Source organism: Chlorocebus sabaeus, chromosome 12, assembly GCF_047675955.1.
Source record: "Chlorocebus sabaeus isolate Y175 chromosome 12, mChlSab1.0.hap1, whole genome shotgun sequence".
Taxonomy (NCBI): domain Eukaryota; kingdom Metazoa; phylum Chordata; class Mammalia; order Primates; family Cercopithecidae; genus Chlorocebus; species Chlorocebus sabaeus.
Window position 1 is genome coordinate 88,733,381 of NC_132915.1, and position 144,179 is coordinate 88,877,559.

General features: G+C 38.1%; 2 protein-coding genes and 1 pseudogene across 2 annotated transcripts; 2 read left to right on the plus strand and 1 right to left on the minus strand.

Moving 5' to 3' along the window:
- Positions 1-13,693: 13,693 nt before the first annotated feature.
- LOC119619059 (uncharacterized) lies at positions 13,694-81,975 on the plus strand. The gene is made up of 4 exons (XM_037984311.2): positions 13,694-13,744; positions 17,177-17,295; positions 77,220-77,306; positions 81,808-81,975. The coding sequence occupies exons 1-4, from the start codon at positions 13,714-13,716 to the stop codon at positions 81,880-81,882; spliced, it is 312 nt and encodes a 103-aa protein (XP_037840239.1). The 5' UTR covers positions 13,694-13,713; the 3' UTR covers positions 81,883-81,975.
- LOC103218932 (breast carcinoma-amplified sequence 4 pseudogene) lies at positions 30,505-31,302 on the minus strand (annotated as a pseudogene).
- A 31,415-nt stretch (positions 81,976-113,390) lies between the features above and the next one.
- On the plus strand, positions 113,391-113,926 carry LOC119618546 (tubulin beta chain; the record flags this gene model as incomplete). Its single annotated transcript, XM_037982622.2, is given in 2 exon segments — positions 113,391-113,874; positions 113,877-113,926. Coding segments are annotated over 2 exon segments (534 nt in total), but the record flags the coding sequence as incomplete, so codon positions are not given.
- Between the last annotated feature and the right edge of the window lie 30,253 nt (positions 113,927-144,179).

Genomic DNA, 144,179 nt, shown 5'->3' on the forward strand with positions numbered 1-144,179 from the left:
CTTCCTTCCTTCCTTCCTTCCTTCCTTCCTTCCTTCCTTCCTTCCTGCCTTCCTTTCTTTTTTTCTTTCTTTCTTTCCTTCTTTCCTTCTTTTCTTCTTTCCTTCTTTCTTTCTTTTTTGACAGGGTTTCACTCTTTCGCCCATGCTGGAGTGCAGTGGCATGATCTCAGCTCACTGCAACCTCTGCCTTCCATTTTCTCCTGCCTCAGCCTCCCAAGTACCTGGGATTACAGGCGCCAGCTACCACTGCCTGGCTAATTTTTGTATTTTTTTTTAGTAGAGACGGGGTTTTCACCATGTTGTCCAGGCTGGTCTCAAACTCCTGACCTCGTGATCCGCCCGCCTCGGCCTCCCAAAGTGCTGGGATTACAGGCGTGAGCCACTGTGCTCGACCTATTTAAACTATTTTCTTAAGAACTTTTCAGATCCTTTATTACATCTAAACATATTGTGAAACTCTTAGAGTTCTAGATAAAATACAGTGTTTCCCAAACTTATTTGAATAGTATTCCTTTCTTCTGTGCCACATCTCTTAAATTTTTCATTTCCAGAGTATAGCCTGGGAAACACTGATTAAGTTTAACCCAACCCCTCAACCCCCAATGCATAAAACACTTTTCTATCAAATTATTATCAAGTCCTTTCTTGAACAGCCTCAGTAAATGAGAAATACACCCAAATTTTTTCAAATAAATGAAATACTTAAAAAAAATAAAAAGACTTTGCCTAATTATCTTAGTCTGGTGAATTTAACTCAGTTGCCTTTGCTAGCACTCAGAAGCATCAAAACAGTAATTGTATTTTGTGATTCTCAGGAGAAGAGCTGTATATTACAAAGGTGAACACTAGATTGGAAAAGACGCTTGGAGCCTGGATTAGTCCTATTTTATTTTTATAAGAAAGCCACTTGATGCTGTACAAGAGCCATTTTCTAAACTTCATTAATAAATAAAAATAAAGAGCCTGCATATTAATAAATGATGAAAGTGTCTCCCTTGGTAATTTTTGTAAGTATCTAAAAATAGCTTCGGTCTTCATCTACAAATGTAATGCAGTTGGAAGAGCCACTGAGAATGTCATTACATTGCATGTTTGTCAGTAGAAGTGGGGAGACTGAAGGAAACCCCATCGCTTGAGACATAAGACATCTTTGTGCAGATCATTCACTCAATGCAGGTTATTCACAGTATTTTTCTTGATTACTGTAGATTGTGCAATGTCACAATGGGGCAAAATTTATAGACCAAAGTGCAAAAGAATCAGATGGCCTTCTGGAGTGGAGCTGATCATTTTAATATGCTAATATATCATCACCATTTTGAGGCTATGCTTGTCTTATTACTCATATATCACATTAAATTGTTTACATGTCCTTCTCACTACTAGCCTGCAAGATTTTTTTTTTTTTTTTTTTTTTTCAGGTTAGAGCTGTATCTGGCTTAACTTACTTTCCCTAGTGCTTAGCATATCTCCTGATATAAATTATGAAATAAAGATTCAAGCATTATTTATTAATTTTTCATTGTAACAAATGTCAGATTCCGAGAACTGCATCTCTAAGACCCAACAGAATTGCATTCATGAAAATCCAGTCATGAAAGTTTATACAAAATCACCCTTCTTGGTGTTACAAGCTTGATGGTAGATTGAAATCAGCCCTTGCAGGAGTGTTTACACCAAGGAGATTGGTAAGCACTACAAATCACTACCCTCTCCACTCTGGCTGTTAAACATTTATTAGCACAACATGTCCTGTGCCTCATACAGTTTCTCTCCAGTTCTCTTTCCTTTTCTCTCTCAGTCTCCAGTGCAAACAGTCAGAGGATTTGGGGGGCTTAGAGTTTTTTCCTTTTTAACCTTGGCTGATTCTGTGTTCGACCTTGAAAAAATTCTCCCTGACTTTGCTTTTATTCTACAACATTCACCTCTCTCTCTCTGTTTCCTTCTCTTTCTCTTTCTCTGCCTCTCTCTCACTCTCTCAAACTCAATGACAGCAAAGCTCATTCAGACATTTGTTTCAACAGAAGAAAATCCATTTTGGTTAGCATTTTCTAATTAAGGATCATAGCATAAGAAAAAGCATGCATTTCAGAATTGGAGTTGAAATCCTTGCTCCACCTTTTATCTGTGTCCTTGAAGGAGTTACTTAACATTAGTAATCCTCTGTTCTGTAATCTGTAAAGGAGACAATAAAACCTATCACATAAGTTTGCTGTGAGGATTATGAGATCATGTATCTAAAATGTCTAACAGAGGGTCTGGTACAGAATAGGTAGACAGTAAGTTTAGCTCTCTTATTATGCCATGTTTTTCCTTTAGGATTAGAAATGGACCTTTACTCTGACAGCAGCACATCTGTGTTTAAAAAATAATTGGAGAAGAAGGACCTGAAAAAGATGCCAGGCTTTGTTACTTAAGTGTTGCATGATCTGGGCAAAACTCTTGTAATCTCAGTGTTCCCACTTGTGAGAGAGGATAATGATACCTCACTTACCTCCCTCACAGTACAGTTGAGAAAATTAAATGAGATAATACATAGAGAAAAAACTTTGAAAACAAATACAGGTATGTGTATTAAGAGGCGACTTCAAAATCCATGTATCCTGAACAAAAATTTCCACTTTTTTTCAAACTGGAAAAAAATTATTAGAAAAAGAATATGTACAGAATTTGCATAAAACAAATCATTGCAATGATGTTACTGATAAGAAAATTGAAAATAAGCTAGATATTCAATGAGAAAAAATTATTAAGTACATTCAAATACATCCATATAGTAGAATGGTCTGCAGACATTAAAGTCATTTTATAATAAATCTAAAAGAATGTATACCACATTGTTAAAAGATGTCAACACCGGGTGATAGAATTGTTGGTGTTTTATTGATTTTGCTCCTCTAAATATTCCAATTACTTTTTGACTAATACTCATAACAGTGAAGTATTATTACTAATGTATAATAATAGAACAGTATTTATCATCCTATTTTTTTTTTCCTCTAGACAGGTCTTACTCTGTTGCACAGGCTGGAGTGCAATGACATGATCTTGGCTCACTACAACCTCTACCTCCCAGGTTCAAGAGATCCTCCAGTCTCAGTCTCCCAAGTAGCTGGGACTACAGGTGTGAGTCATCACTTCCAGCTAATTTTTTTGTATTTTTTGTAGAGACGAGGTTTAGCCATGTTGGCCAGGCTGGTCTTGAACTCCCGACCTCAGGTGATCCACCCACCTCAGCCTCCCAAAGTGCTGGGATTACATGCATCAGTCACCATGCCCAGCCTATGTTACACTTATAATTAGAGGAGAAGCACTAAAATACATCAATGAAATATGAGGAACCAATATTTACATATTAGCATCATTTTTATTCAATTCACAATATTTACTATTCAAGTGAAGATACTTTTCTGATTACTAAGAGAACAGCTGATTTTCTAAAAGGATACTCTGAAAAGAATATCAGTTGATTTTCAGAGTTTCATAGATGTAAGACCTTACCTCATACATGTTAGTGTTTATCTTTTTTTTTTTTTTTTAATTGAGACAGAGTTTTGCTCTTGTTGCCCAGGCTGGAGTGCAATGGCGAGATCTTGGCTCACCGCAACCACCGCCTCCCAGCTTCAAGCAATTCTCCTGCTTCAGACTTCCCAAGTAGCTGGGATTATAGGCATGTCCCACCAAGGCTGGCTAATTTTGTGTTTTTAGTAGAGATGAGGTTTCTCCATGTGGGTCAGGCTGGTCTCGAACTCCCAGCCTCAGATGATCCACCTATCTTGGCCTCCCAAAGTGCTGGGAATACAGGCATGAGCCACCGCGCTCAGCCTATCTTTCTTTTTATATTAATTGGGGGAGGAGGAATATCAAAGTAAGAAATAGGATTTTCCAGATCCAATTAGTTCTTATTTCCCAATTTGAGAAAGAAAGTCTCTTCATTTGGGCACTGCTATTTTTATACATTAAATGCAATGGTTAAGATATTGGATCCATGATGATGGAGTGGGATGTGTGGGTTAGCTGAAGTGTGGAACTTACAAGGCTACTGAAAGGAAGGATTTGGTTTATGCTTCTCAAATAGGTGCATTCAGTGTACTGCTCTTTTCTCTGTCAAAGTCCCCAATCCAAATTGAATAGGCCTCAGAATCTTTGACCGAGCAACGCTGTCTTTCCTTGGCCACATTTTGTTTTTTTTAAAGACAGAATTTCACTCCTGTTGCTTAGACTGGAGTGCAATGGTGCGATCTCTGTTCACTACAACTTCTGCCTCCCAAGTCCAGGTGATTCTCCCGCCTCAGCCTCCCGAGTAGCTGGGATTATAGGCACCCACCACTACGCCCAGCTAATTTTTTTGTATTTTTTTGTAGAGACAGAGTTTCACCATGTTGGCCAGGCTGGTCTTGAACTCCTGACCTCAAGTGATCCTCCCACAGTGCTGGGATTATAAGCATGAGCCACCGTGCCCAGCCCTTTGCCAAATTTTATTGATCGAATTATGGATACATGTTCTCAGGTTGGCAGGTGAAATTCTCAAGGCACGGTTTCTATGCATCTCAGAAATGTAGTCACAGTATTGGCAGAGCTCTAAAAGAAGATCCAAGAGCTAAGGTTGCTGAGGCTCTGGGATCTGCCCTGACTCCTAAGATTGAAGATTGTTCCATCCTGTTTTCCACGCTCTGAACTACCCCATTTTCCTTCTAATAAATTAGTCTCCTTTTAATCTAATAGACTAGGCAATCAGTTTCTGTTGCTTACAAAAAAAAGAATGTTAATAAAGTATGTGCCTGTTTTTTTAAAAAAGAGCCATTAGTTGGATAAACAGTGTGTGATTACTTAATATTAACTATGTCATTGATAATGGTCGTGGACACACTTATCCCAAATCTGCTTCTAGGAACCAATATGGCAAAAGAGAATGAACTTATACCAAAGCTGAAGGCAAATTACCCAAAGCTGCTGAGAGAGAATTGCTGGAATGGGGTTTATGTCATAAAATACGGACCAACCTACATTAAGTGTGAAGTATGAATTGAAAGTGGGAATGGAAGACAATGGGCAAATTTGGCAGCTAGTGAGAGGCATAGATCAGTGCCTGAAGTTTTGTGATTCTAGCTGATCTGGTAAGAAAAATGATGTTCCATGGGGTGGGCAGTATATATAAAAGGGAGAACAAATCTTTTTAAAGAAGCCTTGAAGCGTGAAACATTGTTTCTTTAGTGTAAAAGAAATGTTAGTTAACACTGTTATAATGTTTCCATGTCCTGCACAGATGTTATTAGTATGCTTAATCTAATGTCTATAACAGTGATCTTCACCTCTGATTTTTGAATAGGCCATGACATCTTCAATTATCTCAAGACACACTAAAAATTTATCAAAGATTCTTGAAACAGAATTAAATGTCATACCTGCTAATTATAAAAATAAATACAAGTAAGGCATAGTTTATGTCATTGAATTAAACTGATGGCTTTTAAATGCTGCTTGTTCATGGAGGTTTGGAACTGCTGATTTGGGAACTGCAGGATAAGGCAAATATATCAAAAGATGCAAGCAGAGAAAGCTGTGATTGTGATGGGGAGAGATTGAGAGCTGGTGACAAAAGCTGTTGAGTGGAGAACACCTTGCCACTTATTATAGTTAAGATAGCTTGCTTTGCCTTGGGCTCTTTATTTTAATGTAGATGTCTGAGAGTGTGTGGGTGATTGAGGGAAATGGAGAGAGGTTATGTGTCTTCACAGGGCAAGATAGCAATTGAATGACTACCAAACCCATCCCCTGTGATGTTAATATATGCACTCATTGTTCCACCCTCTTTTCCAGTAATGGTAAACAACATTTTTCACTTGCAATAGACTACTTTTCACTTCCAAACTGATGGTGAGCTGGCATTTGTATTTCAAGTACCAAAGCTTAGGCTGCAGAAGCAGAAAGCCCAGAAAAGATGTATGTGGTGGGTGGAGAGAGAGGAGAGGACAAGGTTCGCATGTGCAATTCAGGGAATCGTTCATAAGTCTGGCCTCCATGACAGGAGATGGCCTAATGCCTCATTAATTCCCGCAGAGATGACGATGATGTATCACCCCCTTTCAATCTGAAACTAAGTAATGCATTCAGAAAAAAAAAAACTAATTTGCACACATTTAATGCGTTCATTAAGCTATTAGTCTTTCAACAAGAGATTTAATAACAAATTAACATTTCTTTTAAATTAAAAAAAAAAAATCATACCCTCAACAGCCCCCAGTTGATACAATTATTTTGTGTTTTGAGTGTAGTGGATTACAAGAGAAAACACTTGGTACTAGAGCGCGTGTGAAAAAGACCGTGTTGGGTCCTTCTCATGTATTACATGATTAGTCACCGTAGGGCATTGTTTTCCTAGAATAACAAGTGTTTCTGTGGAACAAAAGGACTCTTGGAAGTAAATGTGAGAAAGTCAAAGACAAAAACCAAAAGTCCAAAACGGGTAATTTTGTGATTTGGATCATGATAAACTGAAAAAAAAAAAAAAAAGTTTATTTCAATCATAAGGTTTGTGAAATAAGGAAAATTGATTCTGGTGAAATATCAGTATTTACCTAACAGTCCTTTAGTTCCTTTTATATGTTGAGCACCAGGCTAGATGATGTCAGAGATTAAACATAAAGACAAACAAAAAGATGTGTTCTTTGTCTCAACGAGGTTTCCTTGAATATCTACTATGTGACATGTGCCTTGCTGAGCAAGATGAATAAATCATAGCCTGTTTTCTTGAGGAAGTTACAGATGACTGTGGAAGATGTGAGCAAAAAACCCATACACAATTTACAAAATCTTAAAATATAAGAATAGACAAAGTGCTTTGAAAACAAAGATAAAGGAGGCTCTAACTCAAATGAGAGATTTGGAGCAAGCTTTCGGTGTGGAGTGAAGTTTAAGCTGGGAATGTGGCTTAGGTTTAAGATTGGAATACATTAGACAGGCAGATATAAGTGGAAAGTACACTCTACATTTAGTAACGGCATGAGAAAATATACAAAGGAAAACTGTAATGCATAATAAAAACAAACAAATACTTGGATTTGGCTTCTGTCTCAGTCCGTTCAGGCTGCTATAACAGAATACCATAGACTGGGTGGCTTCAACAACAAGCATTTATCTCTCAAAGTTCAAGAGACTAGGAATTTCAAGATGAAGGTGCTGGCAGATATGGTGCCTGGTGAGGGTCCTCTCTTTGATTTCCAGACAGCCATCTGCTCCTTGTGCCCTCACATAGCAGAAAGAGAGTGAGAGAGCTCTCTGGGATCTTTATTATAAGGGTGCTATTACCTTTAACGGGTTTCACCCTCATGATCTCGCAGAGGTCCCGCCTCCTAACACTATCACATCGAGGGATAAGACTGAAATGTGGAGGGACACATTTTATCTGTAACAGCCATTCTATTGGACATTAACCACTTTCTTTTTTCCATGGATTCCAAAGCATTTTATTATGTGAGTTTGAATTTAGTTCTTTTCTATAGAAGCAGAGAAGACTTAGAGATTACACATATTGATTAGGGTCCACAAATAAATTCATATGGTATCTTCAAAATGGGCTTTACCAAGCAATGTAACTAAAGTATTATGTTCCTTTTGAGAATACAATCTTTTTTCACTTTCTGTAGTTAACTATCTCAGGGTGATACAAATTCCAATATATTCTATTAAATAAATGCAGGAATTTTATAGCAGTCGAAATAGGTATAGCTCAAGGACATAGCCTCATATTCTTCTACACTTACCCTCATCAAATTTCCTATTTGTTTGCATCATCCATAGCACATTATGTACGTTATTAGTCATAGGCAATCAAGTTGCATGCATTCCCTCCCTTAAGTATATGCCTTCAAAATAAACCTGATACAACACAGGTTGTATACACACACACACACACATATATATATGATATATGATGCATATATATATATTAGAAATGGGATCTTGCTCTGTCACCCAGGCTGGAGTTAACTGATGCAATCATATTTCACTGTAGCCTGGAACTCCTAGGCCACAAGGAAACTCAAGGGATCCTCCTGCCTCAGTCTACCAAGTGGCTGGGACTACAGGTGCATGCCACCATTCCTAGCTAATTTTTTTTTTTTTTTTTTTTTGAGATGGAGTGTCACTCTGTTGCCAGGCTGGAGTGCAGTGGCACGAGCTTGGCTCACTGCAACCTCTGCCTCGTGGGTTCAAGCGATTCTCCTGCCTCAGCCTCCCAAGTAGCTGGGATTACAGGTGCCTGCCACCACCCCCAGCTAATTTTTGTATTTTTTTTTTTTTTTTTTTTTTTTTTTTAGTAGAGACAGGGTTTCACCATGTTAACCAGGATGGTCTCAATCTCCTGATCTCATGATCCACCTGCCTCGGCCTCCCAAAGTGCCGGGATTACAGATGTGAGTCACCACTCCTGGCCTTTTTTATTTTAATTTTTGTATAGACAGGGGCTTGCCTTGTTGCCCATGCTGATCTGGAACTCCTGGTGTCAAGGGATCTTCCTGCCTTGGCCTCCCAAAGTGCTGGGATTACAGGTATGAGCCACCATGCCTGCCAGTAATTATAATTAAAAGTAAACTCCAGAGTAAAATTTGTTGTATTAGCCAATCTATGAATAGAAGTATGCACCGTGTTTTCCTTACCATATACATACTGCTTTGGTTTGAAGAAGATCTTTAAATTATTTCTGAGAAAAGACTCTATGCTGATTGACAACTGCACAATGTTAGTTATTAACATTATTCCACGTCTGACGGATTTCTCCCACCGTGATATACTTTGCAAGTTCCTGGGGTGGACTTTGATTTGTCACCTTGGGAACCAAAGAAATAAACCTTGAAAAAGCTCAACATCCGTCTTTTTGGAAGAGTAAAGAAGCAAATGAGTAAATAACATCTACATCAATATTCGATGTCTACATGCACACCCGAACTTTGAAGAACATCTGTCTTCCTGCCACTAATGATTTTGTTCCAGATGTAATCCAAATATGTTTGCAAATGGAGAGTAGAGAGGTTAGCACAATCTACTTTGCAAGCAGTTGGTGGTTATCATAGCTCTTTTTGTTTCTGTTTAAAAATATATACATTTCAAACATGATATGGCACCCCACAATGATTATATTTGAAATGATAGTAAAATAAATCTAAAATTGCCTTTGACTTTGCTCTGATGTTCCTCAACTTAAAAAGAGAGACAATATGATGTAATGGCAAGAATGTGGATTTTGGAGACATACAAGAATTTGAAGCCTTGCTGGTCAATAGCTTTTCTTATAATGATATCAACAAACTCCCCATTTATGCCTCTGATTTCCTATATGACCTTGAAAAAAGCCATTCTTATTAATAATAGAAAGAATAGCAGAGTACTATTTATTACATATCAGTTATCTTAAGTGCATTACATGAAATAACAATTTTATAGTCTTCCTATCTGCCCTATAAATTTTGTGGTGTTAATATTCCAATTTTAGACATGAGAAAACCAAGACATAGTGAGGTGATGTAATCTGCGCAGAGACCTGGAGCTAGGGTAGAAAATTCATGTTGTCCAAAACAAATTCAAAACCTCAACTCAAAGCAGCCACAGTCTAATGTCTGTTGTTTAGCAACACGCCCTCAGATAATTGCAGAGTGCAGCAGCTACTAAATAGCAACAGTATCAGTAAGAGTAAAAACAGCTAACACTTGTTTAGCTACTTACTGCATGACTGCTATTACCCTGACAACTTACTGCTTTTAATCTTATAAAGTCTTCCCCATAACCCAATGAGGTAAATCCTCTTATAGACAAGGAATGGGAGGCAGAACAAATAAAGTCCTAAGTCATAAAGTTATTAAAGGCTAGGGCAAAAATTTGATTTCTGGTATGACTGGGTTGACTCTAGATTCTATATGTTTACTTTTCTTTCTTCTCTTTTCTTTCTTTTTCCCCCTCTCCTTCCCTTTCTCCCTCCCTCACTCCCTCCTTTTTTTCCTTCCTTCCTTCCTCCTTCTTTCCTTCCTTCCTTCCTTCCTTCCTTCCTTCCTTCCTTCCTTCCTTCCTTCCTTCCTTCCTTCCTTCTTTCCTTCCTTTGTTATGGCACACCTTTAATAGTTCTTGAATGAATGGGTAAATTTTCCCTTTCTTAGTCCTAATTCTTCACTGCAAAATGGTTATGATTAATAATAGCTCTCAATAATGAAATATATCACAATTTTATGAAAGTAGGTATTATTATCATTCCTATTTTATGATGACACTGAGACTGGAAAAAGGTTCAGCCATTTCATCAAATGTACTCATTTAGGAAAAGATAGAACCAAGCCTCAGAACTGGCCTTCACTGTCCAAGTGCTCTATGCCTCGCCTTCTCCACGTTTTCTCCTCTGAAGTGTGGACTCTCTGATGAAATGTTCTTGTGTACTGGATGTTTTGCGATTGTAGACTCATGCTTTTCCGTAGACTACGTATTTCTTTATTTATTATAACAACTTGGAAATAAATATATCCAATTTAGTATTAGATAGAGGTAAAAGGCAGAGAGCTGAGTCACTGCAATGTTCAAAAGATTTTAAAAGCCATTTGCAGCTTGCAACATAGAAAAGTACAGGAAGAGAGACTTGACACATTGAAATTCAAATGTATCTTTCTGGCAGCAAACTATCTCTGGGTCCTGGGAAGCCTGAGTCTGGGTGAGCTGAGAAGTAATGAAGCCCTGCGTCTCATGTCATTGACTCTGGCATTTCAAGTACCACATTCATAACAGTAGATGCAAACTGCTGGGTCCCTCTCTACTCCACTAAATTGAAATGGTTCCGCAGGGTAATATGGCAACAGGGAAGAAAGAAAAATAACATTTCTTTTTCCACTGTAAAAAGAGAAGGTGCCGATGATGTTTATTCAAAAGAGCAATGTCTGGAAATGGTGCTGGGACATGGTGACATTATGCCTAGCCATGCTTCAGTAAAACATTCAACATCTTAGTGCAGACGCATGCTATCACGAGGTTGCTTGCTTCCTTCCTTCCTTCCTTCCTTCCTTCCTTCCTTCCTTCCTTCCTTCCTTCCTTCCTTCCTTCCCTCTCTCTCCTTTCTCTTTTTCTTTCTTTTCTTTTCTTTTTTCTTTCTTTCTTTCTTCTTTCTTTCTTCTCTCTTTCTTTTCCTTCCTTCCTTCTCTCTCTTTCCTTTCGTTTTCTTCTTTCTTTCTTCTCTCTTTCTTTTCCTTCCTTCCTTCCTTTGTTCCTTCCTTCTCTCTCTTTCCTTCCTTCCTTCCTTTCTTTCTTTCTTTCTTTCTTTCTTTCTTTCTTTCTTTCTTTCTTTCTTTCTTTCTTTCTTTCTTTCTTTCTTCCTTTCTTTTCTTCCTTCCTTCCTTTCCTCCCTTCCTTCCTTCCTTCCTTCCTTCCTTCCTTCCTTCCTTCCTTCCTTCCTTCCTTCCTTCCTTCCTTCCTTCCTTCCTTTCTTTCTTTCTTTCTTTCTTTCTTTCTTTCTTTCTTTCTTTCTTTCTTTCTTTCTTTCTTTCTTTTTCTTTCTTTCTTTCTTTCTTTCTTTTCTTTCTTTCTTTCTTTCTTCTTGTAATGAGGACATTCTGGACTAAAGATGTTTCTCATTCCACCCCAATCATTCCTGCTATGTAACAGCATGGTCTTTTGGTTTCCATTAACAGAAACCCAGAAGCAAATTAGCTTAACTTAGGTTAAAAATATTTAATGGATCCCATGTTCCAAGAACCAAGGTTAGTATTTTCTGATGATGCTGGATATAGAGGCACAAATGATATGATGAGAATTCGTTATTTCCTTCCTAATCATGTATTTTTTCTCTATTTTGCCTCTATTTTCTTAGAGTTTTGTTTTCCCTTGGTTCTAATATTGCTTTCAGTATCTTCTGGGGTTACCTTTTTTTTAAAATCCTATCTAACAGAAAAAAAAGGGTGAGTCTGCTTTTCTGATAGCTTAAAAAATATCCCAGAATTTAGTCTTTTGTCTCTGATTAGCTTGACATAGCAACATATGTATCCCTGAAACAATCTCATTAGCAGTATGCAGCATTTTATTTCCTTAAACTCCCCTTAGAGCTACAAATGGACTCAACTCCAACAAATACATAGATTGAGAGTGGAGGAAAGATACCACTCTTCAAATGAAATCTGAGATTTTTGCAAAAGAAGAGTAAATCAATACTGAGTAACAAAAACAAACTATGTTCAATGCACAGATCCTTCTATTAGACCCCAAAGACATAATAACTAATTAAATTCTAATCAACCACAGAACTGAAAGATCCATTACATCTCATGTAACACAGAGATTGCAAATTCGTGGTTCAAGGAGTGGATTTATTTTTAAAAATGTATATTTCTAAGATTTATACAGGTTGTTTCTTTATTGTAATGTGACTTGATACATTTTTTTCTGGAGATAAATAGTTGCTTTATTCTTTAAGCAAAGATACATGCTTCAGTTCACCGTATCTCAACTATTCTATATTGTCTCCTCAACACAGGAGACAAACTTAAGTAATCAGAATTCAATATATTTGACCTGTTAACATTTTTGAAGAAAAAAAAATGTGTCCCTATTAAAATCGTGGTGGTGGTAGAATGAGTGTTTTATGTGCATCGAGAAAATGGAAGTAGATATATTCTTTGGGGAAGTAAAGAATAGCCTTAAAAGTTTAATAAGCCGACACTTAAGGTACATAATTTATTTACATTTTAAAAAGTAGGCTTTTGCATTGGAACCCCATGTCAGTTTTATTCATCATTTTACGGAAGGTGAGACTAAGACTAAAGATGTTAGCATCTTGACAAGATCCCATACAGAAGTAATGGAGCTGAGATTATTGGGTCCACATGTTTTTCTCTCCTCCCGCACTTCTCAGGCCCCACCACATGCACCATGAACACATTATAGAAAATTGGGAAAATAGAGGAAAAAACATTTTATTTAAGCTGTAAAATTGATGTAAATATTTGCAGGGAAAAGAATCTCACTTATAATTTTACCACACTAAAAGCAAAAAGTTATTTTTTTCTTTTCTGTTACTCTTAATAACTATTATTTTATATTATAATTATGGTATGTATGCAACACTGTGTCCTGTTTTGTTAAAATGTTTTATATGCATTTATTTTTGTCATGATATAGTATTCATCACTATGAAATGTGCATATAATGATCCAATAACAAATGTGCTACAATTTTGTGACCCTTCCTTTTTTATTTCTTTGCACATTCCCCAAACTTTTCTTTCTCTTCTATTTTGAATTCCATTCCAACCACTCTTCCAATCAAAAAATATTTCACAGGAATTCCCCAAAGCATTTAGATGAGCATTTAGTGGTAGGCTTAAGGAAGGGGTAAGAATCTTAATCTAGGATTCAGAAATTGGTAAATTAAGAAGGAAAATCCAAAGGGAACATTCCAGATTGGCAGGGAAGTAGAAGGGTCTAACGGTTTTTATTAGCAATAGTTCCATAATATGTAGAGGAACCCAAAGATATTAAAGCCAGTTCTTGAGATTCTCATATATGGGAGATACAGAAGAAATACAGAGAGCAGGCATGCCCTGATTAAGGGCTCAAATGATTTGTCCATTAGATTCCTTCTCACACTTGTTCTTTGTCTATATATTGACTCTTCTATATCTTTAAACGGGTCCAGTCACAGTGTTCTGAAGAATGCTACTGCCAGTCCAGTTGACATTTTTGTATTACCATGACATCCAAGGAAAGAGCAATATTTCTAGGCAGAAAAGTCCCAGGGAAGCATGATAAGGCTTGGTTCATGTACCCATTTCCAAAATAATTATGGTGGTCAGGAAAATAGACTATTCATTCATTCTTCATTTATGCATTTGTTCATTTGTTCTGCACAGACCCATGTTATGTATTCACTCTCAGGAGATAAGCGTATGCAATCCATTAGCAGATGAAAGGGAATGAGATAGAAGCATGCTAGTATCTACTAGCTAGCACAATAGCTCAAAACTGGAGTGACAAGAAGAGTTAGAATTTGAGGGCTTATGGTAAAGGCAAAATATTAGAAATGGATAAACCATTCTACCAATATTTATTGATCCCTAGAGATTTTCTAAATCCATTGTATGAATTCAAATAATATTCAAATGAACTAAATTTTATTCTGGACCAGAAGGAATTATTTGCTCTTGAAGGCAACAAGAGAAGGAAATGCAAGGTGTCACAAAATTGGATTCTAAAGGTGTCAACTAGGAGAGGCACTGATGGGGAAGAGATTGAACTGGAGACAGAAAAGCTTTATGGGGCAGATGAGCTTTTGAAGGATAAATAAGTAATTGTCAAATAGTTATGATGAGCACAGTGTGTGAGAAAGATGGGAAGGAACGTTCAAGCTGGAATAGTGAGGAAAAGCAGGGAGTAAGTTTGGATAAGTGAGTAAAACTTACATTGGGCATGAATTATTTTCATTATGATGTCCGTTCAAAAGACTTAACCCCAACGCTTTTAAATTGTTTGAAAAAACTTTATATTGAAAGTTAAAATGCATCAGAATGAGAAAACCTAAAGGTATTATATAGTTATCAAAAGTAAACTATAAATAACCAGAAAAACATGAAAAGATGCCTACCAGTACTAATTAAAGGAGAGAAAGAAAAACATTTTTATCAAAAGATTCCTAAGTCTAGTTTTAGCAAGGATATGGTTAAACAAGCATCCTTATGCACTTTTGTTCTGACTATAATTTCCTAAAAAAAAAGAAATATGTCCACATGACTTTAATTAAGAATTTTAATTTTAAGAATTTACATTAAGTAAATAATTAGTAGATGGGTGAATATGTTCAATATAATATTCAAATAAGAAAAAAAGCAGTTAATATATCTAAAATCGAGGTGTCAATTTCATAAATGAATTGAAAATAATTCAATAGGCTATGACACAAAATCAGAAAATAATGTGGTTCTATATGTACTTTCTTAACAGGTGATTATAATTTATCAAATTTTAAACAAAAATTTGAAAATTTCAAAGAAATATATGCTGAACTGTGAACAGCAGTCATCTTAGAGGCTTGCAGTGTAAGAGAGTGAAATCATTTATACCTGACGTTATAAATGGTGGTGCTGTTTAAATTATTTTGTAGCAAGAATTTATTTATTTACAGTCAACAAAACATGCACACATACGTTTAGCAAAAAGAAAGAAAATTATTAAAGAATAAGTGAGTCAGGCAGAAACTGATAACATGACTGACTCGAAAGAAGCAGTGAAAAACAGTAGAAAATGAACTGGCTGTCAAAGTCAAACTGATATGGTGGCAATTAGCTGATGAATTTGAGCAGTGGAAACATTGACTTGGACAGCTGAGATAAAATTCCACTTGAAAAAATATGTCTGGCTGATCTGTTTGGAAGATATCAGCCTGCATATCAATTCGTTCTATAGAAGAAATATCATAGAAGTATTTGACTATGCAATACGGGTAGGCTGAGTATTAAGAACACTGGAGATACCTAAATTATAATTTGCAAAACATTAATTAAGCCATTAAGATTCATATTACAAAGGCACTTTATGTATGTGCGTGTATATTTACATATGTATGTGTATATGTATATATAGAAACACATATATATGTGAGTCACCCTGGAGTTTTTTTAAATAACAAGTGTTTCTAGCATAATTAAGAAGTAACTACATTTACAAAACTTTCACTTACCAAAAGCTTGCCACAGTCACAGCAGCTGCATGAAGCAAAGCTTATCTGTTGCTCCCCCTTTGATGATCTTTGATGATGTTTAACAGGAATTTCCATTTGGCTGTGACCTTGTGGATCTGGTCAAAATGTACTGCTAACCCTGGTTAGGTCCATCAGTGCAAATAAAATAAAATGGTTGACATTTATATGGTGAAATTGATCAATGTAGACAGGCACTGTGAATAAATCAACCTTTAAAAGTCATAAAATCTTGTTTTGTGTAATTTTATATACTTGGCAAAAGCATTTTTATAGAGTCACAATCTTTTAGAATTAGAAAGGCCTCCAATACTCATGTGACCCAGGTTTCTCATCTTATAACTTTAAGAAACAACGTCCAAAGACTTAGAAAACTTGCCTCAGGTACCCATTTCCATCAGCTGAAAATGAAGAACCAGAAATATGTCTGCTAAGTTCAACTGCAAAGTCTTTTCCCAATAAGCAATGTGTTATCTCATTTGTTTCTTAAGGTTACAACTTCAGTTCAAAATAGGTGAGGCAGAGAGTATGTTTACTACTGGTTCCTACTAGTAACTACTACTTACTGTAGTCAAGGGTCTATTAAATCTTTCCCTGGCCAGATAGACACACACACACACTCATACATACATTACAATATAAAAGTTTTCATCCTGCAAATCAAGACTTCCCTGTCTTTTATGTCTTTTATGACTTAAATGTCTTTTCTCCTTACTTGGGCTGTTATCTTTTTTAAAGACCTCACTCATTTCGCATCTGCAAAAAATGATCTGTCTCTATGTAGATGATCCTTGGACATTCATCTTCATCTCTGGCATCTCTCTTCAGGCATCTGCTATGTATTTATAATTGTTTTATGTTTCTTCCCAGTTCTAGAGAAATTCTGAAGCCAACATACACAAGGAAATGTAGGTAAAAAAGAAACTTAGGTAGTAATAAAAGTGTTCCAAGGCATCTGATTGCCTGGACTCAGTTATGATTAAAATGAGCAAGATCTGTCCCTGCCTCTTCTGCACTTTGGATGCTGAGTCAATGAATACTATCTTTACCTTTAATTAAAATTGGGATTCTGCTACGTATACAACTGACTGGGATGAAGTATTATCTAATAAATACACATACAAACTCACCTATAGATGGATACAGCTACCTATATCTATATTAGTCTATCTAGCTCTCATGTTTTGTATCTGATTCCAACTAGATATAGATATAAATATAGAGATAGAGATAAAGATACGGTGCAACTATCGATAGTGAAATATCGTGTTGTACAAAGGTGGAACAATGACACCTCTCATTCCACATGCTCTTCTGCAATGGAAACTGCCATTACTCCATCAAAAGGTGGGGCCTATCTCTTCAACACCTTGAATATGGGTTGGTCTTGTGATTGTTTTGACTAATAGAATATGTTGGAAATGATATTGTGCCAGTTCTAAACAAATCTTTTAACTCTTAGGCAACTTCTGCCATCCGTGTCTTGGAATCCAGTCACCATGTAAAAAATATCACTGCCCTGAGACCACCCACCATGCTGTTCAGAAGCCCGAGCAAGTGAAGTCACCGTATACTAGAACAGTAAGAAGTCATGTGAAGGCAGAGAAAGAGAGAGAGGGAGAGAAAGAAGGATGAGGAAGAGGGAGAAGAAGAAGAGGAGAAAAGAGTTAAAAGGAGAGGGGACAGGAGAGAAAGGAAAGGCAGGGGAGGGGAAGAGGAGGGGAAGGGAAGAGAGAGGAAGGGAGGGGAGGGGAGGGCAAGAAGCACTGAGGTGTCAACCTGTGAGTTCAAAAGCCCTTGGACGGGCACGGTGGCTCACGCCTGTAATCCCAGCACTTTGGGAGGCTGAGGCAGGCGGATTACGAGGTCAGAAGATCGAGATCATCCCAGCTAACACAGTGAAACCCCATCTCTACCAAAAAAATACGAAAAAAAATTAGCCGGGCGTGGTGGCAGGCACCTGTAGTCCCAGCTACTAGGGAGGCTGAGGCAGGAGAATGGTGTGAACCCGGGAGGTGGAGCTTGCTGTGAGCGGAGATCTTGCCAGTGCACTCCAGCCTGGGCGACAGAGCGAGACTCAGTCTCAAAAAATAAAAAATGATAGTTAAAAAAAAAAAGAAGCCCTCATCTTGGAAGTGCATCCTCCACCCTAAGCTGTCCCCAGTGGGTATCACATGGATCAGGGAAAAGCTGCCCAACCAAGCCCTTCAAAATTTCTAACACACAAAATTGTGAGAAAAGCCAATTGGCTGTTTTGCAGTATTAAAAGTTACAGGATAGCTTTTACACAGAAATAGATAATCAGGAAAAAATAATGTGGAGAAAATCAGTTAGGCAAGAAACTTCAGAAAATGTTAAAAATATAGGTGGAAGGTTTTTTTCCTGGAGTAAGGAACATGGAAGGATGTTGTAGAAACAAAGCCTGTACGGGGCTGATTTGAGTGCCCTCGTGGATACTAAGTAGTATGGACTTTGCTGTACCTGTAAGCTAGATCCCTGAATATTTTGATTATTGCAGTGGTTAACATTATCTGAGCTATGAAAGTTAACAGTCCAGACTGGAGAGCCAGAGTGCCTCTGTTCTAACCCCATTCTCCTTCATACAAACTGTTAGCTTTAAGACAATTACTTTGCCTCTATGTTTCAGAATATCCATCTATAAAATTGGTGTAATAATATTACCTACAGCATAAGGTATTAGGAAGATTAAATGAATTAGTATTTGCATAGTGCTGAGGACAGTGACCAGCATAGAGATGCATTCAGTTTCAGTTAATCATTCAACAATGATTGATTCAGACATCTCAGGATACATATATAGGACTCATTCATTTATTTTCTGGGGGAAGCGGTTGGGGTAGTTTTTATTTTTTGTTGTGGAAATTTTTATAACATAAAACTTACCAATGTAACCATTTTAAATTTATAGGCCAGCGGCATTAAGTATAATACATTTTTGTCATTGTGCAAACATCACCAGCATTTATCTCCAGAACATTTTTATTTTCCCATACTGACACTCTATACCCATTAAACAATAACCTCCCATTTCCTCCTCCCCTTCACCCCTACAAACCCCTATTCCATTTTCTGTCTTTATGAATTTGACTATTCTAAGTACTACATGCAAATGCAACCAGAAGTATTCGCCCTTTTGGGACTGGATTATTTCACTTAGCATGACATTTTCAAGGTTCATCATGATGTAGCATGTGCCAGAATTTCTTTCCTTTTAAAGAATGAATAATATTCCGCTGTATGTATATATCATATTTTGTTTATTCATTGATCTTCATCCATCTGTGGACACTGGGTTGCTTTCATCTTTTGACTATTGTAAATGATGTTGCTATAAGCATAAGTGTAGAAATATTTTTTTCAAGGGCCTGCCTGTAATGTTTTTGGGTATATACTCACAAGTAAAATTACTTCTTTCATGGTAATTCAAGTGGTAATTCTACCTTTATTATTTTTTGAGGAAACATCACACTGTTTTCCACAGTGGCTGCACCATTTTGCAATATCACCAGCAATGTGAGATTGTAACAAGGGTTATAATTTCTCCACATCCTCACCAACATTTGTTATTTAATATTTTAAGTTAATAGTCATCATAATGGATGGCTATTCATTCGTTTAACAAGTAGTGATTCGAAATCTACTATGTAAGAGACAATGTATTAGGAGCTAGCCATACAAAAGGCAGACCTGGCCAGCTTGGTTGGTGAGACAGAAAAGGAATTAAGTGTTAGAAAGCCATGTAATAAGTGCCATGAGGCAGTAACCCCTCAAAAGGCATAGAGGAATGACAGCAGGACACCTAACACTACCCAGAGGGTTTCTTATAATAGGTGGTATTATTAGGTGGAAAATCAACCAAAGGAGGGCATTGGCTATGTGACAGCCACAGTACACAGCCAATAAAAAGGCTCTGAGGAAGCAGAGGGGTCATGGAATCATCAGCTCACTAAAAATACTCTTATAGCCAGAGAGAAGAGTGTGGAGACTGGCGAGGAACAGGGCCTGAAGATAAACTGGGGTGGGTTCTGAAAAGCCACGTTTTAGAATTGTCCTCTTTCTGACTAAATATATCTAGAAGTCCAAATTGCCAGTACCTCAACATGAGACCTTACTTGGAAATAGGATTATTGCAGATGTGATTAGTGAAGATGAGATCATACTGGAGGAGAGTGGGCCCCTAATTCAACACACATAGTGTTCTTATAAGAAGATGGTCCTGTGAAGACAGAGACATACAAGGAGAATGCCCTGAGATTATGAAGATTGGAATGATGCATTTACAAGCCAACCGTCGCTGACAAATGCTGGCAAGCTCCCAGGAGGTAGGAAGAGGCAAGGAAGTATTTCCCTAAATGTTTCAGAAGGGCCATGCCCTGCCAATACCTTAATTTCAAACTTACAGCCTCCAGAACTGTGGAAAACATAGACTTCTGTTGTTTAAGTCACTAGGTTTGTGGCACTTTGTTGTGGAAGCTCTAGGAAACTAACACATGATGTAACAAACAGTGGAAGTTATCCTAGAAAAAGATGATGGACCAGTGAAGAAAGATTAGGAACAAGACAGAGAAACTGGTGAGGCTAGTTGGAAAGTCAGAGAGGTGTTTTACATAGTGAGTACAGGGACGGTGGACTCAGATAGACAAATGGAAGAGCTGTGAGATGTTTAGTCCAACAAACACTAGGATTCAGCCATAATAATAATACCACTAAGACTAAAATGATGGTGATGATAGTTAAGAACAAATATTTACTAACTACTTGCTCTTTGCCAAATACTGAGATAAACATTTAATTCTGAATTATTTTGCAAAACACACCTACAATATAGCACTATTTTTTACATCTGCCATTATAAGGAAAGCAAGTTTATTTTTTCCTTTTCATTTCTTTTATTTTTTGAGACAGGATCTTGGTCTGTCACCCAGGCTGGAGAGCAGTTGCTTAGTCATGGCTCACTGCAGACTTGAACCCCTGAGCTCAAGTGATCCTCCTGCCTCAGCCTCCTCAGTAGCTGGGATTACAGGCTCACATCACCATCTCCACTAATGAAAGCAAGTTTTGAAGAAGGCTTGTCCAAAAATAAATGGAGATGGATTCTGACTGAATCAGATTTTCTGCAGAGCCTGCATTCAGAGCCATTTATCTCTACTATTTTCATTAAAATGAATAATAGAGGAGTGAGAAAAAAGAATTAAGAATATATTTATATGGATAAATTAAAAATTGCTAAAGCTTAGAAGATTAGGTGAAGAAGAAATGGATGGTGTCATTCAAACAAACAAGAGTGTTGAAATTTGGAGCAGGAGCAGGCCCATGAAGAAGGAAACTGAGTCCTTCTCTTTCGGGGACAACAAATTGCATCATGTCCCCACCCCTGAATGAGCCTGCTCATTTCCTCTGGGTGTTGTCCCCCATCCTGTTTCAGCCACTCCATGAATGACGTGCAGCTGCACTCCCTTCCCTGTGTTCCAGGAAAGCATCTGGAAATAAACAGCGCTGAGCCCTGCTGCAGAGACAAAGGCATTGTTTCTTTAATAACACGTCTCTTTGGAAACCGTCTCCAGACCTACTTCACAAGCCCGGCGGTGCTGACCCCGACATGATGTAGCTTGCTCAGTTCTTCTGGGAAAAGGAGCCTGTGGGAGATACAGCGGCTCCCTAAAGAGAAAGCAAGTTGAGATTTGGAGGGGACTTTGGTCCCCTTAGAATGTAACAGGCAGGTACTTACTTAAGAATGCAGATGGTGAGATCCACAGTTTATTTAACTGTGTGTGTGTGTGTGTGCGCGCGCGCGTGTTACAAGCATGCTGTTACCTGGAAACCCAGGAGAAGTGAAACATCACTCCAACCAGTGTAATAATGACAGCATACTCTGAAATAACACCTGCTGATATTTATATCATACAGGTGACACTGTTGGGAAGGTAGGAGGTACTGTTTATTGAGTACATGCTAGGCACATTGTTTATCTCATTTCCTGTATATGCTTCAGTTAACTGCTGCAAAAAAAAAAAAAAAATGAAAACATCAACCATGAAACCTCAGAGGCAAATAAAATAAATGCTCAGATGTATTCATGAGGCTAGAGTCATCTGGTCAGTTCTGCTGTTCTGAGCTGATCTCGGTGGGGCTCAGTCAAGAGTGGTCAACAGTGTTTGTGCCAGGCAGCTATGCAGATCGGAGGAGGGCGCTTACATGTCTGAAGGCTTGGCCTGGATGACCAGGCTGATTGAGCACTGTTCCACTTGCCACTTTCTTCAACAGTCTTTCTTACGCATGTTCTCATGGGGAAGGCTGAGAAGTAAAAGAGGAAGCATTAACACATGAAGACATGTTGGAGTCTCTCCTTGTGTGACATTTTCTATGTCTCCATTGACCAAAGAAAGTTAAAGGGCTAAGGTAGAAGTCAGCATGGGTGGTGTGGTGGTTAATACTGAGTGTCAACTTAATTGGATTGAAGGATGCAAAGTATTGTTCCTGGGTGTGTCTGTGAGGGTGTTGCCAAAGGAGATTAACATTTGAGTCAGTGGACTGGGAGCGACAGACCCACCCACAATCCAGGTGGGCACCATCTAATCAGCTGCCAGAGCATCCAGAATAAAAAGCAGGCAGAAGAACCTGGAAAGATTAGACTGGCTTAGCCTCCCAGCCTCCATCTTTCTCCCATGCTGGATGCTTCCTGCCCTTAAACATTTGATTCCAAGTTCTTCAGCTTTGGGACTCGGACTGGCTTCCTTGCTCCTCAGCTTGCTGATGGCCTATTGTAAGACTTTGTGATAGTCTGAGTTAATACTCCTCAATAAGCTTGCCTTTATATATACATCTATCCTATTAGTTCTGTCCTTCTAGAGAACCCTAATTAATATAGGAGGGCACAAAAGGTTACAGAGTGGGTCCAGATACCAGAGGCTGTGAATACATGGATGTCTTTAGTGGGATCACTGATGCAATCAAGCTACTGCTGTATAGTTTTATAATCAATCCTTACAAAAATTATGACAATTTTAGAAACAAGAAGCTCAGAAGCCGTTTAATGTCATTATTTAACACCACACAGCAAGGATGTTAGAGAGCTGGGACTTTAAGTCATGATAATGCTTTCCTATCTGTCTGTCTGTTTGTATATTTGTTTGTCTCATTCCATGAATGATAGGAAACTAGGATCTGACAGAATGAAGGTAGAGATGCTTGAAAGCAAGGGATACCAAGCCAGTGTGATGACCTGTAACCCAAGTGTTAGTTACGTCAGATTTGGTTAAATGTCATCTCCATACCCTAAGGTACTTCCAGAGCACTCTATACTTCTTCATAATACTCTTCATATCTGTACATATTTTTTTCATTGTCTATTTTCCCTCTAGAGCAAGGATTAGCCCACTTTTTCTAGATATGGCTGGATAATACATATCATAGGCTTTGTGGACCACGCAGTCTGTGTTGTTATTACTCCACTCTACCCCTTTACCAAAGAAGCAGCATTGAAAATAAACAAATTAATTTTTTTTTTATAGCACATGCCTGTATTATAGAAAACTATAAAAACAGGTGGTGGACTGAATTTGATTCATGGACCATCAATTGCTGACCCTTGTTCTAAGGTACAAACTCCAGATCGATAAGGATTTTGTCCATGTTGTTTTCTCCTGGATTCCTGGAATCAGCATAATAATGGCACATATTGGGTATAAAATAGATATTTGTTCCACAAATCAAGAAGTGTAGTCTTACAGGCTGGGCCATTCTTGGACAATGGATGTGGAATGTCTATGATTTGCAGATGTCAACATTTCAACTTAAGACTGTTATCACTTTACCATTCACGGAACCAAGGCTGCAGCATAGACAAGTTTTGTTTAGAAACTGTAGCAGACTTAAACTTCAGTTTAGGTGCCATTAAAAAAGTGAATGTAAGGACATCTAGGGAGAGCCGGGGTTGGGAAATCTAGCATAGATTTCAGCTTGTCTGGATGTCTAAGTAGTAAAACTTATTGTATTTCTATAACTGTCATAAGACATACCACAACGTTAGTGACTTAAATTAACACAAACATGTTATTCTACAGCTTACAGGTCAGAAGTCTGACATGATTTTCACTGGGTTAAAATCAAGATGTCAGGAAGGTTGTATTCCTATCTGGCAGAACATCTGTGTTCTTGTTTCGTCCAGCTTCTAGAGACCACCTAATTTCTTAGTTTATGCCTCCCTTATTCCATCTTCAACGCCAATGATACTGCATTTTTCTGACCATTCTTCCATAGTCATAACTCTTTCTTATCACAGTCAGCAAATATTCTCTACTTTTAAGAACCCATGTAATTAGATTCGACCTACCCAGATAAGAATCTGATATTCAATCAAAGAACATGATTTAAACGTTTTCTGTAAATATGTAGCTACTAAAAAAATCTTACTTTCTGAAGATGCAATGGTATTGGAATTTCCATTATTGATTGTTTGCTTTTTGTTAATATTATCCTTCCCTTGCAGAATCTAGGGTTATAAATCCCTTCATTCTCTCTCAAGAGAGCTCCCTGACACTTCTCTTTACTAACAAAACAAACCAGATATAGCACAGCAGTACTGAAAATGTTGAATAGAAGAAGGAAGGATAACTGGAATCCACAGCTTTCAAAACACAGACCTCAGTGAGCTGAATGCAATGGTGCTGGCAGACTGAGCCTAGATAATTCCTGCGTCTCAAGATTTCTTAGCTGCAGATTGTGAGCTGCAGATAAGCCCAGTGCTTATACTGATGATTCCCTAGAGATGGAAGAGGCTGCATAGACATGAACTAGGATAGACAGAAATCAGAACTTATTTGATTGTATAAAATTTCCTAGAATTAACAGGAAATATTGAATGAAGACATTCAATATTTGTCTTGATGTTCTTGATTCATTAACTATAGTTTTGAATTTAATGTAGAAATCCATGGGCATTTTAGGAATAAGAGAGGAGATACCATTTGAAACTGAATTCCTAAGAAAGCTAGAATATTTTTTTTTTAATTAAGAAAAACTGGGTTACTGTGTTTAAGTCTCAGTTTCTGCTTTTATTATGATTGGATTTTTATTATCTCTACTGACCTCTGTGGATCTTAGTTCCTTCAACAATCAAATAAGAATAATACCAATACTTACCTCATAGATTTGCTATAAAAATTAAATTATGTCTGTTAAGTATTTAGCATCAAATCATTTTTCAATAAATATTGGTAATTCCAATTACATATTAATTAAAAGGACCCAGGGTACCAGGTTAGCATAAGAGTGCATCAAATTCAGACATTCAGGTTTCCCAGGGGTAGCTTGAAGGTATTTGCATTAAGAAAGTAAGCCTCAGAAGAAAAAAGCTGAGAAAGTGGAGTGAGCACATTGATAAACAGTTCTACATGGAAACAATTCCAGCTTGAGAACTCTTAGGCTGTCTTCTCTCTCTTTGGTTGACTATCAAACACCAGAGATACGGCTTTTTACAGCAACAGACAGAGACAAATTATGCTCTGGATGAGGTAGGGTTTTCTTTAACTACATTTGAATTCAAGGTGGGTCAACTTACTGTCAGAATAAAGCCCAAGAAAGCTTGATACATTTAAAGTAAAAGGCAAATTGCAGCATGTGTGTGCACACGTGTGTGTACATGCATGTGTGCACAAATACATGCATGCATGTGTGTATATAGTCCAAGTAAAACAGATGTATTTGTGGAAGATAAATCCTGCCCTGTCTTTCCTTTCTAGTATTTATTAAGTCAACCAGGCACTTTTCCAACTCACTTCATTTTCCATTGCCCATTTATTCCACTTATTGAATCTTTAGGGGATCTCCAGAGAGCACCCACCAATTGTGTCGATCATGCCTAGGGCTGCACAACTGTCTATTAAGAACGTAATACCATAAACTCCATTCAGATCCATTACAAAGTACTTCTGTCTTCTAAATGACTTATGGTGGTAACTGGTTTGAAAAAACAGCTTAGGAAAGGTATTTAGCCAAATTTTGAGATTTAAATTTGAAACAATAAAATAAAGAAAGCATAAAAAAATTTCCTGCATTAAAATAGTGTACTTCTGGCACACACTCTAAAAATTTATCAAATCAATTAACACATTTTTATTTGTAATAGTTCTCAGAATTTTATAGTGGTTTTCTCATAAACATAAACCTAACTGAAGAGAAAAATAATCCCAACTCTAGGTAAGACAGATGCAATTATACACATTTAACAAATGAAAAAAAAATTATAACCATACCTATCTAAATATTCAGAGGGTACTTTGTACTGACTTTATATTTTCTAAATTCACCTCCTCTATATATGACTCTCATGAGACCAAGACAACCTAAGAATTGAATCCAAGACACTGGAGCTCTAATTACAACCCTTGTAGTTATTTCACAAGGTAGTTTCACTGCAAGAAGGTGCTATTAATCGCTGTCAATTTAGGTGGTAAATCTCTCCCAAATGCATTTGGAAATGCATACAGGTGCCTTCTCCATAGTTATGCCACTACTATTCAATAGGAAATCAATACTGGGGGACCAAAAATTGGTAAATTATCTGCAATGAATGACTTGTACAGTACAAGCAAGAATCACCCTGCAAAATTTGCCAACATCTCACCCAGTGAGAATCTTTGGAGTAAGTCATGCATATGGTGATTTGGAGTGCTCATATGCAACTCTGTGACTTGAGCACTTGCTTTTAACAACAGGGAAAAGGATTACTTCATAAAATGGGCCTATAAGATACAAGCAAAAGGTCAGGGTGTGAAGTCCAAAGAAAATGCATACTCAGAATAGCCTCTTGAGAAAAGTGTTAATTGTAAGGTTCACAGAGGTCAATTCCACATATTAACACTGGTAGATGTTAATTAGCACATTCAGATTTCATGAGAATTTTACTGCCAATGCTACTTTGAGTTTCGTTAGTTTGGTGGAATGTATGTGTCCAGAAAGTAATGGTTAGTAGAATAGCTGGGAGGGGAGGGCTTGTTAAAATCCTTCAATGCACCTACTGAAACATTTCATGGGAGCCCTCTGTAACTATGGCATACTGGAAGAACCAAGCACTGTGGTCCCCACAGTAAGAGGCAGTGAATTGAAAGAGTGATTTAGGGCCTGTTAACACAAATGAGAGAAGACAGCCTGCCCTATGTGTGACAGTCTCTCTACAAAGTTTAGACAAGGCAAAGATGTTTCTTTTCTCTCTGTCATCCTCTCTCTGCAACCAGCAGATGAGTATTTCATAGTGGAATAATTCAAAGTGAAAGAACCCATGGGTAATGCACCAACAGTCATCGAACGTTCCTTAAACCACTTGATCTTACTGGAGCATCCACATGCCATATCTGCCCTTTTGTAGACAAATTTCAGGCATTCAATTGGATTTAAATCTTTCTCTCCATCCTGTCTTTCTCTGTCTCTAGATCCTGATAGGATTATCTAGCATTGGGCAAGGCACTAGCATAAGTTTTAAAAAAGACTCTTTCACATTCTGCTTCAGTGCTTAAGTCAGAATCTGACCAGTCTCACACTCAGAATTTCATATCCCTTTATTCATCAAGGCCTAAGTAGTTGTACATATAGTTAAGGATGTTGCAGCCAAATGCCTTCTCCACAAAAGTAAACTTTTAAAATAAATGATATTGACACGTATTATAACACTTAAATATGTATTGCAAAAACATATAGTATACAAGACATTGTGCATATTAGGTCTTCAACAAATGCCTTTGCAATAAATAAAATTTCTTTGAATTTATGCTTTATTTGACTAGTAAGTAATGAGCTAAGAAACAAATCTCATCAGTTAAGTAATAGAGAAAAATTTGAACATCCAAGACTCATGAAGAAACATCTTCCTAAATGATGGGAATCAAACATTACATCTGTTTGTATTACTTAAAACATTTCCAATTATGGAGGGAAAACAATGAATCAAATTGTTATATTTTAATGCTGTGACATGTACTCTACTTTTAATCTATATGCATTCAGTTTTCTATTATACATTCCAGACTGGCTCATGTGCTTGGTAAAAATCAAATTCTGTTTGGATTCTTGGACAAGCCATTAATGCCTTACCATACCCACAGAAAATCACATTCAGCACCATGGACAACACAGAATTGCTCCTTTCTGAACCACAGCTGTTTGCTGAATGATTTTTTTTCTCCTACTAAAACATCCAGACACACGTCTGTCTCTTAATTGCAGGAGGGGTTGTTAACAAGACATCTTGAATTTTAACAACCGATTTTAAAATGAAGAAAATGCACTAAAAAGAGAACTAGGGGAAATCTTAATTACTTTTGCAGAATTCAAAAATTGACACCCCAGAAAGTATAAAAAGGCCTTCCGAGGCAGACATTGATTCTTTACAGATGGAAAAAAAAATGAGGGGTGGGGGCAGATAGTTATCAATGACTAACAAACCGAAGATATTAGAGGAGGTACTCAGACAATTATGAAAGAATGGGAAAACGAGACTGACAGTGTTATCATTGTAAATGCATCAAGGCACACTGGAGGAAGTAACATTTACATATGGGGTAGCAAAAATAGTTTGAGAATTTGGTCTCATAAGGGAAGAAGGAATCCCCATGGTTTTCTAATACAAAAATCATAAATAGTAGCAAACTTGTGGCCAGTTCTTCAGTTTTTATTAAAGAGACAGGAGGTGAAAGACAACTCAATAGTAGAGTTTCTTCATGAATAATGCCTTAGAAATAGTAATTACAAAATATTTCAGATTAGTTTGTAACAAACATACAATCTTGATTTAAAAATGTGTGATGTTCACTTCCTCTGTCCATTCCATTCCCTGTGGATAAGGTAGTCACTTGTTTTTAGATTTCTGTTGATTTCTTTATGAACACATGCATTTGTCAAATATTTATTAAATGCCTCCTATATTTTAGGAAGTTTGATAGGTAATAAGTACACAAGAGTGTTCAGGACATAGTGCATATCCTATAGAAACTCAACTGTTGGAAAAATGCAGACAATCATGTTGGTCAAGAGCAACACATTCTCATGGTAGAAAGTAAATAAATACTGGTTTTCTTCTGATTTTCATTTGCATGCTTTATGTACAAAATGTATACTGTGCCTAGTTTCATTGAATTGTATAACCTCCTTCTGCACACCTGAGTAGCTTTTTAATGTCTGTATAGTTCAAAGTCCCTCTCCCTGTTTCAACAGAATTGATTTCTCTTTTCTGCTTTCTGCTAAGAATAATATGGCATCCTGCTTTCTGCTAAGAATAATATGCTTGTTATTATTTATTTTATATTTAATATATGTTTAGATATGCTTTTTGTTTATGATATCAATATATGATGAGGAATTTTTAAGAGAAAAGATGATCAACTGAGGAAGAAGCTTTAAGTTTTATTAAAATACAAAATACTGCAAAATATTTTTAAAGTTTATTAATTAAGCAATTCCTTCCAGATAATTTGTGCTTTTTATGAAGTCTAAAAACCTTAAATTCAAAATAATTGTGGTGATTTTTATAAATAGTTGTTATTATAGTGGTACTATATGAGGATATTCTTGCATTGCTATAAAGAAAAACCTGAGGCTGGGCGCGGTGGCTCACGCCTGTAATCCCAGCACTTTGGGAGGCCCAGGAGAGTGGATGACGAGGTCAGGAGATCGAGACCATACTGGCTAATACGGGGAAAGCCCATCTCTACTAAAAAATGCAGAAAAAAAAAATCAGCTGGGTGCGGTGGCGGGCGCCTGTAGTCCCAGCTACTAGTGAGGCTGAGGCAGGAGAATGGCGTGAATCCGGGAGGCGGAGCTTGCAGTGAGCTGAGATCGCACCACTGCACTCCAGCCTGGGCGACAGAGCAAGATTCCATCTGTCTCAAAAAACAAAAACAAAAACAAAAACAAAAACCTGAGACTGGGTAATTTATAAAGAAAAGAGGTTTAATTGACCTCACAATTCTGTAGGCTTTATAGAAAGCATGGTGCTGGCATCTGCTTGGCTTCTGGTGACGCCCAGGGAGCTTTCAATCACGGCAGAAGGTGAGGGCAACAGGCACATCACTTGTTGAAAGCAGCAGCAAGAGACAGGGCGAGAGATATCACACACTTTTAAACAACCAGATTTCCTGTGAACTCAGAGCAAGAGCTTGCTTATCACCAAGGGGTTGGCCCAAGACACTCATAAGGGATCCACCCCCATGATAAAAGCACCTCTCACCATGCCCCACTCCCAGCACTGGAGGTTGTATTTCAAAATGAGATGGGAGTGAGGACAAATATCCAAACTATATCAGGTAGTAACAGGTAATAAAAAATACCCTTTGACCTCTATATGCAATGTAATATATTAAGTGCTTTACTTGCTCTATCTTACTTAATTTTTTTTATTTTATTTATTTATTTTTTATTTATTTATTTATTTTTATTTTTTAGCTTTCAACACCTTTATTGGAAGGATCCTCAAGGCTGTGGGCACCGAGGTCTAGAGGCAACACAACCAGCACCCATCCACCCATCCACCCACCACAGTGGCAGAGCGCACCCCGTGCAAAACCCCATCACAGAGAGGACCATGGAGCCGCTACAAAGCCATCATGGAGAGAAGGAAAGTCCCCACTTTCCATCAGCCCCGGCCAGGCCTGGCCCCTCAACCCCTGTAGAACCCCAGGCAGGCCAACGTGGGAGGCACCAAACGTGGGTTCCAACTGCTTCTCCAAACCCTGTAGTCTCACATGAGGCAGGGAGGAAATCTGAAAATGGCAGCAGCCTGGGTGCGGAGGCTGCTGCCCGTGATCCCACCACTTCGGAAGGCCAAGGCAGGTGGATCACTTGAGCCGAGGAGTTTGAGATCAGCCTGGACAACATAGTGAGAGCCCATCTCGACATTTAAAAAAATCTCTTTAAAATATAAAATAAACAGCAATACAAAGAAAAAACCCCCAAGCTGCAGCATGTACACAATGTCACTTTTCCAGCATTCCTGATGGGAAGACCACAAAGCTCACAAAGGCCGAGGGCAGGTGCAGGGGTGGTGCTGTGCCTCCCTGGCGTCCGCAGGAAAATAGTCCTCCGTCCTGTACAGTGTGGGCAGCTCATACGTCACGGGTACTGGCGCAGGCGACTTGTTCCTGAAGGAGGGGAGCCCTGCGGATCCCAGCCACCTCCGCAGGGCCTGCGGGAAGGCCCCATGGTCCCGCTCAGCCTGAAGTACGTCCGCTTCCAGGAACGCAACATGGTGTCCGACCATCTTGACGAAGGCCTCTAGCCGGTCCACTTTGGCGGAGATGCCACGCATTTCTGTCAGTTTGGCCTTAAGGACTGGGATGTTTTCCTCCAGGATCTGTGACGTATCACTCCTGATCAGGTCAGCCAGGCTGCAAAACTCTTCCAGCCTGAGGAGCATGCCCTCGATGGTCTCCTCCACCTCCTTCGCCTCGGCCCCAGGCTCGGGGGTCAGGAAGAGCGCGAGCTCCCACGGGCTCCGGCCGATCGGCGTTCACGAGCAGCATCAGGAGGGCGGCGGGGTCCGGTTGGCGGAGGCTGCCTGGGAGCCCGTGGTTGCGCCCGGGCCTCCACTTAATTTTTATTTAATCATCACACTTTGTGAGGCACGTATTTTTCTATTTTTATGTCATAAATATGAGAACTGGGACTTATAGAGCTTATGTAATTTACCCAAAGTCAAGCAGTTGGTAAATGTCTCAGTCCATTGGAGCAACTAGAAAAATATACCTTAGGCTAGATAATTCATAAACAATAGAATTTTTTCTCATTGTTCTATTGGCTGGAGAGTTCAAGATCAAGGTTTTGGTAGATTTGGTGTCTGGAAAGAACTTGCTTTCTACTTCAACATGGAACTGTCTTGCTGAGTCATCTGGAGGAGAAGAGATGAACACTGCGTCCTCAAATGGCAGAAGGGCAAAAAGAAACAAACTCACTTCCCCAGGCCCTTTAAAAGGGGGCTGGTCCCATCCATGAGGGCTTTGCCATCATGGCTTCATCATCTATCAAAGGCTCACTTCTGAATACCAACACCTTTGGGTTTAAGTTCTAACACACGGATTTTAAAAAGATGCATCTATTCAAACCATAGTGGTATGGATGTTATTTTAAAATTATTATTAAGTACTTTATTTATTAGATCAATATTAGTTCCCAGCAAAACTGAGATGAAGGTATATAGATTTCCAACATATCCCTTGACTCCATACATGTATGGCCTCCCTCATTATCAACATCTGCCACCAGAGTGGTACATTGATGACAATTGAACTGTTGTTGACACCATGAACATTCAAAGTTCATAACTTATATTAGGGTTTAATATTAGTGTTGTACATTATATGGGTTTGAACAAATGTATAATGACATGTATTTACAATTATAATATCATACAGATCATTTATGTTATCTGCCCTAAAAATCACCTGTGCTCTGCCTATTTTTCCTCTCCACTGTCCAACCACCACAACCACTAATCTTTTTACTGTTTCCATGGTTTTACATTCTCCAGAATGTCATATTGTTGGAATCATATAGTATGCAGTCTTTTCATCTAGGTTTCTTTCACTTTGTAATATGCATTTAAGATTTGTATTAGTCAGGATTCTCTAAAGAGACAGGACTAATAGGACAGATGTATACACGAAGGAGAGTTTATTAAGGAGTATTGACCCATATGATCACGAGTTCAAGTCCCACAATAGGCCATCTGCAAACTGACGAGCAAGGAAGCCAGTCCGAGTTCCAAAACCTCAAAAGTAGGAAAGCCGACAGTGCAACCTTCAGTGAGTGGCTGAAGGCTCCAGAGCCCCTGGCAAACCACTGGTGTAGGTCCAAGTGTCCAAAAGCTGAAGAACTTGGAGTCCAATGTTGAGGGCAGGAAGCATCCAGTATGGGAGAAAGATGGAGGCCAGAAGACTTAGCCAGTCTAGTCCTTCCACATTTCTCTGTCTGCTTTTATCCTAGTTGCACTGGCAGCTGATTAGATGGTTCCCACCCAGATTGAAGGTGGGTCTGACTCTCCTAGTTCACTGACTCAAATGTTAATCTCCTTTGACAAGACCCTCACAGACACACCCAGGAACAATGTGTGTCAAGTTGACACATGGTATTAACCATCACAAGGTTCTTCCATGTCTTTTTATAGCTTGATTGCTCATTTTTTTTTTTTTGGCACTGAATAATATTCCATTATCTAAGTGTACCACAGATATAACTCCCAAAATGAAATACTTAGGTATAAATCTAATAAATATGTATGTGATTTATATGAGGAAAACTACAAAACTACAAAAATTGGAGAAAATAAATCAGAGAACTAAATAAATGGTGAAATATTTTATGTTCATGGATAGGACAATTCAATATGGCCAAGATATCAGTTCTTCTAAATTTGATCTACAGATTCAATGCAATTCCATTTAAAATTCCAGTAAGTAATATTTTTAGATATTGACCAACTGATTCCCAAGCTTAGATGGAGAGGGAAAACACACAGTATAGCTGATCCAATATTGAGTGAGAAGAAACTTGGAGGACTGATACTACCTGACTTCAAGTCTTACTATGAAGGGACTTTAGTCAAGGCAGTGTGGTATTTATGAACTAGATAAATAGACCAATGGAACAGATAAGAGAGCTCTTAGTCAACTGGTTCTTGAACAAAGGAGAAAAGGCAATACAACAGAGCAGAGCAAAAATAATGTTTTCAATAAATGGTGCTGTAACAACTGGACATCTACATGCAAAAAAAAAAAAAAAAAAAAAAAAAAAAAAAAAAAAAGAGACAAACTCTCTCCCTCAAGTCCTTTTATAAGGTCACTAATCCCATCCATGAGGGCTTTGCTATCATGGCTTAATCAGCTCTCAAAGACTCACTTCTGAATACCAGTACCTTTGGGTTTAAGGTTAAGACCTAACAATTTTCACAAAAATTGGATCATATATCTAAGTGTAAAATCAAAACTTGAAAACTACTAGAAGATATCAAAGAAGAAAATTTAGATGTCCTTGGATATGGGGATAGCTTTTGAAATACAATACCCAAAGCACAATTCATGAACGAAATAATAGATGATCTGAATTTTATTAAAATTAAGAACTTTTGCTCTGCAAAAGATGTAAAGAAAATGAGAAGACAAGCAACAGACTAGAAGAAAATATTTGTAAAAGACACATCTGATAAAAGATTCTTATCCAAAATATACAAAGAACTTTTAAAACTCAAAAGTAAAATAAAAACAAATTAAAAAATGAGCCAAAGACCTTAACAGATACCTCACCAAAGAGGATATAGAGATAGCAAATAAACATATGAAAAGATATTCCACATCATATGCAAATTAAAACAACAACGAGTTACCACAACACATCTATTAGAATGGCCAATAGCCAGAACACAGACAATACCAAATGCTGATAAGGATGTAGAGTAACAGGAACTGTCATTCATTCCTGCTGGAAATGTAAAATGGTACAAGACACTTTGGAAGAGTTTGGGAGTTTCTTGCAAAACTAAACATACTCTTACCATATGATTCAGCAATTGTGTTTTTATATATTTACTCAAAGGAGCTGAAAATGTCCCCACAAAAATCTGCACATGAATGCATAAACTTTATTCAAAATTGTCAAAAGTGGAGAGCAATCAAGATGTCCTTCAGTAGAGGAATGAATAAATAAATTGTGTCATTTGTGTGTTTTAACAAACACTTTTGTCAAATTATATTTACTATTTGTCAAGAATTGTTTTAAATAATTTATAATTATAAAATTTCTTACTTTGTTAGTATTGTTGTGATAGTCTTTTTTTTTTTTAAGACGGAATCTTGCTTAGTTGCCAGGCTGTAGTGCAGTGGAGCAATCTCAGCTCACTGCAACGTCTGACTTCCTGGTTCAAGCCATTCTCCTGCCTCAGCCTCCCAAGTAGCTGGGATTACAGGCATGCATCACCATGCCCAGCTAATTTTTTTGTGTTTTTAGTAGAGACGGGGTTTCACCATGTTGGTCAGGATGGTCTTGATCTCCTGACCTTGTGATCCGCCCACCTTGGCCTTCCTACAGTCATCTTACAGATGTGTTATAGTCATCTTATTGAAGGATAAGACCTTCTATACATCCATAGATGTATAGATTCTATAAATCTATATATTGAAGGATAAGACTTATACTTCTATACATCCATAGATGTATAGTCCTAACTAATATCCTGAGCCTTCGGGAAAGGTTGTTTTATTATTTTTTAATTTTTTTATTTTTTTTTGAGACTGAGTCTGGCTCTGTCGCCCAGGCTGGAGTGCAGTGGCCGGATCTCAGCTCACCGCAAGCTCCGCCTCCCGGGTTTACGCCATTCTCCTGCCTCAGCCTCCCGAGTAGCTGGGACCACAGGCGCCCGCCACGTCGCCCGGCTAGTTTTTTGTATTTTTTAGTAGAGACGGGATTTCACCGTGTTAGCCAGGATGGTCTCGATCTCCTGACCTAGTGATCCGCCTGTCTCGGCCTCCCAAAGTGCGGGAAAGGTTGTTTTAAATAATCTCTTAAACGACATGAGTTAACTAATTATTTTTTTGTTTATATCCATCCTATATACCTCTTTTTATTTTGAGGACTTTGAACCATTACTTTACCATTGTGTATAATACATTTTGTGTCACATTAAATTCTCATTTTTTTTTAGAAATTTGCAAATTCACTTCATTGCTTTCAAAAGGATTTGGAATCTCAGACTGAATTGTCCTGAAATCTAAAGGGCAGTTGACACAGTTTTGCCTCTCATCCTGAGCATCCTTATCCACCATTAAAATACAAGTCTTTTCACCCATCTTTACTCTCACAACACAGACACACATACAGTTACACATCCTACCTTACCTTGTCATTTAAAATCTATGCTTTCAGGTTTCTGAAAATTTCCTTGACCTTTATTTCTGTGCCAGTTATAACCTAATCTCCATTATAAATGCCTCCTTTATATCAGGAACCTTGTCACCAAATGTTCCTTCTCCTCTTGTCTTTATAAAGCCAAGTCTCCTCTGACAACTCTTTCTTAAGCCTGCTTATTCTTTCCTACCTCATAGTCTCTGAGGTTATGTCATGATTCTCTAGTATGTCTTTGCTCCTATTACAAATATTTTTCATGCACTCATGTAAAAACAAAACTCTTCTTTGTGTTTCATAATCTCCAGCTGTACATTTTATTGAATTATGGACCGCTTTTACTATCTTAGGTGAGAAATTGTCCCATTTCTTTCCAAAACGTAAAAATATCTTTTTCTTTCTTTTATCTTTTTTTTTTTTTTTTTTTTTTTTTTTTTTTTTTTTTTTTTTTTTACATAGGGTCTCAGCTCTGTCACCCAGGCTGGAGTGTGGAGTGCAGTGCTGTGACAATGGCTCACTGCAGCCTCAACCTCCAGGGCTCAGGCAATTCTTCCACATTAGCTCCTTGACTAGCTGGGAGTACAGGTGCATAGCACCATATCTGGCTATTTTTTATTTTTTTATGGAGATGGGTTCTCGTTATGTTACCAAGGTTGGACTCAAACTCCAAGGCTCAAGGGATCCTCTTACCTTGGTCTCCCAACGTGTTGGGATTACAGGTGTGAACCACCATGCCTGGCCCAGAAATAATGTTTTTTTAAACATTATTTGAGTTTCTAGTTATAAATTCAAAAGTCTCACAATATTTCCATGGACCTTTGAATAGACCACTTGAGCACTAAGCAACCCTTGTCACTCATTAATATCATATATGGAACACTGTTTCACTGCACACACTTTTTTAGCACCTGAATTCCTGTTTTCCTTTGAACTTGCCTCCCACCTTCAACACAAGCACACTAGTACAACCAATACAACTTCAGTACAGCCACACTACATTAAGTGTTTCTTTATCTGCTTCACATAGCCTTCAAAAACACTTCCTTAAGCAATCCACATCAGACCATAACAATATCCAACCATTCCAACATCAAATACTTATTGATTTCCAATTATATATGGGAGATATGTCAATAATAACATTTATTGATGCAAAATAAGACAAGCAGCTTAAATCTATTAACTCTTAATCCTCATCATGATTTCTATTACATTTTCTAGTTTTGAACTAAGAAGTTAAGCCCAGATTGGTTAAATTATCTGTCGAAGTTTATACACCTATTCATAGAACGAAAGTTGGAACTTAAACCAGAAAATATGGCTGTTGTACCCGTGTTCCCAAATGTCAGTATTATACAAGCTTTGATTCTTAGCCCAAGGAAACATGTGGTTTAATAGTAAATTCAGATAAGTAGAGAAGTCAATTATGCTAGATAAATAAACAATCTAATCACCATTCAGGGTGCTTGTAGGGCGATATGCCTAATACAGCCTAAAAGATAGAAGGCAATCATAAATATTATTTACTTTTCTTTCTACATTCTTCAGGGCAATCCACATAATAATTAACTGAGGGGGAAAAAAAGGAGCTATCAGTAATTATTTGGACACTGAAATATGGATTTTGGGTGTTTGAAGATTTTTGACGTGCATATTTTAGGTCTTCAATTCTATGTGCAGAGATTTATACACAGTATATCATATCTCTGCCAGATTGAAATTTCTCATCCAAGCCCCATTTGTTGAGAATCTGAAACGCTGAAAATGTTTTCTTTGACAAAAATCCCAACAGCTCTTAAATTACCTATCCTCAAGGAAAGTGAAATAGAAGGGACACTTTGGAGGCATGAAGGAGAAATAGCATTTTGAGAGACAGAATCCCCAAGGATATTGGACTGCTCTCCTAAAGTGAATGCATCAGCCCCTTGCGATGCTCCTTTTGCTAACATCATGTATTGTTTACTCTGCTCTTTTATTCCTTGTCCCTGGCAGGAAATTTGGTATTGTGCTTACCTTTTAAATGATTTCAAAACTTCTATTCACTAGCACTCTTAACTGTTCCACCTACTACTGCCTGATGTGTCATCTGTAAGTACCACTCTACACTGCCACTTTTTTTCTCACAGGCTCTCTAAGACTTCAGAATACATACAGAAAATAAAATTACTTAGCCTGGCATTCAAAGCCCAGAAAATCTGAAGACTTCCTATATTTTCCAAATATTCCAACATAACAGAATATAAATTTACCACAAAAGACAGGCTTGCTTACTCATTTGTTTCCATCTTTCTTTACATTGTTTGACCAATAGAATTACCAAAGTTTAAAGGTTATATTTTTTTCTTTTTTTTTTTTTTTGAGACAGTCTCACTCTGTCACCCAGGCTGGAGTGCAGTGGCACAATCTCGGCTCACTGCAACCTTTGCCTCTTGGCTTCAAGCAGTTCTCTTGCCTCAGCCTCGCAAGTAGCTGAAACTACAGGTGCATGCCACCGTGTATGGCTAATTTTTTTTTTTAATTTTTACTTTTAGTACAGTCGGGGTTTCACCATGTTAACCAGGATGGTCTCTATCTCCTGACCTCATGATCCGCCCACTTTGGCCTCCCGAAGTGCTGGGATTACAGGCATGAGCCACCATACCCAGCCTGTTTCCATCTTTCTTTACATTGTTTAGTCAATCATATTACCAAACCTTAAAGGCTCTTTTTGTTGTTTTTGGTAATACTATCTTTCTACATGGACATCAAATCTCAACCATTCCTTAAATATCGCAACTTAAGATTTGCAGCCTGGAGCTGCAGTCTGAATTACAGATTCCTCTACATAACTTCCTCATTCGTATTTCCACTTCCATGATACTTGCTATTTGCTCTAAGCTTTGTTACTTTAACTCTCTTTACTTTGGTTTCCTCTTTTTTCAAATGGAGAGACTAGTCATATCTCACATATGAAGCTGTTTTGAAGATTAAGACAGCCAACGTCTGTAAAATGCAGAGAATGTTTGACATATAGTACTGTGTAAGCATTGCCACTTCGCTATTTTCATGTTTACTGTTGCAATTATACTATGTCGAACTGCAGTATGTGACCATCACCAACAAAACATACAAGCATCATTTCTAATCCAATCATCTCTTGAAATAATACTCTCCACAGTTAGGTATTGTTTTGATTTTTAAATTTTTTCTCTTGCATTTATCTTATCGCCAATTTTTGTCTATGATAACTTAGAAAACCATATCACATTCATTTACTTCCTCCATTCTCCACTTCTTCCACCATATGAAAATCATCCTCACCTGGCCAGGTGCAGTGGCTCATGCCTGCAATCCCAGCACTTGGGAGGCCGAGGCAGGTGGATCACAAGGTCAAGAGTTTGAGACCAGCCTGGCCAACATGGTGAAACTCCGTCTCTACTAAAAATACAAAAAAAAAAAAAAAAAAAAAATTAGCCGGGCACGGTGGCGCATGCCTGTAGTCCCAGCTACTAAAGAAGCTGAGGCAGAAGAATTACTTGAACCCAGGAATTGGAGGTTTCAGTGAGCCGAGATCATGCCACTGCACTCCAGCCTGGGTGACAAAGCAAGACTCCAACTCAAAAAATAAAAAAAAAAGAAAGAAAGTCATCCTCCTCACCTGTCATATGGACCACTGCAATGCCTCACTAGTAGTTTTATCTGCTTTCATTCTTTCCACTTTTGTTCATGAGACAGCCAGTGACCATTTAAAACATAAATTTTAATTTTAAAAAGTCCATGTGGATTATCACTATTTTTAGAATAAAAACTCATGCATTTTGCTATGACCTAGGTAATTATCATAGATTTTTTAAAAAATCTGTCTCTAACTTCATTTGATGCCATTTTTCCCTGAATCTCATAGAATTCTAGATTCATCAACCTCCTTCATCTTCCTGCATTATTCAAAGGTCTTTTATACATAGGTTACATATTTTGTTTAATTTGTTTGGAAAGTGAGTTTATATATCTTTTTGTACATCTGCCCAATTTGTAGTATTCAAACCTTATGCAAAATACCATGTCCTCAAAGGTAATTTCTCTAATTATTCCATTTAAAGTGGACTCTTTCGGCTATACGTTAACTCATCATCTTATCTATTGTTTTCAGAGCACATAGTTCACCTGTAGTGATCTTGTTGATTTACAGTGTTCCTTTTACTATATGTCTTTTCCTTTAGAATATAAATTCCATTAGGACAGGGGTCTTACTTGTCTTCTTCATTGATACATTCCAACATTTGCCTTCAATGAATATTTGTTAAGTGAATGAAGGATCCATGTTACTTTTTTCTTTTAAACATCCTTTGTGCCACTTCAGTAAGTAAACTAATTTTTTATACTGTGCAGTGCATTACAACTTTCCCAATTTCAATTGATTGCTCACTTTTTCATTCCTCTTCCATATTCTAAGGCTCCTGATAATATGGACTCTTGTCTCATTATAGTGTCAATGGCAAATACGTGGCCTGATATGCCATTGACGCTCAGTAAATGATAAATCAGTGAATGATTAGCCTGTGTTTTTCAACATCTATTAAGCATAATATATGTCAAGTAAAGTCTAGGCCTTGGGGAAACGGGAATGTTTAAAGAAGGCATGGCTTCCACCTAGATCATGGTGCTTATAGTCTAGGCCATGGTTTCTCAAATATTGACACTGTTGCCATTTTGGTTTGGGTAATGCTGTATTGTGAGAAAGTGTCTTGTACATTATAGGATGTTTATAAGCATCCCTGGCCTCTACCAACTAGATGCCAGTAATATTCCCTTCTCTGGCATACAATTTTAACAGCAAAACATAACCTCAGACATTGGCAAATCTCCCTGGAGGGAAAATTCAACTCTGGCTGATTCACTGGTCTAGTGAAAGAGATAAATATGTATATATCTGCAGATATACATGTAAGTACAAATTGTGATCAATGTTATAGAGAAAGGTAAAAGCTGAAATGTCAGCGTATAACTGGGAGACTGATTTATATTGGTGGGTATGGGTTGTCAATAGAATGAAATGTTGCTGACAAAAAAAGTGAAATTTAGGCTTTGGTCGATAGAATAAGCCAGATGTCAGGTAAAGGTGGGAGGAAGAAGGTTTCAGGCAGAAAGAGTAACCTGTATGGAGGGCCTGAAACTTGACAAAGTTTGTTTTATGTTGAAAACTAGTGCAAAGTAGAACAGAAGGGGGCTAGAAAGTTAAACAGGGGCAAGGTCATGCAGGTTACCATAAGCTATTGTGCCTTAGAATTTTATCTTAAAATTAATGGGAAAAAGAGTTTACCCAACAGGCATGTTAAGTGGGAATACAAAACGGAATTCTATTTCTATAAACCAATTGTGGTGGCTGTGTTCTGGAGAAGGAAGCTGTTAAAGCAATTAAACCGAGAGACCGTGGTGATTTAATCTAGAGACATGGTTCTGAACATGGAGGAAAGTGGATGGCTGATGAAGTCACCTTCTTGTATACATGGATAGTAGGGTGGATTTATATATTTCCCAGTGGAAAATCTCCTCTAATGGGAAGATAATCTGTGTTGAGAATGCCATGGTGATGTTTTCTTGGGAAGCTTTGTAGTATATTTATTGGCTTACCTACTTGGTCTCTTTCACATTCAGCCCAACTCCTGAGTCAGCCTAAGGGGTTCTCTCTGGTAAACATCCCAGATGATTCCTACCTTTTCTCCATTCTGAAGAGGCCATTCCTTCATGCCTCCTCTTCCTCTTCTGCCAGGTGTGAACATGTGTATGTGATCAGCGTGGAGAGTGGGGATCAAGTCGAGTAGAATGAGTCCCAAAGTCCAGGGACCTGAGGGAGAATGAACACAGGAAGGAAACATTGAGGGCTCTTTCCTTTAACCATCCACCTGCTTTGAGTGGTGAGTTAGTTAGCAATAGGAGTGGAAGTTGACGGCCCTGGAAAGGAGCAGTAACGCAGTGGGAGGTGAGGTAAAGCAGTCTTGCTGGGAAAGCTGTTTCTGATTTATAGATACACCTGGTTATTACGATGATGCCAATTTAAGATTTCATAGTGAAGGATCTGTCAGTTGTCCTCATCTAAACCCCTTGTTTTCACAGGTTTCTAACACAATGAAAGGAACTCACCACAGCACCAAACTCAGCATACAAATCAGGTTTTGTTTTTAAACATTAAAAAGAAAAAAAAAATCTGTTAGATTCACATTCACAAGGAAATTAAGCCAGGTTATTGAATGAGTTCATCTGAAGGTTATTTATGGTGCTTTTGCTTGTTTGTTTTAAATCACAGACCATATAGTGTCTTAATTGGAATGGGCAATAAAGATGAACTGCTTCAGCCCTCTTGGTAAAATGGTGGGTGGGGTGATACTCATATCTGAGATTTGAAGAAATACTTTCATTCATTTTCATCCAGCAATCATTTGTCAAACGATTATTCACCACTGAACCATGGACCAGAAAAGGGGCAGACAGAAAGAAGAATAAGGCAACGTTGTCCTCTTGAAGTAGTTTGAAGTTTAGAGGGACACACATTTAATCATTAAATCTTCAGTGAGAAAAAAACATAACATGTCTTGGCTGGGCGTGGTGGCTCACGCCTGTAATCCCTGCACTTTGGGAGGCCAAGACGACCAGATCATGAGGTCAGGAGTTCAAGAACAACCTGGCCAGTATAGTGAAATCCCGTCTCTATTAAAAATAAAGAAAATTAGTCGGGCTTGGTGGCGGACGCCTGTAATCCTAGCTACTCAGGAGGCTGAAGCAGGAGAATCCCTTGAACCTGAGGGGTGGAGCTTGCAATGAGCTGAGATTGCATCACTGCACACCAGCTGGGCAACAGTGCGAGACTTCGTTTCAAAAAAAAAAAAAAAAAAAAAGAAAGAAAAAGAAAAGAAAATAAATAACATGTCTTGTAGCACAAATTAATTTCTACAAAGGTTGCAGTAAATTTTACTTGGCTATTTTAGCTTGTTAAATGTGAGTTTTTTTTCTGTACCAAATCAAACTTCAAATACAACCTAAGGAAAAGGGAAATGTGTGTAAAATATTGTTGAGGGTACCAGAGAGAAAAGCGACTGACATCAATGTGGCTTCCATGGAGAAAAAGAGGAAAATGCAAGACGGACGTGAAAGAAGAAAAGAAAAAGAAAGGCAAGATGGAAAGAAAGGTGGAGTAATCCATATTTTCTTTCTTTCTTTCTTTCTTTCTTTCTTTCTTTCTTTCTTTCTTTCTTTCTTTCTTTCTTTCTTTCTTTTTCTTTCTTTCTTTCTTTCCTTCCTTCCTTCCTTCCTTCCTTCCTTCCTTCCTTCCTTCCTTCCTTCCTTCCCTCCTTCCTTCCTTCCTTCCTTCTTTTCTTTCTTTCATCCTTCTCTCTCTCTCTCTTTCTTTCTTTCTTTTTTGTGATAAGAACATTTAAAGTCCACATTTACGATCTAAGAGTAAACCAATTTTGCTTCCATATTAATGTGCCCAGCGTAATAATAGTGAGTTGAGATTCAAATTTTTATCCTGATATAGAAACTTAACTGTTTCCTTATTGCCCTAGAGTAGAAATCATGGAGAAATAGAAATGGGCAGAAAACTGACTTAGAACAGAGTTCAGAACCCCATCACTCCCCTGAAGAAGCAGAGATCAGACTGCTTTTGGTTTTGTTTCTTATTTCTTCTTAAGAGTAACTCCTCCTGTCCCTGAAAGAAGGGGAAAGACATTTCAGCTATTATTGATTATTTTAACTTGGTTTATGTCCAGGCTCTTTTTGATTACTTGCCAAAGGTAATATTCAGAAATAAAAAGAAAAAATATACATAACATTTTTGAATTTATAAAATCTCTTGGCCAAGAGGCTTGGTGAAGACAGGGAGGGATATTTAGGAAGTCTGAATATCAGGCAAATATTCAGAACTGAGACAATAGATTCCAAGTGGAATGACTGTCCAGGAAGAAATGAGCTTGGAGGCTGGGCAAAGATTTCCTAGAAGCCCAAGATTTAAGATCAGTATCCGTATTGGCACAATGACCTTGTTAGCTGGTGGCTCCTTTCTTACATGATTTAGGGTGCTTACAACTCAAAATCCTGCTTCTTGTACCAGTTAGATATTTAGACTAATCATAGGAGCATCTCATTCAATTTATATCAAGTATACTTACTATTATCCAACGGCCAAGAGGATAACTGATGCCCAATCCATGAGCTTTAATCTACCACGCTTGGTCTAGCTGGTAAAAATATCTCCCTATAATGCTTCCAAATATGACAGTAGATTAAAAGGAAGCCCTGGACGTAAAATGAGGAGGAATTCCTACACTTAAACCTAGGAACAGGAGGTAAAACTGAGCATGCCAGAATATCTGAGACTGCGGGGAAGGTTAGAATTTTTGCAGCTTTTAATATTAATCAAGATCTCACTACTTACCAGGCACTGTTCATCATTACAAGCATTATCTTAGCTAGTGCTCTTAAATTCCTTTGTTATTCCAACCATATACTTAAGAAAACTGAGACACATAAAGATCAACTTTTCTAAAAGTCATATACCCATTTAGGAATAGATAATTCAAATTAAATATTCTACTACAATATCAATATTTTTCCCATTTTCTTTGCAATAATTTAACTTTCTGTATCATTCTATCTTCTTTTTAAAATGATAAAATTAAGTATTCTTAGCCTTTCTTTGAACAGCTTCCCTTTTCTTAGAATAATGCTTTCCGAAAGTATATTCCTTAGAAAATTTATGCAAAGGAATATTAATAACCATTCTGTTGGAGGTTAGAATAGGTACAAAGGTATCTATAATCCCAAAATCTTAAAACGTGGTGGGTCAGGGAAGGCAAGGAATCATATTTTTGTAACTGCAGAACTCCTCACAACCTTTAAGTTTAGTGTTTGTTTGTTTTTGAGACAGAGTTTCAATCTGTCACCCAGGCTGGAGTACAGTGGCATGATCCGCTTCCCGGGTTCAGGCCATTCTCTCTCCTCAGCCTCTGGAGTAGCTGAGACTACAGGTGTGAGTCACCATACCTGGCTAATTTTCGTATGTTTAGTAGAGAACGGATTTCACCGTGTTGGCCAAGCTAGTCTCGAACTCCTGGCCTCAAGTGATCTGCCTGCCTTGGCCTCCCAAATTGCTGGGATTAAAGGCGTGAGTCATTATGCCCAGCCACAACCTTGAATTTTCTAGTGTGAATTAAACATGTTAGAAGTGGCAGATGCTAAGAATTTAAAACAGCATTAACAAACATATTTGACCACAGAATCCTCATTTATATTGTTTTCTTGTGTATTTATGATATTTGTTTGCTGTGGAATACATTTGGGGGTAGACTGGTGGAAATGATGAAGTTCATATTTATAATTAACAAAGTTTATAAATTATACACTCTTCCCTCAAACTCTAGTCTCTGCCATCTTATCTTTTCTTATCATTTACTACAAACACAAATACATACATGTGTACAGCCCTCCTTCTTTTATTCCACTCTCTCCAACACAGATGCACAGAGGCTGTCTGAGCTCCTCGAAGGCTTTGGTCTGTTTATCATGCCCACATGTTTTCATAGAACACACTCTTCCCAGACTCTGCCTTTCAGTCTCCTATTACCATCTCTGTGACAAGTATTTGTTCAGCTTCCTGTGACTCTGATCAAATGTTATCTCCTCTTGAACCTGCTTTTGAGAAATATTGACATAATCTCATGTTGTCTCTTTTCCCAGTATGCATTTTTTATATTTTGGTAACATGCCAGTGAAAACCACACTCTGCTAGGAATTAATGGCTTGGCTTGATACCTGAACCCTTAGTAAGATGTTTGTCAAGATCCCACATAAATTTCGGAGGGTAATTTCTATGTATAAAGGCACCAGGGTATTAGAAGTGCTAAAGATGCACAGGAAGTCTAATTAGATACTTGTTTTCTCACTGCCATTAAACAAAGGACACTTTTTCAAACAACCCCATAACCTGTCTAATATGATCATAACTGACCTGTTTCCCAAATCTAATTCTATCCTTATAACCTTGCCCCCAGTCTAATGCTATCCTAGACATTATATTACTAAATCAATTCCATCCTTATAACCCTTTGGCCCATTAATATACTTCTAATCATCCATTTATAAAACATAACCCACCCAAACAGCCCTATAACCTTTCTAATGGATTCAGAACCAGTCAATTACCAAACTTGATCTAATCTGCATAGTTCCCATCACCTTTTAATGAGCTCTAACTGGCCCTGCAAGTTTCACCATTAACAAAAAAACTATTTTATTCAATTTGTGGCCTTTTATTTGATTTTTTTAAAACATCGAATACTGTACCATTTATTAGAAGTCCATTCTTTCCAACTTAAATTATCTTATTTCTTGTTGGAGAAAATTGTGGTATTTCCCAGTATTTTAGTTCATTATCTTTCCCAAAAGAATTTGAGATGGGTTTTACAAAATGCATAATGTTTTCAGCTTCCACTACCAAATTTACATTCCCCACTGGGTTTCATGGAGGCTTTCTCTGTATGACCAGGGGAAGGCTCTGATGAATTTACTTCAGTGAATGCTTATAAGAAACCTACCTTAAGGTTGCACACAGACTTATGGACCTTTCCACACAAATGGATCTGAGCTCAGAGCATTGCATGAGAAATATTCCTTCCATTGCTATTATAACAAACCAGATAGAGCTAGGAAGAAGGAGGAAGAAGAAGAAAAAGGAAGAGGAGGAGGAGGAGAAAGAAAAGAAAAACCTGCATATATAGGAGGCAGATGGCAAGTTAGCATCTTTATTAAAAAATTTATTTTTTTACAATTTTAATTAACACTACGGACTTTCATTTATGGAGGTAAGGATTGGCATGTGGTACTTTTATTCATGTGTTTATCTGACAAACATTTACTGAGTATTTGCTGTTTTAGTCAGCTCATGCTGCCATAATAAAGTACCATACGCTAAATGGCTTAAACAACAGACATTTATTTCTCACAATTCTAGAGGTTTGGAAATCCAAAATCAACATGCCAGCCAAATCAATTCCTGGTGAGGTCCTTCTTCCGGGCTTTTAGATCGTTGCCTTCATATTGTGACTTCTTTACATGGCAAAAAGAGAGAGAACTCTGATTTCTTCTTCTTCTAAGGATACAAATAACATTTTGGCCCCAGCCTCATGACTTTATAAAAACCTAATTACCTCCCAAGGTCCCACTTCCAAATCCTATCACATAGGGGGTTAAAGCTTTAACATACGAATTTTAAGGAGAGACAAATATTCAGTGCATAACACCTGCCTTATGGTGATGAGGCTATGTGAATCTGGGGCAGTGAATTCTATTCATCTTGTGGCACATCTTTATTGCTTTGCCATGTTTTCCATCACCTCCTGGACTTTTGTAGGGGTAAAAGTGCACAAATGTAAATATTTGATTACTTAATTGCATACATATTGGTGTGTATTAAGTTATACATGTAAAAGTTCAGTTATGCAGCAAATATGTACTGAAGACTGTGTCCCAACTAGCATACCCAGTGCCCTGTAAAGAATGTGTTATTATTCTCACTTGTTTTTAGTTGAGGGAAGAAATGCTCTACAAGCTCAGGAAGCTTGTTCAAGATCTCCCAAATGGCTGAGAACTTGAATCTTTGGGTCTCTTAACTAAAAGCCTAAATTCTTTCTCTCATTCCACACTACATGTCAAGCAGAGTCATTTCAGTGACATGAGACTATTCAAAATTCTTTATATTATTTGTGAAAACACTAAGGCCAGAGAAAGGAAACGATTTTCTCCAGGCTTCATATGTACATCTGTACATAGAAAGATGGTTGATCTGGAGAAGAAGACGTTTTCCCTTGTGAGCACAGTATCCTGCCATTTCAGACGGGCTCTGTCCATCAGCACAGCAAGAAGACAGAGTGAATACCCCAATCCTCAATCCCTGCAAATGGCCCTTCAGTAATTGATTTGCTGAGGCCTAGGCCCCCTGGGGGAAGAATGCATTGTACATGATATGGACCCAGCCATGCTATGTTTACAGTTATGAAGTACCACATATCAAAATTAGCATTTGTGCAAATGATCACACAATTCCATCAGGGCTGCTATGTCCCTTTAATAGGCCCGTCTTTCAATTATGAAGTAAAAATCAGTCAATGTTCTTCTAAAATCTCATTCTGTTTGTTATTTTGACAGTAAAGAAGGAGGTTGTTTTTTTCTTCCACTTGAAGTCAGGCCCATCAACATGAGATGGTTATCGAATCTATAGCAGAGAAAATAGATATTTTGAATTTGTACTTATATCTCAGAAGTGGAACACCTTTGAAATGCTCATGAATAGGAATACAAGCATCCATATTTAAGACTTTATCTCCTTGAGTACATCTGATTAGTCTAATTCTACCTTCCATTGCTCAGGGAATCATAAAATGTTAAGTATTCCAGTTCGAGGAGAATTTAGAAATCAGGCTTTCCTTCATTTCTACTTCATCTATCTGTTTTCCCACATCTTTAACAGGTTATCCCACTGACTAGCTCGAGCAGATCTTACTATAGGGAACTCACTATCTTACAAAGCAGTATTTCTCTTAGGCAACTATCTCTTTTTGAATCAAAATTGAATATAAATATAATCTTCAATCAATTCGTTTACCATCTGTGCCTAGAGAAATAAATACAATCACTTTTTCATCAAAAAGAACTGCAACTATTTGAAAATGTAACTATTATCTGATTTGTAACCCACATTAGGCAATCTTAATGGTATTTTGGTAGTTCTTTTCCTGTTTATTAAATGACCTGTGCATTCAACACATGGCTCAGTACTCTTATGGCATGGCTCACTAATATTTGTATATCTAAAATCAAACAAATTACCAAAGCACTCTGTGCATATGAATTAGCTCATGCATATGGAGAGTCGAGAAGAGTTGATCAATTGCCTACTGCCATCATTCTGCAACGGATACCATCAGGCAATGCACCAGCTGAGTTGGAAAAATGTGTACTTGATATTACCAGAGAAAGTAATTTTTAACTTTTACTTTTTTCTCTACTGTTTTTTAAAAATTTGAAGTAATTTTAAACTTATAAAAAAAATCATAAGAATAGTGTAAAGGTATTTTTATTTTCCTCGAAGCATTTGAGAGTGAGTTGTGGATATGATGTCCCATCGCTCTTAAACGTTTTAGTGTGTAAAGCCTATGAACATTAATATTTTGCAACATAACCACAACACTATCTCCAAAATTAGGAAATTAACATGGATACATTACTAATACCCAATTCTGCAATCCCTCTCAAGGGTCTTTATTTTCCCAGAAATGTTCTTTATAGAAAGATGGCCCAACTCAGAATTATGTGTTGAAGTTAATTTTCGTATTTTTTTTAGTATCGTTCAATCAGGAATGGTTCCTTGGCCTTTACTTGTCTTTAATGACTCTGACACTTTTGACTATCATAGACCAATTATTTGGTAGAATGTCACTCAATTTGAATCTGTTTTGATATTTGTTTATGATCAGATTTAAATTATGAATCCTTGGCAAAAACATAAAGCAAGAGGTCCTGTGTTCTCATTGTATCCTATCAGGTGGTACACAATTTCAGTTGTCTCACTGCTAACTTTCATTGCCTGATTTAGGTTGTTTCTGTCAGGTTTCTCCACTATAAAGTTACTTTTGTAATTAATATTATATGGGAGTCATTTTGAGACTAGGCAAACATTCTATTCCTTATCAAACTTCCACCCACTAATTTTAGCATCCATTGATATTAGTTGGAGAAATGAATTATTACAATGGTTGCCAAATGTTGATTTCCTGTGGCCAACCATCTTTCTCCATTTATTAGTTGGTATTTACTTATCCCTATTTATTTACTAGCATATCAGAATGTACTCTCAAATATCTATTTTATTCAATGGGTTATAATGCATTACCATAATTATTTAATTTGACATCAGGCTTATTTCACTGGGAGGTCCTTGAGGCTGGTTACTTTGCTTTTTGATACCACACCACTGTTCTTTGCACTTGTGTATTTTCTGGTATACTGAGATATATCAGGCTTATTTGATACTTTTGCTCCCACAACATTGAAATCAGCAATCATTTTAGGAATCATTACTTTCTCCTTTCTTTTTCCTTCTTTCTTTTCTTTTATTTTCTTTTCTTTTGAGACGGAGTCTTGCTCTGTCGCCCAGGCTGGAGTGCAGTGGCCCGATCCCAGCTCACTGCAAGCTCCGCCTCCCAGGTTTACGCCATTCTCCTGCCTCAGCCTCCCAAGTAACTGGGACTACAGGAGCCTGCCACCTCGCCCGGCTAGTTTTTTGTATTTTTAATAGAGACGGGGTTTCAGCGTGTTAGCCAGGATGGTCTCGATCTCCTGACCTCGTGATCCGCCTGTCTCGGCCTCCCAAAGTGCGGGGATTACAGGCTTGAGCCACTGCGCCCGGCCCCTTTTCTTTTCTTTTCTTCCCTTCTCTTCTCTTCTCTTCTCTTCTCTTCTCTTCTCTTCTCTTCTCTTCTCTTCTCTTCTCTTTTTTCCTTTTCTTCCTTCTTTTGTTTGTTCTTTCTTTTTCTTTTTTCTCTCTTTCTCTCTTATTTCCTTCCTTCCTTCCTTCTTTTGCTTTTCGTTTCCTTTTCTCGTCTCCTCTCTTTTCCCCCTCCCCTCCCCTCCCCTCCCCTCCCCTCCCCTTCCCTGTCTTGCTCTGTTACCCAGGCTGAAGTGCAGTAATGTGATTTCGACTCACTGCAACCTTGACTTCCTGGGCTCAAGCGATTCTCACACTTCAGCCTCTTGAATAGCTGGGACCACAAGCACAGACCACCACAACTGGTTATTTATTTTATTTTATTTTATTTTATTTTTTACAGACATAGGATTTCACCATATTGCCCAGGCTGGTCTCAACGTCCTGGGCTCAAGTGATCCACCCGCCTCAGCCTCCCAAAGTGCTGGGATTAAAGGCATGAGCCACTGTCCCTGACCCTGTAGGGGAAAATGTTATTGAAAGACAAAGATGTACATCTTAGATGTGTTCATTGCTATGAGTTTTCTCTGTTTCTAAGACCTCTCAATGAAGAGATATAGAATATGTATGTATATACATACAGAAATTACATACATATGCATTCTGGCACCAGCCACTCTCCCCTAAACATTCTTCTCACTCGTTCAGGTTCCAACACACCCCTCAGGCATTGACCTTCCTTGGAGAATGTAAACCTTTTTGCTAGATAATTTAGGCGGGAATAGATGCAGAAAAAAAAAAAGAAAAGGAGGGAGAAAATGAAGAAAGTTAACACTGAAGGGAAGGAAGAAAAGAAGAAAACTGGAAGGAAGGCAGGCTGTTTATTCCAGTTAAATGTTATTAAAATTTCTTCATGAAACTAAGGCACTTTGAAGCATTTCTTATACAAGTAGTAATGAATCATTCAATATTCACATGCTGAATGTGGGAATTTTAAAAAAGCGATTAATACAGTTATATCAATCTTTTGGCTACCATTATATTGGCTTCATACTATTAGGCCTAATATTGGAGAAATAAATTAGATGTTTCTATGATCTAAGCTCTTCCTGAAACCTCCTCTCAGAGAAATATTCAGGTTACCAACCCTCTTCTAAAATATATCGTCACAAACTGCCCATATATCTGTATTTTTCCCTTCCCTTCCATTCCCTTTTCCTTTCCTTCTCTCCTATCCTTCCTGTTATTCCTTCCTACCTTCCTTCCTTCCTTCCTTCCTTCCTTCCTTCCTTCCTTCCTACCACTCCTCCCTTCTTCTCTTCCTCCCCGCCCCCGCCTCTCTTTCTCTTTCTCCTCTTTCTTTATCTTCCCCTTCCTTGACCTGCTGGGCTCAAGTGATCCTCCCATCTCAGCCTGCCTGGTAGCTGGGGCTGTAGGCACATGCTACCATGCCCAGCTAATTTTCTAAACAATTTGTTTTACTTTGGGAGGGGTAATATGGGGCCTTATTATGTTACCCAGGCTGGTCTTGCACTCCTGGGCTCAAGAGATCCTCTAGCCTCAGCCTTCTAAAGTGCTGGGATTACACTCATGAGTCACTGTACCTGGCCCTGTTTTTCTTATAGGTGAAAAATAGGATACAATTACAGCAATTTCAACTTGACAACGAATCTTTTACTTTTTAACAACATGGCTAGATATTATATTATCAGTTTTATATATGTAACAGAATGTTCAAATGCAAATTTTGACTGAGGCATATTCTCAAATAAGGTTCTAAACCAAGAAACACACATTTCGAAATAGTGGATTAGAATCTATCTGACAATACTTCAACCCTGATCTCTCTTTAAGGCTATAAAGTACTCAGTAATTGAAGACTAAAGAAATAAGTCTGGAGACAGCTCTGTATAAGTTCTAAGTCTCACGCTCCTGCCAGGAAACAAGTAAAGGAAGCTTCCCTATTTATCTCATATATATACACATGATTTTAGGAAAACCATTTGAAAAGCTTATTAAATATTTTTTGTAATCTGACACCTGAGTCATATCTCAGAAATATAAAAGTCAAGACCCTAGATAAAGTGACTTATGTTCTCAGAATGAAGAGCTGTGGTTTGAGAAATAATCTTCCCCGCCAAGTTTATAAGAGCAAAGGATATTTGGCCTTCCCTACAAGCCAGCTCTGGGTCATGAGATAAAGAGCACAGATTTGGAATTGCCTAGCAGTGTCTAAGGGTTACATGGAGAAGCATGAGGAACAGAGGATAGCTGAAGGTTGTGCGCTGAGTCAGAGGGGGTAATCTAGAATAGAAATGCATCATGAAAACTTTAAATGAGAGACACTCAGAATTGGGGATGTTAGAATCAGAAAAACCTAAGAGAGACATGGACAGCATTAAACAGCTTTCACGCACAAAGAGCACTGAAGCTAAATCCACAGCCAGTGCAATGAGAACTTTTATGCTTGCTTCCTGACATAGCCTCCTGAATGCTTGCTCCAATAATGGAATGTTTAGAAGTCAAGACAAAAAGAAAGGTGTGCCACTATCCACATGCTCTCTTTCCCCTACAGACTACTAGACTCAAGAGGGCCTATATGAGAGGAGGAGAGAAGCTTTCACTTTATATCTAGTTACAAGTTGTGAGACTGCATTGGACAGAACATAATAATTATTAAATTAAAGTAGAGTTTTATAACTTAGTTACCTTAGAATATTTTATATGATGACCAAGGTAGAAAAGGTACCTGTTTAAAGGCAGAGAAGCAGCTAATCTCTTAGAATAGTTTGGAAGTTGCTTCGTTATTACATCTCAAAATATATACATGTTTAATGTAAGACTATCTATATATTTTATCATTTAATCTAAACAGAAACATCCCAATTTAATAAAATTAAATTTTATCTATTTAATAATAAATTTCATAAATTATAGTACATTTATGTAAATATATAAATGCATTAATAATTTACAAACTTATTTTATTTATTAATATGGCAAGTAACTCTCAGAAAGGCAAATAATTTTTATTACATTGCAAAGTATTTTAGTGTCAGAATAAGAATTTGAATTTAGGTAGTAACTGATACTTCAAATTCAAATTCTTGGGCCCAACCCTAGGCCCAAATTACATTTAGCTGATACTTAAGCCCAACTACTCTGAGCTACTCCGTATGAATTTGTGTCATCTGAACACAGATAAATATGATTTGATCATTTCATCAAATTTTTGAAATAATACATGAGACAGACATTACTGAAACCCAAACCTTTAAGAAACGAGAAAATCCTCTCTTTCTGTGGACATAAAATAAACAAACAAAAACCTTTTAGGAACTCCACTTAATAATAAAATGTTCAATTGCTTACGAAATCTATGCCCTTTCCAAAAATCCTGAACATTTACTAGACCAACTATACATAAGTGTACTAACAGTATTATACTAATTATACTATACTACCGAAATATAACTACAGTAACATTCAGTTGTTACAATTGTTTTTGAAATATTGAGGGTTTTTTTTATTGTTGTTTTTTGTTTTTATTTTGAGACGGAGTCTCGCTCTGTCACCCAGGCTGGAGTGCAGTGGCCGGATCTCAGCTCACTGCAAGCTCTGCCTCCCGGGTTCACGCCGTTCTCCTGCCTCAGCCTCCCGAGTAGCTGGGACTACAGGCGCCCGCCACCTCGCCCGGCTAGTTTTTTTTTTTTTTTTTTTTTGTATTTTTTTAGTAGAGACGGGGTTTCACGGTATTAGCCAGGATAGTCTCGATCTCCTGACCTCGTGATCCGCCCGTCTCGGCCTCCCAAAGTGCTGGGATTACAGGCTTGAGCCACCGCGCCCGGCCGAGGTGCTTTTTAAAAATGTTTCATTGGAATCCACATGCATCCTCTCCTGTCACCCCTTGGTCAATTAGTAAAATTCAATTATATAAACAAACCACAATCATAAAATACAAATGAGAATTCATCCTCTACTCAGACTAGATTGGAGTTTTTAGTATCTTGTACTCTTCATATAGTTTCTATCTCCACAGCATGTCCTTCCTCACTCCTTTCTCTTTCCTTCATTTTTTCCCCCAAACCTTTTCCTATGCTATGGAAATCAAAGAATTCTTGGTGTCAGAGAAAGCTATATAATTCTACCTTGGGAAATGACGCAATAGTTATTACCCAATCACATCGTGCTTGTAAAGTAACCTAAGTGCCTAGCCTAAAACTTGTCCCTACGTTCACAACAAAAGTCTCTACAGATAATAAATGTTGTAAGATATGAAAATACCTGGTATAAAGTGGGTGTTCCAAAATTGCAGCCCCCATGAATACATATTCATATGTCTTACTATCTTATCTATCTTTCAATGTCAAGTTTGAATCTTATGTTCTCTATAAGGCCTAGTCTGGTAAGTCCTGTCTCAATGAAGTGATCTCCCTCCTGTTTTTCCCTTTCACACTTTTATCAGCCTTTCATTTGTTATCTTTCAAAATAAGCTTTATTCTGCATTATGTTATTTTAAAAATTCACAAGACCTTATAGAACCATTTTTTCAAGCTCCTCAACAATTTAAGATTTTAGGCCAAAGGAATTAAGCCACTTTCCCCTAGTCACACTAAGTTAAAGGCAAACATTTGTTCTAGTTCACCATTAGTGCTTAATTATCTCATTGAAAGCTCCACAAGGACTAAAATTATGCTATCTCCTTTTATTATCTTTACTTCCTGAAGCTAACAGTTAGTGGTAGCATCACCAAGTAGGCACTCAATGCACTCTTGATACATTAAATTATACTGATTTTACATCCAGGAGGGATTTCTGAATGTGGCCAAGCACAAGATTCACCTGAGGGCTTGATAAAATATATAGAATCTTGTCTTTACTCCCAGATTCTGACTGTAGCTCTGCAGTGGGCCCCAGGAATCTGTATTTTTAACAGATTCCCCAACCGAGTAGATCTTAATGGTTCAAGAAGTAGTGCTTAAGAATCACTGACTAGGACACATACCCTATTCTGGAATGTTTCCAGAGGAAAAATTCCACAGTTTTGCTTAGTAACATGTTTGGTGTCTAATAGACCTTATAGTTAAAGAAAAATTTTTTTATAATGCTGTTAACTAAATTCTCATGACTGCAATTTCTTCCCTACTAACCCGGGTGGAAATGGGTAACAGCTGGTCCTTTAATAACCCTTGAAGATTGTTATTAAGTTACTCATCCACCTTCTCTTCCCTCAGCTAAATAGTTCCAATCTTTCTCAAATATCCAACAGGCACTATTTCCCAAGCCCTCTTTTCTCTCAGAGTTGTCTAAGTTTTGAATTAACACTAATAGCCTATGATTGTGCTATATTAGATAAGATGTAATGAAAAGCATTTTAAAAATTTGGAGAAGTAGCATACAAGTGGTAGGATTTGGTTTGCAAGTGATATTTTTATATGTCTTGTCTGCACACATCTCTATAGGTTGTTGTTTTTTTTTTTTTTTTAATATTTCTAAGCAGATACAGAGGCAGTACAGTGCCAAGGACTTCATAGAGCCAGGGCAGGGCACTAGGGCTTCCACTAACAGGGTATGTATCTTGGAACAAGTTATTTTCCCTTTAATATTGTTTGTTTCCTTACAAGGAAGACAATCTATGCTCTACCTAAACTCTAGCAGTTATCATGAAGCTCCAATCAGAGCAGCAGAAGGAACTTTGAAACATACAGAGTCCAGTCTGTATCTAGACTTCAGGATTAGACACAAAGGAGGCTGGTTTAATGGAAAGTGATAAAGAATTGATCCATTCATGTTCACGTGAATGCTAGAAAGTTAGTAGCCACATTTTCTTAATCCAATCTGTCACTGATGGACATTTGGGTTGATTCCAAGTCTTTGCTATTGTGAATAGTGCCGCAATAAACATACGTGTGCATGTGTCTTTATAGCAGCATAATTTATAATCCTTTGGGTATATACCCAGTAATGGGATGGCTGGGTCATATGGTACATCTAGTTCTAGATCCTTGAGGAATCGCCATACTGTTTTCCATAATGGTTGAACTAGTTTACAATCCCACCAACAGTGTAAAAGTGTTCCTATTTCTCCACATCCTCTCCAGCACCTGTTGTTTCCTGACTTTTTAATGATCGTCATTCTAACTGGTGTGAGATGGTATCTCATTGTGGTTTTGATTTGCATTTCTCTAAATTAAAAAAAAAAAGAAAATAAGAAAGTTAGTAGCACGGGGATAAATATTGCAGGATTACTCAACAACGTCAACTGTCTGAGATACAGCTAGGACAAGTCAGCAGGCAAATTCATGGCTAGTTGAGCCAAACTTCAAATGGGAGTGTTCCTCCTCCAACAACTAACCAGTGATTTTCTTGAAAGGCAGATGGTTTTCTGAGCTCTGATAATTGTATCTGCCCACCCTGGACCTAATTTTTCAGCAGGATCTTCCTCATGATGGCCCAGCTGTGGTATCACTCCTGCTGTGGTATCTCTATTGCAATTCAGCCAAAGCCATTCTATTGTAAACTGTGATGGTTATACATGGGTTCATAGCAGAACAATATCCATTGTCAAAGAAGAAATCGGATGTAGAGTGTCAGCTGAGCTGTAGGAGAAAGACTGATTCAGCATCATCATCACCTACCACCCTGGTCAGTCATTATTCAATAATAGCTATCATTTACTAAGCGTTATTAAATAGCTCGTTGACCTAGGTGATGATGATGCTAGTTCTCTGTTGTAAATGATGCAGTATATTATCTCATGTAATCGTCATATGGTAATATGAGTTAGTAATTATCCCATCTTACTGATTAAGAAACTGAAGTAGAAAGAGATGAAATCATTTGACTGAGATGCCATAGTCACCTGATCCTCAAAATCAGACTACGGGATATCTGAACCAACGCTCTTGAACACCAGTCTTCATCAGTTTGGCCTGCTATAGCAAAGTGCCATAGACTGGGTGGCTTATAAATAATAGAAATTTATTTCTCTCAGTTCTAGAGGCTGGAAGGCTGAGATCATAGTGCCAACATGGTCGGGTTCTGGTGAGGGCCCTCTTCTGGGTTACACACTGCCAGCTTCTTATTGTATCCTTGCATGGAGAAAAGAGGATGTAGTCAGTCCATTTCAAGCATGCTACACAATTTTAAGGTTGGACATGGAACTAGGGCCTGATAAAAATAAATGATGACATTGCATCCTGCTTGAGGAAACCTTCTGGTAACTTTATTATTAGAGATTGAAGTCATAACTTATTGGTGAAGCATCTAAGACTTTTCAACCTCTAGATCCAAATTTTTCTCAGTCATATTCCCTGACAGTACCCCTCATCACATCCCATATTCAAAGACAAACAAAAACGTCTCCTGCCTGCTGCTCCACTTTAAGCTCCCCAAACTCACAACCTTTGTTTTCACTGCTCTCCCTAACTCTAATAGTCTTTACAAAATTGTCATGGCCAAATACTAACCTTTCTTCAACAAACAATTTCAGCATTCCTGCTGCATTTCCTTATTTCTAATCTAAACAAGCAGATGTTATTTTTGAACTCCTATCTTTTTTATTCCTAGAATTTTCTGTTCTATAATGTTACGTGATAATATCTTATCACTCTTAAAAATCAGTAATTTTGAGGGCATGTACTGGGGGCTAAAGACAATGTCACATACTTTCCTAACCTTCACGTCAATCCTATGGTGCTGGTGTTATCATTTTCATTTTATGAGAAGGAATTCAGATTTGCATAAGGAACACAAGGTCTCAACACCTGGGTTTACATCCAGATATCTCTCAATGTGAAACCTGTGTTATCCATAACCACACTGTACTATCTCCTTATTGTTAGTAAACTCATAAAAACAAAATCTGCATCTTGCTTATATTTGATTCCCTACACATTGCACATGACAGGCACCATGCTTTTTTTTATTCCTTTGAAAATTGATTTAAATTAAATTCTGCCTTAGAGCATAAGCTTTCTTGAAGCTGTATATTCACTCCAAACACAAAACAACCTGAGACCTTCTTCGCCTTTGTTCATCATTGATGAATGTTTGCTTGTTCTTTTAGTTACATTAAACTCTTTTATTCATTTTTACTTTATACTGGCTCCCCACGTTCTTGTTGCTGAACTGACAATCTTTCATTTTAGCTGTTTGACAGCTTTTACGCCCTGCCTGCCAGCATCAATATTTACTAATGGACCCTTTATCTTATAAAAGCTGTTTTCAATCAAGAAAGATAATGAAGAAATTACGTGACCCTAGACATGTAGCTACCAGTAACCACGGCCTGTGTCATTTGACTTTTTTGCCATCTGTGCCCAAGCAACAGGGCAGAGCAAGGAAAGGATAGAGGAGCAGAGATAGCAGAGGAGAACTCCAAGGAGAGAGAAGATTGATGATTCAGAAGCAGGAAGGGAACAAGTTTTTTTGAGTCTGTTTCTATGGCCCAGACATTTTACATGCATGCATGTTCCTATTTAATTCTCAAAACAATGCTAAGAGATTATGGCTAGCCCTTTTAATTTTTTCTTAAATGAAGAAAAATTGAGGATCAAAGACAAATGATTGGTTCAAAGGAAAAGAAATAGAAGTGAGAGAAACTGTTCATTATGTTAATTTAAGTCCCTGAAATTTGGAACTGTCCAGAACAGATTTGAATCCAGGCATTATCCATAGGATTAGGTAATCTTGAACAAGTTGTTTGTGTGTGCATAAGTGTGTGTGTGTGTTTGTGCATGCGTGTATGCATGTACATTTAGCAAATTTCCTTTTTCCCCTCCAAGGCTTATAGTTTTGTATTTTTAAATTTTTCTACTTTTATCTTAGGTTCAGGGAGTAATGTGCAGGTATATTACATGGGTAAATTGCATGATGCTGACACTTGGTGTATATGAATAATCTATCACCAAGGTAGTGAGCATAGTACCTGATAAGTAGCCTTCTAAACCACACCTGCCTCCTACCCTCCCACTTTGTTTATTGTTCCCATGTTTATGTCCACATGTATTTAATGTTTAGTTTCTATTCATAAGTGAGAACATACAGTATTTCATTTTCTGTTCCTGTGTTAGTTCGTTAGTTCATTTAGGATAATGGCCTCCAGCTGCATCCATTTTGCTGTAAAGGACATGATTTCATTATTTTATATGGCTATGTAGTATTCCACAGTGTATATATATCATTCTCTTGTTATCCAGTTCACTGCTAATGGGAATCTTAGATGAGTCCATGCTTTTGCTGTAATGAACATATGAGTGCACATGTCTTTTTGGTAGAATGATTTGTTTTCCTTTTGAGTATATACCCAATAGTGGGATCACTAGGTCAAATGTTAGCTTTGTTTTAAATTCTCTTAGAAATCCCCACACTGCTTTTCGTAGTGGTGGAACTAATTTTTATTCCAACCAGCAGCGTGTGTTTCCTTTTCTCTGCAACCTCACCAGTATTTGTTGAATTTTGACTTTCATAACAGCCATTCTGATGGGTGAGAGATGGTATCGTATTGTGGTTTCGATTTGCATTTCTCTAATGATTAGTGAGTATGAACAGTTTTTCATGTATTTTTTGGCCACAAGTATGTCTTCTTTTGAGAAGTGTCTGCTCATGTCTTTTGCCCATTTATTAATGGGGTTATTTGTTTTTGTTTACTGATTTGTTTTAGTTCCTTATTCTGACTATTTGACCTTTGTCAGATGCATAGTTTGCAAACACTTTCTCTCCTCTGTAGGTTGCCTCTTTGTTGATAGTTCTTTGGCAGTGCAGAAGTTCTTTAGTTTAGTTTGGTACCACTTGTCAATTTTTGTTTTTGTTGCAATTGCTATTGAGGACTCAGTCATAAATTCTTTGTCAAGGCTGAAGTCCAGAATGGTATTTTCTAGGTTTTTTTCTAGAGTTTGTCTTGTTTTAGGCTTTACATTTAAGTGTTTAATCTATCTTGAGTTTATTTGTGTATATAGTGAAAAGAAGGGGTCTACTTTCAGTCTTCTGTATATGGCTAGCTAGTTATTCCAGCACTGTGTATTGAATAGGGAGTCATTTCCTCATTGCTTGTTATTGTTGACCTTGTCAAAAATCAGGTGGTTGTAGATGTGTGACTTTATTTCTGGGTTCTCTATCCTCTTCCATTTGTTGATGTGTTTGTTTTTGTACCAGTACTATGCTGTTTCAGTTACGGTAACCTTGTAGTATAGTTTGAAGTCAAGTAGTGTGATATCCTCTGCTTTGTTCTTTTTGCTTAGGATTTCTTTGGTGAATCAGGGTTTTTCGGTTCTGCATGAATTTTAGAATAGTATTTCTAATTCTCTGTGAAATATCACTGGTAGTTTGATAGGAATACCACTGAATCTATAAATAGCTTTGGGCAGTATGTCCATTTTAGCAATATTGACTCTTCCTATAAGTGAGCATGGAATGGTTTTTCTTTTGATTGTCTCATGTCTGATTTCTTTCAGCAGTTTTTCCTAATTCTTGTAGAAATCTTTCATCTCCATTTTTCACTGTATTCTGAGGTATTTTATTCTCTTTCGTGGACATTATAAATGGGATTGTTTTCTTGACTGAGCTTGGATCATACTAGTATATAGAAATGCTACTGATTTTTGTACATAGATTTTGTATCATGAAACTGCTGAAGTCATTTATTAGTTCTAGAAGCCTTCTGGTGGAGTTTATGGGGTTTTCTTGGTATAGAATCATATTGTCTACAAAGAGATATACTGACTTCCTCGCTTCCTGTTTGGATGCCTTGTATTCTTTCTCTTGCCTGAGTGCTCTGGCTAAGACTTCCAGTACTATGTTGAATAAGAGTGGTGACAGTGAACATCTTTGTCTCATTCTGATTCTCAAGGGGAATGCTTCCAGCTTTTGCCCATTTGGTATGATGTTGGCTACTGGTTTGTCATAGATGACTGTTATTTTTTTTGAGATATGTTTATTCAATTCCTAATTTGTTGGTTGCTTTCAAAATGAAGGATTATTGAATTTTATTGAAGGATTTTTCTGTATCTATTGTGATGATCATGTGAATTTGGTTGTTAATTCTATTTATGAGGTAAATCACATAACCAATCCTGCATCCTAGGAATAAAAACTACTTGATTGTTGTGAATTAGCTTTTTGATGTGCTGTTGGATTTGATTTGCTAGTTGTATTTTGTTGAACATTTTTGCAACTGTGTTCACCAGAGATATCAGCATAAAGTTTTCTCTTCTTTGCTGTTTCTGTGTCAGGATTTGGTATCAGAATAATGATGGCTACATAGAGTGAGTTAGGGAGGATTCCCATCGTCTTGATTTTTTTGAATAATTTCAGTAGGATTTGTACTGGGTCTTTATATTTCTGGTTGAATTCAGCTGTGAAGCCATATGGTCCAGGACTTTGTTTGTTTGGTAGGCTTTTTGTTACTGATTCAATTTTGGAATTTGTTATTTGTCTGTGCAGGATTTTAACTTCTTCCTGGCTTCATCTTGGGAGGTTGAGTCCATCCAGGAATTCTTCCATTTCTTCTATGTTTTCTACTTTTTGTGTATATGGTGTTTGTAATAGTGTCTGATAATTTTTTTTTTTTTTTTGTATTTTTGTGTGGTTGGTGGTAATGTCCCCTTTGTCATTTCTGACTCTGTGTATTTGTATCTTTTCTCTTAATTTTTTAAAATTAATCTAGTTAGTCCATCAATCTTGTTTAGTCTTTCAAAGAACCTACTTTTGATTTCACTAATGTTTTGTATAGGTTTTTTTAATTTCAATTTTGTTCAATTAAGCTCTGATGTTGTTTATTTCTTTTATTCTGCTAGCTTTGTGATTGGTTTGCTCCTGTTTTTCTAGGTCCTCTAGGTGACACAGTAAGTTGTAAATTTGAGATTTGTCTACCTTCTTGATGTTGGGGTTTAGTACTATGAATTTTCCTCTTAATATTGCTTTACCTATGTTCCAAAGATTCAGGTATGTTGTGAGTCTGTTTTCATTAGTTTCAAAGAATATTTTTATTTTTGCCTTAATTTCATTCTTTATCCAAGAGTAATTCAGAAGCAAGTTGTTTAATTTCCATAAATTATTGTATGGTATTAATAGATCTTTTTGGTATTGATTTATATTTTTGTTGCTCTGCATCTGAGAATGTGGTTGGTATGATTTTGATATTTTTGAATTTGCTGAGACTTGCTTTATAGCTAAGCTGTGATCAGTCTTAGAGTCTTATATGTGTCATGTGCAGAGGAGAAGAATGTATATTCTGTTGTTGTCAAGTGGAGTATTCTGTATCTATTAGATGTAACTGTTCAAGTGTTTAGTTTAAGTCCAGAATATCCTTGTTAGTTTTCTACCTTGATTATCTGTCTAATGCTGTCAGTGGGATGTTCAAGTCCCCCAGTATTGTGTGATTGTCTATATTTCTTAATAGATGTCTAAGAATTTGTTTTATGAATCTTGGTGCGCTAATGTTGGTTGCATATATATTTAGTATAGTTCAGTCTTCTTGTTAATTTGAGCCCTTTATCATTATGTAATGCCTTTGTCCTTTTTGATCATTATTGTTTTAAAGTCTATTTAATCTGATATAAAAATAGCAACTCCTGATCTATTTTGTTTTCCATTTACCTGATAGATCTTTCTCCATCCCTTTACTTTGAGCCTATGGGTGTCATTACTTGTGAGATGAATCTCTTGAAGACAGTAGAGAGTTGGGTCTTGTTTCTTTGTTCAATTTGTCACTATATGCCTTTTAAGTGGGGGCATTTAGCCCATTTACATTCAGGTCAATTGATATGTAAAAATTTGATCCTGTCATTGTGCTGTTAGCTGGTTATTATGTAGACTTGATTGTATAGCTCCTTTATCATGTCATTGGGCTTTGTGCTTAAGCGCGTTTTTGTGATGGCAAGTATCGTTCTTTCAATCCCATGTTTAGCACTCCCTTTATGACTTCTTGTAAGGTAGGTCTAGTGGTAAATTATCCCCTAGGCATTTGCTTGTCTGAAATTAACTTCATTTCTTCTTCACTTATGAGGATTAATTTGATGGCATATGAAATTTTGGCTGGAATTTCTTTTCCATACGGATATTAAAAATAGGTCCCCAATTTCTTCTGGTTTATAAGGCTTCTGCTGTAAGGTCTACTGTTAGCCTAATGGGGTTCCCTTTATAAGTGACCCACCTCTTCTCTCTAGCTGCCTTTAAGATTTTTTTCCTTTGCTTGACCTTGGGGGATCTCATAATTATGTGTCTTGGAGATGGTCATCTTGCACAGTATCTCACAAGGGTGTTCTGAATTTACTAAATTTGTTTGTTGACCTCTAGAGGGATTGGGAAAATTTTCATGGACTATATCTTCGAATATGTTTTATAAATTGCTTGCTCTTTTTCCTTTTCTTTTAGGAATGTTAATGAGTCATTGGTTTGGTCTCTACATAATCCCAAATTTTTCAGAGGTTTTATTCTTGTTTTAGGTTCTTTTTTATTTTATTTTTGTCTGCCTGTGTTGCTTTGAAGGAGCAGTCTACCGCTTCTGAGAGTCTTTCCTGAGCTTGGTCTATTATTTTGATAAAGTTTCCAATTATATTTTGAAATTTCTGTAGTAAATTTTTCATTTCCAGAAATTTAGTTTTGTTCTTTCTTAAAATGGTTATCTCATTATTCAACATTTGGATCATTTCACTGATCCTTTGGATTAGGTTTCAATCTTTTCTTATATCTATCTTAATGAACTTCATTGCCATCTAGATTCTAAAATCTATGTCTGGCATTTCAACCATTTCAATCTTCTTGAGAGCCATTGCTAGGGAGCTAGTGTGATCATTTGCACGTAAAAAGACACTGGCATTTAGAGTTGTCAAAGTTCTTTTTCATCTATGAGGGCTGATGTTCCTTTATCCTTTAAAGTTACTGTTCTTCCAGTAGGACTTTTTGAGTTTTTGTTTTTATGATCTTTATTGCCCTTGAGTTTCCTTTTTTCTTTTATTTTTGAGACAGGGTCTTACTCTGACACCCAGGCTGTAGTACAGTAGCATGATCATGGCTCACTGAAGCCTTGACTTCCTGGGCTCAACTGATCCTCCCAGCTCAGCCTCCCAAGTAGCTGGGACTGCAGGCATGTGCCACCATGCCTGGCTAATTAAAAAAAAAAAGGTAGAGATGGAGTCTCACTATGTTGCTCAGGCTAGTCTCAAACTCCTGGGCTCAAGTGATTTTCCCACCTTGGCTTCCCAACGTGCTAGGATTACACATGTGAGTCATCATGCCCAGTCTTGAGAGTTTGTGGTGCAAGCTTGGTGTAATTGAATGACTTTATTTCTGGATGTTTTCAGGGGGCTCAGGCTCAGCTCTGTACTCCCAGGTTGTCTACTCTAACCCTGGGTGGCTGGGATCAGGTCTGCAGCTTTGTCCTTTAGCCCATCAAGGTTGAGTGTTGCCTGAGCTTGATGGGCTAGGATGCTCCCAGACTGCTGGCAACAGCAATCTGTAGGGGTGAGTGGGGGGTCATGGGTGTAAGTGCTCCAGCAGGGGTGGTAGGGGCACCATAGATGCGAAGCATGGTAGTGGTGGCAGGGGCACTGGGGGCAGGAAGCACTCCAGCAGGGGCAGAAGGGGTGCTACAGGCAGGGAGTGCTTAACGTGAGCATCAGGGGTGCCATAGGCAAATGTGCTCCAACAGGGTAGGGACAGGGTTGCAGGAGAACACATTCAGTGGGGAGGCTGTCAGCAAAGGTGCTCTGGTAGGGCAGCAGGGAGGCTAGGACAAAACCACTGTGGTGGTGGACACTGGCAAAAGTGCTCTGGTGGAGTAGTTAAAGCTGTGCTGCATGCAGACATGGCTAGGCAGGGACTCTGAAAGGGGCTGGCAGACAGTGGGGTTCACAGATCAGATTCATCCTGGTCCTGTAGGAAAGAGAGCCCTGTTCCCTCCAGGTCTAGTGACTTACGTAACTCACAGCCATTATATCCTTATGAGCCATTCAGGGCCTGGAACATGTCCCATATTCAGCAACCCCATGAAGGATTCCCAGTTTCACTCCCTTTCATTCTGCTATCTGGGTTGTCTCTCTAATATCTTTTAGTCCGTTTTTTCAGGTGATCTGTTCTGAGTATGCTGATTTACTGGATATTTTGGTCTGTTTTGGTGGAAGACATTCCTCCTGGCAGTATCTAGTTAGCTGTCTTGTCTTGGATACACTGTCCAAATTTTTAATTTCCAAGCATATAAAATGAGAATAATAGAAGATAAACTCTGATGGTTTACTATGAGGATTAAATGAGATAATGGATATACAGTTTTTAGCCCAGTTTCAGATACAAAACAACTGCTGCAAATATAACAAGCTTTTATATTTTTATTCTCATTAGTACTAAAATGAAATAATGGCTCCAACATTTAAATGTGAGCCCATTTCCCTTTGAATTCTATGTTATTTCCATGCTATCATGAAGTCTGGACAAGTCAGTAAATAAAAGGAATAAGAAAGAAAGGGCAAGAATAATATATTAAAAAGCTTTCTCTATCTGTAAAACAGGCTTCATTATGTTGATTAGACTATAGGAAGAGTTCTCTCCAGCCCAGATTAGTACTTCCAAAATTTCAGAATTCACCAAGCTTAGTCATTCTCCAGTTTTCTGGGTAATGTAATGGTACTTTATTGCCATGCTCAAGTTGATTCCTTTATATTCATATTGCAGTTTTATAGTAAAATTTGCTCTTTATCAACACATACAGCATATTTATTGTGTTGATAAAGCAGCAGAATACAATGTATTTGAAGCAGAATACAACCTATTTAAGTGAGAAAAATATGTTCATACTTTATTCATACTACTCTAAAATCATAGAATCCTCAATTTTTATAGTTCCCATAGGAAAAATTGTTTATAACGTTAATCCTTTGAAGATGAAAGAATGTTAAAAACTTAAAAAAATATAATCCTGATAGCCTGGACATCTGTATTCTACTTCAAACTCAACCTTGTACTGTGCGACCTTGCTTAATCTGTCTGTTGGTATTTGCAAAGCTTTGGAAACAAGGAAAATAAAGCTTTTATTTTTTATATTCACCTATGATAAAATGTTTTGTTCAACACTAATTCGTATATTTGATGAACAGGTGTTCTCTTTCATTTCTGCTTTTTTATAAACATGACCTGGTCTATTAGTCAAACAATGGTCTTAGTCTGTAAAAGGTGGATGCATAATCAGTATTTAATTACTAGGCATGTTATTGTCATTGATTCCTGGAAAAAGTGAGAATAGTTACGTATCTTCACTTTTTACAAAAATGCACATGAACACATGCTCACACAATCAGGACTGAATTTCAGCAGAAGCGTGTACTCCCTACAACCCACCCATGAATGGGTCCACACCACTAAGATTCAGTTTCCCTCTACTTTTCTAGTCCAGACACCCACCACGAGCCTAACATGTCAGTTTTTCAACAGTAAGTGAGCTAGTCCCTTTATCTGACATCAGCTTTATCAAGAGCTGGAACATTGTCTTTGAAAAAGAGTGAGTATGATTTCACTGAGAAGCCAGAAGAAAGAAATGAGGTAGAAGAGCCTGATTGCTGTAGGCATGAGAGGTGGCAGCACAGCGTAAAGCTCTCTGCACCACTCTGTCTAATGACAGAGTTCTACCACCTCTCTAGGGACAAACTGGGACGGGACAAACTGGGACACGGGTTCTCCCTACAGCAACCAAGCGTGCTATTCTCTGTCCTTTTATTAGCAAGGCAACTTCCACTGAAACCCTCCCCTGCCCAGTGCCATGTACTATCCTAGAAGAGAAAGACTCTGAACCTGGACTCCAGTCCTTTCTCTATGTTGAATTTTAGGATCTTCATGACTTACCAGATGAGATGGTTTTACAAATGAGATGCATCTGTGAATTGTCAGAGTGACTGGCACAGAGTTGATGATAAAAACAACACAACAACAAAAAACCACTAGTTTTCTTTTGAGTCTTTTTTTTCTGATGGTCTCTTTAAAATATTTTCCCACCTTCTTGTATATTGCCTCATAACTCTTTATCAGATTTCATGACCCTTATATCTTTACATAGCTGCCTTTCTGTATTCTAACAGTATACTCCAAGCATGATGCAAAAGGTGTGTGGTATAGTTGCTAGAAAATGAAGGATGAGTGAATAAAGCAATAAATGAAAAACTAAAAGTATAAATAGAATTGTACTAATGTATGCACATATGCCTGATACTTAAGTTATAGAAAACTCTGGGTGAGTGTCCCTTCCTCAGGAAAGTTTACCTCGATCACATAATGTAGTGTTTGCAGAAAGTTATGATTATATTTTTGTGTTTGTTTCTTTCTTATAAAGGCAAAAGACAGTAATGTTTAATCTTGTATTTTTGTTTTTGTTTTTGTTCAGTTAGGAAGAAAGTTTACTCCTGGAACAAACATTGTACCTGGGTCAAATATTGGTCTTCAGTGTATACGAGTAGAACAAATGAGTCACTCACTTCTCTCTCCTACCTCTTATTTCTCCTTATTCTCCCCTTCATCTTTCCTCGTATCCTTTTTCTCTTCTTTTTTCTGAGACGGAGTCTCACTCTGTCACCCAGGCTGGAGTGCAGTGGTGCCATCTCGACTCACTGCAAGCTCCACCTCCCGGGTTCACGCCATTCTCCTGCCTCAGCCTCCGGAGTAACTGGGACTACAGGCGCCCACCACCACGCCCGGTTATTTATTTATTTATTTATTTATTTGTATTTTTAGTAAAGACGGGGTTTCACTGTGTTAGCCAGAATGGTCTCGATCTCCTGACTTTGTGATCCGCCAGCCTCGGCTTCCCAAAGTGCTGGGATCACAGACGTGAGTCACCGTGCCCGGCCTTCCTTGTATCCTTTTTATTCTGCTTTCCCTGATTCTCACATTTATACACCTCTTCTCTCTTTTTCACTCATTTAAAAAAATTTTGTATATGACCTTCCATCTTTCCTGCAAAATATAAACACATTGTACTTGATGAAAATGATCATAAAGAATGTGATGATGATGATAGTAATAACGTAAAGTGTGTAATATGCCAGACATTATTCTAAGCATTTTACCTAAATTAACTCACTCAACCATCCCAGAAATCCTATGAATCGGGTGCTCCTCTAGTCCCCAGTTTACAGAAGAGAAAACTGAGGCTTGGAGAAGGTAACGAGCTACTCCAGGTTTTGGAACTAAGAAGTGTCAGAGATGGCTACAAATCAGAGGGTTTAACTTCAGAGTGTAAGGTCTAACCATTTAGATACGCTACCTCCCTAAAACCTCAATTTCCTCAAGTAATGTGTTTTAGGAATCTCTGGAGAGCTTTGGATTTTAGGATAAAATAAGATAGCTTTTAAATTTTCTTTGTTGCTCTTTCACCAGTTTCTAAGAAAATTCACTTCACATTATCATTCTGAAAATAGATCTGACTGGATTGAAACTCTGAACCACTCTGGCCTCCCCTGCTGTCAACGGCAGCCTGACAGCCTCCATAGTTCTTGATCTGGGGAATTATGGGAGAATCTTGAACCTGTCAGGATGCTTGACCAAGTCCTTGTCCAGTGGGTGAATGATAGAAGCAACATTTCTGTGTCTACTTGATGTGCCGTCTGGGAGCAGCCAAATCTCAGAGTTCTGTGCAGGATATCTGCAACTAAAGCCCCCAGTAAAATTCTATGTTGTGAAGGAAAGTGGGCGTGAGGTCAGAATGAAGGCATTGCCTGGGAGTCAGTGTACCTGAGCTGTAATCTTTCCTCAAGATCTCCAGCTGTGTGATATGGGGCAAGCCACTTAACATTTTCAAACTTCATTTCTCTAGTTATTATACAAAGAGTTTTGCCTAGTACATCTTTCAAGGTCCCATTTATCTATAAAATTCTCCAAAACTCATTTAAAACAACACACAAAAGAAGAAAAGCAAAATAATGAATTGTCAGTTCAGGCAATTTGACCCCGAGGCTGCAACTCTGAAATTTAAATCAGAGCCTATATGAAACTATCTTCTTCCCCTCTCCAAAGGACCTCCCTACTGAGTATTAGAATACCAAAAAAAAAAAAAAAAAAAAAAAAAAAAAAAAAAAAAAAAGAGAGAGAGAGAGAGAGAGAGAAATAACTGATGGCTTATGAAGAGAGGTAAAACAAATGAAAATCAGCTGTGAAGGTGAGTCAGGTGCTGGGAGGTGGTAGAGATCTGTAAGAAGGGGGCATTAAAATAAGAGCAATAAAAAGAAAAATGGACCTGATGTGATCTGAGAGATGGAGTCGGAGACTTTATGTCGGAAGAAGGTGGTGAGTGAAGCAGAACTTACCTGAGTCTGAGACTGAAAGTGTTGTTAAATTTGGTTTTTAGGAATAGTCCTCTCAAAGTGATTCAAACAACAAAGATGACTTATTCATGACCTCATAAAGTGGAAGGTCTTCAGTATGTTTCATTCAGTCACTCAGTGATCTCTCTAAGCAAGTAGCTTTCTTCTGTCTCTCTACTCTGCCTTCCTTTGTGCCAATTTCAACATTATTATAAGGCTGGCTTCACTCCTGGGGTCAAGATTATTAAGCTACTTCTTGTACTACAATTTCCCAGTATCTACTTGTGGGTTGGTTTTGGATAGCTTACCTGGAAGGGCAAGTAACTATTTCTATAAATCCCTTAGAAAATCTTCTCCCATGAGTCATTGATTCAACTTTAATCACATACACAATTTTATATCAATGTCACTGACCATGGGCATGATGTCCTCTGACTGGCTGAAGCCTCTATTACCCAAATTAATCACTATAGCAATGGGGTGGGGTGTTCCTTATGGGATTATATAAATTTTAAATAGTACAAGAAGAGCTGGGGCACTTAATCTCCTCTACACCCATGGCTGCTTTGCAATGGAAAAGGAGAAACATGAATACTGGGAGGCAGCAACCATGGCTATGTCATGAAGAGTCAAAACAAAGCAAGAACAAATGCTTAGAAGGAATGACAATGCGGTTTACCCTGAGAACTAGCTTTGATTGATTGGAGTACAATAGGCACTTAGAAAGGCAGCCTGAATGCCATGTGTTTGCAACTCTTGATTTAGCAGAAAAGTATATTAAAAAGAAGAAACAGATGTTGCCTGATTTCTGAAGTCCAGTTATTTAGAATCCGGAAGAGACAAGGCATTGCTAGGTAGCCTTCAGACTGCATTTGGTCCTGTATCTGCATAATAATATCCTGTACTACTAAAAGTTGGGTTTACTTAATAGGCTTTTCAAATTCTGCAATTTTTGCCTATAGACTCAGCAGAGTAAATGAAAAAATTAAGACGAAATTAACACGACAAATGAAATGAGATGGAACTGAATTTGATGCATAAAGTCGTTATTACATCTAGGAGGAAATAAAAGGAGCAAACTGCATAGAACACAGTTTACAACCCATGATTATCCTGAACGTGTCTCCTGGTCATTAGTACATGGACATCAGAGAATAGATGGAGATATTATTTATTCAGTTTTCCAGGCTTAGATTCAGCCTCTCAAGTGGGGGAAGGGACAGGCAGAAGTTGGTAATTCACTGTGTACAAATATTGAATTCAATAAATATGTGTTTAGCATTACTTAAGTACATATTTTTCTATAAGAAAATCTAGTAAATGTAGATATATGTTCTATTTAAATTTCCAGGCTACCTGGAATGTGGGTAGGAGTGGCCTGTGTTAATGAAGGTTCAATCAGGAAAATAAAAACTATTCTGAGAGGAAATCTAGTACAAAGAATTTATTACACAAGTGATGGAAGAGATGAGAAGACAATGGGGGCCTGGGAAGCACCCCAAGATTTTCAACAGCTGAACTACACAAGCATCCCTAAGTTTTAAAAGGAAAGGAGAAGAATTGTGATATTGCTAGATTCTGAGACAAGGTTTCACAGAACCACAAGAAATTTGTCCAATGGACTAAACAGAGAAACAAAGGAGAACCAGCCACAAGTACAGACATCACCTAAGGTGGAAGTGGAAGTGGATGTTCAGGGGCAGATACTCTGGACTTTCCCTTCCTCTCACCCTCCAATAGCATTTCAGTGCTCGTATTGTTTGAATATCTATGTATCTCTTCAAATGAGATTCTGGACCATGCAGTATACAGGGCTATATTCCGCAGAACAGAGACAAGGAAGAACAAAGAATTAACCTTAGGAAAACCAGACAGGACTGACACAGAAACTGTCATAATAGCTATAATTTATTACTTACTATGTGCTAAAAGAGGATGCTAAATATTTTTCATCCTATTTTATCTCATCCTCCCAACAGACTCATGAGATAAGTTCTATTATCAGTCTTATTTTTTCAGTGAGGAAAATTGCTTGGAACAGTTAAAGAAAACAAAAGAAAATTATATGGCTTATGAGAGGCTGAGCCAAGATTCAAATCCATGTCTGTCAGTCTGTCAAGCCCAGGTTTTCCACCCTAAGTTGATGACACAGACTACCATAGCAGGCAGGCTGTAAGATGTATCATAATGTGCTGGAGTTCTTCATGCAGATAGTAGGAGTTTGCATTGGGTGTATCTAAGAAGCAATTATAAAGGCTAGGACATTGGAGTTATTTCTTCAAAAATGAGAGCACAGAAATGACATGGGCAAAAATAAGATATGGTGATAATTGGCAAAGCAGTGCTGGAGATACTAGGGCAAATGGGAGAGATAGCATAGGTATGAACAATGACAGGAAACTGCAGGACATTTTAAAGAAGGGTGTGTGTGTGTGTGTGTGTGTGTGTGTGACAGAGAGAGAGAAAGAGACAGAGGAGAGACAGGACAGAGAGATAGAGAGATCTAGTTTAAATGTTCTACAGAATAACATTCAAATATAGTTTAGAACCTGAGGTTAGAAGACCTCTGATTTGCACTAAGGGTGCATTTTAAAAGAAAATAAAAACATATAATTTATAATAATTTTTAATACTTGCATAATTTATAAAGCTCTTTCAAATCCATTATTCTCCAATCAGCCTTGATATAACTCAAGACTATTTTTGCTGATTGTACATGATGGCATTGAGACTCAAGAAAGGTAATCAACTTTCCAACTATTGCATACTGATAGAGTTTGGATAATTGTCCCTGCCCAAATCTCATGTTGAAATGTAATCCCTAATGTTGGAGGTGGGGCCTGGTGGGACGTGTTTGGGTCATGGGTGTGGATCCCTTATGCCTTGGTGCTGTCCTTGTGGTGGTGCATAAGTTCTTGAAAGATCTGCTTGTTGTAAAGTGTGGCACCTCCCCACCCACTTTCTCTCTTACTCCTGCTTTTGCCATGTGACGTGCTTACCCCTACTTTTACCTTTCCCGATGAGCAAAACCTCCCTGAGACCTCTTCAGAAACCAAGAAGATGCCTGTGCCATGCTAGCACAGCTTGCAGAACCATGAGCCAATGACATCTCTTTTTTTTATAAATTACCCAGTCTCAGGCATTTCTCTGTAGTAATGCAAGAATGGCCTAATACAGAAAATTAGTACTGAGGAGTAGCACATTGCTATAAAGATACCTGAAAATGTGGAAACAATTTTGGAACTGGAAAATGGGAAGCTGGAAGAGTTTGGAAGGTTCAAGAGAAGATAAGACGATGAGGGGAAGCTTGGAACTTCTTAGAGACTGGTTAAATGGTTGTGACCAAAATACTGATAATAATATGGACAGTGAAGGCCAGGCTGATGAAATCTCAGACAGAAATAAGAAAGTTACTGGGAACTGGAGTAAAGGTCACCCTTGTTATGCCTTAGCAAACAGCTTGATTAGCAAAGAGCTTGGCTGCATTCTGCCTATGCCTTAGGGAATCTGTGAAAATTTGAACTTGAAAGTGATGATTTATGGTATGTGATGGAAGAAATTTCTAAGGAGCAGAGTATTTAAGAAGTGGCAAGGCTGCTTCTGACAACATACACTCAGGTGTGGAAGCAAATAAATGACTTAAGTTGAAAGGTATATTTAAGGGAAAAGAAGAGTGTACACGTTTGGAAATTTTGCAGCCTGGTCATATGGCAGAGAAAGAGAAAACTTCTTCAGGAGAGGAATTCTTGCAGGCTGTGGAGCAACCACTTACTATAAGATTTATGCAATACAAAAGCTAGGTGCTGATAGCCACATATATGGCACAAAGGCCTTGAAGGCATTTCAAAGATATCTGAGGCACTCCCTTCCATCACAAGCCTGGAGGCCTAGGAGGACTAAATGGTTTTGTGGACCAGGGCCAGGGTGGTGCTGTCCTGCACAGCCTTGAGACACTGCTCCCTGCATCCAGGCTGCTTCAGCTTCATCTGTGGCTCAAAGGGCTCCAGTACAGCTAGGGCTGCTGCTTTGGAAAAGGCAAACCACCATAAGTCTTGGTAGCTTCCATGTAATATTAAGTCTGCCAGTCCATAAAGTGCAAGAGTGAAGGGAGTTTGGCAACCTCTGCTTAGATATCAGAGGATGTATGAGAAACCCTGGGTGCCCAAACAGAAGCCTGCTGCAAATGCAGGCTCTCACTGATAACCTCTATTAGGGCAGTCTGGAGGAGAAATGTGAGCTTGGAACCTTGACACAGAGTCATCACTGGGGCACTGCCTAGTAGAGCTGTGAGAAGGGGGTCACTTTCCTCCAGACCCCAAAATGGTAGATCCACTGGCAGTTTGCACCCTGTGCTTGGAAAAATCTTTAGGTACCTGTGAGAGCAGCTGCAAGCGCTGAACCCTGCAAAACCACAGGGATGGAGCTGCCCAAGGCCTTGAGAGCTCACCCTTTGCACCAGTGTATCCTGGATGTGGGACATTAAGTCAATAGAGATTATTTTGGAGCTTTAAGATGTAATGACTACCCTGGGATTCAAACTTGCATGGGACCTATAGCCCCTTCCTTATGGCTAATTTCTCCCTTTTGGCACAGGAATGTTTACCCAATGCATGTACCACCAATGCATCAGGGAAGTAGCTAACTTGTTTTTGATTTTACAAGCTCATAGGTGGAAGGAATTTACCTTGTCTCGGATGAGACTTTGGACTTTTGAACGAATTCTGGAATGATTTAAGACTTTGGAGGAAGGTATGATTCTACTTTATAATGTGAGAAGGATGAGATTTGGGGGTACAGGGAGTATAATGGTATAGTTTGGATATATCTCTTGCTCAAATCTCATGTTAAATTGTGATCCCCAGTGTTGGAGGTGGGGTCTGGTGGGAGGAGTTTGAGTCATGGGGAAGGATCTCTTATAGTTTGGTGCTGTCCTCACCAAAGTGAGTTTTCACATGGTCCAGTCATTTAAAAGTGTGTGGCACCTCCCCGCAACCTCTTGCTCCTGCTCTGCCATGTGAGATACCTGCTGTGGCTTCACTTTCTGCCATAAGTAAAAGCTCCCTGAAGCCTCCCGAGAACCAGAGCAGATACCTGTGCCATGCTTGCACAACTTGCAAAACCATAACCCAGTTAAACTTCTGTTCTTTGTAAATTACACAGTCTCAGGTATTTGTTTATAGCAATATAAGAATGGCCTAACACACATTGTAAATATTACATGAGAGTCAAGACTAGAACTCTTGCTGCTTACTCCTAATCTCAGATCTCTTCACATATAATCAATATGAATTTGTGAATAAATTATATATTTGGCTTCAAGACACAGCAACTAATTCTAGATAACTCAAAGAAAAAGAAGCCTCATTATAAGCATAAAAGAGAGTCATGTTTCCTTGAAGTAAAGATACAACTGAGACAGCATGATACTGGGACTCAGGTAAAAAAAAAAAAAAAAAAAAAAAAAAACACGTTAATTTTATCTTGATCTGTTTAATCTTCTCCCAGACTTGTAACTTTCCTCACTTTTTCAGTCCACTTAGAAAGAATAAGAAAGGGAAAGATACCCATGTCATCATAAAATCTGGATTTAAGTTCTAATAACCCAAAATTATCTCTCCCTCTCTCTCTCCACCCCAAACTCTCAGGAAGAAACTATAACTAGACCAGTTTTGATCAGGCATCTCTGTTTAATTCAATCAGCAGTGAGAAATATGTGTATATAGTCACATTATTAAAAATGGTTGGCAGGGGCTCCCAGTAAAGTGAGGTCACTGGAGAACATTACTTCAAATGGTATTTATCACACTCTGACTGTATTATAAAGAATTTTTCTACTTTCAGATGGGAGGAAAGGCCACGTCTCTGTTTATCAATAAAGGCTCTAGACCAGCACAGAAGAGAAGCAGGATGATCAATTCCTTGGATTGCCTGAAGAGCAAACCCATGCCTCCTCCTGAGCAATGCCCATCAAGCAGAGAAAACTAGAGGGAGTGCCTTAGGTCTCTCCATTAGTTCATATCCAACCTGGTGACTTCTAGTCCTCCAGAGTCTTTTGCTCAGGCAAAAGGAAGACTGTCACATGAAGAAGATTAAGAAGACTCATTCACAGGTTGTGATTTCATTTAAAATATGAGAGCCTGACTCTCTGGGATGCACCACTCTTAATAAACTTAGAATGAATTCAACATTTTATAATAAAAATGTCCCTTAGGTGGGTACAGTTAACAAAGCACCTCTATTGCTCTGATCTCATTTGATTCTCACAGCAACTTTTTATCACGGGAAGGGTAGGAAAAGCTGTTTGTTTCCCTATTTCACACATGAGTCTACTGAGGTTCATAGAGGCTCACAGCATCATGAGGTAGTTTGTGCCATTTCGATTAGATGCCATGTCTCTTTATTCCCAATCCAATGCTCTTTTCTATTATACCACAATTTTTACCTTGTAAGATCCCTCTCCTATTTCTTTCTTTTCTTAAATTTTATTAACCACCCCTCTCTGGCTTCTCTTTATCACCTTAAATATATTTTTCCTTCTAGGACATCAAATGATTTGCTATAATTGAGTCTCTTTGTTTATAACCATGTTTTCCCTTTCATTGCCTAGTGTTTCATTTGGAGATATGCAGTCAACATTACAACAGGTATCTACTTTTCAACATGTGAGAAGCTCATCTGATGAAATTACAATTCCTAGCTAAAAGGGGCAATCAGAATAAAGTATACACTGAAGAGAGACCCATGCCTGCATTGGATTACCTTGGTTGCTTGTCAGAATGTTATTACCCAAACTCCTTTCTCCCTTTCTCATCTCTTTATCTGTCTTAGCTGTTCAAGCATTACTATAAAGAAATACCTGAGAAGGGGTAAGTTTGAAATAAAAGAGGTTTAAATGGCTTACAGTTTGGCAGGCTGTACAAGCATGGTGCTGATGTCACTTGGCTTCTGGGGAGGCCTCAGGTAGTTTTTACTCAAGGTGGAAGGCGAAGTGGGAGCAGGCATGTCACATGGTAAATGCAGGAGCAGGCGAGAAAGAGCAGAGGGAGAGATGCCATACACTTTTAAACAACCAGAACTTATGAGAATGCAGAGTGAGATCCTACTTACCACCAAGGGGGCGGCCCAAGTGATTCATGAGGGATCAACCCTCATGATCCAAACACCTCCCACCAGGCCCGACGTCCAGCATTGGGGGTTATATTTACATATGAGATTTGGACAGGGACAAATAACCAAGTTACATATCCCTAATTTTTTCTCTGCAAAATTGTTTTTCAGAATTTGTTTTACAGTTGAAATGTGAAGAAATGGTACCCCCAACAATTTTTTTTTTTTTTTTGACAGAGTCTTACTCTGTGCCCTAGGTTGGAGTACAGTGACACAATCTCGGTTCGCTGCAACCTCTGCCTCCTGAGTTCAAGTGATTCTCATGCCTCAGCCTCCCATCATAGCTGAGATTATAGGCGGCTACCTCCATGCCTGGCTAATTTTTGTAGAGACCAGGTTTCACCATGTTGGCCAGGCTGGTCTTGAATTCCTGGCCTCAAGTGATCAGCCTACCTTGGCCTCCCACAGTGCTGAGATTACAGGCCTGAGCCACTGAGCCAGGACCCAACATCTTTATTTTTAAAATTCAGTGGCTTGGTATTGGAGAGAGCCAGTTGTGTGTGACTCACTGTCACACAATGCTGCTACCATTTCCCAGGAAAGGGGTTCTTCTCTATAGCCATCTTTGGACATGCATGTTTCTGAAATTTCCTGAAGTTGGGAAACAGGACAGAACTGGTGAAGTTTTTAGATATACTAGTATCCAGGTAACGGACACAGGAAGTAAAAACAAACGCTCTTTGGATATCTGAATTCACCAGAATAAAGCTTGGAATTCTGAACGTGTAATGCTGGAGCCAGGACCAACTGCAAAGATCCTTTGGCATTGTGCTGTCAAGGAAACTGAGGTAATAATGTACAACAGAGGGAATTGCTGAGAGTCACCTGCAACATCCCAGTTCGGCAAGGTGTGCAGTAAACCTTGCTCTGTCACTTTGGTTTACAAGCTGCTGCCCCTTTGTATTGAAATGAAGCATGCAGGAAGACTCAGTGAAATTACCTTTGAAAATTTCCAGCTAGGTTGTACCCTCCTAATACCAGGTTTAAAAGCACAGGGTGGTTGTAAAGAATGTTTCCAAAGGGTGGGCTGTGGGGATGGTGGAGTTGGTGATGGAAAGGAGAGAGATGGAAAGAAATGGTTTTTATGATGAGATTCTCACCGGGAGCTAAAATCATCCAGCGGGGTGGAAGGGGGGAGTTGTGTTTAATGTCTGTTAAATTCTGGATAGCTATTTAAGCTGGGAGTGGTGAATTCATGGGGTATACTGGGTCTCTTGGAAGATGGTTCAACCTTTCCTTTGTCCTTCCCCTAGAAGAAACCAAGAAGAAGGGGAAGGTATGGAAATGGATGGGTGGGTGAGGTTTAACACAATTTTGAAGTCTACCAAAACACAAATCTTTCTGCTGAACAAATCATGGTGTTTCCTGGGCACCAACCTAGGAAAGTGAGTCTAATAATGTGGCGATCTGTGCAGCACCAAAGAGCATTTGATCTGGAGTGGCAGCGGGAGGGTAATCCAGAAAACCTTGCCTCAACTTATAATAAAGGAGTGGTGGGTCTATTTATTAACATGGTAATAATGGGCCAGTAAACATTAAAAGATCTTGACTGTATGCTGGGCACTGCCCCTGGCACTTGCCCTCAATTATTTCATCTATTCATTACCTCAAACCTATCTGTGAAAGTAAGTATTGTTATCACTGTGATAAAAAATGCATAGGATTAGAAAAGTTAACTAATTACCAAGATCACAAAACTGGCAGTGGAGAAGCAGCATTGTGATTCAAGTTAATCTGTTCCAAGACCTGTGCCCAGTAATAGATACAAGTAATTTCATGGTATTCTTGCATAACAAAAACAGCCTGATTTTTGAAGCCCAGTTCTATGTCCTGTCTGAATCCTGAATCTGCACTTCTAACTTGTATAATACTAGATCTATTTCTAACCTTTTGGTTAGAAATCAAAAGTGCTCAAGAAAATCAGTCAGTAGATGGGAATCAGACAGGGCTGGGTAAATAGTGAAGTATGGTGAGAAGAGAAGGATCAAACAAAATGGCTGTGAAAGAACAAAACAGTGTTGAGAAACCAAGCAGGCAAGCTGAGTATAAAAAGCTCATGGTTATGACAAAGAATTCACTTTAACAAGCTTGTTTTTCCATTCTCTCCCCCCAGCTGATCTGATGACAATCTCATTCCAACTAAATTCTCTTGTGTCGTAAATCTCTGTTTTTCCATCTCATTTTTTCTCACCTATTTTATTTTTGTTCCATTAAACATCACCTCCTCTTCCTTCCTGACCACTTCATTTTCTGCCTGGCCTTGAGATGCTCCCCAAGCATCTCAACAGCTTGACTTCTTCCTCTGCTAGGGGACTAATAGCTTTTTGTTGATCTACTGGCCATCTGGAAGCCAGAGCAGGCTCTACCCCACACAGGACCCAGGAAGAGAAACCAGTGTAGGTGGCATGAGGAGGCAGAAACAAGGAAGAAGAAGAAATAAGGAAAGCCAGGGAATATAATAAGGAGATGACAGAAATAAAGCAAAATGAGAGGAAAATAGGATGGAAAGAATAAAGATAGAAAAGCTTGTATTTCAAAGATAAAGGAAGATTCATAAGATAAAATGAGAGGTAGAAAGTAAAAACGCATAGGAGAGAGGGAGAGAAAGAGAGGGTAAATAGAAGGGGGGAGATACAAAAATTTCACAAAGTGAAGGGAGAGGAAAAAAAAAGAAAGAAAAGCTGAGAAAAAGTAAAGTCTATATATAGTAAAGGAAAGACACCCGAGGTGGGGAGGAAGGAAGTTAGGCTGAAAGGGATGAAAAAGCAAAATGAAGTAATCAAACTAGTTGAGAAAGCAGTGAGAGACATAGCCGGCAGAAAGAAATACTGAGAGAAAAGGAAAACAAACCCAGCGGGAAGAAGATAGATGTAGGCAAAACAAGATTGAGGGAGATTCTTAGATAAAATGAAAAGACTGTGTTTTCAAGTCGATCTTTTCCCTTGCCTCTACAAAGACATCATTTCATTTAACAACAAATGTGTGCATTAAAATAGCTGAAAAACAAGTAATGCCGTAGAGCTGTGCATGCAGGGGATATTGTTTGGTCAGCAATGTCTCTCAGGAGACCCCAGGATTTCATTTAAGCTTTAGGAACTATACAAACATCATCATAATAGCTAATATTAACTGGAAATGTACTATGAACTCGCACTGTGTTTAGCACGTTGAACAGTAATTTGCATGTAATTCTCACAACAAGCTTATGAAATAGTTGCTATCAATATCTTTGTTGGTCAATGAAGATAGGGAGGCTTAGAGAGGTTAAAATAATTTGCCTAAGGCTGCACAGCTTTAGGTGCCAGGCCCAGAATGAAATCAGGTAGTGAAACTCCCTAGCCCATGCTGTTAACCACTTACTTTCCAAAAAGAAAAAAAAAAAAAAAGCCATGGTGTCTGGAAACAGGGCTCAGAACTGGACAAATTCAACCATGTTGGCTGAGTCCCACTGTGTATTTGGCACTAAGTTAGTGGCCAGGAGACAGTCAGAGATAAATAAAACGTGATCTTGGCTTCCAAGAAGGTAATGAGGCAGGGCTGGGGAGAAGATATGTACATGCACGGTTCGCAATTAGGGGAAGTGTGTTTCTGTAGGTAAGAACTAAATGTTGTGGACACAAAGATCTGGAATGACTCCTCATGGGCAGGTTTGACAAGGGAAAGTAGAACTTCTCAGTGCATGTTTTCTGTAAAAAGCCAGGTAATAAATGCTTTGGGCTTTGTAGGCTACAGATCTCTGTCACAACTACTCAGCTCTTTAGAGCAGCGCAGTCCCCAACCTTTTTGCCACCAGAGACTGGTTTACTGGAAGCCAATGTTTCCACAGACAAGAGATGGGGCTGGTTTCGGCATGAAACTGTTCCATCTCGGATCATCAGGCATTAATTGGATTCCCTTTCATGCCCAGATCACAGTAGGGTTCGTGCCCCTGTTCCTAGGAGAATCAAATGCCCCTCACTGCTCTGACAGGAGGCAGAGCTCAAGTGGTAATGATGGCTCACCTGTGGCTCACCTCCTGCTGGGCAGCCTGGTTCCTAACAGGCCATGGACCTGTACCTGTCCTTGGCCTGAGGGTTGGGGGCCCCTGCATTAGGGCACCAAGAAAGTCACAGACAATATGTGAACAAATAAGCAAGCACGGATGTATTCTGAGAAATTTTGTATTAAGGACAATGAAATTTAAATGTTATATGATTATTCATGTGTCACAAAATATTACCTTTTAAACATTTCTTTCAATCATTTACAAATAATTTTTAAAAGAACATCCTTAGCTCATGAGTGATGAGCTGAATTTGGTCTGGGGGTTGCAGTTGGCCAATCCCTGCCCTTGGGGGGATAATTAAGGAGAGCATTCCCTGTATTGAGAGGCATGCTCAGAATCAGAGTGGCATGACAAGTCCTGGGGTTTCTAGAGAATTACTACTGTCTTCCTCAAGTGCCAGGTGTAGCCTAGGGCATGAAGGAGATGAAGTTAGACACCTGTGTTGGGACTGGATTATGAAGTGTGTAGAATTCCACATAAAGAGGTTGAATTTTATGACAATGGGGAGCCCTTGAAGTAGGTTTTAAGCAGGGATTTACCACAGTTCAATTTAATTTTAGATAGGAAAAAATGAATAGGAGGATTGGAAGCTCTAGCAATAATTCATGTGTGCACTTATGAAGGCCCCAACTAAAGCAGAGTCAACAGATGTGACAGCAGGGGAAGTTCCAATCACTGCTTAAAAGATGGGATTGATTGGCTTTGGCGGTTGAATAGGTAGGGAGGAAAAGATGCCCATTGTGGCTCACTTGTTAGTTACGCTTTCAAAGTGAATCAAAAGAAGTAAATCTCATAAAAATACTGAGATATTCTGCAAAACCAAGCAAGTATGTGTATATAAATATGTGTGTGTGTACTTTTATAATTCTAAGAGTAATATGTGCTTATTTTAATTAATGCAAGGCTAGATACTGTAATAAACCAATTATACAATTTCAGTGACTCTGTATATTTCCTGTATACCACTTCAAATCCTTTGAACTTCACCTCTTATTTCAGCCATGTCAGTCATAAATGGCCTAATTCAGACATGACATAGCAAGACCTTACCTCAGACATGCATTAGGCACCTCCATAATTCTGACCTAGGACATCTCTGACTGATTGGCAAGGAACACTTTCATGACATACTCTGTGCAATCATATGCAGCCTGGAAGCCAGAGAATCAGTGCCCCAAGGACCAGCTCTTGACCACTTGAAGATGACAGCAGATGTATAAATGCTCCCTCCTTCTCTTCCACAGGTACACTGTTCCGAGATGAATTTATATGCCTCTTCAGAAGACCTGGTGGGATTGTGCACCAGCTGTCTGCAGTGAGGGTCAACTCAATAATGTGTCCTTACAATCCCTTTTTCTCCATCTCTAACTCGCTTCATTGACCCCTCACTCTGGCTCTCTGAACAAATTCCTAAAAACCTATCTGCCTACAGTTTTTTTATAGGCTCTGTTCTTAGGGAAAACGAGGCAAAGGAATTTGATTAACAACAGAAGCTTAATTTTTGCTTGGATAATCAAAAAATATAACTGTTCTACTTAGCAGGAAGCTTTCAAGGGGTAACGTGAGGACCCCAGTTCCTTCCACCATGTAGCTTTGTGAACTTTTAGGATCTCAGAGTCCCCTCTGAGGGAAAAAGTAGATAGAGAAGGTACAGTTGCTTTTTCAATTACACGTCTCCCATTCTCTCACATTCTATAAGGCAAGCATGGGATCACAAGGCCCTACCCAGATGCAAAGGGGCCTGGGAAACATAGTGTATACTTAGTAGCTTTTACTTAGCAAAACTCTACACTATGAAATGGGAATAATGTATTTTGGTCAACAGTCAGTCATTTCTACTTTAATGTTCAATAAATAAAATTTGTCAATAAAAAGAGAGTAATAAAATAAGTTGAAATCACTTATAACTCCAACATCCAGAGTTAGTCACCATTTCATTTTGATGTATTTATACCTAAATTTTTTCCATATCATTATTCATATGTTTAGAAATGTGTGTATATATAAAGAAATATATATATATATATATACACACACACACATATAATTAGAAACCTCCAGTAATTACAAATGTACATTCTGCTTGCTTCATTTAACATTTTATTGTGAACATTATCTCCCGGATTTTTTATTTATTTATTTATTTATTGATTGATTGATTGATTGATTGATTGATTGAGATGGAGTCTGGCTCTGTAACCTAGTCTGGAGTGCAGTGGCACCATCTTGGCTCACTGCAACCTCTGCTCCTGGGTTCAAGCAATTCTCTGCCTCAGAATCCTGAGTAGCTTGGATTGCAGGTGCCCACCACCATGACCAGCAAATTTTTGTATTTTTATTAGAGATGGGGCTTCACCATCTTGACCAGGCTGGTCTTGAACTCCCGACCTCGTGATCCACCCACCTCGGCCTTCCAAAGTGCTGGGATTGCAGGCTTGAGCCACCGCGCCCTGCCACATTTTATATTCTTATTGAGATGTCAGGAAGGTGGAATTTAAGTTTGCTGATTATGTGCAACATGGAGACAAACCTCAACAGGCCCAGATGCAGCTCACAGTCTATGAGGGAGGTAAGACCTAGACCTAAGTAAACATATGTTCTATTATGTTAAGAGCTAACTTATGAATTGGTGTGCTGCTGAAATGTGACCACCAAAGACTTTATGTGTCCTAACTTTAGTCACTTACTCTAATTTTTTGTCCTTTCAGAGCTTAGTGAAAGTAATTGAATACTTTTTTGACATTTGTTGTTACAAAAACAAGACCAACTTATATTTCATGAGCATGTCAATAATTATTTCTGCCAGCCCAAAGCATGTAATGTAGTCTCACAGAGAAAAGGGAAGAGAAATTGAAGGCAATGACAATATCTCCATTTACACACAATTTAGGCAGTTATGGGGTTGTCATCAGTGCAGCTAATAATAGGACACAGAGAAATAGATCCATAACTAACAAAAATAGAATTCCTAAAGATAAATAAACTATTTTGTTTGGGGCAAGCATTTCTTCTTTTTTTTTGTGCTCTTATAACCAATATAATTTAAACATTAAAATTCTTGCCACTGAATCTGTATGAAGCTCAAGCAGAGCCAAGCCAACTTGAGGGTGTTTATTTTCTTCTTCTTTTTCTTTATTTTTGAGACAGGGTTTTGCTCTTGATGCCCAGGCTGGAGTGCAGGGGTGTGATCTTGGCTCACTGCAAACTCTGCCTCCAGGATTCAATTGATTCTCTTGCCTCAGCCTCCCCAGTAGCTGGGCTTACAGGCACCCACCACCATGCCCAGGTAATGTTTTGTATTTTTTGTAGAGATAGGGTTTCACCATGTTGGCCAGGATGGTCTTGAACTCCTGACCTCAGGTGATCCATCTGCTTTGGCCTCCCAAATTGCTGGGACTACAGGCATGAGCCACTGTGTCCAGCCCTGAGGGTGTTTTCTATTATGTATTCTATTTACCCCAAAGCTGTTATGAAAGGGGAAATTTCAAATCTTTCCTCTGTGAACTGCTGGCCCCAAAGAAATTTTCCACCATTGCTGCACCAGAGAGCAACGTGGACAAAGCGTCATGAGAGTTCCAAGATAAAAAGCTATAACTTCCATCAGGGACACAGAAAGTGTGAAAATGTTCACACTGAATTTCCTGAAGAAAGCAGAACCTACTCTACAGGGTTGCAAGGTTCAATTAATGTTTAATTACCTGAAAAAGATATTCGATGGCTAAGAACTTACGCTGGAATTAAACTGACTGGATTGAATACCAAGTTTGATACTCACTAAGAAAGTGACCTTGGCAAAGTAGTTTAACTTTCTGCATGTCCTTTAAAATAGTGCTGCTCACATGAAGTTATCATGGAGTTTCTATGAGAAACGCATGTAATAAATTATGTAAATTATCTGGAACAGTGTTTAGCCCATGGCAAGTGTTCCTCACATGTTACTCCAATTTTCAAAGTGCTAAATAACTGTTGAGTGGCATTGCAGAATTGTTTTTTTCAAATCTTGAAACACCTGGGAATTTAACATTTCCTTCAACGTTTTTGAAGATTTTGACAAGTTTTCTAAAATGTGGCATAGAAAAATAAAATTTTCACAAAGACCTAATTTAATTTGCAAACTAAAAGTAAAGAAGAAAAATTGTTTCTATCAGCCACGGACATATGAAAAAGTCATAGTAATAAAAAGTAATATATTTAAATAGCAATGGACAGACTAGAGTGAAAAAATGCAGATTCTTGATAAGAATATAAAGATCTTAAAAAGTGACCCATTTATAAGTGGCAATGGTATATCATGAAGATAGTCCTATAAACTAATGAGGAAAAAGGAGTATAAAGATCTTAAAATCTGACTCATTTATAACTGGCAACTTAGTATATGATGAAGATAGTCCTATATACTAGTGAGGAAAGGACGAATTATTTACTAGATGGTGCTGGGAGAACTGAATCACTATATAGGGAAAAATAATGTTAAAACTCTGCCCTACTGAGGATGGATTGGCAGCTCATATATAAATGAAAAAAAAAATACCACTAAGTCAATAGGTTCCAACATTAGAGAATTATAACCCTGTGGTAAAGAGATTTTCTTAATTATGACCCCAGATTTATAAACTATAAGGTTATGGGAAAAGTATGGATTTTTAAATATCAATAGAACAGATTTTTGTTCAAATGGACACCACACACAAGGCTAGAATGAACTGTATTTTAGCATATGGTATCTGCAATGGTGAAATATAACAATCCAACATCAATCTCACAGGAAACTGATGTCAGCAAGATGATGGATAGGCAGTCCCAACACTCATCTTCCTCTAAATCACAAACAAAAAACAACAACAAGTGAAGAAATAAATATCAATGGAAATAGCTATGGAATAACTCTGGAGTAATGCAAAAAGTAGCAGAAACTCTGGGTAGCATAGAAACTAAGGAAGACCCCATAGAAAGGGATAGAAAACACTTTGCCTGAATCACCTCATCCCCCAGCAAGAGCAGCATGGTGCTAAGAGGAAACACCTCAGAGGGATATTTTCCCCATGGGACAAAGGTGAGCAAGAGGACCCCACTGACACAATACCTGGAGCCTTCACCACTGGGGACCTCTACAGTCTTTATCAATGCTAAGCCCAACTGAAAAAGCTGCCCAGACGGAGTTCACACTGTCCACTTGTCCCAGAGAAGGAGACAATTCTATGTTTTGCATCGCAACTTTACCTGAGTAGCCACTGCACTTCACCATTTCTGGGCCCGTATTACCACTGCACTCAATTGCCTGGGGCCTAGGATGCCATAGTACCACACCATCTTTGAGTCTGTGTTGCTGTTGCTCTATGTCTCCATGGTCAAGCTGCTGCCCAAAAGCAATATTCCTAGGGCTCAATTTATTGCTGCATCCTACATCTTGGGACCTGGGTTTTTGCCTTGGGCCAAAATTTCTGGGGCCTTGCTGCCAGGGCATTCTGTATCCCAGGAATTAAGCTGATATGGCACCCCACCTTTCCAGGGACCTTTAGCATTCAAGCCACGGCTGCAGCCTATTTCTCCAGCACAAATTTCTGAAGCATGCCACAGATTCATAGACTCTAGCTCTCTGTGTGTTCTGTGCAGGCCTACACCTCAATGAGTAGATCTGCCCCCAAGGATGCAGGTGTCACAGTATTTCCTTAAGTTCATAAGCCCAGATGCACAGCCACTCTAAAAGTTTGTGTCCTGGAGCTTCCTGGAGACTACACTGCTGCTTCCCATGCTAAACCAGAGTCACTGCATTGCACCCAACCTGTGACCTTGCAATCATCAGCAGCTGAGAGTCTTTTCCCACTGAAGTCAGCCTGTAAGTTCTGAAAAAAGTAACTGCTCCATTAAATGCAGAAACATAAACACAAGAGCACAGGAAACAAGAAAAAACAAGAGAATATGACATCACCAAAAGAATAATAATTATCAGTAATTATCCAATAAATGAACATAAAGTAATGGAGATCTATGAATTTTACAAAAAGGAATTCAAAAAAATTATGTTAAGCAAATTCAGCAAGATGCAAGAAAATGCAGATAGACAATTCAACAAAATAAGAAAAGCAATGCATGAAGAAAATTAGAAATTCAGAGGAGGTTCCAAGATGGCCAAATAGGAACAGCTCCAGTCTACAGCTCCCAGTGTGTGCAGCGCAGAAGACAGCTGATTTCTGCATTTCCAACAGAAGTATCAGGTTCATCTCACTGGGGCTAGTCAGACAGTGGGTGCAGCCCACGGAATGTGAGCTGAAGCAGGGCGGGGCATTGCCACACCCTGGAAGCACAAGCAGTTGGGAAATTCCCTTTCCTAGCCAAGGGAAGCCATGACAGATGGTGCCCAGAAAATCAGGACACTCCCACCCTAATACTGCTCTTTTCCAATGGTCTTAGCAAATGGCACACTAGGTGATTATATCCCATGCCTGGCTTGGAGGGTCCCACGCCCACAGAGTCTCACTCACTGCTAGCACAGCAGTCTGAGACTGAACTGCAAGGCTGCAGCAAGACTGGGAGAGGGGTGCCCACCATTGCTGAGGCTTGAGTAGGTAAACAAAGCAGCCAGCAAGCTCGAACTGGGTGGAGCCCTTTGCAGCTCAAGGAGGCCTGCCTGCCTCTGTAGACTCCACCTCTGGGGGCAGAGCATAGCTGAACAAAAGGCAGCAGAAATTTCTACAGACTTAAGTGTCCCTGTCTGACAGCTTTGAAGAGAGTAATGGTTCTCCCAGGACAAAGTTTGAGATCTGAAAATGGACAAACTGCCTCCTCAAGTGGGTCCCTGATCCCCGAGTAGCCTAACTGGGAGACACCTCCCAGTAGGGGCCGACTGACACCTCATACAGCCAGGTGCCCCTCTGACACGAAGCTTCCAGAGGAAGGATCAGACGGCAACGTTTGTCGTTCTGCAATATTTGCTGTTCTGCAGCCTCTGCTGGTGATATCCGGGAAAACAGGGTCTTGAGTGGACCTCCAGCAAACTCCAACAAACCTGCAGCTGATCCTGACTGTGAGAAGGAAAACTAACAAACAGGACATCCACACCAAAACCCCATCTGTACACTACCATCATCAAAGATGAAAGGTAAATAAAACCACAAAGATGGGGAGAAACCAGAGCAGAAAAGCTGAAAATTCTAAAAATCAGAGGGCCTCTTCTCCTCCAAAAGAGTACAGCTCCTCACCAGCATGAAACAAAGCTGGATAAACAATGACTTTGATAAGTTGAGAGAAGAAGCCTTCAGATGATCGTAATAACAAACTTCTCTGAGCTAAAGTAGGATGTTCAAATCCATTGCAAAGAAGCTAAAAACCTTGAAAAAAGGTTAGACAAATGACTGACTAGAACAAACAGCATAGAGGAGACCTTAAATGACCTGAAGGAGCTGAAAACCATGGCACAAGAACTACGTGATGCAAGCACAAGCTTCAGTAGCCGATTAGATCAACTGGAAGAGAGGGTATCAGTGATTGAAGATCAAATGAGTGAAATGAAGTGAGAAGAGAAGTTTAGAGAAAAAAAAGAGTAAAAAGAAATGAACAAAGCCTCCAAGAAATATGGGACTATGTGAAAAGACCAAATCTACATCTGATTGGTGTAACTGAAAGTGACAGGGAGAATGGAACCAAGTTGGAAAACACTCTTCAGGATATTATCCAGGAGAACTTCCCCAACCTAGCAAGGCAGGCCAACATTCAAATTCAGGATACTCCTCAAGAAGAGCAACTCCAAGACACATAATTGTCAGATTCATCAAGGTTGAAATGAAGGAAAAAATGTTAAGGGCAGCCAGAGAGAAAGGTCGGGTTACCCACAAAGGAAAGCCCATCAGACTAACAGTGGATCTCTCAGCAGAAACTCTACAAGCCAGAAGAGAGTGGGGCCAATATTCAACGTTCCTAAAGAAAAGAATTTTCAACCCAGAATTTCATATCCAGCCAAACTAAGCTTCGTAAGTGAAGGAGAAATAAAAATCCTTTACAGACAAACGAATGCTGAGAGATTTTGTCACCATCAGGTCTGCCTTACAAGAGCTCCTGAAATAAGCACTAAACATGGAAAAGAAAAACCAGTACCAGCCACTGTAAAAGCATGCCAAATTGTAAAGACCATCGATGCTAGGAAGAAACTGCATCAACTAATGAGCAAAATAATCAGCTAACATAATGACAGGATCAAATTCACACATAAAAATATTAACCTTAAATGTAAATAGGCTAAATGCTCCAATTGAAAGAAACAGACTGGCAAATTGGATAAAGAGTCAAGACCCATCAGTGTGCTGTATTCAGGAGACCCATCTCACATGCAGAGACACACATAGGCTCAAAATAAAAGGATGGAGGAAGATCTACCAAGCAAATGGAAAACAAAAAAAAAGCAGGGGTAGCAATCCTAGTCTCTGATAAAACAGATTTTATACTGACAATGATCAAAAGAGACAAAGAAGGCCATTACATAATCGTAATGGGATCAATTCAACAAGAAGAGCTAAGTATCCTAAATATATATGCACTGAAACAGGAGCACCCATATTCATAAAGCAAGTCCTTAGAGACCTACAAAGAGACTTAGACTCCCACACGATAATAATGGGAGATTTTAACAACCCACTGTCAAACATTAGACAGATCAACAAGACAGAAAGCTAACAAGGATATCCAGGAATTGAACTCAGCTCTGCACCAAGGGGATCTAATAGACATCTGCAGAACTCCACCCCAAATCAACAGAATATACATTCTTCTCAGCACCACACCACACTTACTCCAAAATTGACCACATAGTTGGAAGTAAAGCACTCCTCAGCAAATGTAAAAGAACAGAAATTATAACAAACTTTCTCTCAGACCACAGTGCAATCAAACTAGAACTCAGGAATAAGAAACTCACTCAAAACTGCTCAACTACATGGAAACTGAACAACCTGCTCCTGGATGACTACTGGGTACATAATGAAATGAAGGCAGAAATAAAGATGTTCTTTGAAACCAATGAGAACAAAGACACAACGTACCAGAATCTCTGGGATACATTTAAAGCAGCGTGTAGAGAGAAATTTATTTATAGCACCAAATGCCCACAAGAGAAAGCAGGAAAGATCTAAAATTGGCACCCTAATATCACAATTAAAAGAACTAGAGAAGCAAGAGCAAACACATTCAAAAGCTAGCAGAAGGCAAGAAATAACTAAGATCAGAGCAGAACTGAAGGAGATACACAAAAATCCTTTCAAAAAATCAATGAATCCAGGAGCTGTTTTTTGAAAAGATCAACAAAATTGATAAACTATTAGCAAGACTGATAAAGAAGAAAAGACAGAAGAATCAAATAGACACAATAAAAAATGATAAAGGGGATATCACCACCAATCCCACAGAAATACAAACTACCATCAGAGAATACTATAAACACCTCTACACAAAAAAAAACTAGAAAGTCTAGAAGAAATGGATAAATTCCTGACACATGCACCCTCCCAACACTAAACCAGGAAGAAGTTGAATCCCTGAATAGACCAATAACAGGCTCTGAAATCGAGGAAATAATTAATAGCCTAACAACCAAAAAAGAGTCCAGTACCAGACAGATTCACAGCCGAGTTCTACCAGAGATACAAAGAGGAGCTGGTACCATTCCTTCTGAAACTATTCTAAACAATAGAAAAAGAAGGAATCCTCCCTTACTCATTTTATGAGGCCAGCATCATCCTGATACCTTAGCCTAGCAGAGACCCAGCAAAAAAAGAGAATTTTAGACCATTATCCCTGATGAACATCGATGCAAAAATCCTCAATAAAATACTGGCAAACCAAATCCAGCAGCACATCAAAAAGCTTATCCACCACGATCAAGTTGGCTTCATCCCTGGGATGCAAGGCTGATTCAACATACACAAATACATAAATGTAATCCATCATATAAACAGAACCAAAGATAAAACCACATGATTATCTCAGTAGTTGCAGAAAAGGCCTTTGACAAAATTTAGCAGCGCTTCATGCTAAAAACTCTCAATAAATTAGGTATTGATGGTACATATCTCAAAATAATAAGAGCTATTTATGACAAACCCACAGCCAATATCATACTGAATGGGCAAAAACTGGAAACCTTCCCTCTGAAAACTGGCACAAGACAGGGATGCCCTCTCTCACCACTGCTATTCAACATAGTGTTGGAAGTTCTGGCCAGGGCAATCAGGCAAGAGAAAGAAATCAAGGGGATTCAATTAAGAAGACAGGAAGTCAAATTGTCCCTGTTTGCAGTTGACATGATTGTATATTTAGAAAACCCCATCATCTCTGCTCAAAATCTCCTTAAGCTGATAAGTAACTTCAGCAAAGTCTCAGGATACAAAATCAATGTGAAAAAATCACAAGCATTCTTATACACCAATAACAGACAAACAGAGAGCCAAATCATGAGTGAACTCCCATTCAGAATTGCTTCGAAGAGAATAAAATACCTAGCAATCCAACTTACAAGGGATGTGAAGGACCTCTTCAAGGAGAACTACAAACCATTGCTCAACAAAATAAAAGAGGACACAAACAAATGGAAGAACATTCCATGTTCATGGATAGGAAGAATCAATATTGTGAAAATGGCCATACTGCCCAAGGTAATTTATAGATTCAATGCCATCCCCCATCAAGCTACCAATGATTTTCTTCACAGAATTGGAAAAAACTGCTTTAAAGTTCATATGGAACCAAAAAAAAGAGCACACATTGCTAAGACTATCCTAAGAAAAAAGAACAAAGCTGGAGGCATCATGCTACCTGACTTTAAACTACACTACAAGGGTACAGTAAACAAAATAGCATGGTACTAGTACCAAAACAGATATATAGACTAATGGAACAGAACAGAGGCCTCAGAAATAGCACCACACATCTACAGCCATCTGATCTTTGATGAACCTGACAAAAACAAGAAATGGGGAAAGGATTCCCTATTTAATAAATAGTGCTGAGAAAACTGGCTAGCCATATGTAGAAAGCTGAAACTGGATCCCTTCCTTACACCTTATACAAAAATTAATTCAAGATGGATTAAAGACTTAAATGTTAGACCTAAAACCATAGAAACTCTGGAAGAAAACCTAGGAAATACCATTCAGGACATAGCTACAGGCAAGGACTTCATGACTAAAACACCAAAAGCAATGGCAGCAGAAGCCAAAGTTGACAAATGGGATCTAATTAAACTAAAGAGCTTCTGCACAGCAAAAGAAATTACTATCAGAGTGAACAGGTGACCTACCGAATGGGAGAAAATTATTACAGTCTACCCATCTGACAAAGGGCTAATATCCAGAATCTATAGAGAACTTAAACAAATTTACAAGAAAAAATCAACCCCATCAAAAAGTGGGTAAAGGATATGAACAGTCACTTCTCAAAAGAATACATTTATGCAGCCAACAGACACATGAAAAAATGCTCATCATCACTGGCCATCAGAGAAATGCAAATCAAAACCACAATGAGATACCATCTGACACCAGTCAGAACGGCGACCATTAAAAAGTCAGCAAACAACAGGGGCTGCAGAGGATGTGGAGAAATAGGAACACTTTTACACTGTTGGTGGGATTGTAAACTAGTTCAACCATTGTGGAAGAGAGTGTGGCGATTCTTCAAGGATCTAGAACTAGAAATACCATTTGATCCAGCCATCCCTTTACTGGGTATATACCCATGCTGCTCTAAAGACACATGCACACGTATGTTTATTGCGACACTATTCACAATAGCAAAGACATGGAACAAACCCAAATGTCCATCAATGATAGACTGGAATAAGAAAATGTGGCACATATACACCATGGAATACTGTGCAGCCATAAAAAGGATGAGTTCATGTCCTTTGTTGGGATATGGATGAATCTGGAAAACATCATTCTGAGCAAACTATCGCAAGGATGGAAAACCAAACACCACATGTTCTGACTCATAGGTGGGAATTGAACTATGAGAACACTTGGACACACGGTGGGGAACATCATACACTGGGGCCTGTGGTGTGGTGGGAGGAGGGGGGAGGGATAGCATTAGGAGATATACCTAATGTAAATGACGAGTTAATGGGTGCAGCACGCCAACATGGCACATGTATACATTTGTAACAAACCTGCACATTGTGCCCATGTATCCTAGAACTTAAAGTATAATAAAAAAGAGAGAAAAAAAAAGAAAAATAGAAATTCAGCAAAGAGAAATCATGAATAAGAACCAATAAAAAATCCTGAAACTGAAAAATGAATGAATAAAATTAAAAATGCAATAGCAAGCTTCAACAGCAGGCTTGATCAAATGAAAGAATCTGAAAATGTGAATACAAGTTTTTTAGAATTATTCAGTCAGAGGAAGAAAAAAGAACAAAAAGAGTGAAGAAAGACTATGGGACTTATGGGACACAAACAACCCAATAGATACATTATGAAAATATATGGAAATTAAACACACTCTTGACAACCAATAGGTCAAAAATGAAATCAAAAGGGAATTAAAAATAGTTTGAAGCAAACAATATGGAAACACAATGTATCAAAACTTATAGGATGCAACAAAAGCAAGGGAAGCTTATATTTATAAACATCCATATAAAGAAAAATAAAAGACTGCAAATAAATAACCTAACTTTATAGTTCAAGAAACTAGATAAAGGAAAACTATGCCTAAATTTAACAGAAAGAAGGAAATACCAACAATCAGAGCATAAATGAAACAGATGAAGGAACACCACAGAGCAAAAGAGCCAAATAGAATCCTCCAGTGATTGCACCCTCTGTTGGAACACCAAATTGAACAACTATTCATACAAGAAAGCACCTCTGTAAGAACTAAAAATCAAGTGAGTGGCACAGTACCTGATTTTAGCATCCTATCAAGAAAAGAGGCATTAACTTAGGTAGAAAAGACAGTCTTGGATTGCCAACATCAACACTCCCTCATCTGCTGGCAACAGCCACATGGCATGGAGAGAGAATCTATGTGCTTGAGAGAGGGACAGCATAGTGACTGTGGGGCTTTGCATTGGAACTAGATGTTGCCTGTCACAGTAGAAAGCTGTACTGGGCAGAATTCAACTGGTGCCCACTGAGGTAGCATTAAGCTAACCCTAGCCAGAGGGGAAATGTCCCTCCCAGCAGTCAGAACGTGAGTTCTGGCTAGCTGTACTACCATGGGCTAAAGCAATCTGGGGTCCTAAATACACCTGAAAGGCAATCTAGGCCACAAAGACTAAAATTCCTGGGCCAATCCCAGTATTTTGCTGTGCTCAGAGCCAGCAGGCTTGGCGTGTATGAGACCTAATGAGATACCAGCTAAGGTGGCCAGGAGAATGCTTGTGCCATCCCTCCCACAACCCCAAGCAGTGCAGCTCACAGCGCTGGGAGAGACTTCTTTTTTCTGCTGGAGGAGAGGGAAGAATAAAGAAGACTTTCTCTTGCAATGTGGATACCAGCTCAGCCATAGTATTCAGGACACTGGTCAGAGTCCTAAGTCCCACATTCAAGGATCTAGCTCCTAGATGACATTTCTAGACACATGCTAAGCCAGAAGTGAACCCACCCTCCTGAAAGGAAGGACCCAGTTCTGACAGGATTTATCACCACTGATTAAAAAGCCCTTTGGCCTTGAATAAACACCAGCAGTAGCCAGACAATTTTTGCCATGGACTTTGGGTGAGACTGTGCTGTGCTGGCTTCAGCATGACCCAGCACATTCCCAGCTGTAGTGGCCATAGTGAGAGACTCCTTATCCTTGAGGAAAGCAGAGGAAAGATTGAGAGGAACTTTGTTTTACAGCTTGGGTGCCAGGTCAGCTGCAGTAGGATAGAGCACCAAGTAGATTCCTGACTCCAGACCCTGCCTCCCAGACCAGGAGAAGAACTCACCATCCTAAAGGGAAGGAAACAAGTCTGGCTGGATTTACCACCTGCTGAGCAAAGAGCCCTTAGGCCTTGAATGCACATCAGCAGTAGCCAGGCAGTGGTCACAATAGACTTTGGGTGAGACCCGGTACTATACTGGCTTTAGGTCTGACGCAGCCCAGTCTCAGTAGTTGTGACCACAAGGGTGCTTGTGTTACCTGTCCTTCAGCTCCAAACAGCTCAGCATGGAGATAGAGCCTTTGTTTGTTTGAGAAAAAGTAATGGAAGAGAATAAGAGTCTCTGCCTGGTGATCCAAGGAACTCTCCCAGATGTTATCTAAGACCACCAAGGTAGTAGTACCTTTACAAGTTGGCAGAAGTTACAGTGTTACCGGGCTTGGGGTGCCCTGTAATGCAGTTATGGTTGCAGTGACCAAAGTTTGAGATCACAATACTCAGTTCCCTTTGAATACTTGGAAAACCTTCCCAAGGATGAGTAGCAACAAGCATAGACTGCGAATGCTACAATAAATACCTGATTCTTTAATGCTCAGACATTGATGAACATCCATAAGCATCAAGGCCATTCAGGAAAACAGGACCTCACCAAACAAACTAAATAAGTCACCAGTGAATAATCCTGCAATGATAGAGATATGAGACCTTCCAGACCAATAATTCAAAGTAACCATTTCGAGAAATCTCATCTAAACTCATGATAATGCAAATAAGGAATTTCAGATCCTATCAGACAAATTTAACAAAGAAATTGGAATTATTTCAAAAAAATCAAGCAGAAATTCTGGAGCTGAAAAATGAATGTGACATACCGAAGAATGCATCAGAGTCTCTCCAAAGCAGAATTGATTAAGAAGAAAGAATTAGTGAGCTTGAAGACAGGTTATTTGAAAACACAGTCAGAAGAGATGCAAGGAAAAAGATTACAAAAGAATAAAGCATGCCTACAAGAACCAGAAAAATAGACTCAAAAGAGAAAATCTAAGTGTCGTTGCCTTAAAGAGGAGGTAGAGAGACATTAGGATAGAAAGGTCATTCAAAAGGATAATAACAGATAATTTCTCAAACCTAGAGAAATATATCAATATTCAAGTACAAGAAAGTTAGAGAACACCAAGCAGATTTAATCCAAATACTACTACCTCAAGACATTTAATAATCAACTCCCAAAGGTCAAGGATAAAGAAAAGATCCTAAAATCAACAATAGAAAATAAACAAATAGCATAGAAAGGAACTTCAATACATTTGCCAGCAGTCTTCTGATGCTGAGGGAACAGCATGACATATTTAAAGTGCTGGAGAGAGAAAAGATCTTTTATTCTAGAATAGTCTATCCAGCAAAAATACCCTTGAAACATGAAGGAGAAATAAAGTCTTCCCAGACAAACCAAAGCTGAGGGATTTTGCCAACAACAGACCTGTCCTATAAGAAATGCTAAAGACAGTTATTTAATCTGAAAGAAAAAGGATGTTAATATTCAATAAGATAACATCTGAAGGTACAAAACTTACGGGTACTGGTAAGAACATAAACACAGAATATTGTAACACTGTAATTGTATGTAAACTACTCACATCTTGAGTAGAAAGATTCAAAGATGAACCTATCAAAAATAACTACCACGCCTTTTCAAGACAGGAAGTATAATAAGATGTAAATACAAACAACAATTTAAAAGTGGTGAGGATGGAGTTACAGTGTAGAGTTCTTAGTTTTCTCTTGTTTGTTAGTTTGCTTTTGCAGTCAGTGCTATCATCAGTTGAAAATAATAGATTATAATATTTTATTTGCAAACCTCATGATAGCCTCAAATAAAAAAATCTACAACAGATACACAAAAAATAAAAAGCAAATAATTATGGTGGCTCACGCCTGTAAGTCTTGGCACTTTCAGAGGCCGAGGCGGGTGGATCACAAGGTCAGGAGATTGAGACCATCCTGGCTAACACGGTGAAACCCCGACTCTACTAAAAATACAAAAAACTTTAGCCGAGCGTGGTGGCGGGCGCCTGTAGTCCCAGCTACTCGGGAGGCTGAGGCAGGAGAATGGCGTGAACCCGGGAGGCGGAGCTTGCAGTAAGCCGAGATTACGCCACTGCACTCCGCACTGGGCGACACAGCGAGACACCATCTCAAAAAAAAAAAAAAAAAAAAAAGCAAGTAATTAAAACATGCCATCAGAAAAAAATCATCTTCACAGGAAGGAAGGAAAGAAGGAAAATAAGACCACAAAACAACCAGAAAGCAAATATAATGGCAGTAGTAAATTTTTACTTATCAACAATAACATTGAATGTAATTGGACTTGTCTTCCCTTTTCTTTTCTTTTCTTTTGAGACGGAGTCCCACTCTGTTGCCAAGACTGGAGTGCAGTGGCGTGATCTCAGCTTACTACACCCTCGGCCTCCTGGGCTGAAGCGCTTCTCCTGACTCAGCCTCCTCAGTAGCTGGGATTACAGGTGCCTGCCACCATGTCTGGTTAATTTTTGTATTTTTAGTAGCGACAGGATTTCACTGAGTTGGCCAGGCTGGTCTTGAACTCCTGACCTCAAGTGATTCACCTGCTTCAGCCTCCCAAAGTGCTCGGATTACAGGGGTGAGCCACCAGGCACAGCCCAACTTGTCTTCCCAATCAAAAGATATAGTATAGCTGATTAGAAGTTGAGACTAGAAAAACAATAGAAAGGATTATTAAAATTGAGTTGTTTTTTGAAAAGTTAAACAAAATTGACAACCCGTTAATAGGCTTAGAATAAAGGAAAGAAGACTGAAGTAAATAAAATAAAAAATAAGAGATCTTGCAATTGATAACCCAGAAATATGAAAGATTATAAGGAACTATAATAAAAAAAGTATATGCTGACAAATTGGATATCTTTGAAGAAATGGAAAAATTTCTGGAAACTTCCAACCTACAATGCAATCATAAATAAACAGAAAATATGAAGAGACCAGTAATAGTAAAGGAGATGAAATCAGTAATCAAAAAATTTTCCTACAAATAAAAGTCCAGAACCAGATTACTTCACAGATGAATTTGTACCAAACATTAAACAAAATAATTACCACCAATCTTTCTGCTCTGTTCAGCTAAACCTGTGCAGGATTTACCCCAGAAGTGGTGGAGGGAAAGTCCCCACAAAGAACTGTCTCCAATCATCCCATGATAGGGCTTGCTGGGATTGCAAAGAAACAATCACTAAATGCTAGAGGGATCAGCCCAAAGTATTTATTAAGGGAACTTACGTACAAAGGGGGCTACAGCATGTCCTTTTGATGGTCAATGAGATAGAGAATGCTCTCTCTTAATTAAGTTTGTCTTCAACAAAGAAGTCCAATTATGAAGTTTATTTGAGGGTTTATGGAATGTGGCTGGGGAGGCAGGGCTAACTTCTAGGTGTTTAACAACATGGTTGATCTTTCAGTGTTTAAAGCAAAGAGTTAAACAAGATTATCAGTGCCTTGGAATTTTCAAGGCCTCAGTTTTGGTTCAATCCACAGGGAAAATATGCAACTGGCTTAAGGCACTCTGTATTTCTCACATAGTATAGTGAAAAATGTGTAGGAACTAGGGGATCCTATACTTTCTCAAAATTAAAAACAAGAGGAGGAGTCATTTCCAAACAATCTTATGAGGCCAGCGTTACTCTGATACCAAAGCCAGACAAGAATACTATGTGAAAACTATAAGCTGAACATGGATGTGAAAATTTGTAACAAAATACTAGCAAATCAAATACAATAGCACATTAAAATAATTATTCACCATAACCAAGTAGAATTTACCCCTGAGATGCAAGAATAGTCAACTTATACATATCAGTAAGTGTGATATACCACATTAACAGAATGAAAGACAAAAAGATCATATGATCATCTCAATCAATGGAGAAGACACATTTAATAAAATTCAACATCATTTTATAATAAAAACTCTCAACAAATTCATTATGGAAGGGATTGTCCTCAACAAAATAAGGGTCATATATGACAAGCCCACAGGTAACATTATACTCTATGGTAAAAAACTGAAATGTTTTTATGTAAAATCAGGAACAAGATAACAATACCTATTCCGACCATTTCTATTCAGCACGGTACTAGAAGTTCTAGCCACAACTTTTGGCAAGAAAAAATGATAAGAGTTGCCCAAACAAGAGAGGAAAAAATAAAGTAGACTCTGCAGATGACATGATCCTGGGGTCTTTCTCTGTCACCCCGGCTGGAATGCAGTGGTGCAATCTTGGCTCATAGCAGCCTTGATCACCTGGGTTCAAGCAATCCTCCCAACTCAGCCTCCTGAGTAGGTGAGACTACAGGCATGCACCACCATGTCTAGTTAATTTTTGTACTTTTTTGTAGAAACAGGGTCTTGCTATCATGCCCAGGGTGGCCTTGAACAGAAGTTCAAGAGATCCTACCACCTTGGCCTCCCAAAATGCTGGAATTATAGGCATGAGCCACCGCACCTGGCCATGACATGAGCTTTTATTAACAAAATCATAAATACACCATGAAAAAGTTGTTAGAACTAGTAAACAAATACAGTAAAGTTGTAAGATACAAAATCAACATAAAAAATCAGTTGTGCTTCTATATGCTAGGAATAATGTATCTGAAAAATGAATTAAGAAAATTACCTTTATAGTAGCATAAAAAATACTTAGAAATAGATTTAATTTAGAAAGTGAGAGATTTATAGACTGAAACTTGTAAAATATTGATGAAACAACTTGAAGAAGACACAAATAAATGGAACGATTTATGAACGGTGTTTATGGATTGAAAGAATTAATATTGTTAAAATGTCCACACTACCCAAAAGGATCTGCAGATTCAATGCAATTTCTATCAAAATTTCAATGATTTTTTATGTAAATAGGAAAAAATTCCTAACTTTATATGTTGCCACAAAAAATCCCAATAGCTAAAGCAATCTTTAGAAAGATAAACAAAGCTGGGGGCATCACATTTCCTAATTTCAAAGTATATTCAGATATAGTAATCAAAGCAGTGTAGTGCTAGCATAAAAGCAGACACATGGTGCAATGCGACAGAAGAACAGAGAGTCCAGAAATAAACTTATACTTATAAAGTGAACTAATCTTTGAAGAGATGCTAACAATACACAATGGGGAAATCATAGTCTCTTCAATCAGTGATATTGGGAAAACTGGATATCCACATGCAAAATAATAAAATTGGACCCTTCTCCTATACCATACACAAAAAATAAACTCAAAAAGAATTAAATATTTAAAAGTAAGACCTAAAGTCATAAAACTCCTAGAAGAAAACGTAGAGATCTTGGCATTAATCTTGTCAGTTGTATGAACATGTCTTCAAAAACAAAGACAACAGAAGCAAAAATAAACAAATGGGACTACATCAAATTTACAAGTTTCTGCATAGCAAAGGAAATAATAAGATGAAAAGGCAACTTATGGAATGGAAGAAAATATTTGCAAATTGTATATCTGATGGGGGCTAGTATATAAAATATATAAGGAGTTCATACAACTCAATAGCAACAAAATCATACAATCCAATTATATTAATAAAATGGGCAAAGGAAGCAAATAGTTATGTGCTTTCAAACACATACAAATGGCCAATAAGAATACACAAAGATGTTCAACTTCACTGATCATTGGTGAATTACAGATAAAAACAATAAGATATCACCTTACACATGGTAGAAAGGGGATTATTTTAAAATCATATACTAACAAGTGTTGGAGAGGAAATGGAGAAAAGGTAACCTTTGCACACTGTTGGCAGAATTTTAAATTAGTCAAAGCTTTATGAAAGACAGCCTGGAGGTCCCTCACGAAACTGAAAATAAAAGTCCTGTATAATCAAAGATTTTTACTTCTGATTAGATATCCAAAGTACCAGTATCTCAAAGAGATATCTCACTCCTGTATTCATTGCAGCCTTATTTACAGTAACCAAGATATGGAAATAGCCCAAGTGTCTGTCAATGGATGAATGAAGAAAATGAGACTCTCTCTCTCTCTATATATATATATATAAATATATATATAATATACATAAATATAAATATAATATATGTGTGTGAATGTTACTCATATATAAATATTATTCAGCCATAATAAAAAGAAGGAATTCCTGCAGGTGTGACAATGTGGATGAACCCATAGTACATTACGCTAAATGAAATAAGCCAAATAGAAATACTGTATCATCTCACTGATGTGGAATTAAAAAATAATATTTTATGTCCTTGAAATTTGCTGAGAATAGATCTTAAGTGTTCTCACCACACACAAACACACACACACACACACACATAATAATTACATGAGGTGATGAATGTGATAATTGTGGTAATCATTTCACAATGTATACATATATCAAAACAATACACTTTACACCTTAAGAATATACAATGTTTACTCATCATTATATCTCAATAAAAATGGAAAGCACAATAAAATTAACAAAATCATTTTAAAATAGTTATTTTTAAGTCTCTAAAAATACAACTTATAAACATTAAGATTATACTTAAAAATGACTAAGTTATAAAAAGGTAAACTCATTTGATAGATGGGTAAATAGCATTGTTATTTTACAGAAACTAAAACTCAAATGTCTAAAGTATATTAAAATATGCTTAACCTAGTTATGAACTTTAAAAATGATATAAAACAATAATGAGATTCTTCTTTACACATATCAGATATTCAAGAGTCATAAAATGAGACAATGTTAAATGGTGGTAAGAATTTAGAGTGAAAAACCTTTATGCACCACTGTGGGGGAATGTAACATGGGGCAGATGTTTCATAGTACTTATTGAAATGATTTACTCATGTTCTTTCACCCAAGGATTTCATTCTTGGGTATATTGGTGTATCAGTCAGAATAAACCTGATTATGATGTAGACAATAACAAAAAAAAAATTATCTACAATGATAGACACAATTGTGAAAGCTTAAAAACAAACTTCATTTTTCTTTAAATCCAGCTTTTTTTCTTGCAAATTTTACTTCCTTATAGATGCTGAATATTAGACTTTTGTCAGATGCATAGTTTGCAAATATCTTCTCTCATTCTGTAGGTTGTCTGTTAACTCTATTGGTAGTTTATTTTGCTATGCAGAAAGTCTTAAGTTTAGATTCCATTTGTGAGTTTTTGCATTTGTTGTAATTGCTTTTGGTGTCTTTATCATAAAATCTTTACCCATTCCTATGTCCAGGATGGCATTGCCTAGGTTGTCTTCCAGGATTTTTACAGTTTTGGGTTTTATATTTAAGTCTTTAATCCATCTTGAGTTGATTTTTGTATATGGTGTAAGGAAGGGGTCCAGTTTGAATCTTCTGTATATGGCTAGTCAGTTATCCCAGCACATTTTATTGAATATGAAGTCCTTTCCCCATCGCTTATTTTTGCCAGTTTTGTCAAATATCAGGTGGTTGTAGGTGTGTAACATTCTTTCTAGGCTCTCTATTCTGTCCCATTGGTCTACGTGTCTGTTTTTGTACCAGTACCATGCTCTTCTGATTACGATAACCCAGTAGTATAGCTTGAAGTCAGGTAATGTGATGCCCCCAGCTTTGTTCTTTTTGCTTAGGATTTCTTTGGCTATTTAGGCTTTTTTTGGTTCCATATGAATTTTAAAATAGTTTTTTCTAGTTCTGTGAAGACTGTCATGGTAGTCTGATAGGAAAAGCATTGAATGTATAAGTTGCTTTGGGTAGTATGGCCATTTTAATAATATTGATTCTTTCTATCTATGAGTATGGGATGGTTTTCCACTTGTTTGTGTCATCTCTGATTCTTTCAGCAGTGTTTTGTCATTCTTTCTGTAGAGATCTTTTACCTACCTTAGTTAGCTGTATTCCCAGGCATTTTAATTTTTTCGTGTGTGTGGAAATTATGAATGGAATTGTATTCCTGCTTTGGCTCTTGGCTTGGCTGTTGTTGCTGTATAGGAATGCTAGTGATTTCTGTACCTTGATTTTGTATGCTGAAATTTTACTGAAGTTGTTTAACAGCTGAAGGAGCATTTGGGCTGAGACTATGAGGTTTTCTAGATATATAATCATGTAGTCTGCCAACAAGGATAGTTTGACTTCTTCTCTTCCTATTTGGATGACCTTTAATTCTTTCTTTTGCCTCATGGTTCTGTCCAGGACTTCCAATACTACACTGAATAGGAGTGGTGAGACAGGGCCTCTTTGTCTTGTGTCAGTTTTCAAGGGGAGTACTTCTAACTTTTCCCCATTAAGTGTAATATTGGCTGTGGGTTTGTTATAGATAGCTCTTATTATTTTGAAGTATGTTCCTTCAATACCTAGTTTGTTGAGAGTTTTTAACATGAAGAAATGTTGAATTTTATTAAAAGCCTTTCTTACATCTATTGAGATAATCATGTGCTTTTTGTCTTTAGCTCTGTTTATGTGATGAATCACATTTATTGATTTACATATGTTGAACTAATCCTGCATCTCAGGGATGAAGCAAAACCACAAAGTGATACCATCTCACACCCAGTCAGAATGGCTATTAGTAAAAAGTCAAAAAAAAAAATTATAACAGATGCTGGTAAGGTTTGGAGAAAACAGAACACTTACACACTGTCGCCAGGAGTTTAATACAACTGCTGTGGAAAGCAGTATGGCAATTCCTGAAAGAGCTAAAAACAAAACTACCATCTGACCCAGCAATCCCATTACTGGGTATATACCCAGAGGGATATGAATCATTCTACCATAAAGACACATGCACATGAATGTTCATTGCAGCACTATTCACAATAGCAAAGACACGTAATCAACCTTAATGCTCATCAATGATAGACTGGATAAAGAAAATGTGGTACATATACATTGTGGGATACTGGGCAACCATAAAAAAAATGAGATTATGTCTTTTGCAGGAATATGGATGGAGCTAGAGGTCATTATCCTTAGCAAACTAATGCAGGAACAGAAAACCAAATATTACATGCTCTCACTTGTAGTGGGAGCTAAATTATGAGAACTTATGGGCACAAAGAGAGGAACAACAGACATTGCGGCCTCCTTGAGGGTGGATGGTGGGAGGAGGAAGAGGAGCAGGAAAAATAACTACTAGGTACTAGGCTTAGTACCTAGATAACGAAATAATCTGTACAACAAACTCCCAAGACACAAGTTTACCTATCTAACAAACCAGTACATGCACCCTTGAATCTAAAACAAACATTACAAAATTTAAAAAATAAAATAAAACAGTACATTCAAGGAATTGTACAACCATCAGCACTGTCTAATTCTAGAACATTTTTATCACTCCTCAGAAGAAACACATTAATAGTCATATCCATCTTTACTTCTTTCCAACCTTGGGCTATAAAGGAGCATCTCACTGTTGTTTTAACTTTCTATCTCAATTTGTTTGGGTTGAGTTTTAAGTGTTTTTTTTTTTTTTTAAGATTGTGGACAGACTGCTTTATCAGATATTGATTTATTTACTGGCATGTGAATGTCATTTATTCCAGCATAACTTGTTGTAAAAAGCATATTTTCTTCACTAATTTTTTTTTGTGTGTCTTTGTTAAAGGTCAGTTGACTTCATTTGTATAAATCAATTTCTGGGCAATATATTCTATTCCATTGACCTATGGAGATTTTTTTTTTTTTTCATGAACACCGTGCTTTCTTAGTTACTTAAGTTGTATAAGCCTTAAAGTTCAGTATATGGGTTCTTTAAATTTATTCTTGATCAATATTGTGTTGGATATTCTAGGGCCTTTGTCTTTCTGTATAATTTTAGAGTAAGTTTGTTAATACTTATAAAATGGGTTATTGAGATGTTGATTGAGAATGCAATGACTCTGTAGATCAAACTGAGATGCACTTACATCACAATAACATTGAGCTATTCTGTTCATGAACACTGAACATTTCTCCATTTATTTACATCTTCTTTAACTTGTTTAATCAGTTTATAGATTTGTTAGATTTATAAAGTTTTTCTGTGTATGCAGTGGTGGTGGTATTTCCAATTTCACTTGTCCATTCCTGGTATATAGGAAATCAATTGATTTCTATACATTACCCTTTTCCTGCAACCTTACTATATTCACTAATTAGAGCCAGGAGTGTTGTTGTTGCTGTTGTTTTTGTCAATTCTTGGGGGAATTTCTATGTAGACAATCACATTATTTCTAAGCAAGAACAGTTTTATTTGTACATTCCTAATCTTCATATAATTTTTATCATTTCCTTAAGTATTGCACTGTTAGGAACTGCAGTATGATATTGAATAGGAGTGCTGAGAAAGAACATCCTTGACTCATTCCTCATTTTCGGAGAGAAGTGTCCAGCTTCTAAGCATAAAGCAGTAGTGGGTTTTGTTGTTGTTGTTGTTGTTTGTTTGTTTTGTAGACATTGTTTTTCAAGTTGAATAATCTTGCCTCTGTTATTAGTTTGCCAAAAAGTTTTTATCATGATTTTTCTAGAATTGTCAATAAGATCAAGTTGATTTAGCTGTCCAGGTAAACTACATCCTTACTAACTTTCTGCTTGATTTATCTACCAATTACTAAAAATAAAAATGCTGTTGAATTTTTAAATTATAATAGTGGATATGACTCTTACTCCTTACTTCTAACAGTTTTTGCCTTTTATCTTTTGACTCTTACATACACTCGACTCTGCTGTTAGGTGCATACATGTTTAGAATTATTATGTCTTTTGGAGGACTTGACCAAATTTCCCAAATTTAAGTAATCCTCATCCTTAACTGTGATAATATTTCTTATTGTGCTTTTAAATCTGCCTTGTATAAAATTAATATAACTACTCTTTCTTTGATTAGTGTTAGTCTCCATATTGTTCTCCATCCTTTTACTATAAGCCTGAGTCTTGATGTTTTCAGTTAGTTTCTTATAGACAACATATAGTTGGATCTTGTTTTGAAATCTACACCAAGAAGTTAATTAATTGGTGTAATTATATTGTTCATATTAAAGCTGATTAGCGACATAGTTAAATTCATTTATAGTGTCGGTAAGAGTTTTTTATTTGTTGATGTTTTCTTGGCCCTCTCCTTTTTTATTGCCTTCTTGGTTTTTATTGAGAATTTTATATTATTCCATTTTTTTCTGCTCTGTTAATATATGGATTATACTTCTTTAGAAAATAGTAGTTTTTCTAGAATTTGCAAATTAAACTTTCTCTAGTCTAAATCTATATTCAGATAACATCATACCACATCACATATAGTGTTTTTTTGTTTTGTTTTGTTTTTGAGATGGAGTCTCACTTTGTCACCCAGACTGGAGTGCAATGGCGCAATCTTGGCTTACTGCAAACTCCACCTCCCAGGTTCAAGCGATTCTCTTGCCTCAGCCTCCTAAGTAGCTGGGATTACAGGTGTGTGCCACCAAATCCGGCTAATTTTTTATTTTTAGTAGAGATAGGGTTATACCACGTTGGTCAGGCTGGTCTCGAACTTCTGACCTCAGGTGATCTGTCTGCCTCGGCATCCCAAAGTGCTGGGATTATAGGCATAAGCCACTGGGCCAGGCCTGTAGAGTATTTTTTTTAGCAGAGTATTTCAAATTCTTTCCACCTATACATCATGCCATTGCTGTTATTTCCCCTATCTATTTATATATTATACTTAATATGTTATTACTATTATTAATTTAAATAAATAGCTATTGTTTTGGCCAATTAATAATAAAAATGCAAGATTTTATTTTACCTTCATAAAACTTTTTCCCAATATCCAAACTTTTGTTAATGTAAATCCAAGTTTATGACCAATATGCTTTTTCTTTTTCCTGAAGAACTTCTTGTAATATACCTGGAAAATCAGGTTTACTGATGAAAAATTCCCTCAGTTTTTGGCTGAAGAAATTTTGATTTCCTCTCTTAGCTTTTAAAGGATGATGTCACTCAGTGTAGAATTCTAGGTTGATGCTCTTTTTTTTCTTTCAATATTTTAAATATATCACCACATTCTTTTTATTTGCATGTCTCCTGATGATAGGTATAACTATTATTTCATTTATAAGCAAATTCCCCTAGTTCCTCAAATCTGACTTCTTTCAAGACTTTGTCTTTTGTTATCTACAGTTTGAATATGATATGCCTATGTATAGGTGATAATGATTGGTGTTTATCTTGCTTGATTAGAAAAAGATTTCTGAACTTCTGGTTTGCTGTTTCTCATTAATTTAGAAAAATTCACAGTCCTTATTTCTTCAAGTTTCCCTTCTGCTTCTTTCTTTCTTCTCCTCTGATATTTCAATTATAACTATGTTACACTTTATGAAATTGTGACATAGTTCTTGAATATTTTATTTGGTTTGTTTGCTGTTGTTTTTCTCTCATTTTCTTTATTTCAGTTAGGTAAATTCCTACTGACACATTTTCAAACTTGCTGTTTTTCTCAAACACACCCAGTATAGTGATAAGTCCAATAAAGGCATTCTTTATTGCATTATAGTGTTTTAGGTTTCTAGCATTTCTATTGGATTCTTTCTTAGAGTTTCTTTCTTTATTCTCACATTACTGTCCTAGTTCACTTTATGCTGCTATAACAGAATAATTAAGACTGAGTAATTTATAAGTTATAGAAATTTATTCTCTTACAGTTCTGGAGGCTGGGAAGTCCAAGTTCAAGGCACTGGCATCTGCTTCCAAGATAGCACCTTAAGTGTTCATTCCTCCAGAGGGAAGGAGCACTGTCCCTCATGTAGCAGAAAAACAGAAAAGAGAGAAACCATTTCACAAGCCACTGTTATAGTGCCATTAATCTATTCATGAGGGAGAACCCTCATGTCCTAAATGCTTCTACTTCCCAGAGAGTCATAGCTCTCAATACTGTTGCTCTGGGGATTTAATTTTCAGTGCATGAGTTTTGGGAGACACGTTCAAACCATATTCTGTCCATTCCCTTCTCCTCCAATCAAATTCATGTCTTTCTCATAAACAAATATACCCATTCCATCCTAATAGCTCTCAAAGTCTTAACTCATTCTAATATTAAACAAAAAGTCCATTTCCAAAGTCTCTTCTAAATCAGACATGGGTGAGACTCAAGGAACAATTTATTCTGAGATTTTTTTCTCCAGCTGTGAACCTGGGAAATCATATTACATACTTCCAAAATTCAATGGTGGTACAGGGATAACATGGCATTCCTGTTCTAAAAGGGAGAAATAGGAAAGAAAGAAGAGGTAACTGTTCCCAAATAAGTCTAAAACCTAATAGTGCAAACAACATTAAATCTTATTCCTGGATAGTAATATTCTTTGACCCTGTGTCCCAATTATTGAGCACACTGGAGTAGGTGCTGGTTCCACAAGGCAGTGGGCAGCTCTGATTACATGGCTTAGTTAGGCAGAGCTCATACAGCTCTCATAGGCTGCAGATGAGTCCCTGCAGCTTTCCCAGGCTGGTACTATGTGCTGGTAGCTCTGGGGTTTTGGGAACAGCCACATTTCCATGGCTTCTGTAGGCATTGTCTTAGTGAGGACTTTCTTCGGTGACTCCAACCCCAAAGTTCGACTGGGCATTACCCTACTGGGGTCTCTCTGAACCATTCTTTAGAATCTGGGTGGAGGTAGCCATTTCACACAGCTCTTGCACCCAATGTGGAGTTAGCACCATGTGGACACTGCCAAGACTCACTGCTTGTGTCCGCCAAAGTTGTAGCCCCAGCTGGGTGTACTTAAGCCATAGTTGGGGAAGCCAAAGAACACTTCAAAATGTGGGGCACTTAGACCCAGAGTGGTTTTGGGCAGCAAATACCTGAGGTCTCACAGGCATCCTGATCCCATTCCTTGAGACCATTTTGCTCTGAGTGTCCTAGTACTCTGATGCTGTGATGGGAGGGACATTATTGATTATCTCCAAAATGACTTCAAGGTTATTCTCCCATTGTCTGGATGAATAGCACCTGGCTTCATTCTATTTATACTAATCTCCTTATCAAATGGTTGCTTGGCCACATCCTCAGTTTTCTCTCTTAAACAAAATTTTGTATCTTTACATGGGTAGATTGAGTTTTCCAAATCTTTACACCCTGCATTCTTTTAATTATAAATTTCATCTTTAAATTTCTCTCACATTTTACATTTTACTATAAGTAGTTAAGAGAAGCCATAAAGCACCCTGAATGTTTTTCTGCTTCGAGATTTCTTCTGCCAAATATCTTAGTTCATTGCTCTTAAGTTCTGCCTTCTATGAAGTCTTAGGCCATGGACACCTTTCAAACAAGGTTTTTTGCCATCTTATGGCAGAAATGGCCTTTCTTCCAGTTTCCATGAAGATATTCCTCATTTCCACCTGAGACCTCATCAGAACACCCTTTACTGTACATATTTCTACTGAGATACTGTTCACAACCACTTAGATAATCTTCTCTAAGACTTGGGCTCTTTCTACAATTTCTCTTTTTCTGAGTCCTCACCAAAAGAATGCTTAATGCCCCATTCATGGCAATACAGGTTTTTTACAGCATTCACTTCAAAACTCTTCCAGCTTCTACCATTACCCATTTCAAAACTTCTTCCACATTTTTAGGTATTTATTAGAGCAACATGATACTCCTGTTACTAATTCTGACATAGCCTGTTTTGTGCTACTATAACAGAAACTGAGACTGGATAATTCATTAAAAAGCAGATATATATATTTTTTTATCTTATAGTTCTGTATACTGGAAAACCCAAGATCAAGGTGCAGGCATCTGGTGTTCGGTAAGAATCTAGTCTCCACTTTCAAGATTGTGCCTTGAATGCTGCCTGCTCCAGAGGGGAGAAACACTGTTCTTCACATGGTAGAAGAGCAGAAGACAGAGAACTCTCTCCTAACAGTCCTTTTAATAGTTGTACTAATCCATTCATGAGGGAGAATCCCGTATAGCCTGCATGCCCCACTTAAGGTCACACCTTTCATACTGTTGCATTAGAAATTACATTTCCAACGTGAATTTTGAGGGACATATTTAAATGATAGAAATTACCCATCTGTTTTATCATGTTGTTTACTTTTTCTATTAGAACACTTAGCATGTTAAACGTAGTTATTTTAAATCCTTTTTTTTTTTTTTTTTTAGATGGAGTCTCACTCTGTTGCCCGGGCTGGATTACAATGGCACAGTCTTGGCTCACTGCAACTTCACCCTCCCAGGTTTAAGTGATTATCCTGACTCAGCCTCCTGAGTAGCTGGAACTACAGGAGTGTGCCACCATGCCTGGCTAATTTTTTTTTTTTTTTAAATAGAGATGGGGTTTCTCCGTGTTAGCCAGGGTGGTCTTGATCTCCTGACCTCGTGATCTGTCCACCTCAGCCTCCCAAAGTGCTGGGATTACAGGTGTGAGCCACTGCACCTAGCCATAATCCTTTTTTTAATATTTCAAACTGCTGTATCATATCTGAATCTTCTTCTGATGCTTACTTTGTCTCTTCAGACTGTGTGGGTTTTTTGTTTGTTTGTTTGTCTTGTTTTTAGAAGGTCTCTTAGTTTTTTGTTGAAAGTTAGACATCATACGTTGTGTAATAGTGACTGAGATAAATCTGGTTTAATGTTTGGTTTTATGCTACTCTTGCTATGAATTAAACTGTGTTTAATGCTTGGTGTAGCTTTATGTGACAGAAGCTTCAAATTCTTCTCTTATTTTTCTTTTGTCTCTCTTGTCAACTTTAGACTTCTCTAATGACTCCTTTTCAGAGAGAGTCTGTGTCCTGCTTCCCTATCAGTATTATCCAGTGCCATTTGATGGAGCCCTATTCATGTGTTATGAAGAACCATTTCACTTCCCCATTTCTTGCAACAGTCACTATTGGATCTTTCTCTTTCCTTAACATGAGAACCTGGTGGGGTTCCTACACGTAAAACATATGAATGTGTGAGGAATGTACTAAGTCTGAGGCCCTAGAAAATTTTCAGTTTTATACTGGTCTACATTCTACCTTCAACAATTCATCAAAATTACTATTTAAAGGTTTCTAGTACCTTTTTCTTCAAATACGAATATTTTCTGTATTTACCTATATTTTCAAGTTAAGAGATTGGCTTGCCTGGCAACCTCAGTTCTCCAATGGGTCCAAGAACGTGTTGCTTTTCAGTGATTGTGTGTGCAGGTGTGTGTGTGTGTGTGTTGTAAGGATATGTGTGACAACTTGCAGTTTCATTCCGTGTTAGAAATACAAAGAACCTAAATATTTTTTGTACCAAACACATATATCAAGTACATTAAAGTGGATGCCTGGAGCAGGGTGTGGTGTCATGCATAAAGAATGGAAGTGGAGAGAAGGCATATAGAGGAATAAAACGAAAGCAAATAATCTACTATAATAAAACTAGAGAGCAGTCTTGCATGAACCAATTCTATGAGAGTATGCTACAAATTGAGGAAACTGATTAACTGTACATTTGCACTCAATGACTCAGCTATACAGTGGATTAAATTAGTTACTAGGAATGGAATCCACAAATCTGTGCTTTTAAAAAATATGATCATCAGAATATTTTGAAATTACCCTATAGTTATCTGGTATTATGCTCCTTGTATCTGTTCTGTGTTCTTTGTGTCTTATTTTCCTACCCTCCACAGCTGAACTTCAAAATTCTCCCTCTGAGTTTCCACCGAAGGACTTTTTGAACCCCTGTATCTTTCTCCAGTAGCCACAGCCAGCCGCTGGCTGTGCTTCATTTCCTGCAGAAGCTCAGTCACTTGGGTACTTATCGGGAGCAGCTGCTAGGCAATCTGGAGGGGAAGACAGCGATGCTTTGCTTGGGGGAGGGTTGCTTATGGAGGGAGAAAGCAGAGGCAATGGAGGCATTCCGAGGTCTTGGATTGAGGGTTTTCTGAGGAGTATCAGGGTGGAAAGAGGCATGATCAGAAGTCTCCCTCTCTGGTGCCTCCACCCCTTGGGGCTTCTAAGGTAAAAGCGCTTGTGATCTTCCCAGGTCTAGGGGCCCCAGAGTCAGTGAGGGTCACTGATGAGAAAGTAGAAACACTAGGTCACTGGAATCACCCCTGTGAAAGCCGCCCGCCTCAGGAAAAGATGAACCACTACCTGACAGCCTGGCCCATATTTGTACTCCTCAAATATATCCCTCTTCTCACACTGAGAATGACTCTTGGTTCCAGAGGTGAGATAAAAGCAAAGGAATTTAAAGCTGTCAAACAATCTATGTGGAAGTGCAGTATGAGAAACAGTACAGTTGTTTTGAAAAAACGATGTCCTGGGAGTTGGAAGACCTGCCTTCTGGGCCTGAAAGCTTGGCCAAACCTTGGCATAACCTTAGAAAAGGAAAGCCATCTCTCCTGGTCTTTGTTTCTACATCCTGTTGAATTGGTGAAATGTTGTTGGCAGTGAAAGTTAAAGAAAAAGAGAGAAACCCCGGGTAATTAGTTGACTGTAAACTCAGTATCGATCTGTGACATGATGTAACTCTGATGAAGTTAAGGTGACATTAGGCTACTTAAGGAGGGAGATGTCTGTTCTGTTTTGTTCTGCACTGATCAGATTGTCTGAAATACAAAGACTAATTCTTAATTATACTTTTAGAGGATATATTCAGGGGAGAGAAACTGAGGCAGTAAATGAGAAAACTCAAAATCAGGGAAATATATTATTAGGAGCAAAAAAGACCAGAGGAAAAAAATTTGCTTCATTTTATTACAATAGCTAAGATATGGTTACAACGAGTGAATGCTTGTTTTGTGTTAAGTAGTGTTTTAGCAACTTTGAGTGTACCGTGTCATTTAATTCTCACACTGTATCTGAGGGAATCAATGTGTGTGCCTCTGTGGGTATGTATGTGTGTGTGCATATGTGTGTTACCCTGTAGTAAAACTGATGAAACTGAGGTTTAATGAATGACATTAATATTTCTGACATCACACAGGGAGTGAGGATACCTGGATTCAAGTCTATGTGATTCTGGCAAAAGACCAGCCCCTAACTCATAACAGCCACAAAAGACGGCAAGAGTTTTTAAGTCTTTAAAGAATGTCACAGGTGCTCTGTCGGTCTCTAGTAGCAGAACCAGGACTTACATCTGGAAGTAAGTCCTGTATGACTTATGTGTGAAGTCATACAAGACATTTTGAAGATGAAATTCACCTCAATTATGTACTTCTTAACAAATAAAGCTGTAAGACAACTGGATGAGTATCTCACTAGAGTGAGTGACTGGAGGCACTGAAACAGAGGCGAGGCAAATATTCATCTGGGATATCTTTATGGCCATCCGTGCATGACAGAAGGTGGACTAGATGAACTCCAAGGTCATTTCCAACCCTAAGGGTTTATGGCTCTTTGATAACCAAGTTCTAGCATGTTGTAACCGCCTGTGCTCCTAAGAGTTCACTACACATGCAGTATTTATGTGAATGATTAAGACGGGCTGCTATCAACATTCCTCAGAGAAACATAATAAACAAAACAAACCTTAGAATTTATTTATTCCTTACACAGTTTTAGTCACTAAGTGCTTTACACACTTTAAACCTCATAACAACATCTCATAAAGTCTATTTTTTAATCATTTTACAAAGGGGGCATCTGAGATGCATAGTAGTTATCTTGTTTTCTCAAGTTCACAAGGCTAATAGGTTGCAGAAGAGGAACTGGAACTCAGACCCGTCTATCTCCCAACGCTTCTTCCTCACCATTCTGTTATACCACTTCCCTCTACATGGTAAAATTTCTCTTATTAATAAGAAATCTGAGGCTTAGATTAAAAAAAAAATTTTCTATAGACTCAGTAATTTCCTAGTTGCCCTATGCTCTCGCTATACCTGAACAGCATCATTTAATACTCTCAACAGTTCTCTTAAGTGGGTATTATTACTCTTGTTTTACAAATACAAAAATGAGAAGCAAAGAAACTGAGTACGTCATTTATCTTGGTGACACGCAATAATTGGCAGGACCAAAATACCTTTGCAAACCTGGATATCTTCACAACGAACTCACTTGACTCAGCTCAACAAGCAGATGTTTAATGCCAAGAACATGTTGGCTGTCTGCGATCCCTGCCATGGCTGCTACCTAATGGCAGCTGCCATTGTTAGTGACCGCATGTCCATGAGGGAGGTGGATGAGCAAATGTGTCACATCCAAAACAAGTACAGCAGCTACTTTGCTCATTGGATCCCCCACAATATGAAAAGAGCTGCCTGTGACATCCCACCCCTTGAGCTAAAAATGTCTGTTACTTTCACCAGTAACAACACAGCCATCCAGGAGCTGTTCAGGTGTATCTTGGAGCCGTTCACGGCCAAGTTCAGGTGCAAGGCCTTCCTGCACTGGTACTCAGGCAAGGGCATGCATAACATGGAGTTCACTGAGGCCGAGAGCAACATGAAGGACCTGGTGTCTGAGTATTAACAGTACCAAGACACCACACAGAGGAGGAGAGAGAGTTTGAGGAGTGGGCCGAGGAGAAGGTGGCTTAGACCCTTCTGTTACTGGGTGAAGGGTGAAAGTAGCATGTATTTTTTAATCACTCACAGTGTTTTCTATGATAGCCACACCTCACTGTGTGTGCACTTGCTGTGTGTTCACCTCTATTAAAACCTTTTCATAAAATAAAAAAACTCTCAGAGAAACATAATAAAATCTCATAAATTAAACAATAAAAATACATAAAATAAATAAATGTGGACTGGCCAAGTTCACAGTTAAAAAGCTAAATGATTTGCTTAGAGCCTTGGGAAATCACAACCAAGAATCTATTTTTTTAAAAACCTTAGTTAATTCTGTTTTTCACACACCAGCAATGCTCATCATAGAAAGTCAATAAGTGTGCTTGACTCTGTTTATGATGACTAGAACTTCGAATCTCATTTTCGGATTCATTCATACTCCACAAACAAATGGAATGAGTGTTTTCTATGTGTGTTTCACGAGGTGCTAATACAAAGCAGTTTTGGACAAATCTGTCTCAAAGAAAGGAGAACCTGTGTCTGGACTCTGACATAAAAACAAAACAAAAAACGAGACTCAGGCCCAGAGGAGATCCCTTCCCAACAACAAGGAAATAAATTGATAGCAAAAGATGACTTTCTTCTGCTGAGTTCAGATTTGGCTCCTGAACTCTGCAAAAGGAAATGAGGGACTGAATTTATTTCTGAAGCGCATTTGAAAAGGGAGCCATCTTTCCTCTCTGGCTGTTTTTCTTTTTTTCTTTTTTTTCTTTTTCTTTTTTTTTTTTTTTTAAGTATCAAAAGAATCCTTAGACACGTAGGGAAGATGGGTCAACCAGTCAAACCCCCATGATTTCCTTCAGTCTTCTGCACATCTCATAAGTGAGGATTTTCTCTCAGAAACCACAACAGCATGCAAGGCAAGCTCAATAGTGCAATGAGTTTTCACTGCCAAAGAGTTAGCCTCATCCTCACAGACAAGACACCAGGACAATGTTTTCCTACCATAATGTTGTGAGGAAACCTGAGCACCCAGAAATCTAGGTGACTTTCATATTTCTAGCACATTGCTCCACAAAATGTGGATTTGTAACCTTGGTAGTTCCCAAATGTTTGTATGTAATACTTGTGATGATTGAAGGCATTCTTGAAATTGAAAAGGGCACTCAAAAATTATAGATGGTACACAATTCCAGTGCTAAGGAAAAGTGAATCACATGATGGCAGAATTATTTTTATTTCAATTTTCTTCCAACTGCTTTAATTAAGTCAAGGAAAAAATCCTTCCAATTTTGGGATAAAATAGGTCTTCAACACCTAATTTAACACCCCTTTAAAAGAAAAAAATTGAGACAGATTCTCACTTCATCACTCATGCTGGAGTGCAGTGGCACAGTCTTGGCTCATTACAGCTCAACTTCCCAGGCTCAAGCGATCCTCCATCTTCAAACTGCTGAGTAGTTGGGACTACTCAGGGGGTGCACACCACCACACCTGGCTGATTTTTATTTTTATTTTGTATATATTGCTCTGTTGCCCAGGCTGGTCGCCAACTCCTGAACTCAAGCAATCCTGTCTGAGCCTCTTAAAGGGCTGGGATATTTTTGTTTGTTTGTTTTTTTAACAAAGAAGAAACAGACCTCATCTCAAGATCCTTGGGCCACTAAAATATCTAACTAGGATTCAATCAAATTTAAAGCTACAGTTGATCCTCATTATCTGTGGATTCCGTATTTGTGAATTCATCTACTTGCTAAAATCTACTTGCAATTCCGAAATACTCACAAAGTTTCTGCAGTCATTCAAACATGTTCAAAGTAGTGAGAAAGTTTGAGTTATTCTACATGCTTGTTTTCAGCTTATGTTGAGTAACGTAACATTCTGTCTTCTTGTTTCAGATCCCACGCAAGTGTCCTTTACATGGTCTATTTAGTGTTACGTTTTTGGATTTTGGTGGGTTTTATTGCTAGTGATTTTGTTGTTGAAAATGGCTTCTAAACACAGTACTGAAGGGCTGTCTAGTGTTCCTAAGCACTGTAATGCTGCAATGTGCCTTACAGAGAAAAAACATATGTTAGATAAGCTTTGTTCAGGCATGAGTTATAATGCTGTTGACTGTGAGTTGAATGTTAAAGAATTGACAATATATATTAAATAACGCATCTTTAAACAGAAACGTACATGAAACACATGTATGTATTGATTGATTGATAACAACACGTGACTACAGGCTGGAAGGAACTTAATTTAACCCTGTGCTTTTCAGTTTATTTCCTCAAATGCGCCTCACTATGTGAGAAGTAATTGGGTGAAATAATTCATTATTCACTGATTCTATGTTTGCAGACACTTTATAAAACATAACTACTATGAATAATGACAGTCTAATTCTCTTTTAGGCAAGTGACTTAAAATTTTCTTTTTATGATGGTATTATTTAAATGAATTTATTTAAATTAAAAGCAAGTCAATTTAAATAAAAACACTTAAGTTAAAAAGAATGGTACAGGGTACAGGTTGTTTACTGTCATAGCAAAACTTGAAAGCAGTAAGGGAAAACCTGAAGTCTGTGGGTCACTAGTTTAGCCAAAGCTTTCTGAGTCATCTTGCCAGAAGATTTTACCAGTTATTGAGCCTTGGTGTCCTTATCTCTGAAATGATTATTATACCATCTCACATAGTGAGCTGCATTTGAGGAAATAAACTGAAAAGCACTTTTAAACCTACCTAAGAGCAGGCCATGGTGGCTCATGTCTGTAATCCCAGCACTTTGGGAGGCTGAGACGGGTGGATCACCTGAGGTCAGAAGTTCAAGACCAGCCTGGCCAACATGTTGAAACCCAGTCTATACTAAAAATACAACAATTAGCTGGGCATGGTGGTGCATGCCTGTAGTCCCAGCTACTCAGGTGGTTGAGGCACGAGAATCGCTTGAACCCAGGAGGCTGAGGTTACACTGAGCCGAGATCATGCCGCTGCACTCCAGCCTGGGTGACAGAGCAAGACTCATCTTAAAATAAAACAAAACACCTACCTAAGAACCTTATCAATAGGAATGAGGCATCGCCACAATGACTGTTGTTTCCTCTTGTTGACAGATTGTGAGGATTACCAGCTAATCTGAGCTCCTATGCTACTGCAGTTCCATCTGTCAGAAGAAAAGAAAAGAAGAAGAAAAAAAGCACAGCTGACATGCCCCCCCCCACCTCCATTACCCACTAATAATGAAAAAGTAATGATCTTTTTTCCCATGTTGGTGAATATTTTCCCTGTCAACTCTGATATGCTCATAATGCTGGCAGACAGATTATTTATGACCAGGGAAATTAAATATTATTTCATTTCTCCTAATACAATCTGTGGCGTCTCCCAGCTCCCAATTCCTTCCCATTAAGGTTATTGTCTTTTCTGCTCCAATTGGCTGCATGCTGTTGGGTTGTAACAGCACTGGCAGAATGCTTGGAGCATAATGGAGGTGGGAGAAATGGTGTAATTTGCAAGACTGCCTTCCCCGTCTCATCTAAATGAAGACATTTGGTCCCTGCGAGTCAAAACCCATTTTGATGAGTCTAGATGCATTTGGACTAATGGAAAAGGACAGCCATAGTTGTAACGGACTTCCTGAACTGGGTTTTCTTACTTAGAATCACAGAATTTCGGAACTTGGCAGGTGATTCAAGTTCATCTGTTTTAAGTCTCTCATTTGGTTGGGGGAAACTGAGGAGCAGAGAAGCGCATTCATACAATGACACCTCTGGTGAAAGAGCACTTTTTTCCTTTCCAACCTCTGTTCAATATTTTCATACTTTCAGTATGATTTAGATCCCCATCAGGAGCCCACGCCCTTCTCTAAGCACTGAATGATACGAGTACCTTTTATAAGGGCCGGAGGCAGGAATCTTTCCCAAACAGGGGTTTGTGCCTTCCAGCCTCTGTGCCTTTGTGATTTCTATTCTTTCAGGTAATATCAGCTAGAGTGTTCCTCAAGAGGTGAACTGGGGTATTTTGGGGACCTGCATGGTGGCTCAACTTCTTCCTCTACCCAAGCCTGTTTTCCTTCCTTCTTTTCATAGGTGTTATTTCTTTCTTTCTTTTTTTTTTTTAAATTTATTTATTATTATTATACTTTAAGTTGTAGGACTGGGATTGGATTTGATATTAGAAATAACACCAACATAGGTGTTATTTCTAATATCAAATCCAATCCCAGTCCCTGCTTCAGGAAAACTCAACCCGTGACATTGAGGAGGCGAAATGTAAGATAAGTTTCTTCCTCCCTTATTCTTAGATTTATTTCACACCTGCTTTGTGCCAAAACTGATACAGATCTGGTGTGTAAAAATATAGTTCCTCCTAACTGAAAGCAACCAGCTGGATAGCAGAGAGACAATAAGAAGCAATCATGTTAAGCCACTGTTTAATGCAGACCATTGTTAAACCTCCTGACTAAACTACTGCAATATAGCCCTTGCTTGTATTTCACTTTCCGTGTTGTTCCCATTTATTCATCAGCTGAAAACCCAAGTCTGATCATGTTACTTCTTGGCTTAAAGTCTTTTAGTGGGCCAAGCGCTGCGGCTCACGCCTGCAATCCCAGCACTTTAGGAGGCTGAGGCGGGTGGATCACCTGAGGTCAGGAGTTCGTGACCAGCCTGGCCAACACAGTGAAACCCTGTCTCTACTAAAAAAATACAAAAAAATTAGCCAGGCATGGTGGCATGCACCTGTAATCCCAGCTACTCAGGAGGCTGAGGCAGGAGAATCACTTGAACCCAGGAGGCAGAGGTTGCAGTGAGCTGAGATCACACCACTGCACTCCAGCCTGGGCAACAGAGCAAGACTCCATTTCAAAAAGAAAAAAAAAAACTCTCTTAGTGAAGGGTGATAACAGTTGAAATGAAGCCCCAGTTCCTTATTTAGCTCTTGCCTATTTCCTCAGTATCATTTCTTTCAATGTATAATGCCTTTGTAACACTGACCTGTTTTTAGTCTCTCAAGCCCGCCCATGGGCTCTTCCCTATCTCAAAGTCTTAAAACTGTGAACTCCAAAAATCTGAGAAAGGCTTCAGTTAATTTAGAAGGTTTATTTTGCCAAGGTTGAGGATGTGCACCCCTGACACGGCTTCAGGAGGTCCTGATGACATGTGTCCAAGGTGGTCAAAGCACAGTTTGGTTTTATACATTTTAGGGAGACATGAGACATCAATCAGCATATGTAAGATGAACGTTGGATTGATTTGGAAAGGCGGGACAACTTGAAGCAAAGACGGGATGACTCCAAGCGGGGAGGGGACTTTCAGGTCATAGGTAGATAAGAGACAAATGATTGTCTTCCTTTGAGTTTCTGATTAGCCTCTTCAAAGGAGGCAATCAGATATGCATTTATCTCAGTGAGCAGAGGGGAAACTGAATAGAATGGAAGACAGGTTTGCTGCAGTTCCCAGATTGACTTTTCCCTTTAGCTTAGTAGTTTGGGGGCCCCAAGACTTTTTTTTTTTTCCACAATACCAACTAATTCCTCCATCTAGAGGATTCTCCTTCTGCTGTCTTTGAGTATCTGACACATTCTTATCCTTGACAACTTGTTTTATTTGTTGTCTTCTCAAGGCTGCTGCATAGTTTTGTAGGTTATATACTGAAAATCCAAGGGGGTGCTGTTCACATTGCTAGTCATCTGTGATTGGTGTATTTATTATGATTTAATAGCAGTTATAAATAAGACAGCTTAAGCAAGAGATGGCTTTTTCTAATTTGCACGAAGGTCCTCAGCAGATATAATGAAAGACTAAAAGCTCATTCCTCAGTCACCTACTTTGACCACTGGATCCAGTTTATTCTCTTCATATTACATATTGTCATTTTAATCATATGTGTATTTTCTTGTTTACCTTATTGCTTGTTTTTTTTATTAGATTATAGTTTTTAGATGGTTAGAAATAAATAACTTTTTCTTCTCCCACAAGTATACTGTGTGTCTTGCACAGTGCCTGATATATAAAAAGTGCTCAACAAATGTTGCTCAGTTAAATCAGTGAAGGTGAGTGGGTGACATTTGGGCTGTTATGTAAAATAAGCGTAGGATTTAAACACTGCTCCAAGAAAGAGAGGCATTTTTGTGAGGGAGGGGAGAATTCCTTATGTAAGAAATGGGACAAAAAGCACTATCTTAGTGGTATGCTCAAAGATGTAAAATGCTGGCACGATGCTTGACACAGCAACACTCAAAAACATTTCTACTATCATTATCATCATTCTTTCACTATGGTTAATGAACAATAGAAACATTACTCTTCTTCATTGACTAGAACATATAGTACTATAAAAAATATAAAATCAAAGTTTATAATTAGCTTTTATGGTTTGCAAAATTTTCTGGAGGAATTTGAATTTCATATATTTGAAGTTTCTTCCAGCCTTGCAATTTACCTTAAGAGAGTGAAAAAAATAGATTTCACAAAAAATCAAGTATATTATACAGTCTAAGTTCTGGACCAGTAATTGAAAATAGGCCCCATGTTTCTCTTTCTTATGAAATTTCATTCTCTTCATTATTGCCATGATCCACTGAACAAATGCCCCTGGGAGGCCAAGGAAGTCAGACAGTGGCACCATTTCCCACTTTAGCAATTCCCTGAAACTGTACATACTAAAGGAAGAACAATTGATATCAAGTTGTCAGCAATTCTCATTGTATCTCCAGAGCTATAAAACCATTGGTACCTCTTTCCAAAAGGCCTTTTGGAACATCTTCTACTTTAAGAAGAAAAACATAACTGACGTAAAAAAAAAAATCATTTTCATGATAAGAACTAAAAAGTGAGATCACATGTTATTTTCTTGTTAGTAGCTATCATCCTTCTATTTCTCACCTTTTTTCTTCTTGGGAACCATTGACTTTATCCCATTTCCTGGGACCACTCTGGGTATCAGTCATGGTTTTGGTTGCAAGCAACAGAAAGAGAACAGATACTTTGGTGAGAAACACAATTTATTGAAAAAATATTGGGTAACTTACAAAGTCAACAGTAGACTAATCAATCAGGCTCTGAAAATAAGCGGCAACAAAGAGAGGCTAGGAAGCAAGAAATTCACTGCTTGTCTGTAAACGCTGACAACTCATCGTGCAGCCAGTGGCAGGACTCTGGATATCACCATTTGCCACTGGATCCTCACCACCACAGGATTCTTGATGCTGCCACCAATATGAATAATCTTTTGACCATCTCTGCATCTTTCCATCGATCCTTTAAGAGTCACTCATGAATAGGACCATCTAATTTTTTTTTTTTTTTTAAGGCCCAGTACCTGTACCCATGCACTAACTCACAGTAAAACTTACCTAGCAGATGTTTTCTTCCCCTATTCATTCCAAAATGAGAACAACATTTGAATAGGAGACAATAAAGAAATGGTGGATTTCAGTGGCAGAAAAAGTAAGTGATAAAACTAGGTTTTCAAACTTGTCCACATGTTTTAATCAAGCCCTCCATCATAGGGGAAAATTACAGTTGAATAAAGAGAGAGATTCTTCCAAGAGGTAAAATAGATGAAGATATTAAAGCAACCATCTTACAAAACTTCACACATCTCACACCATCACAAACCAAAACTGCATCCAAAGCAGAATTATCAGTCATTCCCTTAAAAAGTACCTATTAGAGACCTACTATCCAAATAGTGCTGTGTTAGGCAGTGTGAATTCAGTTCCCATGCTCAAGGAATTTATTGTATACAGTCTACCCTCCATATTCACACACATCTATAGATTCAATCAACCACAAACTGAAAATATTCAGAAAAAAGTAACAATGCAACCACAAAAAGTAATTTAAATAAAAAGCAGCATAACAACTATTTACATAGCATGTACATTATTTTATGCATTGTAAGTAATCTTGAGATGATTCAAAGTATACTGAAGGATGTGTGTATGTTATATGCAAACTACTCCATTTTATGTAAGGGATTTGAACCTCCAGTAAATTCTGGCATCCTTAGGGGTGGGAGGTGGTGTAGAGGGAGTGGATACTAAAACCAGCCTTTCTTGGATACTGAGGGGCAACTGTACTTACTGCCTTAATGACTCAACAGAATGGTATCATTGACTGCTTTTAGCTCTGTATGTATGAAATTAAAACATACTGTGTCTTTTTCCACTATTGTGCTTGCAAAGGACATTTGTACATTTGCCACACATATCCTATATATTTAAATATTAATAGGAAAGTTTTGAGTAATAAAGACAGGTGGAAGAAAAAGTGGTTAGAAGATTGGAGTCAAGTGTGGAGATTTGGGTCTTAGATCTGCTGTTAGACAACTTGGAGTTCTTCAGTAGATTGGTGAATCTCAGCTTCAATCCCCTGGCATGTTAAATGGGATAATACCTAAATCCACCTCTTGTGTGTATTTGCAAAATTAAGATGGGAGTGTCTACTTAGACTGGGTTTAATTTTTATTCTTTATAATCAACAAGGAAACATACTTTTTGGGGCACCAAATGATAGATACTGACTGACAAAGTATTTTGTAATTACACTTAATTCTCCACTACAAGCTATCTGAAAACCTCTAGATATCATACAAGCTTTAGCTCCTCTGCTCATGTGGTTTCATCTCTTTGCTAACGTTTCTTTTTTATTAAAAACCCAAGTGTTACAGTTATCCCCACCATTTAGAGACACTTTTCTTTAAGTGTTAAGTGGTCAGGCACAAAGTGTTCTGTTGCACTTGAACAACTACTTGTTAGTTGAGAATTTTTCTCTCCTGTCTTATTATCTCTCCTGTAGGTAACAAATAATGAGCTTTGATAAGAGCTAAGTTTAATTCTCTTTGCTAGAAAAGAAAAAAATATCACCTATTTTTACATTCCCATAGATGAGACAAAATTTTCTTGTTTAGGGAACAAAAGCTGGAAATGTTTCTGATTTCTCTTGATGCCATTTCTCATTATCAAGAAAGAAGTAAATTCTCCAATTGATAGGATTAAGGGAAGGAATTCACCATGATCATCCCAGGACCTTCTTGTAGCTATTTCAGAGTGTTAATGCATAGACTCTTTGTTCATTTGTGTCCTAAGCTATAGGAGATTGAGTGATAGATAAGACCTTGAATCTCTCAAGGGATGGTAAACATTTTAAAGGATAAGCTCTCAAAAAACCCAGCTGTGATTGCCGATGAGGTTATCTATTTTAATACAACCTTATTGCTAATAGCACTGATATTTTATTGTCTGTCTGATGATAACCATACTCAGGAAAATAAGAGCTGAGTGTTAATTGCGGGATTCCTAAAAACTCCAACTTATTCCATCAGTGGCATCAGTTTTATAATGCAAATCTCTCTGTTCTCTAATAGCCACATTATCAGCAAGTAAGCCGGTATTTTCTAGAAACAGTGTTCTCACAGGAACATGGTAAGCATTACATGTTTTTTCTTTTCTTTTCTTTTTTTAATATACGTGGTTTTTATTTTTAGGACCAAATATGCAGATCTTTCTGCCTTCCTTTTAATTGGTAACTTTGCTCATCTCATCTCAGTGTTTACCCTCAAAGAGAGAAAATGGGTTTTAACTGGATAGCAAGTATTAGTGAGCACTTTTAGGGGAAACATAAGAAGAGATTTAACAAAAAGCTTTCTAGAACTCTACATTTGGGGTTATTTGAGGAAAAATTAGGCATGGCAAAAACCTAGATTGTGTTGATAGTGGTCATTAAAAGATTCTCTTTTCTGTGATCTGAATCCTCAAATAAAATAGTACCTTGAGAGGAGGCATCTTCCTTTGGTCACTAAACAGTTTCCCAGATATATTTAACCTGTAAACATTAGATACACTATGATAGGATTTTACTAACGCATAGTAGTTTGAATTTCACTGCATATGCTAAGCTTGAATAATGACGGGGAAATTGGGTTTTAGTAAAGATATTTAAGAATATTGATGAATTTGTTGTGCATGAGCGAACTAGCCCTTTAATTCAAGTTGTTCTTGCTAGGAGCCCAAACCACATCAAATTAACCTTATTTATTTATTTATTCATTCATTTATCGTTCATTCAATTCCCAAAAGTTTGTTGACAGTCAACTTGGTTTTAAGCATTTATCTAAGTATTGGAGACCCACAAGTCGACAAAACAGCGTTCTTAAATTCTAGTAGGAGAGACTAGCAATAATACATTAATAATTAAATTATATATTACTGCAAGGGTAATAAATTACAGAGAAAAAAGTTGAAAAACAGAAAGAAGCATGTAGATTATTGGGAAAGAAAGAAGGGTTTAAACTTTTCAATAGATTGCTCAGCCAAGGCCACATTAAGAAGAAAACATCTGAACAAAAATTTGCGAAGAGAACTGTGCATATATGCAGAAACGGGAATTCCAAGAAGAGGAAAAAAATATTTAAAGGCCCTGAGCCAGGAGCATGTCTTCAGTCTGAACACTCAGAAACTGGTGTGATTGGAATTGAGTGAATAGAGAGAAGATTAAGAAATTAAGTCAGATAAATAATTGAAGGCCAGACTGTGTAGGACTTTAGGACCATTGTCTTCAGAATTACAGAGACTGAGATGGCAAACCACTATAAAATTCTGCACATTAATTCTGGTTAATGTGATAGGAGAGACTGAAGGGAACGCGTTAATCAAGGATAGGAAAAGGGAGACCAATTAGGATACTAATGCAACAGTGCAAATGTCATGGCCTGGACTAGGTTGCTACGAGTGTATGTGACAAAAATGCAGTCTGGGTATATTTTGAAGATAAAGACAACAAAGTTTGTTGAAAGACTGAAATAAGAACATGTTGGCAATGGAAAATCAAGAATTTTGTTTTAGACCCCATATATATTAGAGATATCAAATATACAGGTAACTATAGGAAGCTTAATTTAAGGAAGAAGGCCAGGGCTGTTGAATGGTCAGCATGTAGATGGGATCTAAAACCTGAACACTAGATGTGATCAACAAGTGCCTGAGTTTAGACAGAGAAAAGAAGAAATCTATTGATATTGTTGTAGACATTAAGAGGTCAGGAAGATAAGGAAGAACACATGAAAGAGACTAATAACAAACAGCCAGTAGTTGAAAAAAAAAAAAGAAGAAGAAGAAGAAGAAGAAGACTGTGCTCACCTTTATTAACGTACATAAAGGGGTGGGAGAAATAGACCTTTTCAAATAATGTTCATAGGTCAACTGAAATGAGTACTGGCAGTGGCTACTGCATTTAGCAATTCAGAAGTTACTGCTGACCTTGACAAGAATGGTTTTGCTGGAGCTGCGTCAGTGAAAGCCTTATTAGTGTGGGTACAACAGAATAGTGGTAAACTAACCTGAGGCCACGACTATAGAGCTCTCACTTGCCCCATTTCATGAATAGCATGATGTCTCAGTGATGGCAGACATCAATGTGAATCACCAACAATTCTGAAGAAATGCTCCTTCAAGCATACAAGAAGACCACCTCTCTTCTCTGTCTTGAAATTAGGTATAACTCTTCATCTTGCTTTCTCAAATGAAACATCAGCAGAAGTGGTATGTATCCATTCCAAGCAGAAGCATGAAAATCTGATGTGTGATTATCTCTTTCTTCTCTGTGCTGCTGTTGGCAATGTTCTATGTAGTAAGAACTTCATTAGCTGTGGTTCAATATGAAACAGAAATCCTCCACAAATGTGCAATGTTGCTGACGTGTTGGCTCACACCTGTAATCCCAGCACATTGGGAGGCCAAGGCAGGTAGATTGCTTGAGTCCAGGAGTTTGAGATCAGCCTGGGCAACATGGCAAAACCTCATCTCTACAAAAAATACAAAAATTAGTAAGGTGTGGAGGTATGTGCCATTAGTCCCAGCTACTCAGGAGGCTGAGGTGGAAGGATCACTTGAGGCTGAGAGGTTGAAACTGCAGTAAGCTATGATCATGCCATTGCACTCCAGCCTGGGTAATAGAACAAGACCCTGTCTTGAAAACAAACTGTATAATGTTTATATGCTGTGAGTGAAAAAATAAACTTGGTTGTTTCAAAACACTGAATCTTTGGGGTCACTCGTTAGTGTAGCCTGATCTAGTCTGATATGAGCACACAGGCCTGCTCTCTTTCTGTTGTACCTGCTGGAATTGCTGTAACCATACTAACCAACTGACCACAGCTTGCTCAAAATGTATTGGGAAATCACAAGCTCTCTAAAAGATGGAAAGTATTTGCTTTCTTCATCAGTAACAGCACACTCAGAATGGAATGAATTAACCATATTCTCCCCTGGACAAAGGGTCTTCCTGTTTCTCACCAATGAGGTGGTGGGAGATGACAATAAGGCATGCTTTTGTTTTATCTGGAGGAGGGAAAGGGCCTTTGAGTTCAATGTAAGAGTCCAGTAAATTAGAAATTAGAAAAAAAGAGCCTACTCTCAGCTCACATTTGGAATTACAAAATTAGTTTTGCACAAAAAAAGGACTCACAAATTTTAAGTGCTTGGCTATTATTACCTATTATTTTGTTGCAATTATTATTTTATTATTGTAATTATTATTGTTTATCATTACTATTATTGCTATTATTAGTCTGTCTTGATGGTCATAATGACCCAAAGTAAAGTTTGCTTTAGCACACCTTTCTTTATGTACCAGGGGATATGTGAAAGAAGAAAATCATAATGCATTCAACATTTCTTACATATCTACTGCATCCTGGGCTTATACTCAGAAGACTGATGTTGGACAAGCTATGTTCACTTTCATTCTTCCACTTCAGCTTCATAGACCATAAAGTCATTTAATATAAGAAAAGAAAGCATTAACTCCATCCATCTTCATGGGGCAACAGAATAGATTATCATATTTTCCCATGTCAACATACTGATGGCATATTATACATAAGTTTATAGCTCCCTGATCACCAATTTGCAAGTTGGAAAATGGTACTCAATTGGATTGAGTGATTTGTAAAGGTTGAAACATTGAGAAAAAGAGAGACAGAGAAAGAGAAAGATTGGAACCTTGTTAAGGAAAATACAAAGAAGAAAATAAATACCTATGTTTTAAAAAATGAATTTATTTCTCATTAGGTATTTCTTCAATGTCCAAGTGAATATATGGTTCTTATAATACATTGAATTTAAACAATTTCAGTAATACAAGGAAATTGCAGCTGATGGAAATCCTGAACAGCCTGCCAAATTACTTTGAGTTCATTCTTGTTCTTCCTTTTCTTCCATAAACTGCACCCAGCCAGACCATTAAATTCCACAAGCCATCAAGGACTGTGAGATATTACATCATTATAATGCTTATATATAATTCATTCACCACATCAAAGAAATGGTGATAAACGCAGGACTTATTCACAAGGATCTTTTTTTTTTTTTTTTTGAGATGGAGTCTCACTCTGTTTCCCAGGCTGGAGGGCAGTGGCACAATCTCAGCTCACTGCAACCTCTCTCCCGTGTTCCAGTGATTCTCCCACCTCAGCCTCCAGAGTAGCTAGGATTACAGGTGTTCGCCACCATGTCCGGCTAATTTTTTGTGTTTTTAGTGGAGATGGGGTTTCACCACATTTCCAGGCTGATCTCGAACTCCTGACCTGAAGTGATCCGCCCACCTCGGCCTCCCAAAGTGCTGGGATTACAGGCGTGAGCCACCGTGCCCAGCCTCACAAGGATCTTTTCACATATTTTATCTCAAGCCTTTTTAATTTTATTTTTAATTTTTTAGTCCCTTTTATGACTGCCATCAGCTGATCAGCCACACCATCATCAAAATATTACGCAGCTACCAAAAGTCATGTGGAATAATGAAATCTGGGCCAGACTTGATACCCAGTCTCTGGCTTCTAAGGCTTGTTAATCTCATGGGAGCAAAAGTAGTACATGGACCAACATTTATTGAGCCTCACCTATAAACTGAGAATAGAAATCTTACTTTATACGGTTTTTAAAGAATACGGTTTTCAAATTTAGGTCTCACCAGATACATGAGACTAGTGAAGGTTTTATTTTTATTTTTGCTTGTTTTTTTTTAATTCAACAAGTATACAATGAAGAGCTGTGTGCCATAATCCCTGCCCTTGAGAAGTTTTCCATCCAGTCGAAAACACTGTGACTGTTCAGTTCAAAATCGTAACTGAACAACTCAGTATGAGAAGTAGAACAGAGATCAGGTAATTTGTTGCAAGAGAATCAGGAGACGAGAACAAAACTTGGTCTGACGTTCTCCAAGCAGGTTTTTACTAAAAGTGTAGCTTACTTACTGGGTCCTCAAACATGTTTAGAGAAATTTCCACTGCGTGCAAAGAAAGTGGTTTGTTTAAAGTCATGAATCAGTGAAAAGGGTGGGCATATCCACTTTTTTAGTTTCATGCAGCTGCCATAACAAAGCAGCACAAACTGGTGCTTACAGCAAGTGAAATTTATTGTCACAGTTCTGGGGGCTAAAAGTCTAAAGTCCAGATGTTGACAGGGCCACACTCCCTTGTAAAACTCCTAGGAGAGGAGAGGATCTGTCCTTACCTCTTACAGCCTCTCTTCGTCCCCCTTACAGCTTCTGTTCACTGCAAGTGTTTCTCGGCTCGTGTCAGCATCACTCCAGTCTTTGCCTCCTTCTTCACTTGGTTGTCTTCTCCCTATTTGTCTCTGTCTTCACATCTCATTTTCTTCTGCAAGCAAAACTGTTATTATAACAATAATAAGGAGAATAAGGAGAAATATAGAAAGCTTAATTTCAGGAAGAAGGCCAAGGCTATTGATACACACTTGAGAATGGTCAGCATATAGATGGGGTTTAAACCTGAACGCTGGATGTGATCAGCAATATTTCTCCTCTGTATGTGTGTCCATGTCCAAATATTCCTCTTTTTATAATGACATAAATCCTATTGGATTAGGGCTCAAGCTAATACCCTCAACTTAATTACATATACGAAGACCCTATTGCCAAACAAGGGCATGATCACAGGTACCAGGGATTAGAACTAGAACATATCTTCCTTTTTTCTTTGGAGAAGGGGCACAATGCAATCCACAATGTTCATGGAAAGTTAGGTATAAAAGAAATATAGGGAACGTGTTGAAAAGGGAGAGGAGAAGGCTGGAGCCAGATTGTAAAGAACACAACATGTCATGTGGGAAGCCCTCAGGCATGCTTCAGCAGATGAGTAAATAAAGCAGCTTTCTCTTTATAAAGACCATTCTATGGAAATGAAAAAATGGATGAAATGGAAGTGACAGTTGTATGTGATGCCCATAGTAATTGTCTAGAGGAATACAAGGGAGCATATGAGAGGCCAGAGCTAAGGCAATTCTCTCAGATTAGATGACAATTGATCTTATTAGAAAATCAATCAAGAGGAAAGAATAGAGAATGGCTCTGAGGCTTCTAGTCTTGAGTACTGGGTAGCTGGTAAGACTACTAACCAAGAGATGAACCATATGCAGTAAAGTTGACTGGGAATCAGAATAAGGAGGAGGCAAGTGAAAAGCTTAACTTAGTATATATTAAGTTGATCTGGGGAAAAAAAAGGATTGAAGCAAAACCTTGAAGAATGAAAATAATGAGCATATTCTGCATTGGACTCATTCTCAGACATTTAAAAACTTTTTAAAAGGTTGCATTCTGGACTCTTTATTCTGGACTCTTTTCAATAGTGAGAAATCCAGACTAACAATTATCCAAAGTTTGGTGGTTAATATTGAGTGTCAACTTGATTGGATTGAAGGATGCAAAGTATTGTTCCTGGATGTGTCTGTGAGTGTGTTGCCAAAGGAAATTAACATTTGAGTTATTGGCTTTGGAGAGGCAGACCCACCCTTAATCTGGGTGGGAACCATCTGATCAGCTGTCAGTATGGCTAAGATAAGAGCAGGCAAAGGATCGTGGAAGGACTAGACTGGCTAAGTCTTCTGGCCTCCATTTTTCTCCCATGCTGGATGCTTCCTGTCCTCAAACATCAGACTCCAAGTTCTTCAGCTTTTGGACTCTTGGACCTACACCAGTGGTTTGCCAGGGTCTCTCAAGCCTTTGGCCACAGACTGAAGGCTGTACTGTCAGCTTCCCTACTTTTGAGGTTTTGAGATTTGGACGGACTTCCTTGTTCCTCAGCTTGCAGATGGCTTATTGTGGTACTTCACCTTGTGATTATGTGAGTCAATACTCCTTAATAAATTCCCTCTCATATATACGTCTATCCTATTAGTCCTGTCTCTCTAGAGAATCCTGAATAATACACAAAGTGTATGAGTATGAGTTTTCTATTGCTATGTAACAAATTACCACCAACTTAGTAGCTTAAAACAACACACATTTATTATCCCCAGCCAGGATTCTGGGTGTGGGTTAGCTGGTCCTCTGCTCAGGATCTACCAGGCTAAAATGCAGTCAGGGCTGTGGTCTCATCTGAAACTCTGGGTCTTCTTCAACGTTTGCTGGTTGTTGGCAGAATTCAGTTGCGTGTGGTTGTAGGACTGAGGACCTCAGTTCCTAGAGGTTGCCCATGATATCCTGTCATATGACCATCTCCACATGTGACACTTCACTACTTCAAGGCCAGAAAAAGAGCATCTATGCTACTTTGACTCTCTTATTTCTAGTCAACTTTTTTTTTTTACATTTTTTTAAAAATCGGGGGATAAATTATAGGAGTATATATTTAAGAGGGATATATTTTGATACAGACATACAATGTGTAATAATCACATCGGGGTAATGGGGAATCCATCACCTCAAGCATTTATCCTTCTTTGTGTTGCAAACAATCCAATTATACTCTTTTAGTTAGTTTAAAATGTATGATACATTAGTATTGCTGCAGTAAATTATTACTACAGTCAACAGTAACGTATTTTACCTTTTAAACTAATTAAAAGTATAGTTGGATCCTTTGTAGCACAAAGAAATGGTCATTTTTTAAAGGACTCAACTGATTAAGGCAGGCCAACTCAGACTACTTTCTCTTTTGATTAACTTAGTCTCGACTCCTTAAGCACATTACTAACATCTGAAAAATCCCTTTACCTTTGCCATATAAGGTAACCTAATTATGAAAACATCTCATCATAAGCAAAAGTCCCACCCACATACGGGGAGGGAGGGAATTACACAAGGTGTGCAAACCACAGAATGGAAATCTCGAGGACCATTTCAGAATTCTGACTACCACACACTGAGTCTTGGTAGAACAAGGAATATGCAAAATATTTTTTTGCTTCCATTAATGGCACTCATCTGATTATCTTTGGGTGATGAAATGTTTATATAGGGCCACAATTCTGTACTCAGCAACAATAATCTGCACTCTTGTACAAAAATTATAAACACTTTTAACCACAATGCTGACTTTTTGTTACATACTTAACTAGAACTAAAGATTCATTTTAGACTAACCAGAATAAGCTAAGAAAAAAGAATGTTGGCCTGTATTTTAGAAACACTTACTAAATTGAAACTTTCTAGATATTCTACAGTCCTCTCAGTTAAGGTCATTACCTCAGCTGTAGTAATTAGTAATAATGGTGATGTTTACTCATAATCTACACTCATCTAATAATTGTATGCCTTTTCTCAAGTCAGTCTCGCAATAACCCTACAAACTCTAACGGATAAACACTATCTGATCCTCAAGTATGGGTATTATAGTAGGTTCTTTTTATACAAAAATCAGTAAACTGCAGCCTTTTCCTGACCTAGTTCAAGGTTTTGTTGGGAGAAATATATAAATGATATTATTTCATTTAAGAAAAGAAGCCACAGAGAAAGGAATTAATGAGCAAAAACCACACAATTAATTAATAGAAGGGCCCACTTGTCCCAACGTCACTGTCAGCAGTCTTTCCACTGCCTTATAGCACTGTATGTGTTAGTGACATAATTCATATACATCCATTTATGCTTTAGAATAACACTTTAAAGTGAAAATAAGTGATGGTAGGAGAGATCGCACTAAATGCAAAAATTCACTGGATTTCTTGATGGATGCTGTTTTCTCTAAGAGCCTGAAACTCAGCAGAATTCACCAAGTAAGCATCTGACACTGGCCAAGGTGTTGTGTGACCATCCTTGTTGTTTCAAGCCATCGGAGCAATATATGAAAATGAGATAAGGATAACCTTCTCTCTGATGCCATGGGTTGGATGATTTCCCTAAGGTCAGAAGAAATTCCCCAGGGAGTCACAGCTGGAAATAGGATCAGGTTAGCTAATTGCCTTGCTGATTATGAGAGGGAAAAAAATTCTGAAATCAGTGAAAGAAAAGTGATTTTGAGGCCATGGCAATCAAAGTAGAAATCTAGATTCTTCAGGGGCAGCTCCCAAAGAATGACAATGCAATGTAAGCAGATGCCACGCAAATGGCTCAATCATTTTGCAAATTGCTTACCTAGTATTTAGAGGGGAAACAATATTTTGAAATGAATTGAACAGCTTTGTGCCACAAACAACTGTGTTTTTCTAGATAAGCTCCTTGGTTTTTCTTTTTCTAGAGCTACTTAAAAAATTCCCATTGTATCCCATTATGTTTCTATATCTCTGATTTCTGATTGGCTTGGACTCCCATCACCCGAGTACTCCCTTATAGTAAGCTGAAGAGGTAATGAAATTTTTTTGTAAAGGTTGAAATTTTGTATTCTGTACACAGTATATGAGAATGTTTCTTCTTTTCCCTTTTCATCAAGTTGTTCAACTTCACCAATGATTAGGCAAAGAGAATAAATTGCCAGCTAATTAAATTTGCAGATGGTATTCAATAGTGAGGGTATGTGAGGATAAGGGATAAATGCAAAAGGCCTCAAAAGCTTTGCATTCTACACATGAGAAAATGGAAGGGCACAAGTCGTGTGTGCAATTAACATCTGGCAGATAGAAAAAGGGCAGAAGGGAGGCTCCTGGGTAAAAGAGAGGGCAATTGTAGGAGGAGCAAGAGATGGGCTCAAATAGCTGTGAGATAGCAGTGAACAGCTATTCCTGTCTGGGTTAAAGCCTGGATTAGTTTATAGGAGACTTCCCATGTATAGAATTCTAGAGTGAAATCCCCAAAACCGCATCCTCAAATGAGTTTTTGATATTTGGCAGACCACCAGCTTCACAGCATATCTCTGGCAACACCATGGCTTTTGAGTTAGCCACGGGAGTTTTATTCACTCTTAAAGTGGAAAAAGCTTATTGGCTATGTGCCAGAAAGTGCAAAACCAGATGATATGCATGGCATAAATTTCTCAATTATTAGTTCTGCTCATAGCAAGTAATTAAAAACCTTATTTTGATATTAAAACAAACATGGACATGCTGTGGTATGAAACAGGGAATTTGCATGGATTTTGAGATATAACTCAAGACTTGAAAAAGATTTCTTTCTTACAGCATGCCATTTTGACTTACATTTCCAGATGTTCTAAGGGTACGTATACACGCTTCCTTAAGGTTAGGGGTATTTAAGTAGGCAAAGCTGAGAAACACTGTATCACACCTATGGGCATAGCATAATATGAAGTTTTTTAAAATTTATTTTAAATTATGACAATTTATGAATTATTAATCGATTACCCCCATACCAAACATTTTTCTTAGGGTGAAGGGGGGCACACTGGTGTAAGAAATAAGTCCCTACTCTCAAAAACTAACATTCAAGGTCTGCATTGTATTTATAAAGTCCCTCACATACAGCAATTTAACATAATTACACTTAGAGCATTATTAGTTGACATTTATTTATTTGTTTATTTTGCAAAGATTTATGGGCATTTTTCATGTTTTGCTAAGTACTGTACCAGGCAACAGTGATCCACAGGTGAATATTTCAAACCTGCTTTCTGCCCTAAAACAGCTGGAATTCTAATAAGGATGACTGTCAATTAAGAAATTAATTCCAGTAGAATGTGATGTGTTTTATGCAAGGGAAGTGGAATTTGCTGTGGGATAATTTGGCAAGAGAGTTTCATCTGCATTGGGCTACATAAAAGTCCTCTCAGAGGAATTATATTTCAGCTGAACAGATAGGAGTTGGTCAGATGGACAGAATAGAAAACTGTTTCAACTGGAGGGATAGTATGAGAAAGGCTGAGAACTGAGAGGAAGCAGGACTTATTCTAGTGCATAAAAGAAATTGATAATGGTTAGAATAGACTAGAAGGAGAAGAATGTGAAAACATAAGCCTGGGGACATAGGTCTGATTACAGAGATCCTCACAGGCATCCTAACTGATCTGCACATTATCCTTAGGATGATGAAAAGAACATGAAGGCAAGACATGAACAAAGTTGTAGTTTTAAATGGCCACTCTGGCTTCAGTCTGGGAATGGATTTGAAAGGGACAGAAGTAGAGTCAGGGAGGCCATTTAGGTGGTCACTGCAAAATCCAGGCAAGAGAAGATGCTTGTCAGGCTGGACTGGGTTTTTGACAGTGGGGATAGACTAAAGTGATACTTACAAAGTGAGGTTATAGAATTCGTTGATTGATTGGGAATGGGTGAAAGAGGTGAAAGGTAACTGGTTTGGAGTGGGTAACAATTTGCATGTGATTGCAAGGCAGTTTGTAGAAGAGATGGATGAGGTTGCTTTTGGATATCTTGAATGTGTAAAAACTTAAAATACCCAAGTGGGGGTAATCATTGGATAGTAAAACAGAAACTAGAAAGCAGGAAAAGGCTGAACTTTAATCTTTTCAAATAGGGTTTTGTTGATCTCAAACTGTAACCTTTGTCATCGGCAAAGCAATATCCTAACATAGTCTGCCATTGGACTAAATTTTCTTGCAGGAACTGAAACTAGGATTCTTTCCACTATACCAGAATGGGGCAAGCCTATCATTATTTTGAGACTAAATCCAACCTTTTCTGAGATTTCTCTAAAATAACTTGCATAAGTTTGCAGCCCTCTACTAGAAGAACGGGTACTTGAGCCTAAGTCTCTATACTACTAAACTAGTATGCTTTTATTTATTATATATTCTCACTCCCATTCCCCAGACTATGAAAGCCCACTTTATCCTCAGCATCTGTAGGGAGTCTGGACATCTTATCCTACCTTCAAGTGATAGTAGTACCTGCATTTATTTTCCTGGGTAATGGCATAAATCCCCATGTGGGAGCTCCTTCTTCCTGCTAAAGGAAGCCAAAGGTCTATTTGAACATGAGCCCAATTTTTCCCCTACCAACCATCACTCTCACAACTGACCACTTTGGCAGTGCTGCCAGCTCAGAGCAGACGGGTTGACTGACAGGAAGTACAGATCTGTCACTCACATATATCTAGGCAGGCAAGGGATGGAAAATAGGTGTGCTGCACCTGTCTGGCACCGACAGCTTCTGCCACACCAACATTTCAATCAGCACCATGTTAACACGGCCCGTGTGCCACTCAAAATAGCCCTAGGGATGGGTGGCTTCTAGGGAGCCAAACGAGTCCCTGGGCTGCTACAGAGAGAGGGGTTACCAGGTCTATCAGAGGCAGCTGCCACACCTCTTTCTCTTGCCAGATAATTAGGACACAGTCCAGTTGAGTGACTTTGTTCTGCCCGAGGAAGTGACAGTTAATACTGGGCTGGCAGAGGAGTGCACGCCATGGTTCATCATAACTGTCCAAATCAGCAGGATCTGTCCAGTGCAGCCAAGAAAAGTTGAGTTTTATTTATTCTCTCTTTGGGGAGGAGAAGGAATGGCAAGGATAGGTGTGCTTTAGAATGCCAGTCTAACTGCTTAAATACTTAGTAACAGGCACACACGTATGCCTATGTGTATGGATAAACATGTACTTGCACAAACACCTAGAAAGAAAACTGCCTGTTCATATATAGGCTGATTTAGCACAGGCACATAAACTGGCATATACATATACAAAACACTCATATGAATGTACTTGCTTATAAACACACAAACTTGCATTTGGATAGACATATACAGGAAGCACACATCCATAAAAAAGTGCATTTCTACATATGTGGATAAACACAAACACACAGACATTGGGAAACAAAAGCTCACATACCATGCATGCAGATTCAAGAACCATATAAACACAGGCAAATACAGATACAAATACATGTGAAAGGACATTTGACAAATACATACCCCTTCACACACTCTTTTCGCAGTAGCAATCTTGAAGAGGAAGGGAGAAAGGACAAAGAGCATTTATGCATTGGAGTTTCTATCTGTCACCACTCAAATAACTTTCTAGTGGGTAAAACAAAAGAGGGGAGAAATCAATTTCTGATAGAAGTTCAAGGAGCTGTGAAATCAATTATACTTTATTTTCAAATATCATTCAGAGAAGTTTATACTCTTTCAGAAAAGTCTGGTCTCGCCAGGGGGCAAAGATCCAGCTGGAAATGGAAATAAGAAAGAAACTGCAAAGTTCAAGGCAAAGGTCAGTGCTGAGGTCAAAAATGACACTTTCATCTTTGGTGGCAGGAGAAGGGGGTTGGGAAGGTTTCAAGTGCCCCTATTCAAATAATGACCATGAGGGCTATCTGATGTGACATTAGTCACCTCATTGATTGCTAAGTTTGACTTGGTCAATTCACATTAAAAAATAAATGTATGTGAGAGCTGAAAGGATCCTTAGAAAGCTCTTTTTTAAAAATCTAAAGAGACAAAAAGACTGAAATAAGAGGCGTGGTTTGCTCAGCATCACCCAGGAAGAGGGTGCAGAGCCTGGGACTGAGCCTAGACAGCTGGTTTCTTAGCTCTGACCTTCCTGCTTTTCCCATTAGACTTCTCCCTTCAGAGCACCCTCTGTACCAGACAGAGCTTTGATTTCTCTATAAACATGCACCTAATTAACTCACACAGTTTGGGGTGTTTAACTGCAGATACCAGGCTGAGGGCTGGTGGCTGGCCAGAAGTATCACCAGGGCCAAACCCAAGGTGGTATGTGCTGAAGAGCAGCCCAGTTTTCCATCCGAGTGGCCTCCCTGCTTGTGGCCAGGCCCTTGACGGCCAGGGCTGGACTCTAGATAGCATAACAGGATGCTGCATGCAGGGGAAGGACACTCACAGAAATCTTGATAAGCAAATGAGTGCTTATTATGAAGTGAAAGGATCAGGGAGGAGGGCACAGGAAAGGTGACATCGAGAAAGTCAGATGCCACCATTACAAGCTTCAGTTTTCTCATTGAAAATAAAAAGGGGAATACAAAAAGCTAAATGCAGGTTGCAGGGGGTTTAAATTAGTGAATGCATTTGAAAACACATTGTAAATTTACTAGACGAACATGAGGTATATTGATTTTCTATAGTCCCGGTGAAGGCAAACATTACCCCAGAGGTTTTCTTTATGCTGTTATCTCCCCTGCAAATGCTCTCAGTGTTCATTGAATTGGACCTGAACCGTGCTTTAAAAATTGCCTAAGTGAACTGACCTGATCGCCATGGCTAAGGACCATAGAGCTGAAAGAGTTTTCAAACATGATTTCCAACATTTTCCACATTGGGTCTGGGAGAGCATTCTAAGGGATGTTACTCAGTGCCACACAATAGTAGCTTTTGTAGCAAAACCATTTTATGAAATGCTACAAAAAAGACTGCTCTTACAGATTCACAAAATAAAGAAGCATCTTCAAAGTTCTGAGACGTCCTTCAGAGAAGAAACCTGCTTAATTTTGTTGGACGTGGTGTTTCTAAAACATTTTTGTCTTCTCTCCCCATACTGTTTTGTTTTTGTTTTTGTTTTCAATGTTGAACTTGTATTAATATCCTAAAGAAGAACTTTCTGCAGGATACAATTTTGAGATGTGCTCAATGCCTTCATTTTACAGATGAAGAAGCAAAGTTATAAAAATGGAAGTGAGTTAATGAAGATCACACAGCAAATTAGTGATAGAGCTATAATTCCTGATGCTCTTTTACTTCTCAAAATCCATATTGAACACAAATTTAGTAACTGATTATACTCTGCCTTATTGTGTTAGCTTATTAGCTTGTGTGTATTTTTAAATAAAATGATATGTGTAAAGCCACACAATATAGTTTCTGGAACATCTTGATCGCTTAACAAATGTTAAATCTGAATTCTCTGTTTGTGTTGTTTCTTCAAGTAGATCATGAACTCTTAGGGAGGTCCATGTCCTGTATGTTCCTAGAAATCCCCATGGTCATAAAGCCCTTCTCGACCCCCCTGAGGTACAAAATACCTGCTTTCTCATCTACTGATTGAAAATCAGAGGCAACCCCAGTGCTATGCCCATTGGAGGAAAAGAGATAGCCTGACATTAAAGCAATAAAATGAACCATCTCCCCTACAGAGTTAGTCTAACATTAATAAAAGCTTCATGATGCACTATTATCCTCTCCTCTTATTATTCTCATGTATTTCATGCTGGATATAAATGTCAGAGTGCTTTATCTGTCTGCATTTTTGTGGGATTTATTGATACTGAAAGAACACATGCTAAGACTTCTGGCAAGGGAAACTTAGTCCTCAGTGGCAAATTTTTTTCTCCACTCTGCCCAAGGTTCCTCAGAGATCACAGCGTGAAAGAAAACAGGAAAGGAACACTATGTCTGTTGTCCTAAGCCAGAGTTCAAAAATTTGGTTCTCCCATTTTCTTTTCTTTGTTTTTTTTTTTTTTTGAAATGGAATTTCACTCTTGTTGCCCAGGCTGGAGTGCAGTGGCGCGATCTTGGTTCACTGCAACCTCCACCTCCCGGGTTCAAGTGATTCTCCTGCCTCAGCCTCCCGAGTAGCTGGGACTACAGGCACATACAAACATACCTGGTTAATTTTTGTATTTTTAGTAGAGACAGGGTTTCACTATGTTGGCCAGGCTGGTCTTGATTTCTTGACCTCGTGATCTGCCCACCTCGACCTCCCAAAGTTCTGGGAATACAGGCGTGAGCCACTGCGTGAGGCCTCCCATTTTCTAATTCTGAGCCTTTGTGCAACTTCTACTCTCTTGTTAAAACACAGATTCCTGGGCTTTAGCCACAGAGATTTTGATCCTGTTGGCTTGTGGAAGAACCCTAGAATTTGCATTACTAACTAGTTGCTAGGCGATGCTGTATTGCTGTTCCACAGTCCACACTTTTTGAACCACCCATCTAAGCCAATTGGGGTACTCACATTTCCATTCCTCTGTTGGTTTGATTGTTATACTTTTAACTATTTCTCCCACAAGCAGAAACTAAAATGAAGATATAAGTGCAGGTACTTTATGGAGACACGATCCTCGGAATCTCTGTGAAGGAGTCATGTGAGATGAGGAATCAAAGTCACCAAAATTAAATTAATAGGCCAGTCTCTTGTGTGTGCCCCTGGGGGATTTTACTACTGAGACCATCTGTAGAACTCAGAATTTATCCTTTAAGGAATGAGGGGTCTAGAATTTTAGCTCCTGTCCCTCACTTATTGACAGTTGCTCCTCAAGACTTCAACTCTGGGCATTTCCAGCCTGATCTATGCACAGGCTCAACACACTACATATGTGACCCTGAGGCTCATAACTGTGGTACAAGATCTGGAAACATCACTCAAGAACTTGCTAGAAGTGCAAAATGTCAGGCTCCATCCAGACCTACTGAATCAACATCTTCATTCAACCAAGTCCTAAGATGACCCGTGTGTACATTAAAGTGTGAGGAACCCTGTCATACTGTGATGATTGAAAGAGGTGATGAATGGGAATCATGCTATCCTTCCTGAATTTTATTATGATTTTATTATTGAGTCGTTGGTAGCTCCTTGTAGTCCTTTTATTCTTCATTCCGTATGTAAAAATAAGATTTCATCAGCCTATGGAAATGTACCAGAATCTGTAATTCATTGCTTGCTAATTAGTCTAAAAGGTAATTTTTATGTGGGAGTTAGTTTTCCTAAATATTAATGAGCAATTAGAATTCTATTCTGAAAACAGGCAACATTTAGTATTGAGGGTGAGCAGAGGGAGGTGAGGAATAAAAGGATACACAAGTAAACATGATTATATATTGGGGTTACTACGTGGGCTTGTATTTCTTTAAGCCTGACATCTGGCAATTTGAACAAAAGTAAGCCACCCAGAACTAGGGTGACCATCATAAACAAATGAATCACCTACCAGAAAAAGAAAACAAACTAATAAAACTCTCCAAAGCAGAAATCAAGCAAATGGCAGGCTCTGTAATCACTGGAGAAAAGCCTAGAATGGGATTTTAGCCTGAGAGATACCAAAGCAGCATTGATTAGTATGCATTCTTCAGAATTTAGTGAAATAAAAGAGATATTACTTAACAGTTTTGTGGCCAAGTGAACTGGGAAAAGGCTGGGAGACAATCAAGAGGTTAGTGATTTGCACAATTTTAATTTTTTTACAATAGGTTATTATTTTTGAGGCCATCTTCTCTCTCCAAATCTTTGCCAATATTTCCTAACAGGTCCCCGTGCTTGCCATCTTACCTCCAACTACACTGTCTCTACAGAGCAGGCAGTATAATATTTTTAAAATGCTAATGAGTTTAGCACACTCTTCTGCTGAAAATACATCAATCTTATATTTATGTTTATGTATTATTTTGCTAACATTTCCAACAAAACCCTCTTTACCTGTTGTGTGTTCTTCTCAAAACCATGGCTGACAACTGTTTCACATTCTTTCATGTTGTTGAATATGCCAACATATTTCCTCTCTGTGTTTTCTTACATACTTAAATTTTATATTCTCAGGTAGGCCTTTTTTCTCACTCTTCTCATTTCTTAGAAAACCTGACAGATTTCCTTCAGAGCAAGTCACAATTTATAGTGATATTTTCATTTGGGTATTTAGAGATTTAATGTGTGTTTCTCTCCTCGTAAAAGAAAATCTAAAAGAGATAAAAACTCTGTTTATTTATCATCATTCCCCCATGCCTAGCCTGTGCCTGATGCATAGGAGACAATTAGTAAATATTGATTAAATGATTATATAGTCACTAACATGACAATGTATTGGGTTTTTCCAATGCACTTGAACATGGAAACTTTTTTTTTTTAAGCCTGGGAGTAATATTCCATGGAATAAATTTTGAGAAATGCTTTTCTAATGTCAATTCCACTCTTCCTAAGTGTGAAAAGAGGAATATAAGTATAACTACTATTTCAAGCTCTGATTACCTATGTGACCAAGAGCAAAGTTATTTCAAAATTGAGACTTACTTTTAGAATGATGAGGCTGGACAAGATAATCTTTAAAATCCTTTATGGCTCCCCAAGTCTGAAGTTCTAATCATACAAAAAGAGTACCACTTTCACTTTGAACTCTCGAAGAGTAAGTCAAATCAGTCTGACCTCATTTCACTCTAGGAGAGTTATAGTTTAGGATGGTAGATTAGAGAAAGGAAGTCAATACAGCATATCTAGCTTTCCATGAGCCATTTCACAAAGTCTTCCCTGATATCTTTGTAAAAAAGAGTGAGGAATGGGGCTTGATGGAGGTATGACAGACTGGTTTTGTAACCAGTTGAAAGATGGTCCCCAGGAGTGCCAATTAATGGATCAATGCCAACCTTAAGGACAAGGGCTGGATATAGCTTCAGGCTCTGTCCTTTGTCCTGCCCTGTTCAACATTTATCTCAATGTCTTCAATGAAGAGTGAGAGCTCATGATCATCAAATATGTAGGTGACATGACGGTAGGAATATGTTGGATGACAGAAGCAGAATTCAAAGTGATTTGAGCAGCCTGGAGAAATGAACTTTGTCTAAAGTGGCAAAATGTAATAATATAAAAGGAAATCCTTGGAAATAGAAGTTACAATCAATAACTAAGAATATACATAATTACAAATATGCATACGCACATAGGTGTCTTTGTGTGTGTGTGTTGTGTGTGTGTGCCTAAGTAGTAACATTTTGGGGTTCTAGTTGATAGTAAGAATGAAATATTAGAATAATGTAAGAAGGCCACTCAACATGAATGTTTGCTACAAATTGAAAATTCATATGTAGAAACTTAGCTTGTAAAAAGAGGCAGATGAAAAATGCTGCCTATTCAGTTGGGACTCACAACACCATTTCCAAATTTTAAGAAGAGAAGACAGATTAGAGACTGTGATCAGAGAAGAGGGAACAAGCTGATGAAGAAAAGTATTGAAGAAATTGAGATACAGTTCAAAGAAGAGACAGTATAATTCTGGAGACCATGATGATGTCACCTTCCCCAAATTAGGATTGCATGCCTCTGTGATGTAACTCCTCAGTGCCTGAGACTTCCCTCACCCATCACTATGCATTGTCATGTTTTTCTGAGCCCACCACATGTTGTATGAGAGCAGGATTTGAAGCTGTTTTATCACCATCACCCTTCCAGTGATTAGGTCAGAACCTGGAACATAAAATCAATGAGTGGATAATGAAAAGGTACATTTAATTTTCCTTAAATATCTTTAGTGTTGTAAGAAAAGATAATTTGTGTTTGTTTTGTGCAACCCAGTGGATTAGAAAAAGTATCAACTGGAAGTGAAAGTTTTTTCCAGGTAATAATCACAGATTTTCAAACATGTCTTAAACTATTGAATCAGGTAATTTCCCATCACTGGACGCAATCAAAGTTAAATTTGGAAACTGGAGGACCCTTTTAGCTGGAGCCACTGGAGACAGGATTTAAGCCACACATTCTATTTCTTGGGTGACTTTTATATCACTTAAAACTTCATTTTAATACAGAAATTTCTTTCAAAAAGTTTGTTCTGAATCAACAGAACAATATTATTTCCTAAATATTTTCCACTATGTGTTGCCTCTAGATCTTTAGTCTGGTTATTCTACCAATCCACGGCCCATCCAGATTGTGTACATAAAAATTCCGCCCATTCTATATAAAACCTCTCACATTTGTCTTTTGCTTAAAACATTTAATTTAAAAACCCCATTAAAACTAATCCCTTCCTTGTCTGCATTTCTGTATAATATTTGTCCCTCTCTTCTACCCTCACCTCTTTCTGCCTTGTATTATAGAGGTAATTGTCAACCTGACTCACTACCAACTCAAAACAGGGGAATTTTACATGTGCAGGTGATTGCATATATCCATCAATCACGGGACTTCCCTTCTGTGCCACATTTCTGCTAAAAGTTCCTAATGAAAACAGCAAGATAAGATCTGTTATTTAAATCTTTGAAATATGCAATTATCTGCCTATGAACACCAGAACTCTGCCTGGTATTCTTCCTACATCAACGTACAGAAACAAACTTGAGAATCGTTTTTCTTTGCTGCAAAATTGCAGAGCAAGGTCTACCTTCCCTCAAGGTGTTGTTGAAGTAAAAAAGCAAAATATAGGCTAAAGAAAGGAAAAAGGAAAATGGAGTGAAAATGTTTGAAATACACATTAAGACTCTAGGGTAGTGGAAATAAATTAAAATGGCAATATCCGTCACTTCATTTTGGTTGACATGTTTGTTTACCAACTTGTGGTTTCTTGTCTGGCAGAAAAGAGCTTTTTAAGAAATCATGTTGTGATTCTCTCATATTTCTTTTTAAACATCAAATAGTTTTATCCAATAATATTTGGATGATTAAAGAGTAAATGACTAAATGAGAAGCATATGGATTAAATTCCACTTGGAATATACTTCAGTTTCAGAAGAGAGGACACATGTCCAGAGAATGCTGTACCAGAGGTGTGTTTCATTTCAGGGACACTGACATCATCTAAAATTAGTCTCCCCCTGGGCCACCTTCTCCAGACTCCCAGCACTGATCCTTTTAAAAAAAAAAAAAATTAACAAGCCAGGCCCGGTGGCTCACACCTGTAATCCCAGCACTTTGGGAGGCCGAGACGGGTGGATAACGAGGTCAGGAGATGGAGACCATCCTGGCTAACATGGTGAAACTCCGTCTCTACTAAAAAAAAAAAAAAATACAAAAACATTAGCCGGGCGTCGTGGCGGGCACCTGTAGTCCCAGCTACTCAGGAGGCTGAGGCAGGAGAATGACGTGAACCCGGAAGGTGGAGGTTGCAATGAGCCGAGATCGCGCCACTGCACTCCAACCTGGGCAACAGAGTGAGACTCTATCTCAATAAATAAATAAATAAATAAATAAATAAATAAATAAATAAATAAAATTAACAGTGCTTGCTCACAACTGGTTTGCTCATAACACTAGGCTCCATGCATGGAGAACTAGAAGAGTTCTCTATGCTCAGAAAACTATTATTTATTAAATTGCAGTAATAAAAGTCAGTGCCAATAGGGGTTTCAAGTTGATTGTAGGACTCATTGTATTTAACATTCATAATGATGTTGTGGAAAAACTACTGTGATATTCTCATTTTGTACCATAGTATTTACATTTTTACCATGACATTCTCATTTTGCAGATGAGAAAACTAAAGCAGAGAGAGGTTAAAGAGTTCC

Excerpts from the sequence above, each read along its gene's own strand:
- LOC119619059 (XM_037984311.2), top strand. The coding sequence starts at position 13,714 with ATGACATCCAAGGAAAGAGCAATATTTCTAG. Across the intron at positions 17,296-77,219 it reads AGTCACCGTATACTAGAACA|AATAAAGCTTGGAATTCTGA; the intron begins GTAAGAAGTCAT and ends TGAATTCACCAG. Across the intron at positions 77,307-81,807 it reads GTGCTGTCAAGGAAACTGAG|GTACACTGTTCCGAGATGAA; the intron begins GTAATAATGTAC and ends TCTCTTCCACAG.